Genomic DNA, 144,179 nt, shown 5'->3' on the forward strand with positions numbered 1-144,179 from the left:
TGCATTATCAACCGTCAAAGTCATTATCCTCTCAATGCCCCAATCCTTCAAATTCTTTTCAATGGTTTTACCGATAGTATCACCTTTATGATTCTCAATTGGACAAAAACTAAGTATTCTTTTATGTAATTTCCTATCAGAATCAATGAAATGGGCAGTTAGGACCATGTCATTAATATTTTGTCTCGATGTCCAACAATCAGTGGTGAGAGAAACTCTATACTTATTTTTTACAAACATGTCTCTCAAACGATTCTTCTCATTAACATACAACTTAAGCACATCTTTAGCCACAGTAAATCGAGATGGAACGACAAATCTAGTATGATTTCCACATGTTAATTTATCCACAAACTTCTTAAACCCCTTACCGTCCACAAACTTAAAGGCAATTCATCAACTATTATCATCTCAACTAAAGCTTCCCGACAACCCTCTAAACTAAATGACTCACATACAAGTTGTGAAGAATTATCCCCAACTTTATCTTTAGGTTTAAAAACTAATGTCATTTGAGTTTGGTCTCTCTTTTTTAGGTAAGGGTACTTTTTGCAATTTTCTAAATGATGCTTCATAGTTCCAATACCATTACATTTGGAATGACATGCATAAACAACTCCACAATATTTACATTTAGCACGAGGGTCATTAGGATCACCTTTAAGTCTCTCAAAGTGGTCCCAAACTATTGATTGTTTGACATTCTTCCTTATTTTCGAGGGATTTGGAACATCTTCTCTCTCATATAAATCAACATCAATGGTTTTACCCTTGGCATCCGTATCTTTGTCCCTTACGATTTTTGAAGTTTCATAGCTCCCATCACACTTTAACTCCATATCCGTTGAATCCATTTGATTTAACTATAATGAGAGAAAAAATAATGAAAACTTTAAATTTAAAAAAGAAAAAGAAAACAGACAGCATGATATCAAATCCATTTCATAATGTTTTTGTTTGAAAATATGATAAATGTTATTAACTATGTTACTTCTAAAGTTACAACCTTCTACATAACAATTATTTGAGAATATTAAAAAGTGAATGAAGGTGTTTGTTATCCCCAATTGTTATGCAAACTTTTGAAGGTGTTTATCAGTTCATAAGTTTATATTTTATTGTTATGCCCAATTTTAGACCTGAGATGCTAGAAGAATCATACAGACATATGGAAAACATATTTTGAAAGTTCATACAGACATAAGGAACACATATTTTGCAGCACAATCTTCTCTTGTAGGTTCCAAAAATATTCACACGAATTTTGCAGTCAAGTTCTATAATTTTGCAGCACAATTTTGCAATCAACACATTACCGACGGCGGCGAAGAGGGCAACTTGCGATTGGAGATGATGAACGTTCGACGACAAATGATGAACAACCAACGACAACTTGCAATTGGAGATGACTGTGAGGGAGATGACGAATGGCGGGATGATTGTGAGGGATGGCCGACCGCGGAATGACAAACGGCAACTGCAACTTAGAATGGCCGACAGCGGAATGACGAACGGCAGGATACTGTGCAGAAGATGACGAACTTGTCGGCGGCAAAAGCGTGAGAGAGATGGCAATGGCGATTTGGCAAGCGTGAGGGAGGGAGAATGGAGATGGCTTGGCGACGACTGGCAAGGGAGAGAAAAAATAACCTAATTTTATAAAATAATATATATATATATAACTTTTTTTTAAAAAAAAAGGGTCGGTTCGATCGGTTTGGTAAACCGACCGACCCTAAGCTTTAAACTGACCGAAAAAAACGGTTCACTAATTTTAATAAACCGAACCCGATCGACCTGCATTGCTTTTCCGCCTGACTGACATCAATTCGTTCGATTTCGGTCGTTCGTTCAGTTTTTCGACCTACCATGCTCACCCCTAATTTAAACTATGTTGATATTCTCAAATATAAGAAAGATGAAATAGCTTCATAGAATCTTGCTAATAATATTCATAGAATCTTGCTAATAATGATGAAGATGAAATAAGAGATTTAAACCAAAAAATAAATCATTTAAAATGAAAGAAAAAAGTCTAAAAGAGAAATGAACAAATTGAAAAGAAGAGAATGATCAATTGTCCACAATGTTCCAAAGCAAATCTAAAAATAACTTTTATTTTTTTTACACCATAAATATTTTTTGATCTTGTTTTATCATGCAAATTATCTAGATAGAATCTAAAATCTTTTATTATTAATTATTTTCATTCTCTACCAATATCATATTTTTAAATTAAATTAGAATAATGGGATGTTACCTGTTATTAATTATTTTAGGTTTCATGAGAAAATTCTCGTTTGATCCATCCGATCGAAGATCATTGGGACTGTTTTTTCAAATTCCTTAAATTCAACACGTATCATTTTTCTCCATTATTTGCATCTATGATGGAAGTTCATCGAATGACATTGAATAATTCTATATGCAATTGAGCTTCCATATAGAACTAATCAACAAGAGAAGGATTGATTTTATCAACAAATACTATCGATGAACGAAAAGGAAGAAGGGATTGGATCATACACAAAAATTGATTTTATCAACAAATTCTTCGACCGAGAAAAAGGGGTTGGATTGAATACACAAACAGGATTGCAACATTTTCTTTTGCAAACCGAGGGTCTCGTCTCCTCACACGTCATACACCTTCTCAGTTACTCTCAATTTTAATAGCAGTAGCTCTTTTCGTCGCTCTCCTTTTGCTTTGTATTTGCCGGACGTATTCAGCTATCAACACATGAAAATCAGGACGAAGCTTACTAGTTGAGGAGACATTAAGACCTGCTTTTCTTAAATCTCGAGCTAAACACTTTTCGCCTTTTTGTAGATGACCTGAACAATAGCAGGGAACAGTTGATCTTAAAACAGGCTTCGAACATAGAAGCGGCCCTGACTGCATACTGTAAATGTAAGAGTTTAGTTAATAGAGAAGGAAAACGCATCACATTTGCTGTAGTGCAAGGTTGAGCTAATCAATATTAAGACATCAATGCTATGCCTGCCCAAAATAACAAATGTAATTGTGCATTGGTCTTGGTTACAGAAAAGATTTCAAACACAAAAGCCCCAATAGGAAAATAAAAGCTCAATCAAAGGTTTTGGACATCAGTTTTAGATCGACGCAAAAAATGGTTTGACATCTACAGCTCTGCTCAACCATGTCACCTATTTTTCAATTGTGAAAACTAGCTTCTTTCCTTTGTAGGAACCCCTAAACTAGCTTCTTTCCTTCGTAGGAACCTACTTTTCATGTTCTTTAACTAAGAGGATTGGGAAATGGTGCTATATTCTACAATGGTAATTTGGTGGACTTCAGCATTAGAAAAGCCTTTATCCTTAGAGTCTACTCTGACCAACTCTAACAAGATAATATCTTAGACAGTCCAAACAAGAAGAAGTACAAATTTTAAAAAATAAGTCATTTCAAAGAAAATTGAAGAGTTCGGACGCAATCACTCAAAATAGCTTCTAAAACACTTCTCAAAGTTTATTTTAAAACATTTTTATCAAAGAAGATTAAATAAAAGGAACTTTTTTGAAAAACACTTTACTCTCTAGACAATCAAAATGGATCCCAATTTATGAAAAACCGTTAGTAAAGTTCACAGCAAGCAAGATCATCATAAAGCATCATAATAATATCGATAATGGATAATCATCCTCTATTTAGTGTTATTGCTAATCAAGTAGAAATTTAATATTTAATAGTACTACTAAGCAGCAAAAAGAGAATTGATTATTTATACAAAATGCAAACCTCTTGATCACAAAGGTGCAACCCTTGTAGAGCCTCTGCTTTTTATCCGAGAGGATATGAGCATGACAGTATTTTGTCAATGCCATCGCCTTCGCCTTGCAACCTGTGACATCACACCTTCTAATCTCATCGCTCCCAGTCGAAGAACCCAATCCTAGCTTTCCATTCTCCCCAATACCCTCTGGATAATCGCCAATGCCTTCAGCCTCCTTCTCGTCCTCCTTAAACGGACTCTTGCCATATGTCCAATAATACTCCCTGTATTTGCGCTTGAGTTCCTCCAACAAAAACCAGTACAGTTCCTTGAAGATTCGACAAAGCTGTTTCGCTCTTCGGGACCGGCGCTCAAGCACTTCTCGACGAGAACAGACCATAGAAGAAGCAAGTGCTCGATCACGATCTGCCCCATCAATAAGAATTGGAAATGGGGTAACAGGAGGAGGTTGGAACGAACCAGGAGAGTTTGAATCTGCCATGACCTACGAAGTTGACATCCAAAACGATTATTCCATATGCCATATACCCGTGAAGAACAATTATATATAAATGCATAACTACATAATCCACCGATATTAAATAATAATAATAATTCTTCCGATCTCTGATCATCCCGTTCTGTTCGTGAAGACTGTGGAGCACCAAGAATCAATCAAAAGCTTTACTCAAACCCCCATTTCATTTACAATCAATCTTATACCAAATTAACTTCAACTACCGGCGAAAAACGAGTGAATATAAAAGACATTCCAGCACACAAAATGCTCATATAGAACAATCCAAATAAGAACAACGACCTTACATAAAAAATTCCTCAATCATATAAGAATGCCCCCTCATCCCAGAAAAAAAAATCAGTCCAAAATAGGAAATTTGGCAGGAATTTAGATTAACTTTGACAATATTTAAAAATTTATTTAATTGAAGAAAGAAAATGAGTAAAGAAATCAGATTAATCCCAACAAACTCAGCAACGAACAGCTGAGAGAGGGAGGGATTGCGGAAGATAAAATGTGCACCTTGGAGACGAGTAGAGGAAGTTTGCGCAGTAGTGGGTGCCGGCGAGGCTGCAGCAGAGAGGGTAAGAGGGAGAAAAGGAAGAAACGGGCGTTTGCCGATGAGGGTGGCGGCCTGGGAATGCGACGGAGGGAATTTTCCGGCGTAGGGTGTAGAGAAGAGGTGGTATATGGAGAAGAAGGTGAAGGTGAAAACAAAATGACAAAGATAGGTGTGTGGCGGCGGCAAAGGAAGATAGGAGGGAATAGGATTTAGGGTTTCTTCTTTTCGGTTCAGGATGGCTTTTTTAAAAAATAAATACTATAATTATTTACGAATAAATAAACACTATAAACACAAGGGAACTTCCATAAACGTAAGGTAAACATTAAAACTATTCGACAAAGTTAGTCATTTTTTAAATATTTTATGTTGTCCATTTTTCGCTTGCAATTTCTTTCGTTGTCTTTCGCTCATAATTTTTTTCCTCGTTTATTTCTTATTTTTCTTCTTTCTTTTCTGCTGTGATTTCTTTCCATTGTCTTTTTTCTTTTCTGATTCTTTTTTTACGTCGTTTAATCTTTCTATCGCATTTCTTATTTTCCTCTTTTTTTCTCTGTGATTTCTTTCCATCTTCTTTCTTTTTTTCCTCTTTTTTTTACATCGTTTAGATTTGGGTAACTAAATCTAAACAACCGTATACAAAAAATCGTAAAATCTAAAAGATCGTGTATAAAGAATTTTGAAAAAATATTATTTAGATTGGAGTAGCCAAATGTAAACGAGCGTGTAAAAAAATAAACGATTTTGTAAAAAAAATAAAAAGATCGTGTACAAAGAATTTTGAAAAAAAAAAATTTAGATTGGAGTAACCAAATGTAAACAATCATGTAAAAAAAGTAAGTGATCGTGCAAAAAAATAAAACATCGTTTATAAAGAATCTTGAAAAATTGATTGGAGTAGTCAAACGTAAACGATCGTGTATAAAGAATCTTGAAAAAATCATTTACATTGGAGTAGGCAAATGTAAAGTAAAAAAAGTAAACGATCGTGTAAAAAAAATTATCATTTAGAGTCGTGTACCAAATTTTAAAAAAAAAAATCATTCAGATTTGGAGACCCAAATCTAAACGATAACCAAATTTAAACGTAACCAAATTAAACGATCATGTAACAAAATTAAACGATAGAATTGAAAAAACCAAATTGTAGTCATATTTAATCGACCGCGTACCAAACAATAACCAAATCTAAACGACCACAAATATATTACGCACGCGTTGTTGACGGCATGGTTGCGGGGCATTTTTGGTATTTTATACGATGGGCCTCTAGGCTTTTTTCATTTTTGGAATTGTTTTATACGGTGTAAATATTTTACTGCTTTGTTATATCTTTTAAAATACCTCTAAACACAAGCATACGAATGTGAATGATAAACATGGTACCGAAGAAAATATGGAGTAGTATTTAAATTTTTTAAAAAAAGATAAAGAAAAGAATGGGGTAATCGACAAAAATAAATAAATAAATAAAAGGTAAAGTTAGGGAGACCAAAAAAGGACCTTTGGGGGCAATTATAATGGTCAATGTGTTTTAGTAATGAGAAGTTGGTGCAAGTATTCAATTTGAGACACTCATGCATTCGAAATGTTAGTTGTGTCTTTTAGTAAGAAAAGAACTATTATTAGATTTCTGATTATTAGTTTCCTCTTGAGTGACTTCCACGTGATCTTTCTAAGCTTTCTCAAATTTTTTAATTTTTAATATATTCAGTTTTCTATTCGAAGGGATAAGAGCTCTACAAAACAGAATAAATACAAAAATAGAATCATAACTCAAATTAATTGGAATCTAAAAATACTATTGGATTGGAGTATGGAAATAAATTTCTATGCTAAGCATGCTAAATAAAAAAAATACAAAGAAGAGGAAAGAAGTACTAATCCTGGTTGGCAACTCTTTATCTGTCGATCTAGTATTGGAGCATTACCACTTGGAGACCTTGATATATGAGATTTTGGTTTTGTGGAACTAAAATAGGATTGAGAATATTTTCTTTAGAAAGAATTTTCTTCTTTTTGAGTGAATTGTAGAGCACGATAGAACAACATTCAAACTATTTCCCTTAATTGCATTCCTACCTTCCTCTTCTTTCCTGAAGAAGAGAATTAGAAAGATCTTTGGGTTACATGGCAAAACCACCCACATTTTCCATAAATTTAATTTAATTTTAAATAAAATAAAATAAAATAATAATTAATTTAATTTATGGGTCTTTTAAAAAATATAACAAAGCGGCAAAATATTTACACTGTATAAAACAATTCTAAAAATGAAAAAAGCCCACTGACCCACAATGAAAAGTACCAAAAATGCCCTGTCAACCACGTCGTCAACAATGCGCGTAATATATTTGGTACATGATTGTTTAGATTTGGCTCTTGTTTCATATACAATCTTTCAAAATTGGTCTAGATTTGGTTGTTTGGATTTGGATAAACGATTTATTTTTTCAATTTTTTGTACACGATCATTCAATTTTTTGTATACGATCGTTTAGATTTGATCATTTAGATTTGGGTAGTCAAATCTAAACAATTTTTTTCAAGATTTGGTACACGATCATTTAGATTTGACTAGACGGTTTTTTTCAAGATTTTTTGGTACACGATCGTTTATTTTATCAAGATTATCTGGTACACGATCTTTTAGATTTGGCTAAATGATTTTTTTTAGATTCTTTTGGTACACGATTGTTTAGATTTGTTTACATGATCGTTTATTTTTTTTGTACACGATCTGCTACCCAAATCTAAATGACGTTTTTTCAAGTCTTTTATATTTAGCACACGATCTTGAACAACCAAATAAAAGTTTGAAAAAAAATAGATATTTTATATTTGATACATGATCTTGAACTAAATAACAATTTGAAAAAAAAAAAGAAGAAAGGTGATGGAAGGAAAGAAAAAAAAATAGCCGACAAAGAGGAGAAGAAAGATGGAAAAGAAAGACAATAAAAGGGAAGGGCAAACCTGGAATATTTTTAAAATGACTAATTTCATGAGCTTTGTTACACGGGCCGTAAATATTTTACCGCCTTTTTATATTTGTGAAATTTTCCTTTAATTTAATTAATTAATTAATTAAATCATATTTATTTAAATCACATTTAAATGAATATCTCCCTCGTAACCTATAGTTTTAATTAAATCAAATTTAATTAAATAAATTAAATTAAACTATTAATTAATTCTCCAATTATTTAATTACTAAATTAAATATCTTATATTTAATTTAATCCAATTTTTTAAAATAAATTTGGATTAAATATCTTAATTTCAAATTTAATCGAAATTTGAATCATATTTAAATTTAAATTTGTCTCGTAACTTATAATTTGGATGTGTATTTGGTACATGATGTTGCCGTACTCAATTGTAGTGCGAATTACGTCTAGTATCTACGGACTGTCCTCCATGTTTTCGCTTAGACTCGCTCGAAACGTTCCTACCCTCACTTTCCCGGGTGGTTCTTGTTCCCATTACTTCATCAGGCGACATGTCCAATCTTTAACTGTACATTAGCTAGAACTCCCTATCCAGCGTAGCGTCAATGCGAAATGTCGTGTACCCAGCAGAATCATTAGATCCGACATCCCAAAAAGTCTTTGCCCGTCCTCCTATCGTACGATCTTTGCCAAAGACGTACGACAGTTCGTCATACGTCTGATTCGATCTTTGCCATGCTATAAATAAAACGCAAACATATTAGTGTCACACATTCGACTCGTAACATTACAAAAGAAAGACATAGGGAATTAAACTTCTATTGAGAAACGATTTTCCATTCATGTAATTATGTAATCAATACATTCGAAACAAAAATACGGAAAAAAAATCATGATAATATAAGACGCAATGTAAAAGAAAAAAAGAAAAGAAGGCTCGTCCTTCAATAATGGTACACTTATTATTCTACTGGTTACGCAACTCCCAGTCACTAAACATTTCATCTGTAAGCTCGTCCCTCCACTGACTTCACTCGTTGGAGGTCTCTATGTAATGTATGTCATCGCCAATAGTAGTTGTGTGGGTCGAATCGGTTTCATTTATGTCGTCAGGTATATTGAAGTTTGTTATCTGTCTATTGATGAGGTTGTGCAGCAGACAACATGCGAGTATTGTACGACATTGGACTTCTATAGGGTAGTATGACTTTTCTCGCAATATCGACCAACAACTCTTCAACACACAGAATGCACTTTCAATTACATTACGCACAGACAAATCTTCATATTGAAGAACTCTTTGGACGTTGAAGGTGCATTGTCTGCGCCACACCATTCCTGCAAGTGGTAGCGTTGGCCTCTGTAGGGTGCCAAGAAATCCTCTGCATTTGAATACCCGCCATCAATCAGGTAGTAATAGCTTGTGATCACATTGCACGATTAAAATATCGCAGCTGTTTATTGTCAAATTTTATTTCTATGTATAGTACCATAGGTAGTTACCTTTGGGCACCTTTAGGTCATTAGATCTTGAAATCGCATCTCGAAGGATGCGTGAGTCTGCAGCTGATCCTTCTTAACTGGCAAGTAGGTAAACAAAATCTCATTTCGTGTCACACATGCCAAGGACATTTATGTGTTCTATACCTAGGCCGGTCACCTGCTGGAATGTTAACTTTGATATACGTCCCATCTAATGCACAAAGGAAATTCTACAATGCATAACTGATGATTAATGACAAGATCTAACGTCGAACCATTGGAAGCACGTGTGTTCTAGATAAGTGCGTACCTTAAACCACTTCCATTTTTTATCTGTGCAAATGTTAGGCACTAGTTGTGGTTTTTTCAAAAGCTCGTCATGGAGTTGAATAATAACCAACAAAACCATGTTGAAATGACGAAAATTGTCTCACCCGATCACATGAAGTCCCGTTGAATCATATGAATTTTCACGTCGTGGGCGAGAATGTGAAGGAACATTGCTACGATCTCCTCAACATTGACGACTTCCGTCGATATTAGTCCAGCAATGGTCCTCAGTAGGTGGCACAAAATGTCAAAATATCTTCGATCCATTCTTGTACTCTGGCGACACACAAGGTCTGAGGCATGAACCATACGAAAATAGGCTAATTGTCTAATCTATGCCTAGTTTCATGCAGGATGTGCGTTATTTGTATCGTTGTTTAACAGCTCCAACGTTAGTAGCAACTGACGTTGGGATGCTATGAACGCATTTAGAATAGACGCAAACTCGTGTTCATCCATTATAAATTATAGATTGACACCCTGTTGGAAAATAATCCTAACAACGAATTAATTTCGAATGTTGTTAGCCTAATGACATACTAGCAATCTAGGTTTCAAAATGTTGGAAATATTTTCAAAGGTAAAATATGTTTGCAAATTAAGTAAGTGAGTTTATTAATATGTTTGCAAATTAACTAATTGAGTTTCTATCATTATTTGCAAAAGACGTTTGTGAAAATTTCATTATGTATTTTTGGAAACCCATTTTTGTTAACCAAGTATGTGAAATTAGAAAATATGTTTGATTATTAACTAAGTGCTTTTGTGAATATTTTTTGTTAAAAATAGGTTGTAAGAATGTGTTGAAATTTTTTTGTAAACGCATTATGCAAATGAACTAAGTGCATTTGTAACACTTTAGGCGTAAAAAAAGCATGTAAAAAATGTTGCAACGTATTCTTGTAAACTCATTTTGAAAATAATGACATTTGACACACACTTTATATAACGTATTTTTTTTAAGCGGAAAACAATTTGGTGAGTTAACGCATTTTGTGGTTTTTTTAAGCATGGTGGTTAACTAAATTCTCCAATTTTTTGCCTTTTTTTTTTCAAAACAACCGTTGAATTCAAACACAATGAATTACAATTTTCGTTTAAAATAAGCTACCTTCATTTATAAAAAGCCATATTTAGGTAGTATGCACATTTTTATGAAAAATAGCTTTTCATTTGATTTTTTTATTCATCGAACTTACGTAGCTTACTAAGAATCCTAAAAAGGCATTCGAGTTGTACGTAAAAACCCTATAAAAGACCTAAGTTTATAACTTTTTCATAATATGTAAAAAACAATTGATGTTCTAACAATTCACATAACCTTGACTTATGTTTTACCTATTGTGTTTAATTTCTATATCGGAAGTTAGTAAAATACAGGTATACAATAGTTTTATGTCTAGAGGGTTAAAAAATTCCAAACAACTACATGTGACCGCGAAATTATTTTTTCTTAAAACTGTAGCTCATTAATGTTAATGGCATTGCAAAAGTCAAGACATGGTAAGTGTAGTATGCAAATGAATGAATAAACAAAACTATAGTTCAACATAGTAAGCAAATAACAGTTAATTTACATAATGTATACAAAGCGTTTAATAAACAAACATTAAGAAGAAGGAAAGAAATGAATTTATTACAAAATTCAATTAAGTAGACCACAAAGAACCGACTCTATAAATGAATGAGGTTTATAGCCATAGTACATCGTTTATGAATTGTTTAAGTGCGACAACTTGAAAATACACCCCCAAAAATTCCAAGTCATTACATATGCGTGCCATATATGTTATGTAATGTAAAATGAACGAAAAACACGTACTAAACATACCTTAACTACAAGGAGAACCTTACAAATGCATGTAACAGACCAATAAATACAGAAGCGTTTTAGTACATAATGAAAGGAAAAGAAAGTAGCCTTAGAGTTAAGAAATTCCAGTAAAGTCATTCGAGAAGAATGCATTTATGGTAGAATTTCATGCGGTAGACTCGATAACATCATATGCAGAAGCAACAAAGAGAGTTAGAAAACTGAGATCATTAAAAGTGGCAACATAGACATGGTGACAAAATAGTAGCCATTGTGACAAGACAGTGAGCAAACTGAGAGGAAGGGATCGTTGAAAACAGCCAAGGATCATTCAAAATAACAAGCAAACATTGTGACAAAAACAGTGTGTTTAAAGAATTCAATACAGTGACAAAAAAGGCAGAAGAAAGGGGCTGAATTAACATAATGAGTTTGAGCATAGGAGACATACACAACAGTTGTGAGAAATGGGATGCTTTAACATGGTTAGTGAGCATGTTAGACATAAAAAATTATGGTGCAATAGAAAAAATAAAAAAGCAAAATTAGACACAATGAGATGGAGACCAATAGGGAGAAAACAGAGTAAGTGAAACAGATTATATATTGTGAAAAACAAATAAGAAGGGCAACATTTGATGCACATACCAAAGAGGAATGAAAATACACCAAATATGGAACACACTCGAGAATGGAATGCAAGAAGGGGAAGGGCCAAATATATAGTAAAGGGAAAATAGAATAAATAGGGCAGCAAGCATTAAAGACCAAAGTGAATCCCATAAAATAGGGGATTTGACAAACAAGGATGACAATTGAATAAAAGTTATAATCAAACTTGAAGAAAGTAGCCATGGTCATATTTTTCAACACAAGTACAAAGTAGGCATCACATACACGATTTTCAAAACAGGATGCTAATGAATAGACAATTTAATCACAAACCAGAAGGCAATAACAGCAAGTCAATGCAACCATGGAAATGGAAGAGCTTCTAAAACAAATCCATACATGGAACCATTAAAACAAAGTGTAACAGAAACACACAAACATAGGAAAAAATGGTCTTGATCTTTTAATTTAGATGCAGATTTCATAAAATGGAATGGGGGATGCATAACATAATATGTCACATAGGGAGGCAAATCAAACGAATACATTTTCCTGAACACAAAAATCGAATCATATCATATAGTGACCAACATTAAACTCATCATTGGCAATGGCCAAAAAAATTGTATATTGGACCCAAAGAATACACAAATATGAAATAAAAATCATAGAGACCACCAATTTACTCATCATAGGCTAATCATACCTTCAGTGTAGACGGACGATCCCTGCCATGCTCCACCATGTCCCTACTTGGCTTCCTTTCACCATTTTAGTGTAGCATCTATTACAGTAATGGTGGTTCAATCAAAAGAAAAGTGCAATAAACTCATTTTAGAATCGATAAGGGATGAGGAGCGGCAAGAGTTCATCGGAAGACTAAGCGTATGGAAAGATGAAGAGCGGATGAGAAACGTTTCAGAGATAATGACATGCATTGCAATTGGTCAACGAAACACAAGATGGATTTTGATTGAACCGTTTCGGAGGCAGCGTCGAAATGCAACCGTTGCAAAATGAAAATGGGATTTAAGGGCATGAACAAAAGAATCGGGAAGAGCAGGGCAAAAATCAAAGATGAACAACACAGTCGATGCTTCAAAAAAAGGAAGAAAATGTTTCATTTTGGTTAAGAGTGAAGAGGAAGGGAGAAGAGATCGAAAAAAGGGGAAGATAATCAGAGGAAAATGGAAGAAAAAGGAACAAAAAAAGGAGATAAAAATGGGGATTTTAGCCGGCAGCTCAAGGTAGGGTTACGAGGGGTGTAGGACGAAATGAGGGTAGGAGAAGATAGGGTAATGGGGATTAGGATAACCCTAATCCCCTTTTACACAAAAACTTGGGCCAAACTCCTTTTCTTTTTCCCCTCTAAATTAGAGGCCCAAACACACCCTAATAGTCCATGTGTTCGACAAATTCAATTAAAAATACTAAAGTTCAAAATACTATAAACATAAAGGCAGAAGCATCATAATTTCCCTATGGCAAATCACATACTCTTCTTGTCATTTGTCAGCTTTCCTCTACCTTTACCTTTGCTTGAAAAATTAAACACAAAAAGATTGAGTATAAACATATACTCAGTAAGAGACCTACAACTAGTTCTGCTAGGTGTCTGTTAACTTTCCATTAGGGTCTTGCAAGGAAGTATGCAAAACTATCGTGCTCCCGAACACACGCAATCTAGTGATCCCATAGGAACATATTTGGTCTGTCGGTGAACCGAAAGGAACACCTAAGACATTGGGATGTAAGTGATCTCGTCGAACCATTCATAAAATATGTCATGACATACTGGTAGTCCTGTCGAACTCACACAATCATAAATCTATAAAAGATGGTGATCCCGAGGGACACCCATATAGGCACAACCCTAATAGACAAAGTTAAGAAAACATCAAACCATAGCATGTTCATATCATAGATATCATAACATGACATGAATATCAGCCATACAGTCCTTATCATGTTATTAATATATCATGCACCATAACATATCAGTCATCCGTATTAGTGGTCAATATCAATAATTCATATCAGTCCTCAACATCAACACATTATGCATCTTAGCTACATCAATGCATGAGGATAAATACATGCAAGCTCTTAATTCTATTTTTGAGGTTTAGTAGTAGAATCTCTTATCTTGAATTAGCTAAAACAATAATTCCTTGGTTGACAGTCAATCCCCAAATTTACTCAATTAAGTGAAAAACAATAACCAAATTTAATAATTTAACTATTAGATAATGACCCTAAAGATCATCTCAATTCAACTTACCTAAAGTTGAGGTTGAAACCAATTCAACCTTCATTGGGAAAAATTTTGCAGCTCAAAACCTCCGACTAAATTTAGCCAAAAGAACATAAGGAAAAATAATCCAAATTTAAGATAATTCAACTTAATCCAAAAATACCTTTCTTAAACCAAAAATCAATATTTGATGGGCATACTTAAAACCCAATCAAAACTCACCAAAGAAAAGTCTCAAAGATGGCTCAAAAGTAAACGACTTAGAAAAACAATGACTCGACTTAGGTATGGAAAATCGGCTAGGGTCTAAAGGTGATTGGCTTGGACGTAGCTCACGAAGGGAAAGGCTCGGTCTTAATGTCATGTAGCTCAACGGAATAGGAAAAGAAAATAGACTAGCGAATCAAATGGTGGGAGCGACGATCGGACATGATGGTTTGGGTGTGTGGCTCGGACGGTGGGATAAAACGAAAAAGATGAAGCTTGTGTCAGCTGGGTGACTCCCGAAGGGACGACACTCGATGACCAGCGAAATGGAAAATTGGTGACGACAGACGACAAGGGCAGCAGCTGACAGCAGGACTTGTCGGACCTGGTGGCAGAACTATGGTGGACGAAAAAAAATATAGTAGGCGACGGCTAGGGCAAATAAAAAAAAGAAGAAGAAATGAATAGTGAGATGGGAATGGTACAAGCAGACCGAGAATGATTAAATAACTCTATAACAATAATAATAACAACAACAATATCAATAACAATAAAAATAAAAATAAGAATAAAAATAACAATAAGAATAATGAATATTATTATTATTAAATAACTCTATAATAATAATAATAATAACAACAATAACAATAATATAGTTTATGTGTTCATTATTATACTAATGAATATTTGTTGGTTGAATATGCATGTTATATTTCCACTTGTGAGATACTTGCTGGAATTTTAAAGTTTAATTTCTCTTTTTTATGTGCAACGTAAGTGTTCACACAAGGCTTTTGGAGAAACGTGTTTTGTGGAGTTTGTGTTAATTTGATGTTGTGTTTTTTTTTATTTGATGTGATGTGATTTGATCTCTAAAACTTGATCCTCTGATTTTCTCTTGGTTGAATGTGTACGCTTGATGGATGGAAGTGAAGCGCTTGATGTTCTTGAAGTTGGAATCTTGAAAGCATATTTGTATCTCCAAACGGTAGTTGATGTTCTTTCTCATGCTGGCAATCAACACAGACCATCTCTTCTCTAATATCAAGTTGTGGCAACCCCTTCAAACATAGACTTGTTTATTATTTTCTTCAATTTGTTGTAGCTAACACAAGACAAGTCTTGCAAGCCACAAATCTGTTGTTTCATTCTTTCGTATCCTTTTCATGTAGGTGATCTATATTGAAATAACGTGGATGGAGTCCATTTTTTTTCCTTCCATCAACGATGTACCATTTACTTTAAGATTATGATACACCTTGACATTGTTAGGTCCAAACACGACGAAGTTGCCTACTGAAGTCAATTGAGATACTGACACCAAATTCTTGTTCATTCCAAGTGTAGATACCATATTTTGGCCATTTATTTTTTACATTTACTTTACTTTATTTTATTTTATTACTTTATTTTATTACTTTATTTTTATTAAATTAAGTTGATTTGAATTTTAATTTATTTTAAAAAATAAAAGGAAAAGAAAACAGTAATTAAATTTCATATCTTTTCCTTGTTTTCTCTCAACCACTTCCAGTCCTATGATTTTTCCCCTCCCTCTCCACGATTCTCCCTCTCCACGATCCTTCCTCTCCACGATTCTCCCTCTTCACGATTCTTCCCACTTTTCCGCTATCACAAACACGATCCTCATGATCTTGCAATCTTAAAAAAAAAAAAAAGCTACCATCTCAGTGCCTTATAAAAACCAGAGAAAAAAGAGAGAAGGGGAGATTTCTTTATCACTAGAAGGAGAGATCAGTTAAAAGGAAAAAAAAAAAAAAACTATTCAGCCAAGGTAAGTTTTTTTTAGATTGTTCTTCCATTCTTCAAATTTAATTTATTTTTAATTCGTTAAAATGATTTTGTTCCTTCATCAAATTTTATCTAGATTGTGTTTAATTTTTTTTTAGGGTTAGGGTGTTTTAATTTTGTTAGGTTTAGACCAAGTGAGTCTATTTCTCATTAGCCTCTGTTTTGTATTATAATCTTGTTGGGTTAAACCAATTGGATATTGTTGCATCAAATTTTGCCTAGGCTGTACTGTGTTTAATTTTTTTTAGGTTTAGGGTGTTTTAATTTTGTTAAGTTTAGACCAATCTATTTTTCTTTAAATTATGGCTCTTTAGGTTAAACCAATTGAATACAATAGAATAGTGTTACATCAAATTTGTCATTGTATTTAATTTTATTAGGAATACTATCACATCAAATTTGTTTGTGTGCTTTAATTTTGTTAAGTTTAGGTCATTTGAAATTGTTACATCAAATTACCTATGCTTTAAATTTGATTTAAAGTAAGCCATTTGATTAAAATTTGTTAAATGTAGGGTTTAATTTGGTTGTTTTTCCTGTTTATTAAGTATGTTTGATATTGATTGATTAGATTGGTTGAATGGCAGAGTACTTATTTCAGCACTGTATATTATTTACTTTCCAAATATTATTTCTCAAACATTATATATTTCTAATGTAGTATATTATTTCCAATATTTTATTTTTGAATATGTAGATATTATCTCCAACTTGTATTATTTTGCAACATATATTGTTGGTTGTATTATTCGTCATATTTGCCAACTATTTTATATTGTATTATTTATGGGAAAGAGTAATGTTCATTTATGGATTTTATGGTTAAAATTCCATAAATACATGAAATTTCTCAATTTTTAAAAGTTAATAAAATTATTTTTAAACAAAGTATATCTAACAATTTTATATTTTAGAATGGGACTGAGTAGCGTTTTCTTTAGAATTCATTAATTCTTTAGATACATGAAATTTTCCATTAAAGGCCTATGATGGAGATCAAAATATCAAAGTTTGATATTTTAATATTCTTGAGGTAAATAAAAAAAATCTTTTTAAATAAAAATTAAATTCTATTTTTCTAATGGCTCTCATGCCACCCATATAATCATCAATTCAGACTTAGTTTTTTTTAGTTATGAATTGATAACCATGGGATATTTAAAAAAATATCAAACAAAAAACTTTGTTTTGTGAACCTCGTTAATTTAGTTTAAAAGATAAATTTTGGTAATCATTTTTATGGGTGTTGTAGGGTGCTAATACCTTCCCTACACACAATTGACTCTCGAACCTTAAATATGAATTGACCAATTTTTTTTTTGTGGTGACCAATCACACCTTAATATGATTGGTGGCGACTCCAAACCTTTTAAATATTAAAGATTAAATGATTGGGGATGTAGGCCGCTCCGCGTCGCGATCATGTCGCGACACCAAGCACATTAAATACATTATCCAGTTCCACTTGATTGCCACTAAAATGCACTTGATCTTCATTGTTGCTTTTTATTATAACGTCCGACATTTACTTAGCAAATGCTTCTTAACTGGCAAACATATTTTCTAGGTTAATGAAAGAAGGTTGGATTGCCCAACCTTGAATAGCAGCAATAAAGCTTCCATATATTTTGGTTTAAGACCATGGATAATAATTCTTCTCAAAATAGGTTGATGAAGTAGAACCTAATTCAAAGATTTCACGATATAGAGTTTTTAACTTGGAGGAATATTGATTGATAATCATCTCCCTTTGAACAATTGACAAGAGCTTGTTCTCTAAAAACTACAATATTGCATCATTCTTCTTTGAGAAAAGTGAGGTGAATGTGTCCCATGCTTTCTTTGGCGTCTCCATTATACTAATATGCTTCAACATTCTTCATAAACTGTAGTTTTAATTACAAACATGACCTTACTTACCTTGATATTTCATTTCTTCAAAACAGCAGCATCCTCGGGGGATTAACTTCAGTGCCTTCTACTGTCACACCCCTTCTCGGACTACCTGCTACCGAAAGACGACGTGAAACCGACCGACAATGATTTTTCTTTACCTGTATCTGTCCACTCTGCTTAAAACTTTAATGTGGTGAAGTTGCCAATCTAGTATATAAACTATTATACATGCAACAAAACACAGTGGATCCTAGGCTAGTCAAACACATACATGAAGTGTACCTCGGAATTAACTGATTTCACGAGTTAAACCTAAAGACACCTTAATAAAAATATAACCAACAAAAATTTACACAACTGCAGCTCCTAAAGCTTATACAAACTGTAGAGTATCTATAACATACAAGGGTGTATATACATCATAACACAACAGACTCTATGCCTACCTCGAAACACATACTGGCAATCTATAACGGAGCTTCAGCAGACTAAGGCAGTCTATCAGGCACCGGGAACTCAATCTTCACTTTGAAAATGGGTAAAACATTTTGGAAAGGGTGAGCTATAAAGCTAAGTGAGTGACTCAGTTTAAAACTATAAATTTAAAGATAAGAGCATGTGAAAACTTTACATATATAAATCTGTTTATACAAGTCGTAAGTGTAAACGTGTAGTAGTAAGAATAGCTTTCTCAAATACTTAGCATGTACGTTATTGAAATCTAGCAAGGCATATCAACTATATAGAAATATTTTAACTAACATGACAAATCTACGTTGTGTAGGGTACACCCAGTACAACAACGTTTACAAGCTCTACGATGTAGTGGGGCCCACCCAACACTCTCATCGTCTTTTTCGTAGTGGGGCCCGCCCAGCACTCATGACAACATCGTTGTCACGGAGTTCATTCAACGTCAACAACGAAATCTAACTAGTGTGCATACGATAATCTCTAGCCTCAGACTCAAGATCTCAGTCATGTAGTTAATGAAAATTTCATAAATCATCTAAAGATATTAAAACATGCCTGCTTATAAATCTTACACAGAGCTCAAACTTTACTCAACTCTTTCGTGGAAAACTGTAGTTCTTAAAACAAAACTTCTTACTAATTCATGCTTTGTTTAAAACATTGTGGTTTAAATACTTTCCAAACATTTAATATCCACATGCTAGCATAAATTTCATTAAGAAATCTAGTCTCCAAATGTATACTTGAAAATAGTCATGAAATTCAAATACCTTTCATGGCTTCGTAAATAAACATTTATCGCATTCAATCATAAATAACAGTTATGAAAAATATTTCAAAATTAGTTTTGTCACTCACAGTCTTGGGCTAGATCCTTGGTCTGTAAGCTTGGTTTAATTCTTCTCGGCCTGCCAACAACCCAACCGAGTATTAAAACTCTAAACATTCTGGTTTTCTAAAGATATACATAACATGTTGCACTAAAGAAGACGCTCACGAAAACAAAGCTTAAGATATAAAATCCTATTTCAACAACTCTCTAAAATTTCTAAATTTCTAATATAAACTTCAAATGACTATAACTCCCTCAATACTTAACCAAAATGAGTGTTCTTTACATCAAACTCTTCATTGTCATATCTTCTATAATTTACCTGAAGGAAAGAAAATACGATTCCCAAAAAATTGCTACAGAAATGGTCCGAAACAGAGAGAGTTCAAAAATGGAGTCTTCTGCTATCCCCTGACTTGTTTCTGAAATTAAGTTTTCTTCCAATCATATTTAGCTTATAATTTCTTCATAAAAGTTGTAGTAAATTGAATAATATTTCCAACCATACCAAATAGAAATCCTAAATCTATCAGCACACTCTGAAATACAAGAAAAACCAGAGACCTCTTGAATTCGCATGAAAACCAGGTACCCTGTTTTCTTCATTAAAAACCACCCAATGAATATCAGAATTTGCTCTAACTTTATTCATAAAATTTGTTTGAAAATGAGTTAACTTTCAGTAAATGTAAACCTCACCTTTTAATTCCTTTTGAAGAAATCAAACTAAATTAAAAACCAGTGATGTGCAGAATGAACCAAAATTCTGCCATGGATACACTTTGCTTGAGTTCTCCTTCTCTTCTTCAACCTCAAAACTCTAGTAAAATTCCTCTTCTTCTTCCTTCCAAACTCTCTCTTAAATATTCTCTGTAAATTGAAGAAGGAAAAATGGAAGATGGATGAGAACTTTTTGAAGAAAAGTTTCGCAGTGAAGGGAAGAGAAGAAGAAGAAAAGAAAAATGAAAATTTTCCTCTTTTTTTCCTTTTATCCTTTCTTTTCTTTGTGCTTTATTTTACCTAATAAAACAAAAATATATATATACACACACACTTAATTTTCATTTTTTGTTCTTTTCTTTTCTTTTCTCTCTTTTTTTTCCACATTTAAAGAAATTAAACCAAGAAAATATCGGGTTTACAACTTACCTTCCCCTTAGAAAATTTCGTCCTCGAAATTTAGAATGTCCTTAACTGAAAAGTATCGGGTATCTCATCTTCATCTGATCTTCCAGTTCCCAAGTTGCCTCCTCCACTCTGTGATGTCTCCACAAAACCTTTATGAGTGGAATCGTTTTGTTTCTCAAAACTTGTTCCTTTCTGTCGAGAATCTGAACTGGTTCTTCAACATAACTCAAATCTTCTTTTAATTCAATTGGGTTGCTCTTGCAACACATGTGATGGATCTGGTATATATTTTCTTAAGATGGATACATAGAAAACATCATGTATTCGTGCAAGTTCTATTGGCAACTCAAGTCTATACGCTGATGGTCCCACTCGTTCCGTTATCTGATATGGCCTAATATATCTAGGACTTAACTTACCTTTTCTTCCGAAATGAATAACACCTTGCCATGGAGATAATTTCAAGAAAACTTAATCTCCAACTTGGAATTCTAAGTTTCTTCGTCGCTTATCCGCATAACTTTTCTGCCGATCTTGGGCTATCTTCAGGTTTTCTCTGATTAACTTAATATTGTTTGTCGTAGTCTGAACCAACTCAAGACCTACTAACTTCCGCTCTCCCACTTCATTCCAGCACACAGGAGTTCTACATGGTCTCCCGTATAAGGCCTCATATGGTGCCATACCGATACTAGACTGATAGCTATTATTATAAGCAAACTCCATAAGTGGCAAGTGGGTATCCCAACTTCCTTTAAGTTGAAGGACACATGCTCTCAACATGTCCTCTAAAGTTTGGATGGTCCTCTCGAACTGACCATCTGTTTGGGGATGAAATGATGTACTAAACTTTAGCCCCGTTCCCATTGCTTTCTGTAAACTAGGCCAAAATTTAGAAGTAAACCTCGAATCCTTAACTGAAACTATGTACACTGGTACTCCATACTGACTCACAATCTTATCAACATATGATCTAGCTAGCTGGTCTAACGTAGATGTCGCTATAACCGGTATAAATCGTGTCGTCTTGGTGAGTCTGTCTACTATTACCCATATATCGTCATATCCACTGGACGTACGAGGTAATCCAAATAGAAAATCCATAGTAATATGCTCCCATATCCACTCTGGCACTGGCAAAGGATTAAGAAATCCTCCTGGCCTCTCTCTTACTAGTTTAACCTGTTGACAAATCAAACATCTATCAACATATTCAACTATCTCTTGCTTCATTCCAGGCCACCAATAAGTCTTCTTTAAAGCTCTGTACATCTTTGTGCTACCTGGATGCATAGCGTAAGCTGAACTATGAGCTTCTTCTAAAATAACATTCTTAAGCTCACTGATATTCGGAACATATAATCTTCCTTGTTTAACAATGGCTCCATCTGTTCTCAGAGCAAACTCCACCTCTAAGCCTTTCTTGGATTTCCCAAGCTTCTTCTGTAAATTACTGTTCTCTGACTGTCTTCTTACAATCTCAGTTACTAGAGAAGACCGAACCTGAAATTGAGCTAAGAAACTTCCTGAATCCTCTATAGTTACTACTTCCTTGGAACCTCTTAACTCATTCAACAAAGCTACTCAAATACCACACAAGGCACTCTTCGGAAGTCTTGACTTCCTACTTAATGCATCCACTACTACGTTAGCCTTACCTGAATGATACTCCATAGTACAATCATAATCTTTAATCAATTCTAGTCATCGCCTTTGTCTCAGATTTAGCTCTTTCTCATCAAAAATATACTTCAGGCTCTTATGATCTGTGAAAATATGGCACTTTTCCCCGAACAAATAGTGTCCAGATTTTTAATGCTAAAACAACTGCTGCTAGCTCAAGATCATGGGTAGGGTAATTACACTCATGCTCCTTCAACTGCCTTGAAGCATAAGCTATTACATTCCCATCTTGCATAAGCACACAACCTAATCCTAGCCTTGAAGCGTCACAATAAATCACATAGTCCTTCCCTGTTATAGGAAGTGCCAGAATAGGTGTTGTGATTAGTCTTTTCTTCAATTTTTGAAAACTTTGCTCGTATTTATCTGACAACTCAAACTTAGCATTCTTCCTTGTCAAAGCGGTCAAAGGCAATGTCAATCGTGAGAAATCCTCAATAAAATGCCTATAGTATCCTGCCAAACCTAGGAAACTACGGACTTCTGTCGCACTAGTTGGTCTTTCCCAATTGACAATCGCTTCCACTTTTTGTGGATCGACACTAACTCCTTTTGCTGAAACTACATGCCCCAAAAATACTACTTGTTCCAACCAGAACTCACATTTGCTGAACTTAGCATACAACTGTTTATCACGTAGAGTCTATAGAACAATCCTCAGATGTTCCTCATGGGCTTCTCTGTCAACCGAGTAAACTAATATATCATCAATGAACACGATCACAAACTGATCTAAATATTGATGGAAGATCCTATTCATGAGATCCATGAAAACCGCTGGCGCATTTGTTAAACTGAATGGCATAACTTGAAACTCATAATGCCCATACCTCGTTCTGAATGTTGTCTTAGCAATATCTGATTCTCTAACCTTCAACTAGTGGTATCCTGACCTTAAGTCAATCTTAGAGAACAATGCTGCTCCCTTTAATTGATCAAATAAGTCATTGATGCGTGGTAAAGGATACTTGTTATGTATTATAACCTTGTTTAACTGTCTATAGTCAATACATAATTTGAGGGTACCATCTTTCTTTTTCAAAAATAGCACTGGTGCTCCTCAAGGCGATACACTAGGCTTGATGTATCCCTTGTCAACCAGTTCTTGTAACTGCATCTTTAATTCTTTAAGCTCGCTTAGAGCCATTCTATACGGTGCCTGTGAAATAGGTGTTATTCCTGGTAATAATTCAATGGTGAACTCAATCTCTCTATCAAGTGGCAAACCTAACAGATCATCTGGAAAAACATCAAGAAACTCTTTCACCACAGGAACATCTTCTGGCTTCAGCTTTTCTCTTTGCACTATTACGATCTGTGCAAGAAATGCTGTGCAACCCTTCCTCAGCAATTTCTCAACTTTCAAAACTGAGATTAAACTTCTAGAAACCACCTTCCTCATACCTCTAAAAACCACTTCAACAAAGCCTGATTTTCTGAAAACCACTTCCTTCCTATGGCAATCCATAAATGCATAGTAAGCAAATAAGAAATCAGTTCCCAAAATTACATCTAACCTCTGTAACTCTAGTGGTAGCAAGTCCACTAGCATACTGATACCTTCTACTAAAATTTCACAATCACGCAACACCTCATTGACAAGTAAAACGCCACCAACTGGAGTGTATATAGCTAACCCCTCAGATAAAGGCTCAAGCATCTTATTCAGCTTAGTTAGAAATGTACTAGAAACAAAGGAATGTGTAGCACCTGGATCAAATAAAACATCTGCAGGTACATTACAAATAACAATCGTACCTGTAATAACGTCTGGTGCTTCCTCCGCTTCTTATTGAGTCATAACATAGACTTTTCCCTGTTGCCTAGGTCTTCCAACAACTCCCTTTTGCCTTGCACCATGGTGCCCTCTGTTGGAACCACTGAAACTCTCGATTGTGCAACTGTCTGGGACTAACTCCCTCATCTCTCTTAAATTTCATGTTCAACTGCGGACAATCTTTCTTGAAATGTCCTGGTTGTCCGCACTAGTAACATACACTGGCACCCACCAAACACTGACCCCGATGGTTCCTGCCACAACTCGTGCATGGTGCTCGTCTGACTGTACTAGCAACGGACTCTTGACCTGGTTGTGATCTTACTATTGATCTAGTGGGTTGACTAGGTATTCTCTGGCTCTGTCTCTGAAAAACACTACCATAACTCACGTTCCTCGATGCTTGGCCTCCAGACCGATTCTTAAAGTCTTGACGACTTGAAATATTTATCCCAAGCGTGAACCTCCGCTGCTCACGACCTCTAAATCCACTAGCTATTGATGTCCCACGACTAAGCTCCACTGCTGATTTCTCTTCTGTTATACTCTGCTCCACATGAAGGGCAGTCTCCACTAACTGAGAAAAATTCGTCCACTTAGCAATGGTTGTAACTGGGGTATTTATTTCAAAACGCAACCCTCTTTCAAACCTTCGGCACCTGTCACTCTCAGAAGCCACAATAACGTCAGCATACCGTGAAAGCTTGGTATACTTCCTCTCATACTCAGCCACTGAAAGTGATCCTTGTTTCAACCCCAAAAATTCATCCCTCTTGGCTTTGCAGTATGTGCTGGGATAATACTTATCTTCGAATATGCTTCTAAAAGACTGCCAGTCTAAAGCAAGTGCATCACTGCGCCTAGCTAATATAGATTTCCACCATCCTTCAGCTTCCTTTTGCAACAAAAATGTGGCCAATCTAACCTTTCGCTCCACAGGACAATTCATCACATCAAAACACTTTTCAAGCATATTCAACCAATTCTCTGCATCAGCTGGATCTGTGGAACCCTCAAACACTGTAGCCCCTAACTTCTTTAGCCGTTTAATTCCGTATGCCTTTTCTGGATCACTAGGCTCTGCTCTCTCTGGCCTTTCTATCTCCTATGCAGTTCTCGCAAACTGCTCGTTTCCTACCCCACCTCAAACTCTTAGGGTACTAGATTCCCCTACAGATGGACCTTGGGTAGGACCTTGCATCTCGTCCTGATTCTGTCGGCATCGTCTGCCAGTACGTGGTGGCATGACCCCTATAATATGTCAACACATTAGACATACTATAGATACTTAACTCAAATGCATGATATTAAATGTCTACTTACATATTAATAATAATTGGACTTACTTTTACCCTTACCTAGACCATACTCCACTAGTTCCCTTTAAGCTAACTTGACTTTCAATCATTTACTTTCCAATTTCTTCTTAGAGCTAACCGCTCTGTCTTAATTCCCATGGAGCAAACTGCTCTGATACCAAGTTGTCACACCCCCTCCCGGACTACCTGCTAGCTTAGATCAAAAGACGGCGTGAAGCCGACCGACAACGATTTTTCTTTACCTGTATCTGTCGACTCTGCTTAAAACTTTAATGTGGTGAAGTTGCCAATCTAGTATATAAACTATTATACATGCAACAAAACACAGCAGATCCTAGGCTAGTCAAACACATACATGAAGTGTACCTCGGAATTAACTGATTTCACAAGTAAACCTAAAGACACCTTAATAAAAATATAACCAACAAAATTTACACAACTGCAACTCCTAAAGCTTATACAAACTGTAGAGTATCTATAACATACAAGGGTGTATATACATCATAACACAACAGACTCTATGCCCAACTCGAAACACATGCTGGCAATCTATAACGGAGCTTCAGCAAACTAAGGCAGTCTATCAGGTACCGGGAACTCGATCTTTACTTGGAAAATGGGTAAAACATTTTGGAAAGGGTGAGCTATAAAGCTAAGTGAGTGACTCAGTTTAAAACTATAAATTTAAAGATAAGAGTATGTGAAAACTTTACACATATAAATCTGTTTATACAAGTCGTAAATGTAAACGTGTAGTAGTAAGAATAGCTTTCTCAAATACTCAGCATGTACGTCATTGAAATCTAGCAAGACATATCAAGTATATCGAAATATTTTAACTAACAAGACAAATCTACGTTGTGTAGGGTACACTCAGTACAACAACGTTTACAAGCTCTACGATGTAGTGGGACCCGCCCAGCACTCACGACAGCATCGTTGTCACAGAGTTCATTCAACGTCAACAACGGAATCTAACCAGTGTGCACACGGTAATCTCTAGCCTCAGGCTCAAGATCTCAGTCATGTAGTTAATGAAAATTTTATAAATCATCTAAAAATATTAAAACATGCCTGCTTAAAATAAAACTTTACTCAGAGCTCAAACTTTACTCAGCTCTTTCGTGGAAAACTGTAGTTCTTAAAATAAAACTTCTTACTAATTCATGCTTTGCTTAACACATTGTGGTTTAAATACTTTCCAAACATTTAATATCCACGTGCTAGCATAAATTTCATTAAGAAATCTAGTCTCCAAATGTATAATTGAAAATAGTCATGAAATTCAAAGACCTTTCATGGCTTCGTAAATAAACATTTATCACATTCAATCATAAATAACAGTTATGGAAAATATTTCAAAATTGGTTTTGTCACTCACAGTCTTGGGCTAGATCCTTGATCTGTATGCTCGGTTTAATTCTTCTCGGCCTGCTAAAAATTCAACCGAGTAATAGAATTCTAAACATTCTGGTTTTCTAAAAATATACATAACATGTCGTACTAAAGATGACGCTCACGAAAACAAAGCTTAAGATATAAAATCCTATTTCAACAACTCTCTAAAATTTCTAGATTTCTAACATAAACTTCAAATGACTATAACTCCCTCAATACTTAACCAAAATGAGTTTTTTTTATATCAAAATCTTCATTTTCATGTCTTCTATAATTTACTTAGGAAAGAAAATACGATTCCTAACAGATTGCTACCGAAATGGCCCAAAATAGAGAGAGTTCAAAAATGGAGTCTTCTGTTATCCCCTGAATTTCTTCTGAAATTAAGTTTACTTTCAATCATATTTAGTTCACAATTTTTTCATAAACGTTGTAGTAAATTGAATAAGCTTTCCAATCATACCAAATAGAAATCCTAACTCTACCAATACACTCTGAAATACAAGAAAAACCAGAGACCTCTTGAATTCGCATGAAAACCAGCTACCCTGTTTTCTTCATAAAAAAAGCACTCAATGAATATCAGAATTTGCTCCAACTTTATCATAAAATTTGTTTGAAAATGAGTTAACTTTCAGTAAATGTAAACCTCACCTCTTAATTCCTTTTGAAGAGTTAAAACTAAATTAAAAACCAGTGATGTGTAGAATGAACCAAGATTCTTCCATAGATACACTTTGCTTGAGTGCTCCTTCTCTTCTTCAACCTCAAAACTCTAGTAAAATTCCTCTTCTTCTTCCTTCCAAGCTCTCTCTTAAATTTTCTCTGTAAATTGAAGAAGGATAAATGGAAGATGGACGAGAACTTTTTGAAGAAAAGTTTGGCGGTGAAAGGAAGAGAAGAAGAAGAAAAGAAAAATGAAAATTTTCTTCTCTTTTTTTCCTTTTATTCTTTCTTTTCTTTTTTTCTTTATTTTACCTAATAAAACCATTCTATATATATATATGCACACACACTTAATTTTTATTTTCTGTTCTTTTCTTTTTTTCTATTTTTTCCACATTTAAAGAAATTAAACCAAAAAAATATCGGGTTCACCTACAACATCCCACAAGTCTTGACCTTGGAGATATGACTTCATGTATGTGGACCATGTGTTTGTAATTTTGAGTGTTAAACTTCTTGATTCTTCCAACAACTTGAAAGTCTCTCATCATCATGTAATGATGAATGCACTCCATGTACGATTAGTTGTTTCTCAGACAACAAGCTTCGCAGTCTCAAACAATACACGATCTTCAAGAGTTCTAACACTGCAAGCTAAGCTAGCTTGGCTCTGATACCACTTGTTGAAGAAATTGGCACAAAAAAAAAAGAGACAATCACTTGAAAGAAAGAAAATTCATAAATAAAGTTTACAAATGATGGACACTTTCGGAAAGAACCCTCTTTTACTCTCAAAAGACTCACTCTCACTTTCGCTCAAAGTTTCTCTTTAACTTCTCTTACTTTATTTCTTCCCTTCTTTGCTTACTTTGCTTTCTTTTTTTACTTTCTTTGCTTGGTTTGCAAATGAAGACACAACCTCTATATAGGTGGAAGATCCTTGTCAAAAAGATTTTATGAGATTATCTTTTATTAATGAGTTATTTAATTCCAAAAAGATAAAAGATCCTTCTTTATCTTCGGAATCTTATATTATTATCTTTTTGAGATTATCCTTGAGAATATATATATATACACTACGGAACTTGTGGGTTATTGTACGACTGACGAACGAAGAAAGCTTTTTGGAGCTTTTAGTCGAATCTGTATTGCAATAACTATGATCGGAAGAAGACAATGCAATTATCTATCTGTGATCTCGATGCGTTGATCTAAGATGATTGTGATGATGAGTAAGGAAAACGACGAAGCGTGATTCAAGTGGTCATGGTAAACTCCAGTAAAGGATGAAGACATCGTCGAAGAGATTCACCCATGCATTCAGGGGGAGCCTGAAGTCTAAAGCTAATGAGTTTGTTAATTAGTCATATAGTTGAACAGAGATCATATGTTGTATCGATGTATATTGACTGAGTGTGAATCATAATAATATTACTCATCATGACTGTGCGCAGCTCCCCAGACGTAGGCAACATTAGGCGAACTGGGTTACCAAAGTTTCTTGCGTTATTCTCTTCTGCTGTCACACTAGCTATTATAACAGTTATTTACTTTAGAATTAACTAAAAGTTTATTTGATTATCTCACACCGTTTTTCATTAAGGTATTACAAATTATGAACAGTTTTGAGAGAGATTTTTTTTTCACTCTTTTAATACCCATCAACTCACTTTGATTTTGATTTGCTCTTCCTCAATTCCTCTAGCTTTCCTAACTTCTTCTTCGTTGCGAATAAAAATAACACTCTCATTTATTGGTGCGAAATCTTTAGAAGGCTAACACTCACTACTAGGCCCCTCTTGAATTCTAATATATACTAAAGATTTATGAGGTTTAATCTTGTAAATTAAAAATAGTTTAACATATTTCTAGATCTTATTTTTGAGATATTTATTACATAGTTCAAGATAATTATGTAGATGCCTAGTATTTATTCTTTTCTAGGATGTTGTAGCCTGTAGGATTATTTTGGTTGTCTTAGGTCTTTTTTAATGAAAAGTCCTACTTTTGTTACTTTTGTCACTCATAATATGGCTCAAACACAAATGATTGCTTTTCGCCAATTACGACGGTATTCACAAAACACTATAAAATAAAAACACTATAAAATAAAAACACTATAAAAATTTAGCTTTCGATAATTTGTGTCCAAGTAGTTCATATCATACGTCATTTTACATCATGTGCACAAATGTAAGAAAAGGATTCTATAGAGACCTGTTATTTTTGTGTTCATGGTCCTTATCACACAATTATGAATGACTAAACCAACATATCAGAAATTCTGTTTCGCAATATTGAATAAATTATAAATACAGTTTTTGTTGTTGAATGAGATACATTTTCTTCTCCTCAAGCTCATTCCAAGTTCGAGAGAATCATCCAATCCCGAAGATTAACAAATTGATAATTCTGCCTCTATGGAATGTTATCAGAAACAAGCAACAGTCCGAACTTTTTCAGCATTGATTGAAGTATAATCTTGTTGCAAAGAAACTAGGAGAACAAGAAGTCCTTTGTTAATACTCCCCCTCGGGGTCGTTTGAGAATCATTAAATACATGAAGAATCCAGATAAGCTCACGATGCATGGGAAAATTTCGACTGTTTACCGTTAAGCATGTCAACTAATCAAAAGAAAGCACTTTATGCTTGCAGACTTTAGGCTGCAGAATCAGAAACCATGCATCCCTGTGTAAACTTCTTCAATTTTGTAGTTTCACCAACTGAAGAAAGCCATTCGGTTAAGATCTCCATTGTTATATAATCGGCATTACATGCCTGCTCGACCATTCTATCCATAAGTTTGAATGCTTTGTCCAACCAATTATTCTCTCTAAGGGCTTTAAAAATAGAATTGTATGTTGTGGTGTTTGGCATCACCCCTCTAAACTTCATATCGTCCAATAGAGAAAGTGCAAAATTGACCTCGGTCTGTTTGCATAAAGAGTCTATCAATATATTGTATATTACTGTGTTAGGAGGAACCTTTGACGCAACATTCATTTCCTTGAAAAGCTTGATGGCTTCATCAATGTTGTTATTCAAGCAATATGCATGAATAAGAGCTCCATAAGTGAAGACAGTGGGTGAAAGACCATCCTCTTCGGTCATCTTTTTCATAAACTTGTGAGCTAATTTGAAATTCCCAATCTTACTGAAGTAAGAAATTAAAGTGTTGTATGTGACACTATCAGGTTTAACTCCAGCAAGCTCCATTTGGTTCAACCATTCTTGAGCTCTATCTAATTTGTTCTTCTTACAGAACTCACTGATAAGAACATTGTAACAAACACGATCTAGAAAAAACCCTGCCTCTTTCAACTTCGACACGACAGAGCTGGAATCATCCAACCTTCCAGCTCGGGCTAAACCACATATCAAAGTATAATACACAACGGCATCAGGAAAACATCCATCTTTCGACATTTCATCCAAAAATTCCATTGCCTTGTTCATATTGTTGACATTGCAAAAAGCATTAATGAACACTGTGTAAGTAACATTATTTCCTTTCAAGCCCTTCTGCTGCATATCCCGGAAGAACTTAACTGCAGTGCTTATTCGGTTATGCTTGCACATTCCATCAACTAAAGTATTGAGGGTAATTACATTCGGCTCAATTTGTTCACTTACCATCTCACTAAAGAGCTTATTAGCTACCTCAATTTCACCTGCCCTACAGTACCCATTAATCAAACAATTGTATGTAGCAGTAGTCGGTGCACATTGACCTGATCTCATCGTTCCCATCAAGCGCAAACCTTCTTCTTGCCTCCCCACTTTACAAAGCCCATCTATCAAAGTATTGTACATGATTGTATCAGGTGCAACAACAACCTCGGCCTCCTCTTTTTCCCCTTTCATTTTCTCAAACACCTCTAATGCATCATCGATCCTTCTAAACTTGCACAAATAATTAATAAGGATACCAAAAGTAATAACAGTAGGCTGAATATTCATGTCTTTCATCTTTCGCATCAACAGATTCATCTTACCAAATTCCCTCGCCTTTCCCAATCCTGTCAAAAGTGCATTGCAGGGTGCAGCATCCTTAAGACCATTCAACATCATCATGTTATCTAAAATATTCCATGCAAGATTTGTATTTCCACTCCTACAAAGCTTTGAGATCAACTGTGTCAATGCAATGGTATCAGGAAAAATGTTATATTTACCAAATTTGGATACCAAACCAGCAATTTCATCTTCCTTGGCTCTCCCCTCTGACCCATCTATCTTCAACATTTTATTGAAAACAATGCCAGCAGTTTTATCATTGGGTCGAAACTCCGATTCTGGAAGAAGCATTTCGTAGAGCACATTCAACGCATTGTCGACTCGCCCAGATTTCAGAAGCAAATTGATGATCTCATTACGCACATTTGTGTTTTTTGCATGTGAATCGAGCGTAGAAAATGCAGCAAGCGCCTCATCAACCATGCCAACCCTTCCAAGGTGCCGAAGCAGATGAACAGCACTCTGGGCTGTCGAGAGAGACATTTGGCTCGTTTGAGGTCAAGAAAGGCTCAAAATCAAATTCAGTCAATTGGTTTCCGGAGTAGTGAGCTCGATAACGGCCTAGGAGTGGAAAACAACAAACACCAATCAGATTCCAGCAGTGAATCAGCTCGAACACAATAAAAAAAAAGAACTTATGAATAATGGAGTTCTCTTGGTCCTTAACTCATTCTGTTAAAATGTTGAAAAGAGAGTTATTGAATTATTGCTTACGCTTTAGATTTCAAAAATCAAAAGGTGAAGAAAACATATTTGTCCACAGATGCGAGAAACTGGTGGATGCAAGCAAGCGGATGAAGAAGGGAGACTTTCCAGCATACAAAATTCTCAAGTAGAAACAATCCAAATAAGCACAGCGACCTTACATAACAAATTCCCAAACATCTCAGAATCCCTCTTCCGTACAAAAAAAATCAGTTCAAAATAGATCGAATTCGGCAGGATTTCCGATTAAATTTGACCCTTTTTAGTAATTGGTTGAATTGAAGAAAGAAAATGAACAAGGAAAATAAATTAATACCAGCGAACTCAGCAATGAACGACAGAAAGAGGGAGGGGTTGCGGAAGAAAGAGTGTGCACCAAGGCGACGAGCAGTGCGGTGGGCAATCGGCGAAAAGTTGAAGAAGGCTAGGCAGTCGTGAGTGCCGGCGAGGTTGCAGCAGAGAGGAAGAGAGAAGAAACAGGCATGGCCAATGGAGGATGCCGGCGTGCGACGAGTAGACGAAGGCTAGGCAGTAGTGGGTGCCGGCCTAGTTTGTAGCGAGGAGGGGGATATGAAGAAGAAGGGGAACGGGAACGGGGAAAAGACACCGGCACAGTTGGCTGTGTGGTGGCGGCGGCAACGTGAAGGAGAACGAAAACAATGCTGGGAAGAAAGAAAAAAGGGAATCGTTGAACGAAATTTTGTGAAAAAGCGGTTTTGCATTTTGAAAAGTAGCATAATTTCTCGGTCAATACAGAGATTTTTCAAAAATTTTAAAATACTATTTTGAACCTAATTTCTCAGTCCATCTTGATCGTCAGAGAGATTATGGGTTCTGTTTTTTTAATTTCAAAATAAAGAGTATTCTCGACTGACCAAAATATTCTTGGAAGCGCGAACGTTAGATATTCACAAAACCGTAAATCCTATACTCATTTCGGTTGAGACTAAACAAGTTTTGTCCCAAAATTGGAGACATTTCTTTGATTTTTGCTCCCCGAAATTTCAAGAATTCATCTTCGAACTTAAATATGTGAAGGTGAATTACTTTAAATGATTTCATAGTTTAGGGTTGAGTTTTCGGTTATGTTATAGTATTTTCTATGAAATTTGAGGCGGATGAGAAAATATGTAGTTGATTTTTTGTTGTAGTTGGATGTAGAACTAAGCTTTAAGTTAATGCAAGTGGTTTCGTTCGATAAATATAGACAATTTCATCAATTTGGACCCATGCAAATGAAGAATCTCAATCGAGATTGATGAAATTGCCATAAGATTGGTTGAAGAAGTTATGAGATTTGTTGTGTTTCACATGTATTTTGTGGGGTAATCTCGGGAATGATTTCGCTCGAGATTGAGCCAAGATACATCATAGAATGTATAAAAAACCCTATCCTGTGGTATCCCGATGCAATGTTGTCCGAGTTTAATTGGTAATTCATGTTGTTCTCGATCGAGATTGCCCTGAGATTGCTTTGAGTTTTAGGACAAGTTAATGATTTTTTTTGTTACATGTGTTTTCTATTTTGCAGATACCTCTTGTCATAGAAATTAAACTCTAAAGACTTCTTCCTAGCCAATTTGACATGTTGTTCGCACTTAGCGAAAACCTTGTTTAGTCATTTCCTGGACATTAAGTTGGTGTTTAATGGACCTCTTTGACATTACATCCTATTGAGAGAGGTTGATGATGAACGGGATGACCTAATAAGTTTTATGTCACACCCCCTCCCGGACTACCTGCTACCTTAGACCGAAAGATGGCGTGAAGCCGACGAACAACGTTTTTCTGTACCTGTATCTGTCGACTCTGCTTAAAACTTTCATGTGATGAACTTGCCAATCTAGTATATAAACTATTGTACATGCCACAAAACACAGCGGATCCTAGGCTAGTCAAACACAACTAGTCAAACACATATATGAAGTGTACCTCAAAATTTACCGATTTCACGAGTAAACCTAAAGACACCTTAATCAAAATATAACCAACAAAATTTACACAACTACAGCTCCTAAAGCTTATACAAATTGTGGAGTATCTATAACATACAAGGGTGTGAATACATCACAACACAACAGACTTTATGCCCAACTCAAAACACGTACTGGCAATCGATAATGAAGCTTCCGCAGACTAAGGCAGTCTATCAGGCACCGGGAAGTCGATCTCTACCTGGAAAATGGGTAAAACATTTTGGAAAGGGTGAGCTATGAAGCTCAGTGAGTGACTCAGTTTAAAACTATGAATTTAAAGATAAGAGCACGTGAAAACTTTACACATATAAATCTGTTTATACAAGTCGTAAATGTAAATGTGTAATAGTAAGAATAGCTTCCTTAAATACTCAGCATGTTCATCATTGAAATCTAGCAAGGCATATCAAGTATATCGAAGCATTTTAACTAACATGACGAATCTACGTTGTGTAGGGTACACCTAGTACAACAACGTTTACAAGCACTACGATGTAGTGGGGTCCGCCCAACACTCACGACGTCTTTGTCGTAGTGGGGCCCGCCCAGCACTCACGACAGCATCGTTGTTACGGAGTACACTCAACGTCAACAACGAAATCTAACCAGTGTGCACACGGTAATCTCTAGCCTCAGGCTCAAGATCTCAGTCATGTAGTTAATGAAAATTTCATAAATCATCATAAAATATTAAAACATGCCTGCTTATAAATTTTACACAAAGCTCGAACTTTACTCAGCTCTTTCGTGGAAAATTGTAGTTCTTAAAACAAAACTTCATACTAATTCATGCTTTGCTTAAAATATTGTGGTTTAAATACTTTCCAAACATTTAATATCTACGTGCTAGCATAAATTTCTTTCAGAAATCTAGTCTCCAAATGTATACTTGAAAATAGTCATGAAATTCAAATACCTTTCATGGCTTCGTAAATAAACATTTATCGCATTCAATCATAATAACAGTTATGGAAAATATTTCAAAGTTGGTTTTGTCACTCACAGTCTTGGGCTAGATCCTTGGTCTATAAGCTCGGTTTAATTCTTCTCGGCCTGCCAACAACCCAACCGAGTATTAAAACCCTAAACATTCTGGTTTCCTAAAGATATACATAACATGTCGCACCAAAGATGACGCTCACGAAAACAAAGCTTAAGAAATAAAATCCTATTTCAACAATTCTCTAAAATTTCCAGATTTCTAACATAAACTTCAAAGGACTATAACTTTCTCAATACTTAACCAAAATGAGTGTTCTTTATATCAAACTCTTCATTTTGAGATCCTCTAAAACTTACCTGAAGACATATAAATCTGATTCCCCGTGCATAAACACATATAACCCTCAAAACAGAACCACTTCCAGAATCGCGCGCACACGACCTCTTTAACTTGTTCCTACAATTTAACCAATTTTTAGTCGTTTTTGGTTTACAATTTCTTCATGAAAGTTGTAGTAAATTGAATAAGCTTTCCAACCATACCAAATAGAGATTCTAACTCCACCGATACACTCTGAAATACAAGAAACACCAGAGACCTCCGGATTTCGAGTGAAAACCAACTGCCCTGTTTTCTTCATCAAAAAGCACCAAATGAATATCCGAATTTGCTCCAACGTTCTTCATAAAGTTTGTTTAAAAATGAGTTAACTTTCAGTAAATGTAAATCTCACCTCTTAATTCCTTTTGAAGAGTTCAAACCGAATTAAAAACCAGTGATGTGCAGAATGAACTAAAATTCAGCCATTGATACACTTTGCTTGAGTTCTCCTCCTCTTCTTCAACCTAAAAATTCTAGTAAAAATTTCTCTTCTTCTTCCAAACTCTCTCTTAGAAGTTCTCTGCAAATTGAAGAAGGAAAAAGAAAAAAAAAAAATAAAGGGAACTTGGATGTCTTCAAACTCTTGGCGGTGAAGGGAAGAGAAGAAGAAGAAGAAGAAAAGAGAAAATGAAATTTTCTTCTCCTTTTCTTCTTTTTTTCCTTTCTTTTCTTTCTTTTCTTTAATTAATTTAATAAAACTATTTAATATATAAATATATATATTTATATTTACACTTAATTTCCATTTTCTTTTTCTTTCTTTTTTCCACATTTAAAGAAATTAAACCAAGAAAATATCGGGTTTACATTTTATATTACTCGGTCAAAAGGTCTCCTTTGGTCAGGAGGATTTTGATACTATTACAGGATAGATAAGCCGGGTTGGAGGAAAAATATGGACCAACCCAAACCCTAAATCCATAACACAATATTTGAAATCTTGGGTTGAAATTTTGATGTAAGAAAATTAAGACAATCCTAAACAATAGGGGTGTAGATAAGCCAGGATGGAGGAAAAATATGGACCAACACAAAGTAATTAGGTTGGCAAAAAACGAACCCTATCGGTTCAATATACAAGATCAACCCAACCCAACCCAAAAAATTCGGGTGGGCTAGGTTGGGTTGGCGGGTTGGCCTTTTTTTTCTTCATATTGTTTTTCAAATTTTTATATTGATTATCAAAGTGTAAGAATTCAATTTTCAACATTTACATATCGTCTTTCAACTCAAATTTTCATATTTTTTTCTAATTCTAGGTCTACAATAATGTCCATTAAAAAGTTCAAATTCATACAAAAATTTATGATCAAATTGATGGAATATGGTACATACGCAACGAAAAACTAGGAACAATTTTACTCTAGATGCATCTAACTAATTAGAGATTAACATGCAACATAACTACCCTAATTAAATGAAATTAGGATTAAAGTGAGATCATACCTTTGATGCTTTCCAATTCCTCAAAAATCTTCTCACGAACTTGAACTGAGACCATCATTAGTGTTGACCCGCTATTCTCTGGACTTAGAACCGGGTTGTGGGACCTGATTAGGTGAAGGAAAATGAGATAGAGATGGAATTTTAAGGTGAAAAAATTAAGGTTGAGATTTTTTTTTCTAAAATAATTTTATAAAAACAAAGTTATACAAAATGGCAAAAGTTTTTCCTAAAAAGAAAAAGGGACCTATTTATAACCTAATCCTATTTATAACCTAATTACATGAAAAAATGCATGTGATTAGTTCATAAGATCTCAACACCTAACATTCCGTAACTATTAGTGGAACTTAGTGGGCTAGGTGTTACATCTCATGTAACCACCTATCCCACTAAGTGTTAGTGGGATTATCCAACAAAATGTTGGATTTTTTTCACTAACTTAGTCCAAGGGCAATACGGTCATTTGACCATTCAAATCAAAGTCAAAGTTTGACTTTTCACCATTTTATTCGTCTTAACTAATTTTGACCTCCCGAGCATGAATCTGCATTTATGTTTTTAAAATTCAAATTACATTTGAATATAAAGTCGGTCAAAGTTTGACTTTTCAAAGCCAAAAGTCATTTTTTTATATTTTTTACAACTTTGACCATTTCCATCAATTTCGAGTTTCCGAATATGAATCCTGATAGAAATCGATACATGCACAACAAAATAAGAATCAAATTTTTACTCTAATTGCATTTAAACTAATTTAAAGATTAACATGCATAAACTACCCTAATTAAACGAAATTAGGGTTAATCGGAAACGTACCTTTGAAGCTTTCCAAAACCTCGATATCTCCTTACAAACTCGAACGAAGACCACCACTAGTGTTGACTCGCTATTCTCCAGACTTATAATCGGGTTGTAGGACCTGATTAGGTGAAGAAATATGGAGAGATGAAATTGTAACGACCCAACTTTCCGGACTAAGCTGAGGTCACTACCAAATACCAAAACTCGACCATTCACATAAAATTTGAAACGGACCAGTTACGATTCATTAAAAGCATTAGAAACATTACAAAAAGACAGTTTCGGGCCCTATTAAAAATTAAATCATAAAAAGTCTCAAACAAAAACTCAAGTCATCAGTTCCAAAAACACAAGTCAAATATTCTGACAAAATACATAGCGGAAGCGATAAGAAAACCAGACGCGTCCATATGGCCTTCACGCATCCTTCCTGCCTCTCATCGGTATGCCCCTCGCTGTACCCCTACCTGAAAAGTTAAAGAAGAGAAAGGGTGAGTATAAACATACCCAGTAAGGGACCCAGTACTGGGCCCGTTAGGGGACAACAGTTAACTTCCTATTCGGGGGTACCCTACATAACAGTCTAGTGCTCCCGAAGGATGCACATATCAGTCTAGTGCTCCCGAAGGATGCACATATCAGTCTAGTGCTCCCGAAGGATGCACATATCAGTCTAGTGCTCCCGAAGGATGCACATATCAGTCTAGTGCTCCCGAAGGACGCACATATCAGTCTAGTGCCCCCGAAGGACGCACATATCAGTCTAGTGCTCCCGAAGGATGCACATATCAGTCTAGTGCTCCCGAAGGATGCACATATCAGTCTAGTGCTCCCGAAGGGCGCACATATCCGTAAGGCACACTACCCCATAGATGAAGCTAACCGTTACCCCTCAGTCCAAACTAAACTGTCTACATCAGTCACTTCCCAACGGCATTCATATCACAGTCCCGCCATAGGCTTTGTCAGTCAGATAGTATAGGTTTAAACATCTACACCCTTAGTTGCTATATGCATTAACGATTCGAGGGAAAACCCTAGGTCCAATCGACTAACCGACCAAAACCGGACTCACTGTCCATCCCCGTCCAAATTCCATGAACCACATCCAGACCAGTGTTTTACTACATACTGAACCGTAACTTCAAGGTCCATCAACATAAAATCTCAATCCACAACTCGCAGTCACAGTATATTTACATCAGACAAATATAATATCAGTACTTAACAGTCAACACGCATACAGTTATTCAGTACAGTCACTAACGTATAATCCCCTGTGGATTACTACGTTTTCAGTCTGGATTCGGGGTCCAGTAGTAGAAAAACCCTTACCTGATACTCGGTTATGCCCCTCGATCGAAATCCACGCTCGACAGATCCACCTAACGAAACACGAAAGTTTTAGTTGATGACTTTAGTAGAAGTCGTTTAAAAAGGTCGGAAGCGACATCCGTTGACTTACCCAAGGAAAGGAAGCTATCTCCAACCAGGCCTGCCGCGGAACCCGAGAACTTAAGCGTCCACTCTGTACTACCTTCAAGGGAGAAAAGTAGGGCCATATCTTAATCCAACATTCAAACTCGAATCGGACGAGGTAACATTAGGGAATTCATCAAAACAATCCTTACCGAAAACTCACCGTGAACCGAAGTGGAGGAAGGAAGGCTTAGGTGGCTCGGCTCGGCTCGGCTTGGACTCGACTCGGCTCGGCTCGGCTTAACTCGGCTTGGTTCTCGGCTCGGCTCGGCTTGGTTCGGCTCGCGGCTCGGCTCACTCGGCTCGCGGCTCGGCTCACTCGGCTCGCGGCTCGGCTCGCTCGGCTCGGCTCACGCGGCTCGCTCGGCTCGGACTGGAAACGGATTATGGGTCGGGTCAGCTTGGAACTGGGTCGGGTCGGCTTCACCTCACGGCTCGTGTATCCTTTTTCCCTTCCGGCGACGACGGCGCTTCCCTCTGTGAACCGAAGTGGAGGAAGGAAGGCTTAGGTGGCTCGGCTCGGCTCGGCTTGGACTCGGCTCGGCTCGGCTCAGCTCGGCTCGGCTTAACTCGGCTTGGTTCTCGGCTCGGCTCGGCTTGGTTCGGCTCGCGGCTCGACTCACTCGGCTCGCGGCTCGGCTCACTCGGCTCGCGGCTCGGCTCACTCGGCTTGCGGCTCGGCTCGCTCGGCTCGCTCGGCTCGCTCGGCTCGCTCGGCTCGGACTGGAAACGGATTATGGGTCGGGTCAGCTTGGAACCGGGTCGGGTCGGCTTCACCTCACGGCTCGTGTATCCTTTTTCCCTTCCGGCGACGACGGCGCTTCCCTCTGTGCTCTGTCGGCGTCGGAAACACGAGCTGATGACGGAGAGGAAGCCGGCGGTGGTAGAAACGAAGAGAGAGAGGTGGAGAAGCGTCGGCTGATGGAAGCGAAACGGAAATGGTTGGAGGCCGCGGCGAACGTCCGGCGAGGCTACGCACATCGACGGAGATGGGGATAGGGCAGAGGACGGAGACGGAGATGATGGTGATGGTGGCGGTGCAGAGACGAGGAAGGAAGGGATGGAGGAAGAAGAGGAGATGGATGGGGCTCGGGGCGGTGGCGCGGCGTGAGGAAGGAGGAAACGGAAGAGGAGAAGAAAATTTGGATGGGGGGGGGGCGGCGCGAATTAGGGTTTTTAAAAAAAAAATAATTTTTATTATATATATATATTAATAAAAATTATAATAATAATAAAGTAATATTAATAATATATTAATAATATTAATATTAAACAAATAATAAATTAATATTATGTAATAATAATGTTTATTGTTTTAAAATAATAATATTTCTATAATATTGATTAATAATAATAATTACAATATTAATATTATAACAAATAAAATAAATATTAATAATAATAATATAATTAATATTATATTATTATTATATCAACTTGCACTTTACATAAAACGAGAAAAATTTTACCTTAAATTTTCGGAGCGTTACAGAAATTTTGAGGTGGAAAAATAAGGTTAAAGAATTTTTTGGAAGAGATAATGAAAGAATGTTATTTGAGGTAAGTCGTTATCAAAATGATAGGTTGTTATGGATGTAAGTATGCAAAACAAGAATTTATTCCTAGTCTAAAATAAAAGAATACAAGAATAGAGAAAGACTAGATGAAATATGAGGGTTAGGGATTACCTCAATTACCTTTGAATGTTATCTTTTTAACCCTTCTTACCTTTGTGGAAATTGAGAGTAGTATGGGGAAGAAGGGTGTCGAACCCTAGAGAGCACTTAGGATTCAAAACTTCAAGATTCACAAACAAGGTCGATTAGTAGCTTCAGGATCTAAAAGAAAATTAGAAATACAAAAGGGGGGGTTTGTGGAAGTAATTTTTGAACTATAGTAAAGAACTAGCATTAAGGAATGATTAGTGACAACAAGTAATTCAAGTAAAGTTTTTCTTTCAAGTTTAGTAGAGGGACTTTTTCTTGGGTAATTACCATGTTTCTAATCATTGAAAAAGAAAGAAGATCAATTAATCTTTTCTTGAATATGCAAGAATGGAATTTTTACAAAAAGAAAGTAACCAAATCTCTATTAAAACATGATGAATCTCAGCGATCAAAGCATGTTAAAATCGAGGCAAAATTTATCCTATTCAAGATTTGCTAAGGAGGGGATAGCCACTACCCTTAGCAAAATTAATGCCCATTTCAAACTTGTTATGCAAGAATCAATTAGTAGAAAATTAAAGACAATCTCAACAATTAATTCATCATAACAAACCATTGCAAATCAAAATTTAAGTTCAGTACTTTAAGAGTTTGAAAAGAAATTTCAATGAAAAGTTGATGGGAAAAACTTATTTGTTTTATTGAAATTTTCAAAAGAAATTGCAAAGGGAAACAAGCAATCAAATAAAAAATTGAAAAGATATAGAAAAAAATTTAATTCTCAAAGAAAACATGATAATTTTAACCTGAGAAAAAGTCTCAAAAGATTACCTTAGCAAGATTGATGAAATTCTTGAAGAGATGTTGAGGAAAGAATCCATTTGTTTGACAAAAGTAATCTTTTATTGATAAAATTTCAAGAATTTGCTACAAAAATGAGAAAGAGGATTTTTTTACATTGGAATTTCTTATCTTTCTCTCAAAAAAATATGAGGGATTTTATAGAAGGGAAAATGAGAGAAAAAAGTGAAATTAGTTTAAAAAACTGCCATTTTACAGTTAATTTTGGGAAAAATGATGAATTGGGTCACAAATGGGCTTGGGTCGGGTCTTGGGTTGGCCCAATTGAAGAGAAAAATAAAAAAAAGAATTGCAACTGCTGAGATTCGAACTCAAGATAAAGGAGAGGCGCGCGCGGACGAGGGCTCGACACGTGGCGGATGCGTGGGTCACGAACCGGTTCTCGAATCGGGTTACCGGGTCGGCTTTGGGGTCGCGCGAAAAATGAAAGAAAAAATAGGGGTGTGCCTGGGGTTCGAACACGCGACTTCGAGGCGGACGCGTGGGGTGATTTGGTGATGCCACGTGGTGCGATCCGGTTCGTCCGATCTTTTCCAATTTCTCGGTTTTGACCTTTAACTTGTTTTTTACCGTTCTTCTTCATTATAACTCTGATTTAAGTGATTTAAGTGATTTCAGTGGCGTTAGACTTGTATCGGGGTGAAGTTTCATATTCTGCATAAAAATGACATTTTAGTGAGTAAATGGATAAAGGTTGGAAAAAATTAGTCTAATAATGTTAGGTCTAAAATAGCCCTAACAAATAATTTTTTCTAAAATAATTTTGTAAAGACAAAATTAACAAAATGGCAAAAAAAATTTACCATTTGAAAAAAGGGGCTATTTATAAGCAAATTACATGAAAAAATGCATGTAATTTGTTTATAAAAACTCAACACCTATTATTTCACTAACAATTAATTGAATTAATCATCATTCCAATTTCTATTAGTGGGCTTGGTGTTATCACCATGAGCTTCCACTTAACCCACTAAGAATTAGTGGGATTATCTAACAAAATGTTGGAGTCAAGGGGCAAATGATCATTTGACCATTCTAGTCAAAGTCAAATTTTGACTTTTCAAGTCAAAAGTCAACATTTTGACTTTTTACCATTTTGTCCGTATTGACTAATTTCAGCCTCCCGAGCATGAATCTGCATTTATTTTTTAAAATTCAAATTACATTTGAATATAAAACCGGTCAAAGTTTGACTTTTCAAAGTCAAAAGTCAACATTTTGACTTTTTACAACTTTAATCATTTCCATCAATTCCAAGCTCCGAATATGAATCTGTATTAATATTTTTAATATTTAAATCATATTTAAATATAAAGCTCTATCTCAAACTTATAACCGACGACTATATCAAATATATTTGTCGGTTTCTCTCTCTTTACCTAATTCGAACAATTTGAATTATTCTTACATATTATTCTAAGTTAATTCCATATGAGCTAGTAGGAGAACCTAAAAGACCTACAGATCATGGGCTCCAACAATCCGAGATTAACTAGCTAAACTCTTTTAAATCAAGCTAATCAACATTCGTTAACTAACGGGTCATTCCACTAAAATCCCATAGTTGCACTCCCTTCACTATAGATGTATTTCTATCCATATAATATAACCATGATCAATAAGTTAATCCTTCACAGGTTGTTTGTAACCTCGGCTGGGTCAAAATACTGTTTTACCCTTAAGACTACATCTTCCTCCTTAAGTCTACATCTTCCTCCTTAAGTCCCATTGATCTACTATTGAACAATTGGTTTAAGGTCCAACCTATAAACTGAATCCCTCTTGGGCCAATGAGAGGGTGGGGCCCATTGTTCAAGACTTGAATTCAGTCCTTAAGGGAACAACCTTTCTACTAACTTTAAAGTGGGTAAGAGTGAATCCCGTCTTGCACCCTATGTACCTAACCATCCACCCAGTCTTACCCTTGAAATGGAAGACTTATTGCGCTAAGGCTGTTGAGCTGCCCTCACCTATGCAGACCTAAAAATTATTCCATGTGAACAGAAGTTCATAGTTAGCTCATGATTAAGATTAAGTTACCTAGGGTCATCAATAATCGAAATAGTCAGTTTATACGGTCAACGGTGTTATAACTTAAAAGTGACACTTCATGGTTCCAATCTTATGTAAGCTCTTTATATAGGATATCTTCACTTCCATGTTTCTAAATGAACAATTTTGTATCATATCGTTTGTACTAACTGCAAAGCAGACAACATACATAGTGTCTCCAAAATAGGTGCCCAACCTTATTCATACACTATAGACCGTTTGGACTATATACTCGAACTTGAGCCACATTTATGTCTCTACATAAAGTTCAAGTCTACACTAGATAGCCTCGGGACCTTAGTTTATTGGATTCAAGATTATAGTATTCTATTTGCACTAATAAGTCCTCAATAAACACTTTATTGAATAAAATATAATTTAAACTATAAACTACGAGTTTTAGGACATAAAATTTCAACATAAAAAAAAACAGGGATATCCATTAAAATTTAAAAATACATTAAAAAATTCAAAGTTCAATAATGTCCATTAAAATTTAAAAATACATTCAGAAGTTCAAAGTTCAATAAAGTCCATTAAAAATACATTCAAAAGTTCAAAGTTATATAATGTACAATAAAAAAATACATTCAAAAGTTCAAAGTTCAATAAAAAAAACATTCCAATTTGGCTTTCAAAGTGCACCAGGACGATTTTTGGTGAATGTTCTTCTTGGAATCTTGGTCACACTTCTTACTGCCTGAAAAAAAAAAATACAAACGCATAAGAATTACATATAATGTAAGTAATAACATATTATTTTATGCTAGAAAAATCACACTAAAAATTATCAGTATGCTCTTCCTTTAAATCCAGTTCATTAGTAAAAAACAATAGAAGATGACAGGTTCCCTATAAAACAAATCATACAAAAGTAAATAAAAATATTATTGAGCATAATACATGATAGTCGTTAGATATGTGTACAATAAAGAAAGCAATCAATTTACCTTTCTCAATATTCTCATAAGTCTCTAACTCTTCAAGTTGTGGATGAAGATTTATAACACCGAGTACCCTGAATCCAATTCTGCGTACATATCAAGGTCTTGACTATTTAGGAGTCAAAGAACTACGAAAGAAATCAAGAATCCCCTTCAGTACTAATTGCAGATTCAGAAGCCACCGTAGATATTGAAACTGCCAAAACATCTCGAACAATTGTTGATATAATGAGATATTTGTATCCATTCATTTTCCATCAATACATAAAATCTAATTCATCTTTATCTACTACATTCTTATCAAACAAATAAGAAGTCAAGTCATTCTCCACTTCCATTGAGCTTTATTCTTCTCTCAAAGCACAAAAATTTATCCATCGATTAACTACTTCATCGTTCTCCACTTCCATAGTAACGTTATTTCATTGTTTAAGATCATCGGTGCTACGACCACCTCGAGTGGGAAGGTTATGTTGTGATTTTGTAAAACTCATATAGACAATAAAAATATATCTTCAAGCTCTCAACTACATCATTAACGACATCACTCTCGTAAACATTGAAAGGCAATAATTCAAGTACTTTGACTTGTACCGATGATTAATCACCATAGCCACAAACATTAACTGATTCATCTTCTCAAGCGAACCTCAATACTTATCAAACTTTGTTTTCATATTCATAGCCATCAAACTGAGAACAAAGTTGTTGTTGTTTCTCTATTTGTTCAAAATAAATTGAATTTTATTAATCTCCTTATAACCAACATTAAAAGTCACATATGAAGAGCCACTTGTCTATGTAGTGGTTTTATAAAACCCTTTCAAAAACTTTACAAACACACTTACAATCAACCAATCAGACACACTTGGGAGCCCCAATCTGTTATGTTCCTCAAAATACTCAACAAAGTCTGAGTCCTCTTTCTCTTCCTCTAAAATTTGAAAGCTTTTTTAAATATAATTGCATGTTCAAGCATTAAATATGTAGAATTCCACCTAGTAGTTACATCTAAACAAACAAGAGCCCTATATTGGATTTTTTCTTGCTCCATACATGCTTAAATTTTTTTCAATCTCTTAGGTGATGATTGTACATATCTCATAGCATTATGAACACTAGCAATAGAATCGTGCATATCTTTCTGTCCTTTATTTACAATAAGATTAATTACATGAGCACATCACCTCATATGCAATAGTTCTTCATCTAAACAATGGATTTTCAACTTTTAAGTCATCTCTTAACATATGAAATAGCCACATCGTTGGAACTTGCATTATCAACAGTGACCATAAAATTTTTGTTAATCTCCTACTCTAACAAACAACTTTCAATTGCTCTCCCAATATTATCCCCTTTATGATTAGCAACTTGATAAAAACTCAAAAACTTCTTATGTAAAAATTAGAATCAATGAAATGTGTCATGATTACCATGTAGTTCAAATTTTGTAGTGAAGTCAAAGTGTCCATAGTAAGACAAATTCATTGAGAGATTTTAAGTAGAAATGATTTCAATTTTTTCTTCTCTTCAAGATATATTTGATATATATCTCTAGCAATTGTTACTCTCAATGGAACATCAAACCTATGATACATAATACTACAAAAGTGTCTAAAAACCTTAGTCTCATTCGTAATTATCATCTTAGCACATGCTAGTCTACATGCTGGTTGGCTAAACGATGCAGTCATAAAATTACTAACATTGGCTCCCTTCCCATCATTTGTAGGTATAAGAGCTAAGGTGGTTTGTCTTTTATCTTCTTTTCTATATTGGTACTTTTTATATTGATTTCTTAAATGCTTCCACAAAGTGCTAGTTCCACGACTATTACTATCACATGCATAATCCTTGCCACAATAGTTACACTTGCACCTAGCTTTATCGTTAGCACTTGCTTCCATTTTTGTGAAATGATCCGACATAGAAGAACACTATAAGGATCTAGGGCATTCCCTAATGTCATAGTGTGTTGTCATAAATAGGAAAGCGCATTGGCCCAGGCTATCTTGACGTCGAAAACTCTTTCGGCCAGAACAACGAAAATATTGCGTTGGGGAAACTTTTTTGATGCCAGGACGACGTCGAAATAAAAGCATCCTTGACGCAATCTATGCCAACTTCTAGCACACGTCGACAATGTACTATACCATACGCGACCTCTGTGAGTTGGGATTAAACAAATTTCAACGTAATGTTGGGAAAAGTTTCCCCCGACGTCTTTTACTTTTCCCTCGACGTCTTTTCCACGACGTTGGGGAAAATCCCTACCTCGACGTAGTGTTTGCATTGGGATTAATTTTTTATTATTTTTGTTAATTATTATTATTATTATTATTGTTATTGTTATTGTTATTGTTATTGTTATTGTTATTGTTATTGTTGTTATTGTTATTGTTATTGTTATTGTTATTGTTATTGTTATTGTTATTGTTATTGTTATTGTTGTTGTTGTTGTTGTTGTTGTTGTTGTTGTTGTTGTTGTTGTTGTTGTTGTTGTTGTTGTTGTTGTTGTTGTTGTTGTTGTTGTTGTTGTTGTTGTTGTTGTTGTTGTTGTTGTTGTTGTTGTTGTTGTTGTTGTTGTTGTTATTGTTCCTTCCACGTGCTGAGCATTTGATTCTCAATAAACCAAGTAAGAGCCTGATCATCAAAATTGAGCTTGAAACAGCGCTGCAAAAGAAAAATACATAAAGATTAGTTTTCTACATATGTAAGGAGTAACGTATATGTTTAGTACTTTACAAATGTACTTGTAAGTCGCCCTTGATGACCTCGATGTACTCTGAAGGTACATCAGCCCACTTGAGGGCAGTGATCGAAAATGTGTTTTGTGTTAACACACTAATGGCTATGTTGAACCGAACAATATGTGGCGAGATGCGCTTGTCCCCTCATAGGGCGATTGATATAGAGATCCTTTCGTGTTGCTATACGTATTGCTTCAACTCTAAGTTCTGAGAGTGCTGTTGTCTCCTCGGTGGGAGTGGGAATGGGTTGAGGGGCATCTACGAAAAAAGAACACTCTATCAGAAACAGAAACTTAATTACTAACAGAAACTTAATTACTAGTTCAAGTGTTTATGTAACGAGACTAACCTGAAGTGTGGCCCACCGATGACGATCCTCTTGCGTTGTTGAATGCATCGTCCAACTCTAAGTTCATATCTGTCTCATGAAAACTATATGGAAATGACATAATTTCTGTAGACATAAAAACCAACAAACTTAAAAAAATATGAGTATCTCTAACTAAATGTATAGAATAATGACTAATGTGTATACATGAAGAAGACATTATTATTCATCGTCACTTGATCCACTTTGAAGTGATGATGATCGTTCATCATCATCGTCTATGAAGTTGACAGTGACATGACACACATCCGGTCTTTCAACCACTATAGGATCAACTTTAGCCCTGCACAGAGTGTCATCCTCAATGTGTTCGTCCACACGATGTCTGACAACAGTTTCCAATACATTAAGTTGCTCATTTTCAAGACCTTCGACTTTTGGCACGTCCCATACATATTTATTTAGGACGACTTGAACAATTTTTCGATTGATACCATTTTTAGGTCCTCGAGGTAAAACACTTGATGTGCCTGGATTGTGAGAATCACCGGTTCCTCAGCAAACCAAAAACGAGACATGTTAGTGATGGAAAAAAAACAAAGGTAGCATGCACAACGGAAGACAAGGATCATGCTTTACTCTATATGCATTTAAACGATTTAGAAATTAACATGCTGTAACTAAACGACAAACTTAAACAAAGAATATAGAAGGTAAACGATGACCTTACCTTTGTAGTTCTCAACTTCTTCTTCGTTCCAAAACTTCTTCTCTGCCTGAAGATCACGAGCAAAGGACAACCACTAAGTTGACCTACTAATCTCAAGACTAAGAACCGAGTTGTGGGACTCGTTTTTGTGAAGGAAACCTTTAGAGAGATGGATGGAGGTAGGTGTATCGTTTATATATTTTTTATGAGAATCATCATCCTCATCTCATTCTGAAATGAGAAGTTTATATAGAAAAATTACATGCAAAATGAATGCAATTTATTTCATGAAATCTCAACACTTAATTAATCCATTAACTATTAATGGAATTAGTGGCTTCTAAATTCATTATAAACTACCACATTTCCCACTAACATTTAGTTAATAAGTAAATTAGTCAAAGGACAATTTGGTCATCTGACCAATTAAGTCAAAATCAAACTTTGACTTTTCTTAGTCAAAAGTCAACTTTTTGACTTTTGCTATTTTATCCGTCTTGACTAATTCCAACCTTCCGAGTATGAATCCGTATTCATTTTTCTAAAATTCAAATCATATTTGAATATAAAGTTTAAAGTTTATAATTACTAAATTATATCATATATACTTGTCGGTTTCTCTCTCTTTTCCTAATTCAAACAATTCGAGTTACTTCAACATATTGTTCTTAGTTGAATCCATATGAGCTAGTAGGAGAATCTAATGGACCTATAGATCATGGGCTCCAACAATTCAAGATTAACTGGATAAACTCTTTTAGACCAAGCTTAATCAACATTCGTTAACTAAAGAGTCATTCTACTAAAGACTCATAGTTGCACTCCCCTCACTATAGATATATTTTTGTCCACCTGATATAACCATGATGGGTAAGTTGATCCTTCACAGGTTTTTCGTAATCTTGGTTGGGTCAAAATACTGTTTTACCCCCAAGATTACATCTTGCTCCTTAAGACCCATTGATCCACTATTGAACAATTGGTTTAAGGTTCAACCTATAAACCCGAATCCTTCTCGGGCCAATGAGAAGGTGGGGTCCCTTGTTCAAGACTTGGATTCAGTCCTTAAGGGAATAACCTATCTACTATCCCAGAAGTGGGTAGGAGTGAATTCCATCTTGCACTCTATGTCCCTAGCTATCCACTCGGTCTTATCCCTGAAATGGGAGACTTATTGGGCTAGCGATGATGAGCTACCCTCACCTATGCAGATCTAAGGATACTACCGAATGAACAGAAGTTCATAGTTAGCTCAGGATTAAGATCAAGTTACCTAGGCCATCATAATTGAAATAGTCAGTTTATACGACGTTATAACTAAAAGTGACTATTTCATAGTTCCAATCTTATGCAAACCATTTACATAGAACGCCCCCACTCTCATGTCTTCACATGAACGATTCAGGATTACATTGTTTGTACTAACTACGGAGGGGGCTGCATCCATTGTGTTTTTCCAGAATAAGGCGCCCAACCTTGTTCATACACCATAGACTATTTAGGCTATTAACTCAAACTTAATCCATGTTTATGTCTCTACATAAAGTTCAAGTGTATTGACAAACTTAGTAAAATAGCCTCGGGATCTTAATTTATTGGTTTTAAGATTATAACATTCAATAACAAATTTATTGAATCAAATAACAAAATACGAATTTTAGGACATAAATTCCAACAATTAATTGATTTATAGCCTAGTTCCACATATGTCCTATGATTTTTGTTGTTGTCTGTGTCGAACCATCTATACTTGAATAGCCAAGCAAATTGTCCAAGTGGTTATTAAACATGCAACACTAAACCCTAAACATTGTAGAAATTGTTGTCGGTACTTCCATCTCCACTACCTTCACCAACGGCCATGACTCCACTATTTTGTGTAGTACATCAAAAATCACTCTCTAATGTATGAAATCGTATGCCACCAACAATGCATCCACTATAAGAACGAACCTTAAGTGAAGGTCCCATCACTAGTGATAAAAAATATGGAGAATGGTTTTCTCTCTCACGCATTTCTAGAACCTAAAATAAATGTAAATGAATATACATAAAGTGTGAAATAAGCATATACCAATTCTCAAATTCGTTTGCTTTATATACCTGAGCCCTGAACCAATCAGGAAATGTTCATTGATATCTTTTAAATACGTCAAAAACAATTTGACCCTAACAACGTATACACCTCAGATGTTTCCTAAAGTACAGAATTATGAATTTGTGTGATGAAAATAATAAAGAATTAAGATAGAGAATGAAGCATAAAGTTGAAAATTCGTACTTGCGAAAGTCTGCTATTTCATCAACATTGTCGAGTGTGTACCAATGAAAAAGGCATTTTTCTTTCTGTTATATGCTTTGTAAACTTGACAGTCCCAATGGTTGTACTTTCTAAACGAACATTTCAAACTCACCAATCACCTCGTCCTCTAGAATGCTATCATCATCTCGTTCATCTCTAGTGAAACGAGTCTTAATTCCACTTAGATACCTTAAACAAAAAGTCTCTAATTCGTTCATCAGATATCCTTCTACAATAGATCCCTCAAGATGTGCTTTGTTATGAACATACTATTTTAATGTGCGTAGACTTCTCTCAATGGGATACATCCAACTATAAGAAACTGGACTAGCAACCTTGGTTTCATATGATAGGTGAACGGTAAGGTGTATCATTACGTTAAAGAAGGCAGGTGAAAATATTCTTTCTAATTTGCAAAGTATGACTATGATATTTTCTTGAAGTCGGTCTAAATCCCTTACTCTTATCATTCTTATGCACAAGTTGTACACATTTTTTGGTGTAAGCTCAAACACCAATACGTAGAAGTCGATGTAGCAAAACATAACAGTCGTGCATTTTGAGACCTGATATTTTCTCATCTCTTTCATTCACACGTCGTGAAATATTAGAAATCGCTCCATCGAAAAACTTAACTGATTTGAGAAACTTGCAAAAGTCAACTCTCACGTTGCTAGTCAACGTATAACTCGTATGTGGCTTCACCAATTTGTTACCAACTTCTATCAGGTGTAAATCCTTTCTTATTTTCAAATATTGTAGGTCCACCCAAGCATTTGTGGTATCTTTTATTTTCCCTTCGATTTTCAATAATGTACCGACCAAGTTGTCACAAACATTCTTCTCAATATGCATTATATCAAGTTTGTGACGTAGTAGTAGTCTCAACCAGTAAGGAAGTTTGAAAAAATACTTCTTTTTGTCCACTTAAGAGCTCTCTTTCTTTTCTTATTTTTTAATGAAGGATGTTTACTCATAACTGAAAACTCAAACTGATCTAGTTGTTCCAATATTTCACGCTCATTCATTACCACTAGAGGAGCCTTACAATCTACCTTTACATTGTGTAGCCTACTTCTACGCCAAATGTGGTTCTCTAGAAGATAGAGTCGATGTTCAATGAAAGATATTTTTTCTCATATCCCGAACGATGATTTATCTCCCATGTATATGGGACATGTTTGATACCCCTTCTTACTCCACTCGGATAGGTCACCATATGTCGGGAAGTCATTAATTATCTACAGTAAGGCTGCATACAATTGAAAGAGCTGACCCGTAAGAGAATCATATGTACGTACACAAAATTTTCATAACTCTTTCAGTTCCTCAATCAATAGTTGGAGGTACACATCAATTTCCCTACCAGGAGATCTTGGCTTAGGAATGAGTAATGGCATGAAGAAGTTTGACTCTTTCATGTATTTTCAACGTGAAAATTTTTAAGAAATTAACACCACAGGCCACATACTGTACGAGGTACTCATATGATTGAACAAATTAAATCCATTTGAAGCTAACCCTAAACGAACGTTCTATGAATTTGAAACAAAATCAAGAAATTCAGAATCAAGATGGTTTCATCCCTCTGCATCAGTTTGATGACTCAACACATCCTTTGTTTCCACTCGTTTATCCTTATGCCATTTCATGTTAGATGAGCCTTCTTGCAATACAAACAAGCACTGTAATCTCAATACCAACGGAAAGTGGCGTAATACCTTCTTTTGATTTTTTTCTCTATGTTAGACTAACCTTGTATCGAGACTTACCACGAGTTAGACAATGTTGCAAATTCTGAAATTTCCTTTCAGTACAATACACAATCGTACTTACAAGCATGAATAGTCTCGTATCACAAACCCAAGTCACGTACTTTTCATCTAGCTTCATAGAACGAACTAGGGATATTGGTACTACGCATTGGAAACACTGCTTTTAATATTTCCAACAACATATCGAAGGACTCGTTACTCCAACTGTTAAAAACCTTTACGAACCTTTACATGCATGATCTTAACCAAAAAATTGAGGGAGAAAAATTTAAAACATCTAGGGTATAACTCACTACGTACTTCATTCAATAAGTTTTGAAATATGTTTGTCGTCTCTTGTTAGATCTACCCCACTATTCAACGACATGTCATTCTCCAAACCTTCCTTTGTTTCTTCTACGTGTTCAATTGGAGCTTGCAGATCATGAAGCATACCCAACGTTTCATTTTCTTCAAGAAAGGGGTTACTGCTAGTTCCATCATCAAAAGGGTTAATACTGCTAGTTCCTTCATCAAATCTTTGTATACCTCTATGCAAGTTCACGGGCTCTCCATGATACACCCATTTTGTATTGGAGGGAGATATTCTAATGGTTAATAGATGTCGCTCCACACCCTCTAGTGAGTCCAAATTTGAATTCATACATCTTTTGCATTGACACCTTATTCGTCCATAATTATTGACGTGATACTTTGTAAGGTCTAAAAATTGGGAGACCCTCTCTGTACTCAATCAAGAATTTATTCCCAAGTTTCATCCAACTCTTGTCCATCGTTAAAAACCCTAAAACATAAATAGGTTTGATTAGTCTTATATTCCTCCTTTCAAATGCTTCAACTACCTAAAACTTACTCTAGGAATATGCTATGCCCAATCTCCCAACTTTCACTAAAGTTAAGTTTAAAACTACCTTACACTTCCAACATACCTAACATTTCCAACATATCTAACACTTCCAACATACTTCATTACAGCTACCTAGATAAGAACGCCTAAAAACTACTAACAAATTAAAAACTAGTTTTGAAATGAAAAGGCTACCATAACTGCAAGATAGCCATAAAAACAATATCAAATTCAATATCAAATTCAAATTCAAATTGAAATTCTCAAATTCAAATTAAACACAATATCAAATTCAATCTCAACTTCAAATTAAATCACAATATCAAATTCAATTTCAAATTCAATAAACAAATTCTCAATTCAATATAACCCCCTCAAATTCAATATAACCCACAAAACTTAACATACGCAAGTTATTTATAAATCTAAAATTCAATCTTAACGTCAATCTTAAATCCTCAAAATAATTCAAATTCAATACTAAAATCTAAAACTAATTCAATACTAAAACCCAAAACTAATTCAAATCTAAATCTAAATCCTAAAAATATTTCAAAATCTAAATTGTAAAACAAATCCTAAAACTAATTAACTAAACTAAAACAATAAAGAACATGCAATACATACATTTTTTTAAATTTAAAACAAAAAGAACTTAGAAAACTAACTTTGATTACGAGCGGCGACGACGACGAACGACTGACGGTGAATGACAAATGAATCTCCCCCTTTTTCTCGGTCTCAACAATCTTTCTTCCTCTTCCTTTTGTTGCGTTTTGTGTTCTGTGAACACATTACTCAAATTTGTAGGGCTTTCATTGATGCAACTCGAAAACATCAAAAAACCCAACTTTCCCTAACGCTATAAAATGAAACATCGAGGTTAGTGCCAACCAATCCCTACGTTTCACTAATGGCATTGATATTGGTTGGAACTATCCCCGACGGTATGCAGGGACGTAAGGGAATATTAAGCAACTAAATTATTATTTTAATTTTTCCTGATGCCATAAAGTGAAACGTCGAGGTTCGTGCCAACCAATCCTAACGTTTCACTAATGGTGTCAATTTTGGTTGAAACTATCCTCGACACCATGCAGGGACGTCAAGGGAATATTAAGTAATTAAATTATTATTTTAATTTTCTCTTATGCCATAAAGTGGAACATCAAGGTTAGTGCCAACTAATCCCAACGTTTACCTAATGGCACCAGTATTGGTTGGCTCTATCCCCGACGCCATGTAGGGACGTCGGGAAAATTTGAAAAATTGAATTATTATTTAATTTTTCCTAATGCCTTTGACATAGACGTCGGGATGGTTGCAACCATACCTAACGTTCTTGCATAAACATCAGAGAAAGCTCACAATATATTTTTAAAAATCAAATTGGTAGAGTAATCCCAACGTCTTTATTGGGATGTCAGAATTGCGTGCCTATACCGACGCCCCTTTTGTATGCATCGAGAATGTGCTATCATTCTCGATATACTCATTCCCAACATGATTTGCGACGTCGAAAATCTTTCGATTTCTTATAGTGGATGTTTATTTATTAGGTCTCTTTCATTGGGACTTGGAAGGTAGAGGTGGTACATGTTTCATAGTTTGTCTTGTATTGGGAGGAGGTATTTCATTATTACCAATAGCGCTCGTATTCTCACTACTGCTATCCATCTATAAAATAAAGGAAGCTAAATAAACACCAATAGACAATAACCAACATCTAGTTAAACTTCCAATACAAACCAATGAACAATATAACATATGCACATCTAATTCACAATATATACAAATCTAATAACATATAACACTAAAATTTAGATTCATAACATATACAAATCTAGTAACAATTCACAACATGTACAAATCTAATAACATATAACACTAAAATTCAGATTTCAAACAATGCACCAAATTATTAAACAAAAAAAAAAGTTAACCATCAAAATATTTAACTTAATATAAAGTTAGATAAGGGTGATTCCGCCATATCCGACATTGTGTCTACGGTAACAAGTTTTAGAGAAATTCAAGTGTTTGAGGTAGTATGGTATTGAACGTGGGAGGCTGCGAAGTGTTAGAAACTTAGAATGAGACTGATTTCATTTATGCTAAAGACAAAAGTAAAGTAACAAAAGTAAAGTAACAAAAGTAAAATAACAAAAGTAAAGTAAAAAGTTAAGACAAACTGCGAACGTGGGAATCATCACTAAACAGAGTAAGATCAAGCAATTGGGAATCGTCGAGATACCGTTTAAGGCAAACTACTAGCATGGGAATATAGGATAACAGGCTTGCCGGCAGGTTCTGAAGGAAATAACGTTTTGGGACTTTGAGAGGCTGTGAATGAAATAACGATTGCGAGCTACATGCAAAGTGCGAAGGAAATAACGATTGCAAAGCAATTGGGATGTGAGCTGCGTCATGCTAATGGATGATTGTGAAGGGAAAAAGAAGAACGATGAGATAGAGATAGGACTATATGACACAAGTTAGAGTTTATATATATATATATATACACACACACATCATATATACATATACACACACACACATATATATATCATATATAACCGGGTCAGTTGGGTCAAGCTGATAACCCAACCCAACCCAATACAAAATTTAACCCAATCCAACCCTTGAGTTGGGTAATCCGAGTTGATCAGGTTACCATTTTCTTTGAACACCCCTAATAAACAAGTTTATAAAAGGATGTTTTTCAATTTGAGATTTGGATTTAAGTTTAAACACTGAAAGATGATTGATGAATTTTGGAAATTTCACAGTTTTTGGGTAAGTCTTGAGTGGCCGAGCAACAAGGTGTAGAAGGGCTTCACGTATGCATGCAAAGCACGTACAAAGGTTTTCCAAGCATTTTGGGGGCACGCGACACGACTAAGGTACTAGCCGAGTGGCACGGATGCACTCAAATCGTGTGAATGGCCATGTACACAGAAGGGTTAGCACACAAGGCAAGCGTTGTGTGGAGAGGAGGAGCATGCTTGCCAAAGACACACTATGTAGTGACAGGCTACCAGGCATGTATAGCAAGCATGTGGCTGGGCATCCTAATGCCTTATGCATGCACACATGCTACTTGCACCCACGCCATATAGTCAACTGTGTCATGACATGGTTTTTTTTTTGTCATTTTTCTATTTTTGTAATTTTGATCAAATTTTGGGTAATTTTCATGGTAAAAAAATTAGACTTAAACATGGATTTTTCAGGTTAAGAAGGAATTGAAGAATTTCTAAGCCAAAAGGGTTGGACCAAGTATTGTGAGTGACAAAATGATCTTTAAATTGGTTTGTAAAGCATGTTTTGCAAGCTAATATTTTAAAAGCACGAGGAGCTTATTGATTTCTATTGAAATGTGCAAACCATGAATGATTAAGTATTTGCAAGTTGAATTTATGACAAAGCAAAACATGGTTTTAAGTTGACTTCCAAAGTTTATGTTATGTTCAAAAGAATGTTTATGATCACGTGATTTAAATGTTTATGATCACGTCATTTAAAAGCAAAAGTATGTTTTAAAGTTTTCAAGCATGTTTTATCTTAGGCCCGAATGTTAAAGAGTACTACCTATAGGACCCATTGTGCACATATGGTTGACTCCACTACTAATGAGATGGCTCATGAGTCTATATGTTCTACAATCCATCAGGGAATGCATACTTTGTTGTGTCTACAAGTAGGAGGATATCTGCTAAAGTTGCATCCTATCGATAGTCGTCTTATGACGATGAGATGTTAGTACTGCCTGGGTTATGGATCCATTACGAAATGCTATCAAATGTTTAAAGTTCAAAAGTATAATGAACTAAATGAATTGTCCATGGTTTGAATATTTCTTTATAGCCAAGGATTTACACGAAACTGCTTATGAAAATATGTTTTAGAAAACTGTTACTCACTAAGTCCTTTTGACTTAACCTTTCAAATGATTTCTCACATTTTAGGTACATAATTGTGCATCCTCAAGTGTTGAGCTTACTGTAAGACTCGTATCTGAATAGAAGGGTCGTTTTGGAAATAAGAGTGAGTAGAGGATTTTGAAGCTAGCATTTTGAGTTGCAGATGGTGTTAAAGTTAGGCGACGCAAGAAGAAAGGTATGCATTTTGAAGCAAGGCATTTAAAGGCCAAGTGTTGAGAATTAGGATTTTTCTGGAAAACTTCCTAATTGAGCTTAATTAATGGGCCACATGGAAGAACTTAAGCTAAGCATGGTCATGAGAAATATTAAACTTCTAAGCATGGTCATGAGAAATATTAAGCTTATACGTTTATTACTTCAAGTTGGAGCAGGTAGTTAAAAGAGCTCAAAGGGTGACTAATCTAACTTATGATTAATATAAAATAAAGATTAAAATAGAAGAAAAAGCGTTACTCTGAGAATTTGTTAAGAAGAGCTAGGTGTAGAGTTGCTATTGGGCAAGAAGAGTAGATCTGAAGCTAGGCGTTCTAAAGAAGGAAAATTAATCTGTGAGTGATTTTCCAAAGTGTTTAAAGATTTTAGAGCTTTCTTTTAAGTTTCTTGTGAAATTGTAATGTTGTTTATATGTTATTGTTTTTATGGAAAGAATGATTTCTAAAGAAAACTTTGTGTTATGCTTAGAGTAAAGATTATGTTTGATGAATGTATGCTATGCTTGTAAGTAAACCATTAGGTCTTATTCCTATCATTGAAGCTAACTCTTGTGTGCACATAAGGAGTAAAGGCAACCATGTAGAAAAGGACTGCATGGTGAGTGAAGTTGACCAATGCGTAAAAGGAGCGTATTGTGCTTGGCAACAGAAGATGAACCAGAAAATTCTTCAAGGGATGTTGTTGATGAAAAGGACATCCCAGTCGTTTATGTGTGAAAATGGTTCATGTTCTTGGAAGAAAGAAATATGAAAGACTAATGTGATTTATGTTTTATGGAATGAGGCGACGAAAGCCATGTTACTAAAATGATTTCATATATTGTATGCCTAAAAATGTTTTCCAAAACTATCACTAATTAAGTTTTTACTTATGGTTTTAAGTTTTCCCTCCTCAGGTCACCAGCCATAAAGGCCAAGTTGGGCTAAGCAAGGTGAGCTACCAAGAGTTGAAGTTGGACCATGCGTTTAAAGCTTTATATTGTAATTTATGTACTTAAGGAAGAATGTAAACTGTATTTAGATCTCATATTATTAAGTTAATAAAAGAGATGTTGTTTGTTATTATTTCACTGTATTGTATGATTCTTATCACTTAGTAGTTAAAGGAGTTAAGTTAAACTAACTAGGCGATAAAGCCAAGTTTCAAGGACTTAAGTTGGGTGTTCTAGTGTTTCACTTTGTGGCATTAGGGTTTCTCAAGTCGTGTCGCGTGCTGCATAGCAAGGTTCAAAATGTGTGCGGTGTGGGGCATGACACTTACTGCTATTGGACCAATCAATTAAAAGCGATAAAGTATTTTGAGTCTATTGTTAGAGTTAATGAATTGCACTATTTAGAGTTATAGTTGATTGTGGGTAGATTTTTTGTTTTCATGAAAATCAGAGTTCGTTAAATGTTTATGTAAGACTTGCCTTTTAGAAATGATTTAATTAAGGGTTGCATTGAAGTTCATAAATTGAATGTTTAGCTTCTGCTTGTGTCTCATGTAAAAGGGTTTATATTAAAAGTCAGTTGGTGTCGTTAGGGAGGTAACAATGTCAGTTGACTTCACGCCGTTACTCATGTCGAGAGTAGGTGATCCGAGAGGGAGACGGTTCTACTTGGGGATAATATTAAAATGAAGGGGTCGGAGTTGGACAAAGAGTACCAGACCCTTAATTTTGAAAGCGACGAGGATGTGGTGAAGATGTCGCTCTTTTATTTCATTGAGCTGGTGATGATGGGGAGGGAGAAGAGGCAGCACATGGACTGGACCATTTTAAGCCTCATAGATGATGTAGAGAACTTCATGAGCTACGACTGGGGTGAGTTGATATAGGTCAAGACCTTGGGTAGCTTAAAAGGGGCACTTAGGACAAATGTTGTCTTGCATAAGAAGAAGTCGTTAAACAAGATATCCCCGGAGTCCTATTGCTTATATAGCTTTTCCTTCGCCTTTCAGGTCAATAATTCAGTTATATACTTATTATGGTTTTTTCCTAGTATTCAATAGTTTTGTGCTCATTGTTCTTTTGTTAACGTTGTTGTTGCATTTTTAGGTTTGAGCATACAAATAATGTCATCCATAAGTGGTTGGGTAGCCAATAGGACTTCGCATGATATGTAGTAGGGCTTTGCATGATGTGATACCATACATCATGTGATGGAGTTACATTTATTCACCTGGGTTGAAGGTGATTGAGTCACAAGTCTTTTGGTCCCAAATAGTACGTCTTAGTTTCTTTTGTTCTTCAACTTTCACTACTTCCTTTATTTTTTTTTCTACCAACATCATTGAGTATCTTCTTCAATTAGTTTTTTATTCTTTGTCCTTAAAATTTTTCTCCAAAAATTCAATATTTAGCATTTGAAATGGAAACTCATTTGAAGAAGATCGAGTGCACATAAAGAGAGGGTAAAGATGCAGTTCATTCCTTTACACTCATAGCTCAGCTAGCTATGCATACTCAAGAAGAACGACAACCTTATCTATTACTTTTTATTATTATTTATTTAAGTAATATAAGAAATAGAAGATGATGGATTGTAGGAAATATAAGAGAATTTTTTTTATATAAAAATCAAGTTAAATGAGTTCTAATTTTAGAATAACAATAATATGTATTACAAATTAAAAAATTTAAAAGTACCCGTTGAATAAAAAGTTTTGGAACCAATCACAAATTGCCATGTCATTTACTAACATAATTGGATTTAGGATTAATTAAAAATTGGCATGTGTCCTAAATTAAAATTAAAGACATAAATTGGCCAATCCTAATGATGCCACATGTCTTTAGTATGATCATTGGATCAAATTAATTATTTTGGTCCAATTAAATATTATTTAATTGGACTAAAATTCAATTGAGTCAAAAAAAATAAGTTTAATTTAACTAAAAGGTTAAATATGACCCAAACCCATATGGTTGAGTCCATGGGTCTGGTCCATAGACCAACTAGGCCCAAGTCCATAAAAGCGCACCAGAGAACTCTATCCTAGTTAGAACTCTACTCTAGAGTTCTAGGCCCAAGTAAAAAATTTCCAACCCTGGAGTTCTTTTCATTTGTAAAGGGCTGGAAATTTTTTACTCTAGAGGGTCTAGAGAGAATTCTTCCAAGAGCTAGAAGACTCCCTAACTTCTGAAGTTGACAACCCTCGATGACTAAAGCTCCTTTGAAGATACAAGCTTTCTTCTGAGACTCTAACTTCTAGAACATCACGCTCCGCTTCCTTAAATCAAGTACAAGGATCCAGGTAAGAGAGAATCAGAGGATCAAATTCTAGAGATCGAACCACATCGCATCAAATCAACAAAAATACAACATCTACACAAGTTCAACTCCACAAATCAAATTTCTCCAGAAATCTCATGCGAACAAATTGGTACGTTCAATGGGACTTCTCTACCTCTCATCTCTCTCTCATCATCCAAATCTACAAGAAAATCAATGGCATCAAAGAAGGTTGCATCCAAATCTTCTGTTGCAAGTGACGCTTACACAAGACCTATCACCTACAGTCGTTCTAAAGGAATCATCCAGGAGCCGGATCAAGGTTCTATCATTGCACAGAGTATTCTGAAGCAATTGATGGAGTCTCTTAAAGCTGGGATTGTCATCAAGGAAAATCCTTTGTATGAAACTCTGATTCTGCCTCTAAAAAGTCAAAAAGGGAAGTACACCCTGATGTGATGTCTGTCGTGATGGTTGATGTAATGACCAAGGCTGTCATGGAGGAGATGAAGAGGAAAATTAATCTCCTGATGAAGGTTGTTGAGGAACGAGACCATGAAATTGCAGCTTTGAGAGAGCAGATGTAGACTCGTGAAACTGCTAAGTCAAATGAAACTCCTGTTGTTAAAGTTGGTGATAAAGGAAAGAATGTGGTACAAGAAAACCAACCACAACAGCAATCAGCTTGGATTGCTTCTCTCTTAGTTCAGCAACTACATGATATGATTACAAATTCCATTAAAGCTCAGCATGAAGGACCACCGCAAACTTCTTTCATGTACTCTAAGCCGTACACCAAAAGAATCGATAACTTGAGAATGCCGCTTGGATACAAATCTAAAAAATTTCAGCAGTTCCATGAAAAGGGCAACCTAAAGAAGTACATCACCCACTTCGTCAAAACATGCACGAACGCAGGATCAAGAGGAGACCAGCTTATCAAGTACTTCGTTTAAAGCTTGAAAGAAAATGCTTTCGAGTGGTACATTAATCTAGAGTCGGAAGTATCAAACGTACCGTAAGCATGATGGAGCATGAAGTCATTAATAGTTGAGAATAGCTAGAAAAGGAGTTTCTCAATCACTTCTACAACATCAGACGCACAGTAAGCATGATGGAGCTTACAAACACGAAACAACAAAAGGGAGAGCCAATCATCGACTACATCAACTAATGGAGGGCTCTAAGTCTTGACTGTAAAGATCGACTCACCGAACTGTCGACTATAGAAATGTTTACCCAAGGCATGCACTAGGGACTCCTCTACATTCTGCAAGGAATAAAGCCCCGCACATTTGAAGAGTTAGTAACTTGCACTCATGATATGGAGTTGAGCATCACCAATAAAGGAACTAAAGATTTTTCTGTTCCTGAAGTAAGAAAAGATAAGAAAGAGACAAACATGCTGAAAAGATAGTGAAGAGCCTCGTGAAGGAATCTATGGTTGTTAACACGACCCCACTAAAGTTCTCCAAAAGAAAAGAATTGAGAGCTAAAAAAAAGGATGATGGAAGCGAGAGACGACGTCTGACTTTAAAAGAAAGACAAGAGAAAGTTTACCCATTTCCTAATTCAGATATTACTTGACATGCTAAAGCAACTACTAAAGAAGTAGTTGATCCATCTGTCGGAATGTAAGCGATCTAAGCAAGCAAGAAGAGTAGATGATCCCAACTACTGCAAGTATCATTGGGTCATCAGTAATCCAGTAGAGAAATGTTTTGTGCTGAAGGAGCTAAATCTAAGGTTAGTTTGTGAGAAAAAGATTGAACTAGACCTAGAGGAGGTAGCTCAAACAAACTATGTTGTAGTGACGATAATGTCAGAGGCTTCTCTGTCAAGATTGATTTTGAGCAAAGGGAAATCTTGGTCTAGTTTGGGACCTTTGAGCTAATAGTTGTCCAATTCTATCAAGAAGTTGCACCAAATGATTCTCAAGGAAAAGAAAGATCGATTGAAGAAGATGATAAATGGTGGATCGTTGTGACCCACCGAAAGAAAAGAAAGTCAAATCCGACTCAAAAAGAGTCCCATTCCTACAGAAATCATAAAAGAGGGAATAAGGCTCAAAAGAATAAGAAGAAGAAGACTCGAAAGTCTAAGCTTGTGCATGAGAAAGACAAGAATTTCCCTCGACCTCAGTGCTTAATAACCTTGGTAGACTTCTTTCCAACAAGCTTCCTTTGTGATCATCAAGATGAAAATTCAAAAGTCGTTGCATGTCATGATATCAATGCAAAGGAGAAAGAAATCATCCCTCCAAGATCACTAGAGGATGAGGGAGTGTCAAAAGACCTATCGAGGTTCAATGTGGATGATCTATTATCACTTCCTCAAGAAACCAAAATCATCCTTATTGATGCATTATTAAATTCAGGAGCATCAAGTTCAAGCGCTCCAACTGCGACATATGAGAGTGCTCCTTATTGCATGTCTATAAACTTCTCAGATGAGTATTTGCTGTTGGGACCTAAACTTCATAATAGACCCTTGTATGTTGTTGGGTACGTCGAGAACAGAGAGTCGACTGAATTCTCATCGATAATGGATCAGCTGTCAACATAATGGCCAAGTCGATTATGAGGCAATTAGGCATCTTGATGGATGACCTCTCAAATAGCAAGCTGGTAATCCAAGGTTTCAACTAGGGTTGCCAAAGAGCAATAGGCATGATACACTTACAACTCACAATTGGCAACCTAAAGGCTAGTGCATTGTTTCATGTCATAGGGTCAAGGACTACTTATAAGCTATTACTCAGTTATCCTTGGATTTATGGAAATGGAGTAGTAACTTCGACACTGCATCAATACTTTAAATTTTATCAAGACGGCGTAAAGAAGGTTAAAGTCGACTATAACTCGTTCTCAGAGGCCGAGTCTCACTTTACAAATGCAAAGTTTTATTTGAAGAATGATAATATCTCAAAAGCTATGCCTGCAGAGGTTCCTCTTATAAAAAGAGAAGATAATTTACAGCTGAAATCACTTGTAAGCAGGAGACCACATAAAAGTACAGGAACCTTTAACTTTGGAAAGGGTAAAACATCCACTAGTACCACGAAACGTATGATCTTGATGAATGAAAAGGCTTCAAACCCATCGATTTTACGTTTGTACCTCTGTTGAGGCGCAAGAAACACGAGTCACCATTCATATAGTCCTTAAAAGGCTTGAAGGTTGGTGACATCGAAGTCTTAAAAGAAATCTTCACTACACCTGTAAACCCGAGATTCTCATTGGATATTTTTTTATATAATATAAAAGAAAGAAAGAAAAAAATGGAAATTAATTATATAATATTTTTATATAATTAAAGGTTTTGTTTAAAAAAAACAAAAGAAAAGATGAAAGGAAAGAAAGAGGAAAAGAGGGAAGAAAAACTCTTTTTTTTTCTTCTTCTCTTTCGGTCACGTTGCCCTCCACCCCCAAAACAAACCTCTTTACTATTTTATCATCCAAACTTTCGAAGTTTTCTTTTGAGAGAAGCATTGGAGAGAACTTGAGGAAGAAGAAAAAGAAGATTTCTTAGTTCTAAGGTTGAAGAAGAAGGGGAAAAACTCAATGGAAGTTGCATGGAAGATTTTGACACACACTGCACACTTCCGGTTTGATCTTCTCAAGAAGAACTAAGAGATGAGGTTTAAATTTCCTGAAATATAATTCATTTTTGAATAAATTTCATAAAAGTTTGAGTCAATTTTGTTGTTAATTCGGTGATATTTGACAGAGAAGACAGAACAGGTGCTTTCCACGTGAAATCAAATATCCTCTGGTCTTTTTAGTGTTTCAGTGCGTACACATTGAGTTAAAATCTCTATTTAATATGGTTTGGAAGCTTATTAAATTTCCTATAACTTTTATGAAGATGTTGAGGTCCAATTATGACGAGAAATGTATTAAATTACAAGGACAAGTTGAAGGTCTACAAAGTGTACGATTTTGGAGTAGTTTTGTTTTGAGGTGTTTCTGAGATTTTCAATTGGGAGTTTGGTTTACATGTCTTCAGGTAAATTATAGAGGAGATCCAAATGAAGATTTTGATATAAAGAACACTCATTTTGATTAAGTATTGAGGGAGTTATGGTTATTTGAAGTTTGTGTTGAAAATCTAAAAAATGCAGAGAGTTGTTGGAATAAGATTTTATTTCTTAAGCTTTGAATTCGTGAGCATCATCTTTAGTGCGACATGTTAAGTCTATCTTTAGAAAACCAAAATATTTAAGGGTTCTAATACTTGGTTTGGTAGTTGACAAACCGAAAAGAATTAAATCGAGCTTATAGACCAAGGATCTAGCTCAAGACAGTGAGTGACAAAACTAGTTTTGAAAATATTTTCTATAATTGTTATTTATGTTTGATTGCTTTATACCTTTATTTACGAATCTATGAAAATCATTTGAATTCCATGACCATTTTCAAGTATGAGTTTCGAGACTAGATTTCTTAATGAAAATTTATGCTAGCATATGATTATTAAATGTATGGGAAGTATTTGAACCACAGTGTTTCAAGCACAGTATGAATTATCAAGTTTTGTTTTAAAAACTATAGTTTTTCATGAATGAGCTGAGTAAATTTTGAGCTTTTAGCAAGATAAAAGATAAGCAGACATATTTTAATACTTTAGATGATTTATGAAATTTTCTCATTGACTACATGACTGAGATCTTGAGTATGAGGCTAGAGGATACCATGTGCACACGGGTTATTTTTCGATGTTGACGTTGAGTATACTCCGTGACAACGAAGCTGTCATGAGTGTTGGGTGAACCCCACTATGGCAAAGATGATGGGAGTGCTAGACGGGCCCCATTACATTATAGAGTTAATAAATGTTGGTTGTACTGGATGTGCCCTATACAACGTAATGTTGTCATGTTAGTTGTAAATGCTTTGCTAGCTTTTATAAATATAGATTTGAATATTTGAAGAAGTTGTTCTTTTAAAATATTTATGGTTAACGCTTTGCTTACCTATTATTTATTTAATAGCGATTTATCACATGCTCAGATTTATCAAATAACAGTTTTATAACCAATCAATCACGGGGCTTATTAACTCACCTTTAGACTATTCTCTCACTTTTCAGGTAGAGGTCGAGCTCCCGGTGTCTGAAGTTGTTGAACTTTAAGTTGGGTATACTCCTCAATTCACTTTGTAAATGTTTTTTATGTTTTGCATTTAAATAGTTTATCCAAGTAAATGTTTCACATGGGTGAGTCAGGGTATCGATACAAGTGTGTGTTAGCGGGTCTATTACCGTTTCGTTGTATTTTATGCATAAATAGTATTTCATGTAGAAAATAGCAAGTCTACCAGGTTTCATAGTTCAGTAGAGTCAACAGGTATCATTAGAGGATAGTGATGTCTGCTGACTACACGCCGTCTTTCGAGCTAAGCTAGCAAGTAGTTCGGGAGAGGGTGTGACAATACCACTTACTAAAATAACAAAGCAAGAGATAAAGATAGACTTGATGGAAGCAAACTTGCCTCAAAGGTGAAGAGAGATGAATTCAACCCCAAGTCTTACAAATTGATGGTGAAAACAGGCTATGACTTCACAGCTCACACTGAATTGAGCTTGAAAATTCATGAATAGTCTAAGCTCTCTTCAACCCAAAAGAAGCTTTTACGAGAAGGATATGCTATACCCATGTCAAGAAAAGGATTCGGATACAAGTCGCCAGAGTCAATCCGTATAACTAAAAAGGGGAATGAAAGAGTGGTTTACACCAATCATATAACTATAGAGGAGGTTGATAGTATGGAAGAAAAAGAAGGTGACAGTTAGAGGACCTTAGCACTTGACCGAATTAGACCGCATGTTTCACACAACCCAGTATTTGAAAGACTAAGCATAACGGAGGTAGAAAGAGAAGGTCACCAATCAACATATAGCCTTGATCGACATTCAGCCTTTCGAAGGCTAACTATGACCTCTAGAAAAGAGAAAAGCACATGTCAGGCCTTGATAACTACATGACTATCAACCTTTGAAAGGCTAGGCATGGCTAAAAAGAAAAATATACAAACACCCCGTGCTCCAAATTTTTATTGTCTTGAGGATGAAGGCCTACATGTCTAGACTAGTTCCAACATAGATACAAAGAAGAAGGAATCAACATCTCGCGCATCAGTTTGGCATCGAATTAAGCATACAGACATCAAGAATTGCCATGGTTAAGGAGTTTCTTTGTGCGGCAAAGGGATATGGAGAAATTCATAGCAATGTTCCTTTCCAAATGAAAAGAAAAACTTGTGTTACTCTCAATACAAGTCAAGGTTCGTTGAAGGTGAAAATGCATGATGTTATACTAACTAATCTTGAAAAGGAAGGCTCATAATAAAGAGAAGGTGAAACCTCATGTCATCACACCACCATTATTGAGGAATCAGAGATTGGAACTCCTGAAGAAGATGCGGAAGATGTCCTACAGAGTTTAGAAGATGGTGGCCAATCTACTGTAGATGAGCTAAAAGAGGTGAACCTTGGTACAGTAGAGGAACCACGCCTAACTTTCATTAGTGCATCTCTCTCTAGTGAAAAGGAGGGTAAGTACATGAGTTTACTCACTAAGTACAGAGACATCTTTGCTTGGTCGTACAAGGAGAAGCCAAGACTTGATCCAAAAGTAGCAGTCCATAATCTCACAATCAAACAAGGGTATCGACTGATTAAGCAAGTGCAATGACATTTTCGACCAGATCTTATTTCCTAAATCAAGATTGAAATCAACAAGTTTATTAAAGCAGGATTCATTCGCGAGATCAAATATCCAACATAGATAGCAAACGTTGTCCCTATCAGAAGAAAGAATGAGCAACTTTGCGTTTGTGTAGATTTTTGTGACCTGAGTAATGCATGCCTTAAAGATGATTTTCCTTTGCCCATCACAGAAATCATGATTGATGCAACTACTGGACATGAGGTACTGTCCTTTATAGATGGGTCATCTAGATATAACCAAATACGAATGACCCTCTCAGATGAAGAAATGACAGCCTCTAGAACTCCAAAGGGAAATATACTGTTATAAGGTGATGCCCTTTGGATTGAAAAATAATGGTGCTACTTATCAACGTGCTATGCAAAAAATGTTTGATGATATACTACATAAGTACGTCGAGTGCTATGTTGATGACCTTGTGATCAAATCCAAGAGACAACAAGACCATTTGAAGAATCTAAAAGTTGTGTTCAACCATTTGCGAAAATAACAGCTAAGGATGAACCCTCTCAAGTGCGCGTTCGATGTGACTTCAGAAAAGTTTATTGGCTTCATTATAAGACACCAAGGGATTGAGATAGACAAGTCCAAGATTGATGCCATCCAGAAGATGCCAAGGCCAAAGAGTTTTCGTGATCTTAAAAGTCTTCAAGTACGATTGGCTTACATTCAAAGGTTCATCTCCAATCTGGCCGGTCGGTGCCAACCTTTTCAAAATTCTCTACAAAAAGGAGAAACTTTTGTATACGATGAGACTTGTCAGAATGCTTTTGATAGCATAAAGAAATACTTGCTTAATCCCCCAGTATTAGGAGCTTCAGTACCTGGCAAGCCATTAATATTGTACATAGTTGCACAAGAAAGGTCTCTAGGTGCATTGTTGGCAAATGAGAAGGAGAAGGGAAAGGAACGTGCTCTCTACTATCTAAGTAGAACCTTAGTTAGGGCTGAAGTTAACTATTTTTCCATTGAGAAAATGTGCCTAACACTTTTCTTTGCCATCAATAAGTTGAGGCATTATATGCAAGCCTTCACGGTTCATCTAGTAGCAAAGGCAGACCCTATAAAGTATGTTCTATCCAGGCCAATTATCTCTGGACGCTTAGCCAAATGGGCAGTTCTACTCCAAAAATATGACATTGTCTATATTCCCTAAAAGGCAATAAAAAGACAAGCGCTGGCAGACTTTCTAGTAAACCACCCAATTCCGTCAGATTGAAAGTTATGTGAAGTTTGCCAAACAATAAAGTTTTCTTCATGGAAGTTATGAAACCTTGGACTATGTATTTTGATGGTGCAGCGTAAAGAAGTGGTGCGAGGGTAGACATCATCCTCATTTCTCCTAAGAAACATATGTTACCTTATAGCTTTACGCTCGCTGAATTGTGCTCGAACAATATGGCTCAATATCAGGCCTTAATAATTGGCCTTCAAATGGCATTGGAGATCGGAGTATCATTCATAGAAATTTATGGTGATTCAAAGTTGATAATCAATCTGCTATCGCTTCAGTATGACATGAAACACGAATACTTAAAGCCATACTTTACTTATGCTCGACAATTGATGGAAAAGTTTGATAGTGTAATGCTGGTACATGTCCCTAGAACAAAAAACAAGAGAGCGGACACATTAGCAAATTTGGCTACTACCTTAACAATGTCGGAGAATATAACCTTAAATATATCGCTTTGTCAACGACGGATTATGCCTGCAATTTTTTCTGAATGTCAGAAAGCGAACGTGATGTCATCCAATTTGATTGATGAAGAAGATTGGTGTCGACCTATCATAGAGTATCTTAAACATGGAAAGCCTCCAAAGGATCCTCGTCATAAAATTGAGGCATGAAGAAGGGCTGCACACTTTCATTTATTACAAGGGAACCTTATATCGTCGTTCTCTTGAAGGACTCTTCCTTCAATGTCTTGGAAAGGAAGAGGCGATAAAAGCTCTAAAGGAAACGTATGCAGGCGTCTGTGGAGCACATCAATCATAACCAAGGCTTTAATTTCAGTTAAGAAGAATAGACTACTACTGGCCTAAGATGATCCAAGATTCAATGTGAAGCTTGTCAATAACATGCAAACTTCATACACCAACCTTTAGAGCCTTTATATCCAATTGTGGCTTCCCGATCGTTCGAGGCTTGGGGACTCGATCTGATTGGCCCCCATTACAGCAAAATCATCAACAAGGCATTCTTATATCCTTGCAGCAATAAATTATTTCTCAAAGTAGGTTGAGGCCATTCCCTTGAGAGAGGTCAAGTAGGAGATAGTGGCAGACTTTATTCATACCCACATCATCTATCGATACGGTATTCCTCATTAGATCATGATGGATAATGGGGGGCAATTCTTCTATAGCATGATAGACAAATTATGTGAAAATTCAAATTCAAGTAATACAAGTCATCCATGTACAATGTAGCTGTGAATGGACTAGCAAAAGTATTCAACAAAACATTATGCAATCTTATGAAGAAAATTGTCTCCAAGTCGAAGAGGGATTGGCAAGAAAGGCTCGATGAAGCATTGTGGACTTATTGAACCACTCATTACACTCCTACAGGGGTTACACCATATTCACTTGTTTACCGTGTAGAGGCTGTCGATCCCCTCGAAAGAGAAATCCCATCACTAAGAATGGCAGTGGAAGAGAAGTTGACTACTGACGACAATGTCAAGGTACGTCTTCAAGAGTTAGAAGCACTTGATGAAAAGCAATTAGAAGCTCAGCAAGCATTGGAATGTTACCAAGCAAGAATGTCTAAAGCTTTTGATAAGCATGTTAAACCTCGCTCCTTTCAAGTTGGTGATCTGCTGTAAGAAGATTGATCACCATAACGAGACATACAGGAAATAAGCTCACACCTAAATGGGATGGACCCTACATTGTCAAAGAAGTTTACACAAATGGCGCACATAAGATTGTTGATCGAGTTGGATTAAAAATTGGTCCAATCAACATTAAGTTTCTCAAGAAATTTTATGCTTAACATCATTATGTAACAAAAAAATAAGTTGAACTACATTATGACTTGATCCCTATATTATAAAGGGTATGTAGGCAACTTAAGGGAAACTTCAAGTTAAGTCCAGTAAAAAAAATCAATTAAACTACGTTATAACTTGATCCCTATATTGTAAAGGATACATAGGTAGCTTAAGGGAAACTTTAAGTTCAATCCAGTAAAAAACAAAACTCAGTTGAGAAGAATGGAAAACAAGAGTACTGTCATGATCACATAAAGCATGACACTAGCAATTGATGCTGTTCATTCTCGTTGAAAAATTTCAACTTAAAGTTCAAGAGGTCCTGTTGGGGGCAATATAACAAATTAAAGAGGTACTGCACTAGGAGCAAGAGGCTGCAAAATTAGATGCTTATAAGGGGCATCACTCCTATAAAGTTCAACACTCCATCGTCAAGTTTAGAAGTTCCTCAGAATCAAATTCTGAGGCTTTGTTAATGCTTCTTGAAATTCAAGTTCACACAAGTCTAGAAGTTCCTCAGAATCAAATTCTGAGGCTTTGTGAATGTTTCTTGAAATTAAGTTCACACAAGTTTAAAAGTTCATCAAAATCAAATTCTGAGGCTTTCTTAATGTTTCTTGAAATTCAAGTTCGCACAAGTTTAGAGGTGTCTTAGTGTAAACTCGATATTTTTCTTTGGAATTTTTTAATATGAAAGGAATAAAAGAAATTGGAGATTAAGTATATAATTAATGGTTTTTTTCTATCAAAAGAAAAAGGAAAAAAGAAAAGAAAAGAAAAGAAAGGATAAAAAGGAAGGAAAAAGAGAAGAAAATTTCCATTTTTCTTTTCTTCTTCTCTTTCCTTCCACCGCCAAGTTTCCCTCATCCATTTCTTCACCATTTCTGCACCAAATTTCAAAGGAACTTCAAAGGGAAGAAGGCTGAGAAAGGAAGAAGAAGAAGTTCAAGAAGTGTTTGTTGAAGAAGTTCAAGAAGTGTTTGTTGAAGAAGTTCAACTTCTCTATAGTTCACTAAACACATCTCTGGTTTTTTATTGATTCCAAGCTAAACAAACAGAATTAAGAGGTAAGGTTTAAATTTACTGAAAGCTAATTCATTTTTAAAAAAATTTTATGAAGAAAGCTTGAGCAAATTCTGATGTTCATTGGGTGAATTTTGACAAAGAAAAAAAAGGCAGGTGGTTTTCACGTGTAATCAGGAGATCTTTGGTTTTGTTTAGTATTTAAGGGTGTACCGGTGGAGTTAGGATCTCTATTTAGTATGGTTAAAAAGATTATTCAATTTAATACAACTATTATGAAGAAATTGTGAACAAAAAATGACTAAAAATAAGTTAAATTGTAGGGACAAATTAAAGGGGTCGTGGTGTACGCGATTGTTGGAGTGGTTCGGTTTCGAGGGATATCTGAGATTATACATAGGGAATCAGAATTTCATGTCTTCAGGTATGTTTTAAAGGACCTCAAAAGAAGATTTTGACATAAAGAAATCTCATTTTGGATAAGTATTGGAAGAGTTATGATCATTTGAATGTTATGTTGCGAATCTGGAAAATTTTGAGAAATGTGTGGAATATGGTTTATTGTTCTTAAAGATAGACTTCTTTAGCATTATCCTTAATGAGCCATGTCAAGCATAACATTTAAAGATCATAAAATTTAGGTTTCTAATATTCGGTTCTGGTTATTTGACAGGCATTAACTTGTATATATGACCTCCATTTTTATCTCAAAATTAAATTGGAGCCATAAATCTAACTTTATCCCTACATTAAGGTCTCATATTTATCTCAAAATTAGAATTGGTCATTTTTATCTCAAAATTAAAATCGTTCATTCCAAATTCTTGTGCATCCTCAAAACAAATTAAGGTATGATACAAACCTCATCCTTACCTCAAAATTAAAATTTGGTTAGTTTCAAATTTTATAAAAAAAAATCAAATTTAATTTTTTATCCTTAAATCAAGGTAAGCTGCAGATAAAACCTGGAACTTTTCTCAAATTAAGGTTTGGCCATAATCCAATCCTTATTTCAAATTTAAATCAAACTCATGTACTAAATTCATAATTTGATTAATTTGATATGTCAAATTGAGCACAAAAGTGCTTGTATTTTGACTTCAAATTTTTCTTTTTCGAGATTCACCCACCCATATACATGCATAAATCTCGAAAAGGGGGCATTTGTTGATTAAGAAATTTTGGAACCAATCACAAATTACCACGTCATTTACTAAAATAATTGGATTTGCGATTAATTAAAAATTGGCATGTGTGCCAAATTAAAATTAAAGACATAAATTGGTCAATTCTGGTGATGCCACATGTCTTTAGTATGACCGTTGGATCAAATTAATTATTTTGGTAATTATTTAATTGAACTAAAATTCAATTGAGTCCAAAAACAAGCTTAATTTAGCCAAAAAGTTAAATATAACCCAAACCCGTGTGGTTGAGTCCATGGGTTTGGTTCATGGACCAACTAAGCCCAAGTTCATAAAGGTCCACCAGAGAACTCTATAAACAGAGGAGTTGTCTTCATTTGTAAGGGTTGAAATTTTTTTACTCCAAATGGTCTAAGAGAGAATTCTCCCAAGAGTTAGAAGACTCCCTAACTCCTAAAGCCGACTGCCCTCGAAGATTAAAGCTCATTTGAAGATTGAAACTCCTTTTAACATACAAGCTTTCTTCCAAAACTCCAACTTCTAGAACATCACGTGCTCCACTTCCTCAAATCAAGTGCAAGTATCCAGCCGTGAATCATATGATCAAATTCTAGAGATCAAATCCCATCAAATCAACATAAATACCACATCAACACAAGTTCAACTCCACGAATCAAATTTCTCCAAAAATCTCGTGTGAACAGTAGTACCTATAAGAAATATTAAAAAGTACAGGAAAAAATTGCATCATATGACAAAAAAATTTAGAAAAAAGTAGCCTATAGCATTCTTTTTTACATATTGCAAATATGAAAAATATGACAAGTAATTAGATATATCATACGACTATTAGAGGACTATCAAAGAGCTATCCACGTTTTACTTTTCTACTTTTACAATTTAGAAAATGTAGTGACATGTGCCCTATTATTATAAATATTTTGCTATTTTTGCAAACGCAAGTATATGCAAGATATTATATATGTAGTTTTATACAAAGTGATTTGAGAAATTACATTCCAAATGGGGAGAAACTTGAGAAAACTCATCTTACTTTAATGGGATTTAAAATATAACAATAGATTCACTTCTCATTAATATTATCTATGTCACACTTTGTTCTAGGTTTTCCCCTCTAACCTAGAACGTGGTGTGAATCTACTTTTAAGAAACATTCCTTTTTAAAAGTAAGATTTGTAAAACACTTTTCAAGAATTTCTGTAAAAATTTCAGCAGCATGTCCCTTAAAATATGGGTTAACCAAACCTAAAAAGGAAGATATTTTCACTTCTATATGTATAAAAGCAAACTTCATAATCCACATCACAACAAGTGTGTCTCACCACACACTCATCCAGACAATTTCAGAGTTTAAAGTAGGGTTAAGATTGAAACTAGATATTACATACAAAATGATTACAGTCTAATGAAGGATTTCTCAAAACACGAGTCCTTAAGCTCTCTTGCTACATCTAACCTCCCCATGAAGTAATACAAAAGTTAACTATATACTGTTGGAATTTATGTCTTAAAACTCGTAGTTTGTAGTTTAAATTATATTCTATTCAATAAAGTGATTATTGAGAACTTATTAGTCAGATTAGAATACTATAACCTTGAATCCAATAAACTAAAGTCTAGAGGCTATCTAGTGTAGACTTGAACTTTATGTAAAGATATAAAGATGGATCAAGTTCGAGTATATAGCCCAAACGGTCTATAGTGTATGAATAACATTGGACGCCTTATTCTGGAAACGCTATGGATGTGGCCCGCTTTGTAGTTAGTACAAACGAAGTGATCCTGAATCGTTCATATAGAGACATGGGAGTGGGGGCATCCTATGTAAAGAGTTTTCATAAGATTGAAACCATGAAATACTCACTTTTAAGTTATAACACCGCTGACTATCTATATAAACTGACTATTTCGATTATGATGACCTAGGTAACTTAATCTTAATCCTGAGCTAACTATGAACTTCTGTTCAAATGAGATTATCCTTAGATCTGTATAAGTGAGGACAACTCAACGGTTCTAGCCCAATAAGTCTCCCATTTCAGGGGTAAGACAGGATGGATGGTTAAGAACATAATGTGCTAGACGGAGTTCACTCCTACTTGTGTTTTAGGGTTAGTAGATAGGTTGTTCCCTTAAGGACTGAATCAAAGTCTTGAACAAGGGATCCCACCCTCTCATTAGCCCGAGAGGAATTTAGTTTATAGGTTGGACCTTAAACCAAATGTTCAATAGTGGATCAGTGGGACTTAAGGAACAAGAAGTAGTCTTGGGGGTAAAAAGGTATTTTGACCCAGCCGAGGTTACGAACAACTTGTGAAGGATTAACTTACTAATCATGGTTATATCATATGAACACAAATATATCTATAGTGATGGAAGTGCAACTACGAGACTTTAGTGGAATGACCCGTTAGTTAACGAATGTTGATTAACTAGGTCTAAAATAGTTTAGCCAGTTAATCACGGATTGTTGGAGCCCATGATCTAATGTTCCATTGTTTCCCTCGCTAGCTCATATGGAATTAACTTAGAACAATATGTTAGAATAATTCGAATTGTTCGAATTAGGTAGAGAGAAAGAAACCGACGAATAAATGTGATATAGTCGTCAGTTATAGAGATTTATAGTTTAAATGTGATTTAAATATTAAAATATAAATATGGATTCATATTTGGAAGCTTGGAATTGATGGAAAAGGTCAAAGTTGTAAAAAGTCAAACTGTTGACCTTTTACTTTAAAAAGTCAAATTTTGACCGACTTTATATTCAAATGTGATTTGAATTTCATAAAAATGAATATGGATTCATGCTCGAGAGGTTGAAATTAGTCGAGACGGATAAACTAGTAAAAAGTCAAATTGTTGACTTTTGACTTAAAAAAGTCAAAGTTTGACTTTGGCTTTAATGGTCAAATGATCAAAATGCCCTTGGACTAAGTTAGTGGGAAAATCCAACATTTTGTTGGATAATCCCACTAGCACTTAGTGGGATAGGTGGCTACATGAGATGTAAACAGCTAGCCCACTAAGTTTCACTAATTGTTAGTGGATTATTAGGTGTTGAGATTTAATAAACTAATTACATGCAATTAGTAATTAGTTTATAAATAGGGTATTTTTCATATTGAAGAGAGTTTTTGCCAATTTTGTACTTTTGAATTACAAAATAAATAATTTTTTCTCTAAAATCTCAACCAATCTCTTCCTCAATTTTCATCTCTTTCTCAAATTCCTTCACTTAACAGGTCCCACAACCCGATTCTAAGTCTGGAGAATAACGGTTCAACACTAGTGGTGGTCCCAGATTCGTGATCATGAGAAGGTTTGAAGAAGTCAGGAAAAGCTTCAATGGTAAGATTTTCTTTTGACCCTAACTAGTGTAATTGGGGTAGTATTTAGTATGTTAATCTCTAAGTGTTTAGTTGCATATAAAGTAATTTTTCGATCCTTCTTCCGCTACGTTTGTATGCTATCCATCATATACATACAAAAAATGATGATCTACAAATGATGACAAGGTCCAAACAATGATTGGTCCTTAATCGCTACTTGAGGGGGAAAAACATTGAAAACATAAGTTGAAAATTCAGTGAGTGGTAAGTTTCTTAGAAGTAAAAACTCATAAAACATGCTCAAAAAGAAAATCTGTAAATATGCGTCAGTAGTAAAATAATAGTTAAAACATCATTATCTCATAGCCACTAATCAAACCAACGAACTTGTACTCAATCCAACCATGACAAGGCGTCTAAATAAACGACCAAAGAGAGCTCGCACATGACCGAAGAATCATGCGATCAAAACTAGCTCACGCATATGTAGTACCCACCACGATAGCAACCTCCATCCAATCCAACCATGACAGCACACTAAATACACAACCCGAAATAACTCACACGTGATCCATATCCACAAGGAATCACGCAGCCAAACGGAGCTCACGCATACTTAGCACCTACCACAATAACAACCTCCATCAAATCCAACTATGATAGCATACTAAATACATGGCCAAAAATAGCTCACACGTGATCTATATCCATAAGGAAACACGTGGCCAAATAGAGCTCATACATACTTAACACCTACCACAATAACAACCTCCATATTTGCTCCTATGTGCATATAGAGCCACCCATCATGGTTTAATCTAGGCCCAAAGCCATATCGCAATCCTCCATTTATATGCTCACCTAGGCTTAGGTTCTCAGATCTTTGATCACGGCCTCTTTGAATCCTAAAATCCCCTAACAACCATAGGTGGCGCTACGAAAACACATTCACGTAGCCTTATAGAAATCACCTTCTCGTTCACCATAAACATCGGTTAATCATATTTCAAAATCATGTATAATCAAAAACTTGAAACACGATTTTATAGAGTTCAAGCCATATGCATTCTTAAAATCGTGATGAGTAAACACATCGTTTAAGTATAAATGGAAACAAGAACTTGAAACCCGCTTTTATAAAATTCAAGTCATAAACATTCTTAAAATCACGATGCGTAAACACATTATTTAAACATAAACGAAAACGTGATCATAAAAAGTTTAAGTCATGATAATTTCCAAGCAATATCATGAGATAACATGTATAAGTATAAAGAAAGCTAGAAAATGAGCCACTCACAGTCAATAACTCGATCCCTCGAGGTTATACGCTTTATGCACTTCAATTTGGCCTGAAACAATGATCAATGTCCCACAGTTATCTTCACATATCAAGATATCACTACTATCTTTAAAACACTTCATCATGACAACTCAAGCTACTTATGGTTCAATGGGTCGAATTCCCACTTTTCTTATTAACCTTGTATCATTCACCACATGCTTTAATTTAGGCTAAAATTTCACTTTTGGACCCTTAAACATCCACTTAAACTCCTAACGCCAAAATCACCTAAACTTAAGTCATCTTTTAAATCCATATGCTCTTATATCCAATATCCATACATTAGAGGTTTAGATCCATTAACAATCTCAATGTCAAAGTAACGAGTCAATGACTTAAGAGATTACCCACACTTGTCCTAGACGATCATAAGTGCGGTGAACAAGGCTTCATAATTCTCTAAAGTCTCCAATTTTTCATTCAAAGATCATGGCTAATATCAAGTTCATGCTAAAACTAAATGGGTATTCAAGAACTATAGAGAACTCACTAGATTTACTTCAAACCTTATTGGAAGCTTGTTGAAATCGCCTTGACAACATATTAACAACTTTCTAAATTCGAATCTAGTACCTAAACCCATTTTATGTTTCGAGCTTATAGAGGTAACACCCAAGCGAACTCCAAAGTTATTGGAAAGTCCATTTCGACCTTTCAACTTTAGGATCCGAGTATCATAGGTGATTCAATTTTAACGCTTAAATTTAATAGACATTCAAGAACTCTAGGACAACTCAATGAAAATACTCCAAAACTTCCCAAGAACCTAACCTAGTAATATAAACTTCAATGGGCAGCACCATAAGTACCTTCTAAATTCGAAATCAAGCATCTGACATCATGAGTTATTCAATATCATCACTAAAATTAGATGGATATTCAAGACTCACTCCATAAAGCTTAGAATCTTACAGTAGTTGTGTGAAAACGCCCAATTCTGAGTTTCCTAAAGGTTGGACAGCAGCTAAATCCTTCCAAGAACTCAAATTTAGCATCAAAATGTAACGGTTATTATAAAAAGAGAGTTAAACTTAATGGGTATTCGAAAATCTTCCACAAACCCAACTAACATACACTAAAATGCAACCTTAACCAACTCCAAGATCCAACTACTCATGACAAGAACTACAAAAACTATCACTCCGATGGCTTCGAACAACGGTGTGTGGCTGGAAATAAGTGGCGAGTTAAGAAGCACAAGGGGTGACTGGGTGGTACATCGGCTGAAGGAGAGGAAATAGGGGTTTTGGGCCGACCAGCGAGACCAGTAGTAAGTGGTCACTGAATCGGTGTGGGGTGATCATCGTTCGACGAGTTAGGCGGTGCAACGACGACTGGTTTGGCATCAATGAGTCACGTCGTGACTGAAGTGCGTCGTGGCGAACGCACAAAAGGGAGAAGCAAGAACGTCGATGTACAGTTGTCGTCCGATGAGTCAAGCGACGCACGGGGTTTATTGGGTGATGGCGTTGGCTGGAGGAGAGAAAGAGATGAAGAGATTGTTGTCGAACAAGAAATTTCAACCGAAGGGGGGTCAGTCGACGTTCTAGAAGAATGAGGAAGGAGAAGAAGAAGAGAGAAAAAATGTTCTTTCTTTTTCTCCTTTTCTTTTTTTTTTTTTTTTGAACTTAACAATAAAATTTTATTAGGAAAAGACCATTATGCCCCTCACTTCATAAATAGCTTTCCTTTTGGTTTATCTTCGTTCTTTTCAACATCTAAAAAAATTCAAGTCTTAAACCCAAATAAAACTCGTTCTAAATTTTCTTTTCAAATAAGTCAATCTTCATGGAGTAGAAAAAATATTCCAACTTGTTTTTCACCATTTAGGAGATATTAAATAAATAAATAAAATAAAGGAAAGCGGAACAAGGGCTTACAATCTACCAATGAATGCAATACATATTATATTATATATATAAAAAGAATATATTATCTAGATAGTAATGTTATCATTTATTTTTTTAAATCACTTCGTATTAAAATTAAAAATCTTGTATGTACTTCTCAATTAAATTAAATAAAGAGTTTTTTTAATAAAACAAAACATGAAAATATTTACACCAAATAGAATAATTTGAAAACGAAAAAGGCCGAAAAGGCCACAACATGAATAACAAAAATGTCCCACAATTAATCGATCATACATACATACGAAAAGCTTTTGGAACACGATCATTTAGATATTGGTACACAATCGTTCAAATCTTGGTAATACAATCATGGTACATGATCTTGTACCAAATTTAAACGATCTTGTGCCCAATCTTCCAAATCTAAATGATCTTGGTACACGATCTTATACCAAGATCGTTTAGATATTGGTACACGACGATTTGGAGCTTGGTAAAGAATCTTGTATCAAATATAAACGATCTTGTATCAAATCTAAATGATCTTGGTATACGATCTTGAACCAATATTGTTTAGATATTAGTACACGATCGTTTAGATCTTGTACCAATACCAATTAGATCTTGTACCAAGAAGAAAAAAAAAGATGAGAGATGATGAAGAAGGAAGAAATTTTGGAAGAGGAAATAAAGAAATCGCGAACAAGAAGAAGTGAGAATAAAAAATTGCTAACTTCATGGGCTTTGTTACACGGGTCGTAAATAGTTTGGTATTTTATTACATTTATGAAAATTATCCTAATATTTGTATTTAATTATATGGGGTCTTTTAAAAATTAGAACAAAGCTACAAAATATTTATGTTGTATAGAACAATTCCAAAAAAAGAAAAAACCCACAGGCCCACAATGAAAAATACCAAAAAATGCCTCATCAACCACGCTGTCAACAACTGGGTAAAATATTTGGTACACCATTATTTAGATTTGACTATTATTTGATACATGATCATTTAGATTTGGTTGTTTGGATTTGGATAACAAAATCTAAACGATTTATTTTTTTCAACTCTATTGTTTATTCTATTGTTTAATTTGGTTACACGATCGTTTAATTTGGTTACTCGATCGTTTAGATTTGACTACCCCAAATCTAAATAATATTTTTTTTTCAAATTTTGTTACACGATCGTTTAGATTTGGCTAAACGAATTTTTAAAGATTTTTTTGGTACACGATCGTTTAGATTTGTTTATACGATCCTTTATTTTTTCAAGATTCTTTGCTAAACGATCATTTAGATTTAGCTAAACGATTTTTTTTTAAATTCTTGGTATACAATCGTTTATTTTTTTACACGATCGTTTAGATTTTGCTACTTCAATCTAAATGATTTTTTTCAAGATTCTTTATACATGATCTTATAGATTTGGTTATCCTAATCTAAACGACGTAAAAAAAGAGGAGGAAAAGAAGAAATACGTGGAAAGAAATCATAGTGAAAAAAAAAGAAAAAGAAGAAATACGATAGAAAGAGATCATATTTGGTTACCCAAATCTAAATGACGTAAAAAAAGGAGAGAAAAAGAAGAAAGATGATTGAAAGAAATTGCAGCGGAAAAATAAGTAGAGGAAAGGAAGAAAAACGATAGAAAAAATTCGTAGCGAAGAGGGAAAGTAAGACGGAAGGGAAAACATGGGAATTTTTAAAAATGTTAAAAAATTGCTGACTCTATGGGCTTTGTTACAAGGGCCGTAAATATTTTAGTAGTTTGTTATAGTTATGAAAATTTCCTTAGTTGTATGTGTGGTTTTAATTATATTTTTGTTCAGCACAGGGCTGAGGTTAGGGTCGAGGAATGTATTCCCGACCTCGGCCCCATGTTATCAATGGGAAAAAAACTTCCCCACTCTCTCCCCCATTCCCCATGTATTCGGGGATTCCTCACCCCTTTTGAGGTGGGTCCCTGCGGGCCTCGACCCTGTGAGTTAAATGGACATCTCTAGTACCAATATCCCAACAATTTTTTTTCAAGATCTTCTATATTTGGTACATGATCTTGAACCAAATAACAGTTTGAAAAAAAAAATAATACAAGATTTATGATTGATTGAAAGCAAACATCATGATTTCAAAAAAAAATATAAAAGAAAATCACAGAAGAAGAAGAGAAGAAAGACGATAGAAAGGAAAAGAAACATTGTAGGAGAAGAAGAGAAGAAAGAAGATGGAAAGGAGAGGCAAATCTGAAATATTTTAAAAAATGGTCGGCTTCATTGACTTTTTTATTTTGTTACATGGGCAGTAAACATTTTGGTGTTTTGTTATATTTATGAAAATTAACCTTAAATAAACATCAATTTTGAAATATTTATAATGAAATAATATTGGAAGATACCCATACTTATTTTACTTATATAATTTAATTGTAATATTTAACTAAAGTTTAGTGATATTGTATATAAAGTGAAAATTTTTACATATGGTGCAGTGTGACTAGTATATATAAAAGATTGAATTAAACCTTTTAAAATTTAGGGTCAAAAGTTTAGTAAAGCTATTTTAAACTATACAATTATGGAAAATATTTACAAACATAGGAAATTGTCATAGTTCATTAACGATAGTCCATAATAGATATTTTTCATGTTTATTAGTGCACAAATAGTAGTCCATGCTATAAGACAGTGAAATTTTATTATATTAGTAAACTTTTTGGTCCATTTTTCATTTGGATACAGTCAAATTAAATCTATCTGTATGCGATGCACGCTAGTAGTTGAGACATTCATGTAGATGCACAACTCTTTTAATATTGACTTTTATTTGCATTGTACCAATTTCACATTTTTAAGCTAAAGCACTCAACTAATATAGAGTTAATGGGAGTAAGAACGAAGAGACATATGATTCAAATCTTCCAACTCTCATTTTACTAAAAAAAAAATTACATGTTTAAATTTTGTTGGACATATATGAAAGGTTAGTATTTCAAAACAAAAACTTGTTGTAAAATAGTTAGTCTAAGATCAATACATAATTCATTAATGTCATAGTTCAAGTTTGAAGTATTTTCAAACATTTACCATTTTTAAATATAGCAAATATATTTGGTACAGGATCATTTAGATTTGGTCGTTTTTGGATTTGGATAGCAAAATCTAAACAATTTATTTTCTTCAACTCTATTGTTTAATTTGGTTATCCGTCAACAACGCACGTAATATATTTGGTACATGATCGTTTGGTACACGATCGCTTAGATATTTAGATACACGATCGTTTGGATTTGGTCGTTTATATTTGGCTATACGATCGTTTAAACTACCTCAAATCTAAACAATTTTTTTTTCAAAATTTGGTACATAATCGAAAATTTTCAAGATTCTTTTGGTATACGATTGTTTAGATTTGTTTCTATGATTGTTTATTTTTTCAAGATTTTTTGGTACACGATTGTTTAGATTTGACTAAACGAATTTTTTTAATTCTTTTGGTACATGATCGTTTATTTTTTTTACACGATCCTTTAGATTTGACTTCTTCAATCTAAATTTGGCTTCTTCAATCTAAACAATTTTTTTCAAGATTCTTTATACACGATCTTATTTGGTTACCCTAATCTAAACAGCATAGAAAAAGAGAATGAAAAGAAGAAAGACAATGGAAAAAAATCACAGTGAAAAAAAAAAGAAAAAGAAAAAGACGATGGAAAGAAATCAGATTTGGTTATCCAAATTTAAATGACGTAAAAAAAAAGAAGAAAAGAAGAAAGACGATGAAAAGAAATCGCAGAAAAAAAAAAGGAAAGGAAAAAAGATGATAGAAATCCCAGCAGGTTTTGTTATAAAGACCGTAAATATTGTAGTAATATGGTATATTTATGAAAATTTACTTAAATAAAATTAGAGTTTTCAACTAGGATGCATAATTTTAAGTAGGGGTGAGCATGGTGGACCGAAAAAACCGAAATGAACGACCGAAACCGAACGAACCGATGTCGGGCGAGCGAAAAAATACTATGGCGGTCGGGTTTCGGTTATTACAGTTTGAAAACCGAGTCCAAGCGGTCGGTTCAATCTATGAGGTCGGTCGGTCTGGTGAACCGACCGAACCGACTCCCTCTTAAAAATATATATATATATATATATATATATATATATATATATATATATATATATATATATATATATATATATATATATAATTTTCTGTAAATTTAGGTTATTTCATCTTGCGGTCATGCTTCAGAGTTCAGACCAAAGTCCCCGACTCCCCAGTACCCACGATTCCACAGCAGTCGCACAGTTTCTCAGTTGGCCGTCGAAATCACACAGTCTCGCCGACACAAATCTTTCATCTCTCCTTTTCCCTCTCAGTTGGTCGTCGCAATCGCCTCCGCCGGTGACTCCATTCGCTGTCAGCCGCACGCCCAACCCATTAGGTATTTTTTTTCTTTTCTTTCTGAATATATGTGTATACGAAAATGTAAATAGAACTGAAAAAATGGAGCAATTAAAGGGGATGTTGTGAACTATGAAGTGTGAAGAAAACTTCCTCCATTGAAATGAAGAAGAAAAAGAATGAAAAAATTTAAAGGTTCTAAAGAGATGGGGTTTTCTCATTTTTGTGAGGGGAAAAAACAGTTACCAATTTTTGAAGTGATTTTTGCTTGTGTGTGAAGAAAAAATCAAAGGAAGAGATTTTTGATGAGATGGGGTTTTCTCATTTTTGAAGTGATTTTTGCTTCTGTTTGAAAATAGATTTTTCTCTCTTTTTAACACTTTTTTGGATTCAGATTAATGGAAAATTGGAAGTGGGGTTTTTTATTACAAGAATATGGAAAAGAAAGAACACTTTTTTGGGTTCAGATTAATGTAAAATTGGAAATGGGGTTTTTGATTATGAAGAATATGGAAAAGAAAGAGACAACAGACCCAAATTAGGGGACATTTTGAATTCAAATTATGTTTGGGTTTGATTTTAAATTGATTTGTTATTTGAACCCAAAAAAGATGATTAATTTTCACCCACAACACAACTTTCCATCATTAATTTTCTTCTTTTTTTCTTCAGAACAATTTTATTTGTTTCTTAAGTATCTTTCACCAAAATTTGTTTAAAGATATAATGATTTATTATATATATCAATAACATCAGTAACTTATTTAAAAGGTAAAGTTTCTAACTCATATTATACATTCAAAACTAAGAAGAAAATATACGATTTCATGAGCTATTGTCTTAGTTGAATTTTATTATGTTGATTAAATTCATCTTACAACATTTATATTGGATAATATTTCATCTATAATTTTGTGGTTTGTTTCATTTGATGAGTTTTGCTTGAATTTCGGTATCATGCAATAGTTATCTAGCTTGCTTTTGAACTTGATCATCATTTTTGCCTACCATATCTATATCTATTGATTTGTTATTTTTAAGCTTTGGGTTTCTTTTATTCTTTCCACACACACTAAAATGGAATATATTTTTTTTTACTCTCAATACTGTTAAATTAAGTGGATTCAACGGATATGGAGTTAGAGTGTGATGGGAGTTGTGAAACTTCAAAAATCGTAAGGGACGAAGATACGGATGCCAAGCGTAAAACCATTGATGTTGATCTTGATTCATATGAGAGAGAAGATGTTCCAAATCCCTCGAAAATAAGGAAGAATGTCAAACAATCAATGGTTTGGGACCACTTTGAGAGGCTTAAAGGTGATCCTAATGACCCTCGTGCTACATGTACCCTTACCAAAAAGAGAGACCAAACTCAAATGACATTAGCTTTTAAACCTAAAGACAATGTTGGAGATAATTCTTCACAACTTGTATGTGAGTCATTTAGTTTAGAGGGTTGTCGGGAAGCTTTGGTTGAGATTATCATAGTTGATGAAACACCCTTTAAGTTTGTGGACAGTAAGGCGTTTAAGAAGTTTGTGGATAAATTAACATGTGGAAATCATACGAGATTTGTTGTTCCATCTCAATTTACTGTGGTTAGAGATGTGCTTAAGTTGTATGTTAATGAGAAGAATCGTTTGAGAGACATGTTTGTAAAAAATAAGTATAGAGTTTCTCTCACCACTGATTGTTGGACATCGGGACAAAATATTAATTACATGGTCCTAACTGCCTATTTCATTGATTCTGATCGGAAATTACATAAGAGAATACTTAATTTTTGTCCAATTGAGAATCATAAAGGTGATACTATTGGTAAAACCATTGAAAAGAATTTGAAGGATTGGGGCATTTAGAGGGTAATGACTTTGACGGTTGATAATGCAAGTTCGAATGACACTGCTATTGCTTATCTTTTAAAGAGATTCAATAATTCAATAAAGGATTATTGTTTGGTGGGGAATTTCTGCATGTTCGTTGTTGTGCCCATATATTGAATCTTATAGTAATTGATGCTTTTAAGGAACATAATGATTGTATTGATAGGATTCGATATGCCGTGCGATTTATAAGGTCTTCTCCTGCTCGTTTTTTGAAATTTAAAAAGTGCATTGAACTTGAAAAAATTGCTTGTAAGAGTTATGTGTGTCTTGATGTTCCTACAAGATGGAACTCCACATATATGATGCTTGAAGCTGCTGTTAAGTTTGAAAAAGCTTTTGATAGATTAGAAGATGAAGATGCCTCGTATAGACATGATATGTCACCGAATAAGGAAGATTGGACAAATGCTAGGATGTTAATACGGTTTTTAAAAGTATTTTATGATGTCACATTGAAGATTTTGGGCTCTTTGTATACTACTTCGAACTTGGTTTTCCATCAGATTACAGTAGTTCAGAATTGTATACGTTTGAATGCGGGTAGTGCAAATGCATTGTTAGTTGGAATGGCTAATAACATGAAGGCAAAATTTGAGAAATATTGGGGAAACAATGAAAGGAATAATTTGTTGTTGTATGTTGCTATTGTGTTGGATCCTCGAAAGAAATTAAGATTTGTATCTTTTTGTTTGAAAAACTTTTTTGGTCCCGAGGTTGCTGAATCCATGGGAAATATAGTGGAACAATGTTGTAGACGTCTCTTTCATGAGTATAGTACTACTCGAAGTGGGAGTAGACAAGGATGTAGTAGTACTAGTACAACTAGTACACAAACTGTTTCAGGCTTGGATGCTAATATTGATTTTGATTCAAATGAAAATGTGAGTGAAGATTTTGTCTACGACACGATTGTTGAGGAATTTGAAGATGATGTTACTACACCTTTCGAAGAGGGGTCATCGGAGATTGATATCTATTTGTTGGAAGCCAATGTTAGGACCGAAGGTGATTTTGACATACTACAGTGGTGGAAGATGAACAATGATTGATTTGAGGTTCTTGGTCATATGGCTAGAGATATTTTGGCTATTCCAGTTTCTACTGTAGCATTTGAGTCGGCTTTTAGTTCTGGAGGACGTGTTGTTGACTCATCACACTGCTCATTGGCTCCTAAAACAGTGGAGACTCTCATATGTACTCAAAATTGGCTAAATTCTTATCCAATACATCTTCAAATTCAACATGAATTGGAAGAGGCTTCAAAATTTGAAGAAGGTATTTTCAAATCTTTACATGATATCTTTTGTAGTTGTAATGTGTAACTTTAGTGAAATCTTAAATTATTTAGTAAATTCTTCATATTGATTATGTAGGATTCCGGGTGGTTATGGAAAATGAAAAGGAGCTTGATGACCTTCCAGATTTTGATAAGTTGTCAATTACCGCTGCGTTTACTAACTAATTCTGATCCAAGACTTGTAATATTTCTATTGACTAGACTATCATAGTGTTTCTGTTTCATACTTTGGTTGTATTTGTGACTCTTAATAGTAACGTGGTGAAGTGAATTGAACTTAGATGTTTCTAATTTCATTTTGGTAGTATGTTTAGATTCTTATTTTTATATAGTTTATTTTATTAATTTGTGTAATACCTATGAACTAAGCATTGAAATTAATAGAACTAGATTTTCTTTTTAAAACAATAGAAATAAAACATGATAAGGGCGGTTTGGTCGAAAACCGACCCCGACCGCCCTATGCTCAGCCCTAATTTTAAGGTTGGACTCTCACCATCCCTAATTTATAGCGGTGGAAAAAAAAAAAAATCCAATTCATACGTTTTAAGGAAACAAAAATAGGTTCTTTGCTAAAATTTATGTAAAGTTAATTAAAAAAGGAAGAAGGGGAAGAAAGAAAGAAATTGATACAGCCCTTGCTAGCGGCTTATTCCCTCTCCTTCCCCTGCAAGCTGCTCCGGTGGTCGTCCATTCTCTTTGTCTTCTTCACAGATCTTCTTCTCTCCTTTGGTTTCAAGGTATTTTCCCCTTACCCATGTTCGTTTTATGCTCATACATGAATGTCTGCAACCCCAAACTCTGTTGTTTCGGTTGAAGCTCGATCTTTTACAATCACACAATTCGCCGTTGGTTTATGTAGAAATAAAAAACTCATTTCCTTTTTCAGTGTTAATGCAAAAGTTTTTTTCCTCCCGTTTGAGTGTTGATTCTTTGAATTCCACATGTTTGAATCCATATTAAGGGCAGAAGAATCGAAAGTCAATGAAAGTACATCCAAAGACTGGAAGTGAGTTGATGCTCTGTATCCACGTTGGGGTACATAATTTGTCCTTTTGCTTTTGCCAGCTTCCTCATTTCTCAATCTCAAATCTCAATTTTGTAGAACGATTGTAAACGAAATTGAACTGAGACATGACTTACAGGCAATGAACATAACTGTTTCCTTTTTTCTTTTTTTTTCTTTTTTTTTTTTTGTGAAATAAGACAAGAAAAAGTTTAATTGAAGTAAGGAAAAGAGCCAAAGCTCATTTCAGTACAAATGATTCTTTATAGTAAATAAGCAATTGCAAAGGTTCCAATGACCGAGTGAGTGATAGCTGCTTACTTTTTTAACGAGTTGTTAATTAAAATCCTTGAATTCCATTCCAGAAAATGCTTCGGTTTGAATTTTCTAAAGTTAAAGTACTTAATTAAAAATGAAAATTTTGGCTTTTGAACTAATTCAATTAAATTTATTAAGAGCTAAAAATCACATAAAGTAGGACATAAAGATATTATGAAAGCAAAGAAGGATATTGTCTGTATAATTCTTTTTTTTTTTAATAGGAAGCAAATTTCAATAAAAATCATTGACATTGATTTGAAAATAAAATTTTGAATACTATTTTGGGCCTTGGGTTTTTCATCTGCTTTTCATTTTGGTCTCTATATTAGAAAAGATGTTTGTTACATTTCCGGAATTTTCCACTTGTCTTTATTTTAGGCCCTATAATTTCGGTGCATGAACTTTTAATTTGTATTTATTTTAGTTCCTATAATCTTAAAAGTTTGTTTTAGCGTATGTACTTTCTAAAATGGTCATCTTTGTCTTAAATTTGAGGAAAGCTATATTGGAGGGGTTCCTTTTCTTTTTGCACTTTGTTTCGACTTTCGAGAGTGGTGGGTAATGGGGTGGACACATACACTTTTAAGCAGATTAGTGGTTGGGGGCCGGATATATGGATTTGCTCTTTGTTTCCTCATTTGTAAATTATATCATTCTACTCTAACTAGTGGCTTCCTTCTCACTTCTGGGTTTTTTCTCATTCTCTTGACTGTGGGCTCTGTCATTTATTGTTTGATGGAGAAACGATGGATATTGTGGCACTTTTATCTTTACTTGGTGATTTCTTTGTTAATCAAGGGAGGAGGGATATTCGTATCTGGGACCCTAGTTCTTAAAAAAAACCCTTAAAAATAAATGTTATAAATATATGAATTTGAATATAATTTATAACTAGGAAAATTTTAATTCGCAATATTGGGACGGCAGCTTGTTTTTCACCCGGCCAGGGAATTCGGCGGCGGCGTCCATCCTCGACGCTACCAGCAAGCTCCGTTGAGGGTGGCGCTTCACAGCAAGGTTAATTTACCTCTTCCCTCCTGTGGTTTACAAATTTGTTGATTTTAGGTTTAAGCTGCAATGTTTTCGGCTTTAATCATTTAGATTGCATAAGATGTGTGTGTGAATAGGTTGGAAAAGTTTAACTTGACAATGTTGGGTGTCTTGAAGCTGCTTTAGTTTCTTAAGCTTAAACTTAACTTGACTACGTTGCAGGCAAAGGAGGATGAGCTATCTTCTAAGAACCTTAACAAAGAAGGGAGAAGTGGATTCCCTTATTAGGGATACGATTGATAAGGTCCTAATTCTCCGATTTGGGCGGTGTTCTGATTCAGTGTGTCTCCTCCTTGATGACATTGTGTGTAACCAAGTCCCACTATTTCTAACCTCCCTGAATTTTGTTTCTTTCTTCCACGGTTGATATGCTTTTTCAAAATTGATGATTTTCTTTTCCTTGTGTTTCATTCTCTTTCAATGGTTTAGCTTGCTAAGTGCGCACGAGAAGTATCCAAGTTTGCTTCAATAGCATTGGTTGATATTGATTCAGAAGAAATGCAGGTTTATGTCAAGTACTTTGACATAACTCTTATACCGTCCACTGTTTTCTTCTTCAATGCCCATCATATGAAGATGGATTCTGGGTTAGTTTTATCCTGCTGGTCTTAGTTAATTCATTGCTTGATTTCTGTTCAAATATGTCTAGCATGGTTATAGAACGTTGCATGTGGATATGGTCCATCCGTGTGGCCTTAGCTACTTGATTTGTGCAGTAGAGTAGTGTAACATCCCTTGCGATTTTTAGCAAATTGCTGTTGAAATGAGAAGTGAAGATATTGAAGAGTATTTAATTTATTGGGAAAAGAAAATTGAAAATTTGTTTTCTGTTGAGAGGATGCTGTATAGATCCCTGTATAGATCCTCCTTATGTATTGATATGAGAAAAAACAGCCTTGGGACGATACAAACTCTCCAGTGAATTCAAGAGAGCTGGGAAACTATCCTCTCTCCCTAGAAACTACTATGAACAAAAGCATTCCCCTTCCCAATATTTTAAAAGAATTAAGGGGCAACCTAGAGGCGTTTTCTCCTGGTGAGGCAAGGTGTAAGCCTCTAGGCAGTATGAGCCTTATGCATCATTTTTAATTAAGAAAACATATTTAAATTATAAAACATACGATCTCATATATTCTTATAATATATTTCCTGTTAGTTCACAACATACAAAAAAAGAAATCTCGATAAAAAAATAAAATCGCAATAGTCCCTCTAAATCTTATCCACAATATAATTATCATTATCAGTAATGGGATCTTCCTTAGAGTTATCACCGTATCTAATAGTTTTGTCCTCATTTTTGTTGTCACTCTCAATATTTAACCCATTCCTCTTCATCGAATGTCATCAATCTCTTCTTTTTATCTGTTTATGAAATATATTTTGTAAATTAAAGTTAGAACTGAGTGAATTTTGGGAACTTGTTAAATTTAAAAATTATTTCAATAAGTTACATACCTCCACTTTTAACATTTGGTTGTCTAGTCATAAACATTGATGTTGGAAGCATCATCATGCTCTACAAAGAAATCAACTGTAGCTCAATATTATTTTGATTTTCATCAATCCACTCCTTATTAGGTGACACTTCATCTACAATCAATGGATCAACTTCTTCCTTGAGACCCTTTCGCTTCTAGTTTCTATTCTTTGATGGCTAAGACGTTTGTTTGCCCTATCCTCCAAAAAGGAAAATGTGGCCAGGGCGAAAGATTTTGGACCGATCAACTTAATTACTATGTGTATAAAATTTTCATAGAAGTGTTGGCAAACCACTTGAAGAGGGCTTCCTTTGGTTGATCAACTTAATTACTACGTGTATAAAATTTTCATAAAAGTGTTGGCAAACCACTTGAAGAGGGCTTTCTTTGGTTGGGACTTCCGTTTCTTTCTCCTTTGGTTTGGTTGGGGAATTCTATTTTTTTCTCCTTTGGGTTCTGTTGACTGTTGTTGAATAGGAAAATGACTTGGTAGCCTATCTTCTCTCCTTGATTGAGGATTTTGACTTTAGGCTTGGGAGGAGGGATCTTCATGTTTGGAGTCCTACCCCTTTGAAGGTATTCTCTTGTAAGTCGTTCTTAAGAATTTTATTGGATCCTTCTTCTGTTGTTGAGTCGGTCCTTGGAGTATTATGGAGGATTAGGACTCCAAAGAAAGTCAAGTTCTTTTCTGGCAAGTTTTGCTTAGTTGTGTCAAAACGGTGGTTTGGTGGATAAACTTTTGAGAAAGATACCTTTGTTAATGGGACCTTTTAGTTGTCTTCTTTGATGGAAGGCGGAGGAAAACTTGGATCACCCTCTTGGAGTGCTATTTTGCGAGATCTATGTGTGCATGTTGTTATGGGATCCTGGGGGAGAGGAACAATAGAGTATTTCATGGTCGGAAGAGGCACCCTAGTGAAGGTTGGTCTTTGGTGAGGTTTCATGTTTCTCTTTGGGTTCGATTTCTAAGACTTTTTACGTAGGCAATATCTTAGTTGGAAACCTTTTCTTTGGTGATTTTTTTTCTTTTGTGGTATTTGTTTTCTTGTCTGCTTTTGTATTTTAAACTTTTTTTGCGAAATAATTTTAAATGACAACTTTTGAAAATATTTACAAGTATAAAAAAGTATCACAATCTATCGGTGATAGACCAAGATACATTACTATCTATGTCTATCATTATTTAGATATATACAAATAATAGTTTATCTTGGTCTATTGCGGTCCATTGTAGATAGACCGTGACATTTTGTAATATTTGAAAATAGGACCTTCTTTTCCCAATAAAATAGTTTCTATTAATAAACAAGGAGAAGATACAAATGACCTATTTATTAAATGTCTTTCCATCAGCATCCGGTGCCCTATTCAATATTTTCTTATCACCTGTTCTTCCCCTTGTTCTCCCTTATAAAGCTAAAATCGTGTGGTATCTTATTCATGCTCTTTTGCAGGAGTCATGGTTAGATTCAGTAGAAAGTCAATGAATTTTTTTTGACGAAGAAAGATCTTTGAGTTTTGTGGATGCTGTTATACGGTGAGAAAGAGAACACTAGGTTTACGTGGGAAATCCTATAGGCTTCAGGGTAAAGTAAAATACTAAAATATCACCCTTGGGGCTACAAACTATCAACAAGGCCCCTTATTTCTAACTGATATTACTATCTTAATTGCATTGAACTGAAGTATTATCTTGAAAATCTTTTATATTATCTCGTTTATTTTTCATCAATTATAGAGTTAGTCTTTGCTAGGGATGTTAAATTTAGGAATATATATGTACTTGTGCCTCTTATGTATTCTACGTGTTTTTATTTTATTTTTTTTTAATGGTGAAAGGGTATTCTTTTGACATGCAGGACTGCAGATCATACAAAGTGGGTTGGCGCTTTTCACCAAAAGCAGAATTTTATTGATGTTGTGGAGGTAACTGGTCTCTGATTTTGGAACCTAAATGAGAAGCTGTGAATGGAAAAGATTGTTGTTTTTTTGGTGATTTTGGACTTAATGTTCACCTCAGATAGGTTTCTACTCAACTTATATTCCTAATCTCTAGTATCATAGTGATGGAACTCCACCTTTGGTATGAAATCTTTCTTTATTTCAATATGAACAGAGTAAAGGAAACAATCGGTATCCTTCTGTTGATCTCCTCTCAAGATTCAAGAGCCAATCTATTACAATGAAAATTCATAATCCCCTTTCCCACCTAACTACCCGTATTTATAGTACCTACTAATCGACTTACTCCCTCCCATTTCACACGTGCAATGCGTGTGACTTATTTCTTCTTTTATATACTGTTAGACCTCCAATATTGTTTCAATATAGCAGAAAGAATAAAAGAAAGAATTAGAAACAGAGGGGCATTTTTGTAATAAAAGGATCATTAGTTAAGAAGGTGTTAGAATTAGTTGAGCAGTTAGAAAGAGAAGAGTTTATAAAAGGGGTCTAGGCGGGAGAGGGAGGGATATCTGTAGTAAAGAAATTAGCTTGCATTTCTTGAGAGAAGAAAGCAAGAGAGATTGTGACATTGTAATTGAATTGAGATCTCCTCAATTCAATCCTTTCATCAAAGCTATTAATAAAAGACCGCTGGAATTTCATATTGAAATTCGGATTCCTATCAAATTGGTATCAGAGTCGAAACGATCCGTGAAACAAAGAAAAGATGGTGTAGACCAGGATTGAAGAAAGAATGGAATCTTTTGAGCAAGAAGTGGCCGGAATCAAGAAAGAACCGATGAAAATGCCGGTGATTGAATCGACGCTGATCGAATTAACGAAAAACATGGAGATGATGCGTTTACAGTCCGAAAAACAACAACAGGCAATTCTGTCATACATGGAGGCGAACGCCAAAGAAAGATCGATGGCGGGCGAACGAATAAATGAATCGGATACCCAGAACTCGTCGGCGACGAAATCGAAGGACGGCAAGGCATCTTCTAGCCGCGATATCGGGGAAACCAGCACGGAAAGAAAAACCAATTCCGATGAAAACTCTAATGATCGAAGTAAGTTCAAGAAAGTTGAGATGCCGGTATTCACCGGGGAAGATCCGGAATCGTGGTTGTTCCGAGCGGAGAGATACTTTCAGATTCATAAGTTGACGGAATCAGAAAAAATGTTAGTATCGACGATTTGTTTCGACGGGCTAGCACTGAATTGGTATCGATCACAAGAAGAAAGAGAGAAATTCGTGAGTTGGACGAACCTGAAGGAAAGACTATTGATACGGTTTCAATCGACCAGAGAAGGCACGGTCTGCGGTCGATTTCTGAGAATTCAACAAGAAACAACGGTGGAGGAATATCGAAACCTATTCGATAAATTAGTCACACCTCTATCCGACTTGGAAGATCGAGTTGTGGAAGAAACGTTTATGACCGGCTTGTTCCCTTGGATTCGAGCTGAAGTTATTCTCTGCAGACCGAAAGGATTAGCGGAGATGATGCTAACAGCCCAACTGGTGGAAGATAGAGAAATTCTGAGAAACGCGGCAAATTTAAATGGCTATGCCGGCGGGAAACAATCAGCGCCCTCATCAACAGGTACGAAATACCATTACTATCAGCAAAATAAAGAAAATAAGACTAATACTTCATTTTCGATAAGAACAATTACATTGAAAAGTCCAAAGTCTGGAGAAATACGAAAGGAAGGAGCTTCAAAGAGATTACCAGATGCGGAGTTCTAATTGAGAAAAGAAAAAGGGCTCTGTTTCAAATGTAACGAGAAGTACTCCGCTGATCACAAGTGTAAAATGAAAGAACAGAGGGAGCTTAGAATGTTTGTAGTGAAAAATGATAATGAAGAGTTAGAAATCGTTGAAGAAACAGAAACTGAAGTCGCTGAATTGAGAGCTGCAGAAGTACAACCGCACACGACAGCTTGTGTAGAATTATCAATTAATTCGGTGGTAGGATTGAATGATCCGGGAACAATGAAGGTCAGAGGATCATTACAAGGCAAGGAAGTTGTGATTCTAATTGACTGCGGTGCGACACATAATTTTGTGTCTGAAAAACTAGTCACTTCACTACAATTACCAATTAAAGAAACAGCCCATTATGGAGTAATCCTCGGATCCGGAACAGCGATACAAGGGAAAGGAATCTGTGAATCAGTAGAGGTTCAAATGAAAAACTGGACAGTGAAGGAGGATTTTCTGCCACTAGAACTTGGAGGGGTCGATGTGATTCTCGGAATGCAATGGTTATATTCATTAGGAGTAACAGTATGTGATTGGAAAAATCTGACGTTAACATTCTATGACAAGGAGAAGCAGATTTGCATCGAGGGGGACCCAAGCCTCACTAAAGCAAGAGTAAGCTTGAAAAACTTAGTGAAAACTTGGGAAGAACATGATCACGGCTATTTGATCGAATGCAGATCCATTGAAGTGGCTGAATTGAAAACCTCCCATAAGGAAGAAAGAGAAGAAACAGAAGAAAAACTGATTCCAATATTGAATCAGTTTAGCGATGTATTTGAATGGCCCGGAAGTTACCACCACGGAGAAGCATAGAACACCAGATACATCTTAAGGAGGGTACAAACCCGGTGAATGTTAGACCATATCGGTATGCATATCATCAGAAAGAAGAGATGGAAAAACTAGTTAATGAAATGTTAGCTTCAGGGATCATAAGACCGAGCGCGAGCCCCTATTCAAGCCCAGTGTTGTTGGTTAAAAAAAAGGACGGTAGTTGGAGATTCTGTGTCGATTACCGAGCTCTGAATAATGTCACTGTTCCGGATAAGTTCCCAATCCCGGTAGTGTAAGAATTATTTGACGAATTGGGAGGAGCCTCATTATTCACCAAGATTGATTTGAAAGCGGGGTATCATCAAATTCGAATGGTAGATGAGGATATTGAGAAGACGGCCTTCCGAACACATGAAGGACATTATGAATTCCTAGTGATGCCTTTTGGACTCACTAACGCACCAGCCACCTTCCAATCCTTGATGAACTCGATTTTCAGACCATACTTGAGAAAGTTTGTTCTCGTTTTCTTTGATGATATACTAATCTACAGCCGAAATCGGGAAGATCATTTAAAACATATAGAGATTGTTTTCTTGGTGTTGCGAAAACACGAGCTGTTTGCAAACCGGAAGAAATGTAGCTTTGGTTTAGCCAAAGTAGAGTACCTGGGACATCTCATATCAAGCAAAGGTGTAGAAGTGGATCCAGAAAAAATCAAAGCCATAACTAAGTGGCCTAAACCGACAAATGTACGTGAGACTCGAGGTTTCCTTGGGCTGACTGGATACTACAGAAAATTCGTACATCATTATGGCACCTTAGCAGCCCCACTAACCCAGTTACTAAAGAAAGGAGGATTTAAATGGAATGCTGAAGCAGAACAGGCTTTTGAGAAGCTCAAAGAGGCAATGATAGCCTTACCGGTATTAGCCTTACCTATGTTTGATAAACCATTCGAGATCGAAACTGACGCGTCAGGATATGGAGTGGGAGCTGTCTTAATACAAAATAAACGTCCCATCACTTTTTACAGCCATACATTAGCTATCAGAGACAGGGGCAGACCAGTATATAAGCGGGAGTTGATGGCTGTGCAGCGTTGGCGCCCTTATCTGTTGGAAAATCGATTCATTGTGCGAACGGATCAAAAATCGTTGAAATTCTTATTAGAACAACGAGTGGTACAACCACAATACCAAAGATGGTTAGCTAAGTTGTTGGGCTATACCTTCGACGTGGAATACAAACCGGGAGTTGAGAATAAAGCGGCTGATGCGTTGTCGAGAATAACACCCACTATTCAGATGTGTACCATAACAGCCCCAGTCTTCCTTGACTTGCAAATTATTAAGGAAGAGGTAGAAAAGGATATTAAACTGATGAAAATCATAGCTGAAGTGAACAACGATGTCGTCCGACAAGATAGCAAGTTCAAAATATGCAATGGAATGTTGAAGTACAAAGACCGGTTGGTAATATCACGATCGTCTAAGTTGATACCTCAAGTGTTGCATAGTTATCATGATTCGGCAGTGGGAGGGCATTCAGGTTTTCTTCGCACGTATAAACGTATTGCAGGGGAACTATATTGGCAAGGGATGAAGGCTGTTATCAAGAAATATTGTGCGGAATGCTTGACCTGCCAACGAAACAAGACGTTATGTCTATCACCAGCAGGCCTATTACTTCCGTTAAACATCCCTACATTAATCTGGAGCGATATATCTATGGATTTTGTGGAAGGATTGCCTAAGGCAGCGGGTTTCGAAGTCATTTTCGTGGTAGTAGATCGGTTGAGTAAGTATGACCATTTCTTACCACTGAAACATCCATATTCAGCAAAAACAGTAGCAGACTTATTTGTCAAGGAGGTAGTTCGGTTACACGGATTCCCCACTTCCATTGTATCGGATAGGGATCGGGTGTTTCTTAGCAACTTCTGGAAAGAAATGTTCCGTTTGGCGGGTACGAAACTGAATAGAAGCTCAGCGTATCATCCGCAGTCCGATGGGCAAACCGAAGTAGTGAATAGAGGAGTTGAAGTGTATTTGAGATGCCTCTGTAATGATAAACCCAAGGAGTGGTTTAAATGGATAGCGTGGGCCGAATATTGGTACAATACCACCTTCCAGAGAGCATTAGGGATGACGCCCTTCCAGGTTGTTTATGGACGGAAACCCCCTCCTTTGTTGTCTTATGGAACGCAAGTCACGTCTAATGCTACTCTAGATGAACAGTTGAGAGAAAGGGATGAAATGATACTATCATTAAGGGAAAATCTGCGATTAGCCCAAGAACAAATGAAGAAACAGGCGGACAAAAGACGTCGGGATGTGGAATATGAGGTGGGAGATCTTGTTTGTTTGAAAATACGACCATACCGTCAGCTATCCTTGAGACGAAAGAGGAATGAAAAACTGTCGGCCAAATATTTCGGTCCTTATAAAATTTTGGAGAGAATCGGACCGGTCGCATATAAGCTAGAATTACCCGAGGGAACATTGATTCATCCCGTTTTCCATGTTTCCCAATTAAAGAAGCTGGTGGGGGAACATATTGACATACAACCAACTGTACAGCGGCTGGATGAGAGTTTTGTTTGGACAACACATCCGGTGGAAGCTCTAGATTATAGGCGGAACAAGACAGGAGAATGGAAGTTATGATACGTTGGGATGGGTTGTCAATTCATGAAGCAACATGGGAACAATATGCTGATATTGCTGGCAAATATCCGAACTTCCACCTTGAGGACAAGGTGAGTTTGGAAGGGAGGAGTAATGTTAGACCTCCAATATTGTTTCAATATAGCAGAAAGAATAAAAGAAAGAATTAGAAACAGAGGGGCATTTTTGTTATAAAAGGATCATTAGTTAAGAAGGTTGTTAGAATTAGTTGAGCAGTTAGAAAGAGAAGAGTTTATAAAAGGGGTCTAGGCGGGAGAGGGAGGGATATCTGTAGTAAAGAAATTAGCTTGCATTTCTTGAGAGAAGAAAGCAAGAGAGATTGTGACATTGTAATTAGCTTGCATTTCTTGAGAGAAGAAAGCAAGAGAGATTGTGACATTGTAATTGAATTGAGATCTCCTCAATTCAATCCTTTCATCAAAGCTATTAATAAAAGACTGCTGGAATTTCATATTGAAATTCGGATTCCTATCATATACAAACTTAATAGGAGGAGGTCTAACACATAGCCTCTTCGATTATCTGCAAAAAGGAGATTGAGAAAATCTTATGCTTCATCTTGTCAGATCTTTTATATGGAATTCTTGCCTTTGGTTAGATAGCAATATTAGTTTTGATGACATTAAATAGCTATGGCATTTGCAATCTTTTCACTGGTTAGAGCTTTTAGTACTTTGTTATATATTAACTTCCCTGCACTCGGTGAATCCCGACAAGTATAGAATATAAGCAGAGCAATAGAGCTCTGATGTATATTGATGATATAAACTAAAGATAAAGTCTATTATAATATCCAAACAAGGGAACAAGCACTCAACAGAAAGAACGCACAAAACAGATAAACTTGGAAAGAAAGTAAATGCAAAACCAGCACATTCGAGAGACCACCTGATCCTCTCCTAAAAAAGCCCCTTTAGAGGAGAGGACTTGAAAACATCCTTCATTTTTCTCTTGGAAATGGACTTGAAAATTCTTCATTTTTCTTTTATGGCAGGCAATATTTAGGGGAGCAATGAAAGGCAAGCTCATTGTGAATTGTCCGTTGCCTCCTGAGCAAATTCCAAAATACCAGCTATTATTCAAGGATGTGTAGGAGATGAACTGGTGTGTAAAGGCTTTACGGTATTTTTTCCTTCCTCCTAGTTAATCTAACTAGTTTTTCGATGGTATCAGTCATCCTGTGAAGTCTAATTTTGGTGTATGTCAGTCAAGTTGCCATAACTGAAGAATGACTTAAATGAATTGAAATTCCATGAAGAATGTTGCCAAAATGCTCTCGTATCTCCATATTTCCTCTGCATTTGAAGCATTTCAACATTTCTGGTGGTACGTTTGGAATTTGGGGAACAGAAGAAAAGTTTGTGTGAGCATTTTCTTCAGCTACCTATAGAAAATTAGGTTAAGTTGAGAAAGTTCAGGTTATGTATTTGTTTCAAGTGGTGAGATTATAGTTCATTCCCTCTCTTCATTTGTGGAACTAATTTCCCTTGTGTTAGATTGCTAGTTTGTCAGTGGGAGATTAATCATGTGTAAAACCATCTCGTATATTTTTATTTTGTGAAACACATTAATGAAAATAGTGAATGTTTTCTTCACCGAGTTACTTGGAAGCAATAGAATGAATGATTCAAGAAGTTCCCTTTTTCTTCTGTTATTTACTTGGTTGTGTATCTACATTAAGTGAGCAGGTCCAAGTTCAAAGTTATGGATATTGGTTGGATTAATGAGTTTGAGTATGGAGGTTAGTCTCTTGTACATTTAAGTTGTGAACTGATTATTGGGTTGGTCGTCGGCTTGCTCTATTTGACTTGGGCTGTTCAAGGTCTATCCTCTAAGGCAAACAATTACATACATGTCTAGCCTAAAAAAAAAAAAGAAGAAAAGAAAAACACTGGTAGGCTGATCATTAGAAGGAAGAATCATCATAAAAAGATTTCTCGTGTATCATTTGTAGCAAAAGAATCTTGTGGGGTGGTGAGAATAGAGAGAGTTGCTGATTGTCAAATGTCCCACAATATCAAGCCAACATAGTGTAAAATAACAAGCTAATTGATATAAGAAAAAAAATAGGTGGTAGTGACATGATTTAGAAATACTTCAACCACCTTTGCAGTGGGAGGTCTTACTAAAGTAGAATTCTGCAGATATGTTTACATGATGAAATAATGTATTGTGCCAGATATTTGAAAGATATTTTCAACAATCCTACTTAATATAAATGAGTCCAAACTTGTTGGTACATATTTGGGAATGAATTATCTGCATGATGATTTGTTCAAGCTTAATGTTTTGGCAGCACAAGTGCAATAAGCTTTTGAATTTTGTGATGTTTTGACATTCTTAGGTAGTTCATGTTAGAATAAATAGTAAAGTTTAGGACCATTTCTTAATTTTAACTTTGTTGGTAAGGAAAAAAAACTCAACTTTGATAATACATGCAAATACAATTGGGTCTCCTTTTCAAAATCCAAAATATCTTAGAGAGGAAGCCAAAGCTGAAAGATTATAGATATCTTTACTCTCTAAAATTTTACAAAAAGAAGAAGCATTAACAAGCTTATCTTAAGACAAAGTCTCTTCCATAAGAATATAAATCTCTGACAAATCAGAACTTGAAATGTTTAAAAGTGTTTTGTCTTTTTATTACAACTTTTCAATTTGTTATACTAACAATACACTAGATATGTTTAATTATACGTGTTAATATACCAAGGATGTACTTGATTTGATATGTCATTAATATATATTCAAAATTTTAGAAGGATACAATTGAAATGACCTAAAAATAAACAAAATAAGATTTCAAATATTTTGTCATATTTGAATAGCTAAAATACTGTTGCAAATTGCAATAAATGGAATATATTTTAACTGCCTATTCCAGATTTCCGAAAAAACTGATACATTGACCATTCTTTCAACATTTCACAGCCGAAGCTTAAATGGTAAAAGGGACAAAATTGAAAACGGACAGACTTAATTTTACAAGCACTTATTGCACCCCTTGAATGGAAACTTGAAAGGCTGAATTATAAACAATGCTATTTTTAACTTTTTGCTTTGGGTAGACCCTAAATTTTAAAAGTTTTAGGAATATCCTAACACTTTCAAAAATAGTTGATTTTTTTTTAAATACCCTTAAAAAATGTCAAAAATATTATTATTGTTAATACAAAAATAGAAACCATTAGTACAATATTGCAAACGTAATTCTAAACTTTCAAAATTTACATTAGTACCTTAACTTAAAAAATAAAAATAAGAATGCTCTTATTGTTTATCTACACTGTAAACCCTAGCATTGTTATTTCTTTAGTTTAGTGATTTACATGAGTTTGGTGTTATTGTTGTTATAGTGCTTGATAAAAAGTTAGTTTAGGTTAAGGAGGGAGTTATAGTAGAGTAAGATGGTTGAGAGGAATAGGAAAAATAGTCCAAGTGTTGATGTGCTGTGATGATTAAGTGTGCAGCCAAACAAAGGGTTGTTAAGGCTTGAAGTATTGAGGTAGGTGGTGGAAGAGGGGGAAAATAATGAAAATTTGTGTAGGTGTTGAAAAGGTGAAATGAGTATGTTATGTGGCCAAGTGAAGGCCAAAATAACCTTTAGGCGATCAAGATTTATGTGTGCTAGGTGGCAAGGACAAATAGTCTAAGTATGTGTGTGTGGCGAGCAACTGCCCTATGTGGCCAAGGTGATTATATTTTTATATTTTCCTGGATCATTATATTTTTTACAAATAAAATAAGTATTCTTAAACCTTCCACAAATTAATTAATTATATATATACATGTATAATTAATTATATATATACATATATAATTAATCATAATTCCTTAAATCCATAATTTAGTTTTATCAATATAATTAAATAAAATTTAAGTCTATCGATTTACAAAATAAATTTAAATTCCTGATGTAAGCTTGAATTTCAAGGTAAAGTATTCAAGCAAGCTTTGAACTAAATTATTTATAAGCATGTGATTTACTTAAAGCTTGAGATTTGATTTAGTATGTAAATATGTAATGACCAAACTCCTTATACTAAGCCGAAGTTATTACTAATTAAAAGATAAATAATTTTTTTTTTAAATTAAAAATAGAAAATAAAACAAAACCTCAAATACTGATTAAAAATCATAAATAAATGTACGTAAAGATAAAATTAAATAAAATCCTAACTCGAGTCATATCTATTTTAAAGAAAAATAAATAAAATAAATAAAATAAATAAAATAAAAAAAATAAAATAAAATAAAATAAAATAAAATAAAATAAAATAAAATAAAATAAAATAAAATAAAATAAAATAAAATAAAATAAAATAAAATAAAATAAAATAAAATAATGCATCTGATCAATGAGATAAGGTGGAAGCAAAATGATGATCCCTATGACTCGCCTCAATCACTTCTTGTCATTTGTCGGCTTCTCTCTGCCCTTACCTCTACCTTTGTCTATAAAATTAAACAAGGAAAAGTGAGTATAAAAATATACTCAGTAAGGGACCCACTACTAGTCCCGCTAGGTGTCTGTTAACTTTCCATTAGAGTCCTGTAAAGTAGTACCCTTAAACTGGCACGTTCTCGAACACGTGCAATTTGTGAACCCGTAAGATCATATTTGGTCTTCGGTGAACCCAAAGGAACACCTAGGACAAGCTGGTTTTTAGTGTGCCCGAAGGAAACACTAAGACAATTGGGCTGTGAGTGACCCCGTCGAACCACTCATAATCATGTCTATGTCTATGTCATACTGGACTGGTGATCTTGTTGGACTATACAGTCATAAAAGGTGGTGATCCCCAGGGACACCCATGCGGGTACGACTCTAATAGCTAAAGCTAACTGCACAACCTAACCATAACATGTAACATAATATACATCATCATAAATTCAGTTCGAGGGTCTAGTAGTAGAATCTCTTACCTGGAGATTAGTTAAAACCGAGATTTTCTTAACAGTCGCGGTCAAACTTCCCAAGGGAAAATCCTAAACAGCAAGGATAAAATACTAAGTAAAAAACTCAATTGCAGTTAAATAAGGATCCAAAAATCTAGTTACTTTAACTTACCCAAAGTTGAGGTAGAACCTGACTTATCCTTGGTTCGAAAAATCCACAGTTCAAACTTCCAGATAAAGTCTAACTAAATGTAACAATCCAACTCCTTATACTAAGACGAAGTCATTACTAATTAAAAGATAAATAAATTTCATAAATTTATTAAAATGTAGAAAATAAAACAAAACCTCAAATATTCGTTAAAATCATAAACAAATTTCTTAAGGAAAAATTTAAATAAAATCCTAACTCGGGCCCTATCTAGTTTTAAAGGAAAATAAATAAAATAAAATAAAATAGAAAATGCATCAGATTAAATGACATAAAGCGGAAGCAAAAAGAAATCCCTATGGCTCGCCACGGTCACTTCTTGTCATTCGCCTGCTTTCCTCTGTCCTTACCTTTACCTCTGCCTGAAAAATTAAACAAGAAAGAGTGAGTATAAAAATATACTTAGTAAGAGACTCACTACTAGTTTCGCTAGGTGCCTGTTAACTTCCTATTAGAGTCCTGTAAGGTGGTACTCTTAAACTGGCACGTTCCCGAACACGTGCAATCTGTAATCCCGCAGAAACATGTCTGGTCTTCGGTGAACCCAAAGGAACACCTAGGACTACTGGTCTTTAGTGTACCAGAAAGAAACACTAAGATAATCGGGCTGTGAGTGACCTCGTCGAGTCGTTCATAATCATGTCTATGTCTATGTCATACTGGACTGGTGATCCAGTTGGACTACACAGTCATAAAAGGTGGTGATCTCGAAGGACACCCATGTGGGTACAACTCTCATAACTCAATCTAACAACACAACCTAACCATAGCATGTAACATAACGTACATCATCATTTACTAAAATAATTGTATTTGAGATTAACTAAAAACTGGTATGTGTCCCAAATTAAATTTAAAGACAAATTGGACAATTCTAACAATATCACATGTCTTTATTATTGCAATTGGATGAAATTAATTATTTTGGTTCAATTAAATATTATTTACTTGGGCTAAAATTCAATTGAGCCAAAAAATAAGCTTAATTTAGCCCAAAATTAAATATGACCCAAATCCATGTGATTGAGTCCATGGGTATGGTCCATGGACCAGACCAACCTAAGTCCATAAAAGCTCACCAGGGAACTCTATAAATAGAGGAGTTCTCTTCATTTGCAAGGGTTGAAAATTTTTAACTTCAGAAGTCTAGAGAGAATTCTCCCAAGAAATAGAAGCCTCCTTAACTCCTGAAGTCGACCACCCTCGAAGATTGAAGCTCTTTTGAAGGCTGCATCTAACTCTTCTGTTGCAAGCGACGCTTACACAGGACCCATCACCCGCAGTCGTTCTAAGGTTCTCAAGAGCAAGATCAAGGTTCTAACGTCGCTCAGAGCATTCTCAAGCAATTGATGGAGTCTCCTAAAGCTCGGATTGTCATCAAGGAAAATCCTTTGTATGATAATTCTGATTATGCCTCTAGCAAGTCAAAGAAGGAAGCACATCTTGACGTGGTGTCTGTCATGATGGCTGATATAACGGTCGAAGCTGCCATGACAGAGATGGAGAGGAAAATTAACTTCCTAATGAAAGTTGTGGAGGAACGAGACCATGAAATCACAGCTATGAGGGAGCAAATGAGGACTTGTGAAATTGATTAGTCAAGTCAAACTCCTGTTGTCAAAGCTACTGATAAAGGGAAAAATGTGGTGCAGCTACAAGATATGACCGCGAATTCCATTAGAGCTCAGTATGAAGGACTGCCGCAAACTACTTTCATGTCCACTAAGTCGTACACCAAGAGAATCGATAACTTGAGAATGCCACTTGGGTACCAACCTCCAAAATTCCAACAATTCGATGGAAAGGGCAACCCAAAGCAACATATCGCCCACTTTGTCGAAACATGTGAGAATGCAGGATCAAGAGAAGACCAACTTGTCAGGCAATTCGTTCAAAGCTTGAAAGGAAATGCCTTCGAGTGGTACACCGATCTAGAGCCAGAAGTCATTGACAGCTGGGAACAATTAGAAAAGGAGTTCCTCAACCGTTTCTATAGCACCAAACGTACCGTAAGCATGATGGAGCTTACAAACACCAAACAGCGGAAGGGAGAGCCAGTCATCGATTACATAAACCGATGGAGAGCACTAAGTCTTGACTGTAAAGATCGACTCACCGAACTGTCAGCGGTAGAAATGTGCACCCAAGGCATGCATTACAAAAATGAAGTAATTTACGTACAGAATATTAGTCACCTGCCATTTGGCCGTTCCTAGTGCAGTTCGCAACTCCCTGGTGAATTCATCCAAATTTTCTACCATTGACTTTGCTCTTTTCTCTCTTAACCATGCCCTGTATGTGGATTCCAATCTGGCATTTAGATAGAAGAAAAGTGAGAAAATTAAACATCAAAATTTGATCCTAGTAGAAAGAATAAGTATTTAACAATATTACAATATGATTTTATCGAACAAAGTGATTTTTAAAGAAAGGGGCAACCAATATCAGACTCAACTTTACAGATGCAGGGCAAATAATTTATGGTTTATAATATTCTCATTAAGAATTTAGGATCGCTTATGTTTTGAGTTTGTTTGTAGTAGTTTTATTGTTCAGAGAATTTGAATCGTGATTAGTGAGATGCGTATTGATACAAATATACAAGGAACTCTGATCAAGACAAATGAAAGAATACAGAGACACCTTATCAACCCCTAGGCCCCGAATGTACTCCTATCCCTTTGCAACTAAACAAACCACAAAAGGCCAAAGAAGTTTCTCCCAAAGTAAACGGTCTTTCCCTCTGAAAAAAGAGCATCGCCAGTAGAGGAACCAAGGATTTTCCTGTTCTTGAAGTAAGAAAAGATAAGAAGGAGACAAAGAGTGCCGAAAAGGTAGTGAAGAGCACTGTGAAAGAATCTATGGTCGTAAACACGACCCCACTGAGTTCTCTAAAAGAAAAGAAGGAAGAGTTGAAAATAAGGATGATGGAAGCGAGAGACGATGTCTGACTTTAAAAGAAAGACAGGAAAAAGTCTACCCATTTCCTGATTCATATATTGCTAACATGCTAAAGCAACTATTGGAAAAGCAGCTGATCCAACTGCCGGAATGTAAGCAACCTGAGCAAGCAGGAAAAGGTGGATGATCCCAACTACTGCAAGTATCAACGGGTCATCAGTCACCCGGTAGAGAAATTTTGTTTTTGTTGAAAGAGCTAATTCTAAGGTTAGCTCGTGAGAAAAAGATCGAGCTAGACCTAGAGGAGGTAGCTCAAACAAACCATGCTGCAACAATGATAATGTCAGAGGCTCTTTTGCCAAGATTGATTTTTGAGCAAAGGAAAAGCTTGGTCCAGTTCAGAACCTTCGAGCCTGTAGTGGTCCAATTCCATCAGGAAGTTGCACCCGAGGATTCTCAAGAAAAAGAAAGATCGATCGAAGAAGACGATGAAGGGTGGACTGTTGTGACCCGCCGAAAGAAAAGAAAGTCAACTCCGATCCCAAAAGAGTTTCGCTTCTACAGAAATTATAGAAGAGGGAATAAGGCTCAAAAGAATAAGAAAAAGAAGAAGACTCGAAAGCTTAAGCTCGTGCACGAGGTAGATAAGGATTTCCCTCGAACTCAGCGCTTAGTAACCTTGGCAGAATTCTTTTCAACAAGATTCCTTTGTGATCATCAGGATGAAAACCCAGGAGTTGTTGCATGTCATGCTATTAATGCAACGGAGGAAGAAAGCATCCCGCTAAGATCATTAGAGGAGGAAGGAGTTTCAAAAGACCTATCGAGGTTTAATGTGGATGTTTTGTTATCACTTCCTCAAGAAACCAAAACCATTCTCATTAATGCATTGTTGAATTCAGCAGCATCAAGTTCGAGTGCTCCAACTGCGACATACAAGAGTACTCCTTACTGCATGTCTATAGACTTCTTAGATGAGGATTTACTATTGGGATCTAAACTTCATAATATACCCTTATATGTTTCTGGATATGTTCGAGAATAGAGAGTCGACCGAATTCTCATCGATAATGGATCAGCTGTCAACAAAATGGCAAAATCGACTATGAGGCAATTAGGCATCTTAATGGAGGAACTCTCAAATAGTAAACTGGTAATTTAAGGTTTCAATCAGGGCAGCCAAAGAGTAATAGGTATGATACGCTTATAACTCATAATTGGTGACCTGAAGGCTAGTGCATTGTTTCATGTCATAGATTCGAGGACCACTTATAAGTTGTTACTCGGTCGTCCTTGGATTCATGGAAATGGAGTAGTAACATCGATACTGCATCAGTGCTTTAAATTTTATCAAGATGGCGTAAATAAGGTTGAAGCCGACTCCAACCCATTCTCAGAGGTTGAATCTCACTTTGCAGATGCAAAGTTTTATTTGAAGAATGACAGTAGCCTAGAAGCCGTGTTTGTAGAAGTTCCTCTTTTAAATAGAGAAGATAATTTACAGCTAAAATCACTTGCAAGCAGGGAACCACATAAAAGTACAGGAACCTTTCATTCTGGACAGAGTGAGGCATCCACAAGCACTACAAAAAGTGTGATCTTGATGGATGAAAAGACTTCAAATCCACCAATTTTGCGCTATGTCCCCCTGTCGAGGCGCAAGAAAGGCGAATCACCATTTGTAGAGTCCCCACAAGGCTTGAAAGTTGGTGACATTGAAGTCCTAAAAGAAAGCTTCACTACACCGCTTACCAAAATAACTAAGCAAGAAATAAAGATAGACCTGATAGAAGCAAGCTTGCCTCAAAGGCGGACGAAAGACGGGTTCGACCCTAAGGCTTACAAATTGATGGCGAAAGCAGGTTATGACTTCACAACTCACACTGAGTATAAAAGTTTGAAAATTCACGAACAACCTAAGCTTTCCTCAACCCAAAAGAAGCTGTTACGGGAAGGACATGCTATACCCATGTCAAGAAAAGGACTCGGATACAAGTCGCCAGAGCCAATCCATATAACTAGAACGGGGAAGGAAAAAGTGGTTGGCAGCAATCATATAACTGTAAAGTAGGTCGATAGTATAGAATAAAAAGAAGGCGACAGTCAAAGAACCTCAACATTTGACTGAATTAGTCCACATGTTGCACGCACCCCAGTATTTGAAAGATTAAGCATGACAGAGGCAGAAAGAAAAGATCATCAGTCAACATCTAACCTTGATCGACGATCGGCCTTTCAAAGGCTAACTATGATCTTTAAAAAAGAGAAAGGTATATGTTAGGCCTCGATGACTACAAGACCATCGACCTTTGAAAGGCTAAGCATGGCTAAAAAGAAAAATGTACAAACACCTCATGCTCCAATTATTGATCGTCTTGGGGATGGATGCCCACATGTCCAGACTGATTCTAGCATAGACACAAAGAAGAAGGAATCAACATCTCGTGTGTCGATCTGGTGCCGAATTAAGCATATAAACGTCGAGAGTTGCCATGGTAAGGAGTTTCCTTGTGAGGTAAAGGGAGAAAGAGAAATTCGTAGCAATGTTCCTTCCCGAATGAAAAGAAAAACTTTTGTTACTCTCAATACAAGTCAAGGTTCCTTGAAGGTGAAAAGACATGATGTTATATTAACTAATCCTGAAAAGGAAGACTCAGAACAAGGAGAAGGTGAAATCTCATGTCATCACATTACCATTCTTGAGGAATTAGAGATTGAAACTCCTAAAGAAGACGTGGAAGATGCCCTACAGAGTCTAGAGGGTGGTGGTCAATCTACCGTAGACGAGCTGAAAGAGGTAAACCTTGGTACAATAGAACCATGCCCAACTTTCATTAGTGCATCTCTCTCTAATGAAGAGGAGGGTAAGTACATGAGTTTGCTTACAGAGTATAAGGACATTTTTGCTTGGTCGTACAAGGAGATGCCAGGACTTGATCCAAAGGTAGCAGTCCATCATCTTGCAATTAAACCAGGGTATCGATCGATTAAGCAAGCACAACAACGTTTTTTACCAGAGCTTATTCCCTAGATCGAGGTTGAAATCAACAAGTTGATTGAAGCAGGATTCATTCGCGAAGTCAAATATCCCACATGGATAGCAAGTATTGTCCTTGTCAGAAAAAAGAACGGGCAACTTCGTGTTTGTGTAGACTTTCGTGACCTGAACAATGTGTGCTCTAAAGATGATTTTTCTTTACCCATCACAGAAATCATGTTTGATGCAACTACTGGACACGAGGCACTATCCTTTATGGATGGGTCGTTTGGATATAATCAAATACGAATGGCCCTTTCAGATGAAGAAATGACAGCTTTCAGGACCCCAAAAGGAATATAGTGTTACAAGGTGATGCCCTTTGGATTAAAAAATGCTGGTGCCACTTATCAACGTGCTATGCGAAAAGTTTTTGACGATATAATACATAAATATGTCGAGTGCTATGTTGATGACCTTGTGGTCAAATCCCAGAGACGACAAGACCATTTGAAGGATCTAAAAGTTGTGTTCGACTATTTGCGAAAATATCAGTTTAGGATGAACCCTCTCAAATGTGCGTTCGGTGTAACTTAAGGAAAGTTTCTTGGCTTTATTGTAAGGCATCGAGGGATTGAGATAGACCAGTCCAAGATTGATGCCATTCAGAAGATGCCGAGGCCAAAGAGTTTGCATGACCTAAGAAGTCTCCAGGGACGATTGGCTTACATTCGAAGGTTCATCTCCAACCTGACTGGTCGGTGCCAACCTTTTCAAAAGTTGATGAGAAAAGGAGAAAATTTTGTGTGGGATGAGGCTTGTCAGAATGCTTTTGATAGCATAAAGAAATACTTGCTCAATCTCGCAGTATTAGGAGCTCAAGTACCTGCCGAGCCATTAATATTGTAAATTGCTGCACAAGAAAGGTCTTTAGGTGCATTGTTGGCGCAAGAGAATGAGAAAGGAAAGGAACGTGCTCTCTACTATCTAAGCAGAACTTTAGTTGGGGCCGAAGTTAACTATTCTCCCATTGAGAAAATGTGCCTTGCACTTTTCTTTGTCATCGATAAGTTGAGGCATTATATGCAGGCCTTCACGGTTCATGTAGTAGCAATGACGGACCCTATAAAGTATGTTCTGTCTACGCCGAGTATCTCTGGATGCTTAGCCAAATGGGCGATTATACTCCAGCAATATGACATTGTGTATATTTTCCAAAAGGCGATAAAAGGACAAGCGTTGGCAGATTTTTTGGCGGACCACCCAATTCCTTCAGATTGGAAGTTATATGAGGATTTGCCAGATGATGAAGTTTTCTTCACGGAAGTGGTGGAACCTTGGACTATATATTTTGATGGCGTAGCGCGAAGGAGTGGTGTGGGGCAGGCATCGTCCTCATTTCTCCTAAAAAACATATGTTGCCTTATAGCTTTGCGCTTGCTGAATTGTGCTCAAACAATGTGGCTGATTATCAGGCCTTGATAAATGGCCTTCAAATGGTATTAGAAATCGGAGTATCATTCATAGAAATTTACGGCGATTTAAAGTTGATAATCAATCAACTCTCGTTTCAGTATGACGTGAAACATGAAGACTTGAAGACATACTTCACTTATGCTAGACAATTGATGGAAAGGTTTGACAGTGTGATGTTGGAGCATGTCTCTAGAACAGAAAACAAAAGAACAGACGCATTGGCAAATTTAGCCACTGCCTTGATGATGTCGGATAATGTAGCTCTAAATATACCACTTTGTCAACAATGGATTATGCCTCCACTTTTTCCTGAATGTCAGGAAGCGAACGTAACGACATCTCATTTGATTGATGAAGAAGATTGGCGTCAACCCATCATAGAGTATCTTGAGCACGAAAATCTTTCGAAGGATTCTCGTCATAAAACTGAGGTACGAAGAAGGGCTGCACACTTTATTTATTACAAAAGAACTTTATATCGTCATTCTCTTGAAGGACTCTTTCTTAGATATATTGGAAAGGAAGAGTCGATAAAAGCTCTAGAGGAAGCACATGCAGGCGTTTGTGGAGCACATCAATCGGGGCCAAAACTTCAATTTCAGTTGAGAAGAATGGGCTATTATTGGCCTAAGATGGTTCAAGATTCAATGGACTATGCAAAGAAGTGTGAAGCTTGTCAATACCATGCAAACTTCATACATCAACTTCCAGAGCCTCTACATCCAACTGTGGCTTCTTGGCCATTTGAGGCTTGGGGACTCGATCTGGTTGGTCCTAGTACACCAAAATGATCAGCAGGACATTCTTATATCCTTGCAGCAAGAGATTAATTCTCAAAATGGGCTGAGGCCATTCCCTTGAGAGAGGCCAAGAAGGAGAACGTGGCAAACTTTATTCGTACCCACATCATCTATCGATACGATATTCCTCACTAGATTTTGACAGATAATGGAAGACAATTCTCCAATAGCATGATAGATAAATTATGTGAAAAATTCAAGTTCAAACAATACAAGTCATCTATGTACAACGCAGCTGCGAATGGCCTAGCGGAAGCATTCAATAAGACGTTATGCAATCTTCTAAAGAAAATTGTCTCCAAGTCGAAGAGGGATTGGCAAGAAAGAATTGGTGAAGCATTGTGGGCTTATCAAAACACTCATCGCACTCCTACGGGGGTTACACCCTATTCGCTCGTTTACGGTGTAGAGGTTGTCCTTCCCCTTGAAAAAGAAATCTCATCATTAAGAATCGCAATGCAAGAAGGGTTGACTACCGAAGACAAAGACAATGTCAAGTTACGTCTTTAAGAGTTAGAAGCACTTGATGAAAAGTGATTAGAAGCTCAGCAAGCATTGGAATGTTACCAAGCCCGAATGTCTAAAGCTTTTGACAAACATGTAAAGCCCCGATCATTTCAAGTTGGTGATTTAGTGCTTGCAGTAAGAAGACCTATCATCACGACAAGGCATACGGGAAATAAGTTTACACCTAAATGGGACGGACCCTATATTGTCAAAGAAGTTTACACAAATGGTGCACACAAGATTGTTGATCGAGATGGATTAAAAATTAGCCCAATCAACGACAAGTTTCTCAAGAAATTTTATGCTTAACGTCATTATGTAAATAAAAAAATTGAACTACGTTATGACTTGATCCCTATATTATAAAGGGTACGTAGGCAACCTAAGGGAAACCTTAAGTTCAGTCCAGTAAAAAAAAAAACCTTTGAACTACGTTATGACTTGATCCCTGTATGATAAACGGTACGTAGGCAGCTTAAGGGAAACTTTATGGTTCAGTCTAGTAAAAAAAAAAAAAAAAGAACTCAGTTGAGAAGAATGGAAAGCAAGAGTAGTGTCATGATCCCATAAAGCTTGACATTAGCAATTGATAGTTTTCGTTCTCATCAAAGAATATCAACTTAAAGTTGAAGATGCCTTACTGGGGGCAATATAACAAAAAAAAAAAAAAGGTGCGGCACTAGGAGCAAGATGTTGATACTTATAAGGTGGCATCATTCTTTTGAAGTTTAGCACTCCATTGCCAAGTTTAGAAGTTCCTCAAAATCAAATTCAAGAGATTTGTTAATGTTTCTTAAAATTTAAGTTCACAGAAGATTAGAAGTTCCTCAAAATCAAATTTTGAGGCTTTGTTGATGTTTCCTCAAATTCGAGTTCAAAAATTTCATAAAGAACCATTTAAATGCAAGATTGAAGACTTCACCAGTGCTCCACCGACTTTAAGGATTGCACTGTTATTTTTTCCATGTACAAGATCGAAGGTTTCATCGATGTATCCTCATATTCAAGCTCAAAGGATTCATTGATGCTTTCTCATATTTAAATTTAAAAAAAGTATTGTCTTCTTCAAGCAAAAATAAATAAATAAATAAAATAAAATAAAAAAAGACTTCATCATTGCCTTTTCAAGCAAGTTTGAAAACCTTAGGCTTCATTGGTGTAGAGGTGGCTTTGCCTCCTCTAAAAGAAATGTTAGCACAAAAAGAAAAAATAATAATAAATAAAATTAAAAAAAAAAACTCTACCTCATTTCTAATATGTTGTAGCCTTGAGAGAACGACAACGGTGCAGCTCCACCTTTGCTTCTCCAAGAAGACGTCGATGGTACAATTTTGCCTCCATCTTTCTAAACGACGAAGGTGCCCGATCGCTCCTACCAGGGCGGTGGATCTGACGGAAAAAGCCTGATCGTCCCCCGATAAAAGTTGGATCGCTGACGGCAGTATCACCTCTCCAAACGACGAAGGTGTCCGATCGCTCGAACTAGAACGGTGGATCTGACGGTAAAAACCCGATGGTCCCCCGATAGAAGTTGGATTGTTGATGGCAGTATCACCTCTCCAAACAACGATGGTGCCCGATCGCTCCTACCAGGGCGGTGGATCTGACGGAAAAAGCCCGATCGTCCCCCGATAGAAGTTGGATTGCTGACGACAATATCACCCCTCCAAAGGACGAAGGTGCCTGATCGCTCCTACCAAGGCGGTGGATCTAATGGAAAAAGCCCGATCGTCCTCCAGTAAAAGTTGGATCGCTGACGGCGGAGTAACTTCTACAAATGATTTCAAAAAAATAAAAATAAAAAAACAATAAAAAAATTATAAAAATCCTTACCTTTTGACAATAACTCTAGTTTCTAAAAAAAATTATTATTATTAAAAAAAGAAAAACAAAAAGAAAAAACAAAAAGGGAGAAGAGAAATATTTTTACTTTTTTTTTTCTTTCATACCTTTGTTCTCCTTGATGAGAAAAGAATGATCATGGTATGAGTCTATTTATAAGGCTAACAAGTCCAATTCCTAATAGGATTTGGAAAGGTTTTAATTTTCTTTTTAATAATAAATAAAATTAAAATCCAATTATCTTATGATATTTTATTTTGGAATAAAATCTCGGATTCCACTTTTAAAATATTCAAACATATTTTAATATTTTAATTTTTAAAATGAAAATAAAATTCAATTATCTTATGTTAAAATTGGTCATTCCAAATTCTTAAAATCAAATCAAACCATCATCAAACTCAAATTTTTATCCTCAAATTAAAGTAAATTCTTGATGAAACCTTAAATTTTTCTAAATTAAGGATTGACCATATCCCAACTATTATTTCAAATTTAAATCAAACTTATGTACTAAATTCATAGTTTGATTAATTGAATATGTCAAATTGAGCAAAAAAAAAAATGCTCATATTTGGACTTTAAATTTATCTTTTCGAGATTGATCCACTCATACACGTGCATAAATCTCAAAAGGGCATTTGTTGAATAAGAAATTTTGGAACCAATCACAAATTGCCACATCATTACTAAAATAATTATATTTGGGATTAATTAAAAATTGGCATGTGTCTCAAATTAAATTTAAAGACAAATTAGACAATTCTAATGATGTCACGTGTCTTTATTATGGCAATTGGGTCAAATTAATTATTTTGGTTCAATTAAATATTATTTAGTTGGACTAAAATTCAATTGAGCCCAAAAATAAGCTTAATTTAACCCAAAATTAAAAATGACCCAAATCCATGTGATTAAGTCCATGGGTATGGTCCATGGACCAGACCAACCCAAGTCCATAAAAGCCCACCAGGGAACTCTATAAATAGAGGAGTTCTCTTCATTTGCAGGGGTTGGAAATTTCTTCATTTGCAGGGGTTGGAAATTTTTGACTCCAGAAGGTCTAGAGAGAATTCTCTCAAGAGATAGAAGCCTCCTCAACTCCTGAAGTAGACCACCCTCGAAGATTGAAGCTCCTTTGAAGATACAAGCTTTTTTCCAAGACTCCGATTTCAAGAACACCTTCGAAGATTGAAGCTCCATTGAAGATCCAAGCTTTCTTCCAAGTCTTCAACTTCAAGAAGATTGAATCTCCTTTGAAGATATAAGCTTTCTTCCAAGACTCCAATTTCAAGAACATCTTCGAAGATTGAAGCTCCTTTAAAGATCCAAGCTTTCTTCCAAGTCTCGAACTTCAAGAACCTCACGTGCTTTGCTTTTCTAAAATCAAGTGTAAGCATCCAACTGAAAGAGAATCAGAGGATTAAATTCTAGAGATCGAACCACGTTGCATCAAATCAACATAAATACAACATCAACACAAGTTCAACTCCACGAATCAAATTTCTTCACTTTTTGAGATAATTAAACATATTTGAATATTTCAAAGTTTAGATTTTATCCCCAAATTAAAATTTAGATTTTACCTCAATTTGTTTTATCTCAAGTTTAAATTGGAGCCATAAATCCAACTTTATCCCAAGATTGATATTTTGTATTTATCTTAAAATTAAATTTGGTCATTTTATCCCAATATTAAAATTGATCATTCCAAATTCTTATCCATACTCAGACAAATTAGGGTACGGTAAAAACCCCATTCTTATCTCAAACTAAAATATGGTTCCAAAATTTTATCTAAAAAAAAAATTCAAATCATCATCAAACTCAAATTTTTATCCTCAAATTAAAGTAAATTCTGGATAAAACCTTAAACTTTTCTCAAATTAAGAATTGGTCATATCTCAACCCTTATTTCAAATTTAAATCAAACTCATGTACTAAATTTATAGTTTGATTAATTGGATATGTCAAATTGAGCAAAAAAAAAAAAAAAAAAAAAGGAAAAAAAAGCTCATATTTGGGCTTTAAATTTATCTTTTCGAGATTCACCCACTCATACACGTGCATAAATCTCGAAAGGGGGCATTTGTTGAATAAGAAATTTTGGAACCAATCACAAATTGCTGCATCATTTAGTAAAATAATTGTATTTGGGATTAACTAAAAATTGATATGTGTCCCAAATTAAATTTAAAGACAAATTGGACAATTCTAACAATGTCACGTGTCTTTATTATTGCAATTAGATGAAATTAATTATTTTGGTTCAATTAAATATTATTTACTTGGACTAAAATTCAATTGAGCCCAAAAATAAGCTTAATTTAGCCCAAAATTAAATATGACCCAAATCCATGTGATTTAGTCCATGGGTATAGTCCATGGACCGGACCAACCCAAGTTCATAAAAGCCCACCAGGGAACTCTATAAATAGAGGAGTTCTGGAACTCTATAAATAGAGGAGTTCTCTTCATTTGCCAGGGTTGGAAATTTTTTACTCCAGAAGTCTAGAGAGAGTTCTCCCAAGAAATAGAAGTCTCCTCAACTCTTGAAGTCGACCACCCTCGAAGATTGAAGCTCCTCTGAAGATACAAGCTTTCTTCCAAGACTCCAATTTCAAGAACACCTTCGAAGATTGAAACTCCTTTGAAGATCCAAGTTTTCTTCCAAGTCTTCAACTTCAAGAACACCCTCAAAGATTGAAGCTTCTTCGAAGATACAAGGTTTCTTTCAAGACTCCAACTTCAAGAACATCACGTGCTTCGCTTCCTCAAATCAAGCATAAGCATCCAGCCGAGAGAGAATCAGAGGATCAAATTCTAAAGATCGAACCACATCGCATCAAATCACCATAAATACAACATCAACACAAGTTCAACTCCACGAACCAAATTTCTTCAGAAATTTCGTGTGAACAATATATTATCATTATATTTTTAATTTATCCTTATTCTTTTCCTTTTTTCCCCAAATAACCATCCAAATCTTCTCTCACTTCATTTAAAATCCATCAAATCTCCTCTTTAAACTTAAATTTCCCTCTCTCTCCAATCCAGTTACCTTTATCTTTCAAAAAATAAATATCCTTACCTAATTATATTATCCACATAATATAATTATTTTAACTTCAAAGTCAATTAATTATACAATCAAATATATAATTAATCAAATTTTCTCCAATACAAACAATTAAATAATATCCAATAAGTTCCAAGAAAGTTCAACCATTAAATGACACCCAAAAATTCAAAGATTTAAACTTAAGATAATTAAAAACAAATTACCTTAAATTTTGGGGTGTTACAATCTTCCCTCCTTTGAGAAACTTTCGTCCTCGAAAGTTCTAATTCTCGAACAGCTCAGGGTACTGGGCTCTTATATCATCCTCCCTCTCCCAGGTGGCCTCTTCAGCTCCATGGTTTCATCAAAGAACTTTGACTAGAGCAATCCCTCTATTACGAAGCATATTGACCTCCCTTGCCAAAATCTCAACGGGTTGCTTCTCATAGCTCAAGTTCTCATTAATTTGCAATGGCTCAAGGTCCACTACATGTGTCAGGTCTGAGACATACTTCCTCAGCATAGAGACATGGAATACGTCATGTACTGCAGAAAATGCTGGAGGTAACACCAAACGATAAGCTACGGGACCAATCCGCTCAAGTATCTCGAATCGCCCTACAAAATGTGGACTTAGCTTCCCCTTCTTCTTGAACCTCAAAACACCCTTCATAGGTGCTACCTTCAGGAACACCATGTCCCCCACATGAAACTCAAGATCCTTACGCCGTTTATCAGTGTAACTCTTCTGTCTGCTCTACGCTGTCAACATACGAGCTCTAATCTTCTATATGGCTGCATTGGTAGTCTAAACTAACTCAGGGCCTAACATTCTCTGCTCACCAACCTCACCCCAACATACAGGAGATCTACAACACCTACCATACAAAGCCTCAAACGGTGTCATGCCAATGGTAGCCTGGTAACTGTTATTAGAGGCGAACTCCATCAAGTGCAAATGAGAGTCCTAACTCCTTGAAAACTCTAGCACACAAGCTTGCAGCATAACTTCCAAAATCTGGTTCAACCTCTCTATTTGACCATCAATCTGAGGATAAAAGGCTGTACTGAAATCTAACCTCGTGCCCAATGCAAGCTGAAGTCCTTTCCAAAACTTTGATGTGAAACGAGCATCATGTCAGAAATGATAGATACAGGAACTCCATGCAGTCTCACTATCTCGGTCATATATAACTGTCGCCACTTACTGGCAGTGTAAGTAGACTTCCTTGGAAGAAAGTGAGCTGACTTCGTGAGCCTGTCCACAACAACCCAGATCACAGAATAGCCTTTCAGAGTCCTAGGCAGTCTTATAATGAAGTCCATTGACACGTTTTCCCACTTCCACCCTGGCACACCCAAGGGTTGCAACAAACCTACTAGCCTCTATCTTGGTGCCTTTACCTGTTGACATACTGAGCACCTACTAACGAAGTCTGTCACTTCTCTCTTCATATTTCGCCACCAGTAGACTCACTTCAAGTCCTGGTACATCTTCGTACTACCAGAATGTATAGAGAATGGGGAGCTATGGGCCTCAGTCAAAAGCTCCGTCTTAACTGCACTATCCGCTAGGATGCATAAACGCCTCTTATACATAAGTCCACCGTCAGAGGACATGGAGAACTCCTCAACTTGCCCTACTTCTGACAGGTGACACTTCTCAACCAAATATGGATCATTTAGCGGAGTAACAATAATCCTCTACCTCAAGGTCGGCTGTACTGACAACTGAGCCAACTGTGTAGTATCTTCTCCCACTGAAACTGCAATCTCAACTCTCTCAAAGTCCCTAAGCAAAGGAGCTTGCTTGGTGATAAGTGCTGCTGAATGTGACACCTTCCTACTGAGTGCATAGCTACCACATTCGCCTTACCTGGATGATACAGAATTTCGCAATCATAATCCTTTACCAACTCCAGCCATCTCCTCTGTCTCATGTTGAACTTCTTCTGGGCGAAGAAGTATTTCAGGCTCTTATAATCAGTAAAAATTTGTATCTTCTCACCATACAAGTAATGTCTCCATATCTTTAGTGCAAAAACCACTACTGCCAACTCTAGATCATGGGTAGGGTAGTTTTGCTCATGACTCTTCAACTGACGAGAGGCATAAGCAACTACCTTACCTTGCTACATCAAAACACAACCCAGTCCTTTCTTAGAGGCGTCACTATAGATCACAAAACTTTCAGACCCATCTGGCACTGTAAGGACTGGCGCAGTCACAAGCTTCTTCTTAAACTCCTGGAAGCTACTCTCACATGCTGAGCTCTAAACAAAAGGAGTCCCCTTTCTGGTCAACTGCGTCAACGGACTGGCTATACAAGATAAGTTTTCTACGAACCTTCTGTAATGATCTGCTAAACCCAGAAAACTACGAACTTCACTGACTATAAATGGTCGAGGCGAACTAGTAACAACTTCAATCTTCACTGGGTCCACAGAGACTCCCTCACTGAATACTACATGGCCTAGAAAAGATACCTTCTTGAGTCAGAACTCGCATTTAGAAAACTTAGCGTATAGTTTATTAGCTCAAAGAGTCTCCAAAACCTGATGCAAATACTCCTCATGCTCAGCCTCTGTCTTGGAGTGAACCAAGATATCATCGATAAAAACTGTAACAAAAGTGTCTAAGAAATCCTTAAACACCCTGTTCATCTGGTTCATAAATACTGCAGGAGCATTAGTCAAGCCAAAAGACATTATAATGAACTCGTAATGTCCATATCTAAAACAGAAAGCAGTCTTAGGGATGTGACTGTCTCTAATCCTCAGCTGGTGATAGCCTGAATGTGAATCGATCTTAGAGAAAACAGTGGCTCCTTGCAGCTGATCAAACAAGTCGTCGATCCTGGGCAATGGATAGCGGTTCTTGACTATCACCTTATTCAGCTCTCTGTAATCAATGCAAAGACGCATCGATCCATCCTATTTCTTCACAAACAGTACTAGTGCTCTCTAAGGTGACACACTAGGTCGTATGAAACCCTTGTCCAGTAACTCCTGCAACTGGACCTTCAGCTCTTTCAGCTCTGCTAGGGCCATTCTGTAAGGAGCTCTAGATATTGGAGCAGTGCTTGGCTTAAGCTCAATAGTTAAACCGATATCCCTAGGAGGAGGAAGTTCAAGAAGCTCATTAGGAAAAACATCGGGGTATTCTCTCACTATCGACTCAGATGACAAGGAAACTTCTGGCTATCTCGTGTCCACTACGCTGGCCAAGATACTCCAAGTACCCTGGTTGAGTAACTTACTGGCCTTCATGACTGAGATGACTTTGTGTAGGACCACAGTCCCTGCCCCCTTAAACTTGAAACTAGCCGCTGAAGGAGGGTTAAATACTACCTCTTTACGTGAACAATCTATACTTGTATGAACCATGCCTACAATTACATCAAAATCTCACATGTCTAAAACTAGCAAAGTTACACCTAACACATGGTTTGCTATCTCTACTTGACATGCCTTTATCTTATCTTTAGACAACATAACTTCTCTTGATGAAGTAGAAACAGACAGTATACTTCCTAACGGTTCTACTTCTAAACACATTTTTCGAAAAAAATCTAAGGATATGAAAGAATGGGATGAACCAGAGTCAAACGATACAAATGCGAAGTGTCCCAAGATTGGGAGCGTACCTGTCACCACAATACCAGCTTGCTCGGCCTTCTGACGAGTAGTGACAAAAACTCTTCCCTTCTAGGAAGTGGGAGTCTGGTTCGAAGTAGTCTCAAGCAGTTTTTGAGGACAAAAGTCGGCTGTATGCCTTGGTTGCTTGCATATGAAACAAACTCCACTTCCTGCCAAGCAGCAACCTCCATGAGATCTCCCACAGCTACGACAAGCAGGTAGCTCTCTCAAAGTCTTTCCTACAGCAGCAAGCTCCTAACGATGTCGCTGGAATAGACCTTCTAACCTCAGGTTCCTTTGTGAAGCTATAGTAGGCTGCAACTCAGCTTTCCTCTTCTGACTTGGGGTTGACCCTCTTCCTGCAGTCTTGGACAGATTAGCTTTCTCGTGCAGACTCATATCTACTGGCAGGCGTAATGCATCAACATGAGTGGTTGGCCTGAAGGCTTGAATAAATCCTTGGAGATCTAGTTTGAGACCTCTAACAAACTTCTCAGTCCTGGCAGCCTCATCCCTCACTACATCGAGAGTAAAACAGGATAACACATCGAACTCTATGTCATACTGCTCCACAGTCATATCGCCTTGCTCCAGGTTCAGGAACTTTTGCTGCTTGGCGTACCTCAGGTTAGTAGAGAAGAATTTAGCATAGAAGCTCTCCTTGAACTGCTCCTAGGTTATCTTGCTGACATCACCACCCAGCATTCTCTCAGCAATCTCCCATCAGGCGATACCTCCATTTTCCAAGAAGAAAATTGCGTACTGAACCTTTTGGTCATTAGGACACTTCATGTATCGAAAAATGGTCTCTATAGAAGTCAACCACATATGGGCCTAGGTGAGATTATCCATGGACCCGTCAAACGTCTTAGGATTGTACCTCCTAAAGTCTCTCAGATGTTTAGCCTCGGCTGACAGTTGGTCTGACGCAGGCTGAGATTCCACTAGGGCTGGAGAAGGGGCGGTCGGGGTCTGTTGGGCAACATGAAATGGTGCTAAAGCATCCCTCAGCATATCCTGGTATCTTTGCTCCATGGCGGCGAGATCTGCCTGAGTGACAGGTGCGATAGGGTTGGTCGTTTGCACAGCAAGGTGCTTTTCGGGCTGGGTATGTCCAACTCCTCTGTCTCCGCTACCACCTCTACGTGGCGACATTTTTCCTAAACTCACTAGCATAAGTTTTCATAATACAGTTATAACATTCATACTTTATCTAGTTTAATTCAGGCAAGGTTATAAACATAACATCATCTTAATAATAAAACATACTTGGCGAGTGACCAAGGACCATAATAGCCATGGGGTAAAAACAAAAACAAAAACTTACATCGTAAGTCAGTCTGCAGAATCTAAAAACTTAAGCTCTGATACCAACTATAACGACCCAACTCCTTATACTAAGCCGAAGTCATTACTAATTAAAAGATAAATAAAAGTTCTTAAATTAAAAATAGAAAATAAAACAAAACCTCAAATACTCATTAAAAATCATAAACAAATGTACGTAAAGATAAAATTAAATAAAATCCTAACTCGAACCCTATCTAGTTTTAAAGAAAAATAAATAAAATAAAATAAAATAAATGCATTTGATCAATGAGATAAAGCGAAAGCAAAATGATGATCCCTATGGTTTGCCATGGTCACTTCTTGTCATTCGCCAGCTTCCCATTGCCCTTACCTCTACCTCTGCTTGTAAAATTAAACAAGAAATAGTGAGTATAAAAATATACTCAGTAAGGGACCCGCTACTAGTCTCGCTAGGTGTCTGTTAACTTTCTATTAGAGTTCTATAAAGTAGTACCCTTAAACTGGCACGTTCCCGAACATGTGCAATCTGTGATCCTGTAAGATCATATCTGGTCTTCGGTGAACCCAAAGGAACACCTAGGACAAGCTTGTCTTTAGTGTGCTCAAAGGAAACACTAAGACAATCGGGCTGTGAGTGACCCCATCGAATCACTCATAATCGTGTCTATGTTTATGTCATACTGAACTAGTGATCCTATCAGACTACACCGTCATAAAAGGTGGTGATCCCGAGGGACACCCATACGGGTACGACTCTAATAGCTAAGGCTAACAACACAACCTAACCATAGCATGTAACATAACATACATCATCATAAATATGACATAAGTATCGATCATAACATTTTTAATCAAACATCGTCATCAAAGACATAACACAATCGTTATGATCAATATACTACCGGTAATAAACATGTTAACAACCATCATCATCAATCACCCATACAACGACAGTCATTATCAATAGCATCCAATTATACATTTTAGCTATCATTAATGCATAACCATGAATACATGCGATCTCTTAAATTCAGTTTGAGTGTCTAGTAGTAGAATCTTTTACATGGAGATTAGTTAAAACCGAGATTTTCCTAACAGTCGCAGTCAAACTTCCCAAGGAAAAATCCTAAATAGCAAGGGTAAAATACTAAGTCCATAACTCAATTGCAGTTAAATTAGGATAAAAAAATTTAGTTACTTCAACTTACCCAACATATCCTTGGTTTGAAAAATTCACAGTTCAAATTTCCAAATAAAGTCTAATAAATAAATCCAAAAATATTTAATTAGAGTCCAAAAATTAATATTTATTGGGTATGCCCAAAACCTAATTAAACTTACCAAGGCTTACCAAAAATGGGTCAAATAGGGCTAAAAACAAGCTTGGCAGCTCAAACGGCTCGGCTAGAGGGGAGAAATTGGCTAGCATCTTGACTGAAGGAGGAAATCGACTGGTCGGCTCGGCTAAGGTGTCCACGTGACTCGAGAGTGGAGGGCGGCTCGGCTGTACGTACGGCTCGAGTACGACTCATACAGATGGGGCCTTGTGCACGCATGGCTCGACGGTTAGAGACGTTCGGGCTTCCAGTGAATGCACGATGCGACTCGGGTTTGGGTTCGTAGCGATCTCCAATGGTCGATGACGCTCGATTTTGATAGAATGGTGGAGACGGTCGACAATAGAACGAGGCGGCGGCTAACGGAAGAGATGAAATAAAATCGGGGCGGCGACAAATGGACAGAGGAGAACGGCTCTGGTTGGGTAGGTCGGGCGATCGGTTGAAGGTTAAAGATGGCTCGATGTGCAGAACACGATGATGTGATCGACTGGTGGCTTGGGCGTCTGCAGCTGGAGGCTCGGGTGAAGACAATCGGCTGGCAGACGACGACGGATCGAGACAAAGACGACCGCGACTGAGGAGATGGGGGCGGCTAGGGTTTCTTGGAGTTGCTTGAGGAAGAAGATGGTGAAAAGCCACCACGCATCCCAATGCCCTAATTAAAGAAAACTTATAATAATATAATATTATTATTATTTTCTTTTCTCTTTCTTCCTTTAATTTAATTCTTCAAAATCTCCTACTCTCTCTTCATTAAAATCCACCAAATCTTCTCTTTAAACTGAAATTTCTCTCTCTCTCTTCAATCCGATTACCTTTATCTTTCAAAAATAAATATTCTTACCTAATTATATTATCCACATAATATAATTATTTTAACTTCAAAATTTAATTAACTATACAATCAAATATATAATTAATCAAATTTTCTCAAATACAAACAATTAAATCATAAACTCCAAACACTAAAACAATTAGATATTTTCCTAATATCTAATAAAGTCAATTTTCTTAAATCAAATAATTCAACCAATTAACCAAAATACACCCAAAATTACACTAAGAATACTTAAACTTAAAATTACTTACTTTGGGGCGTTACAAAGTATGAGTTTTACTAAGTATTTCAAAGCATGGGTTTCAGCTAAGTTATTCGAGCATGAGATTTATATTTGAATTTAAACTACCTAAGTAAAGTATGACTTTAAACAAGTATGTGTTTATTTCAAGTATGAGATTTATCTAAGTTTTGATTTACCTGAGTTGGAAATTTAAAGTAAAAGCTTTATAAACATGTGTTACATTACTATATACTCTGAGTTATCTAAGAGATCAGTCTAAACCCTTGAGGGCTAGTAGTGCACATTGATAAATTTTCACCAATGTGAGGGTCCCTATTATGTAACGATCCAACTTTTTATACTGAACTGAGGTCATTACTTCTTAAAAGAAAATAAAAACTTTCTTAAAACAAAAGGGAAAATAAAACTAATTTTCATAATCGAAGCCTCAAGTACTCATTAAAATTATAAATAAACCAATATATGTAGAAATAAATCTCTAAAATAAAATCTTAGCTCAGACCCTATCTAATTTTAAAACAGTAATAATGAAAATATATCAAAATACTAAAATCAAACTGATAACATAACTACGAAAGCAAAACAAGGGAAAACCACGATCAGTTCTTGTCATTCGCCAACTTTCCTTTACCTCTACTCTACCTTTGCTTGAAAAAATAAAACATTTAAAGAGTGAGTATAAAAATTTACTCAGTAAGGGACTTACTACTAGTCCCGATAGGTGTCTGTTAACTTCCTATTAGAGTCCTATAAAGTAGTACCCTTAAACTGGTGCATTCTCGAACACGTAATCTATGATCCCGTAAAAATATCTCTGGTCTTCGGTGAACCCAAAGGAACACTTAAGACAAAACTGGTCTTTAGTGAACTCCAAAGAAACACTAAGGCAATCGGGTTGTGAGTGACCCCGTCGAGTCACTCATATACATATTATCTCATACTAGACTGGTGATCCCATTGGACTACACAACCATAAAAAGATGGTGATCCCGAGGGACACTCATGTGGGTATGACTTTAATAGATAAAGTTAACTGAACACTCTATCCATTGCATGTAGCATAGCATAACATCATGACATGAATATTATCATAGCATTCTTAATCATGAGATTAATATTTCATGCATTAACATTAACATCATCAATTATCACAATCAACATAACCCAGTCATAACTATCTGTCATCAACATCAATATAAACTCAGTCATAACTATTAGTCATCATCATCAATACATTATGCATTTTAGATACGTCAATGCATAATAAGAATATCATATGCAAACTCTTACTTCAGTACGAGGGTCTAGTAGGAGAATCTCTTACCTAGAGATTAGCTTAACCAAGTTCTAATAGCAATAGCCAAGCTTTCCGAAACAATGAAGTCCTAAACAGTAGGGGAAGATACTAAGTTCAATAACTTAATTAACAATTGTCTAAAGGCCAAAAAATCATTTAGTTCAACTTACCCAAAGTTGAGGTTGTATTTCAAGTCAACTTTAATTTAGGAAAAATTCCACAGTTCAAAGCTTCCAGTGAAATCTAACCAAATTAATCCAAAATTAAACATTTAGGGTTCAATAATTAATATCTCATGGGTATTATGCAAAACTCATTAAATACTTACCAAAACTTACCAAAAATAAGGAAAAAAGACCAAAATATAGGCTTGCGGCTCAAAACAGCTTGGATAAAGAGGAAATTGGCTCGGCTAAGGTAGGAAATGGCTTGGCTAGGACGACGGCTCGCGCATGGCTTGGACCTAGTGAACAACTCGCGTGCGGCTTGGAACATAGGGAGCGGCTCATGTGCGGCTTGGGTTGGGCTCGACGGCTGAGGAAACGTGAAAGCTCAGTGGCGTGCGTGAAGCTTGCAACAATCAACAATCGACAAAGACGGGGCTTCGAACAGTGACAGTGCGATGGAGAAGACGTGTCGCAAAGTGGCAGTCTGCGGCGGAGGATTCGACGCTTGATCGACGACAACCTTCTTGCAACGGAGAGCTTTGGGAAAACACGTGTTTAAGACGGAGCTTCAAGGTGGCCGATGACGGAGAGAAAATCAGAGAGAGGGCGGCAGACCTGACGGCAGCGACGACTCTTGATTGCTAGGGTTTTATGAGGCAAAAGATGGATGAGCTAAGGTTTGACAATGAAGGAGAAGGTGAATAGTAAAGCACGCACTACGAGACCTTATTTAAACAAAAAAATATATAATTATTATTATTTCCTTTTCTTTTTTTTCTTTCCTTTTCCAAATAAACCAACTCCTTCTTTCCCTTCATTTAAAATCAATCAAATCTCCTTTTTTAAATTCAAATATTCTCTCTCTTCATTAACTCTTCCCACCAAAATCATCACTTTTATCTTATTTTCTCTTCTCCTCAAAACAATATCCAATTTTCTTAATTAATTATATTATTTCCATAATATAATTATTCTTATCTTTTCTAATCAAATTAATTACATATCCACATGTATAATTATCCAAAATTCTCTAAACTTCAACCATAAAAATCAACCAATAACATTCACTTAAATCATATCTTTCCACCAAGAGTTCCAAATTTCAAATAATTAATTAAATGTTTTCCCAAAAATATTTTATTAATTCTAATTTCTACAAAATCAAATAATTTCAACAATTAATTTAAATGGCATTAATATTTAGTTTTTTCTTTTTTATAGTTAAAGCTAAAGTATTTATACAAAATTTGAAAGTCAACACTATTTTGAATGAGTATTAATATTTTGTATTTATATACAAATATTAAAGATAACTTCTTTTATTTTTGAAAATTTTTAAAGTTCAAGTGTACTTTTAAAAATCAACCACAATAATTTTTATCTAAACCTGGCGATAGTGGTATTTCTTTTTTATATATTTTGTTTTGAAACTTTGAGAAATATTTTTGAGACAAAAGTATAAAATTTAGGAATATTTTACGTGATTTAAGCCCTATATAAACTGTATGACTTGTAATATTAAGAAATATATATTGATGAAACTTTAATTTAAAAGAAGAGAAATAGAATCAATGATTTTACCTTTTTACTATATATTGCAATTTGCACATATGATTGGATTGCAAAAAAAAAAAAGATAGTATTGCTAAAAACAGCATTAATGAATGATTTAGGATTGTAGCTCACACTCCTTAATGGCAAACAATGATAATTATTAAAGGCACAAAACTCAATTAGTGGGAGCAACAAAATTTTATCAGGCATTCACCATTTAAGTGATTTCTAATCAAATTATGTAGAATGAAATAACTATTTTAGAGTCTAAAAAGTCTACATTCTGATAAGTTGAGGCTATAAACGTGGTTGTAGTAAAGAAATGTTTGGATTGAGTTTATAGAAAAATGCCAACGCATTTTTATTATTATTTTATAACTTTAAAGTACAAATCAAAATAGGTTTTGAGTGATTATCAAACTCTAATTTTTTCAAAATTACTTCTTTTTTAAATTAAACATTTGAGGATGTATTCCAAACACATCTTTTACTGCTTCATTTAATTATTTGCTTAAATTTATAAAATAATATTATAAAAGAAAACTATGTAACATTTTTGTATTTTTTAGGTAAACAAACTAGTGAAACCACCTATTCTCTAATATTCTCATCATCAAGGAGAAGGTATTAGATTTATTTTAAATATAATATAATTATTAATGTGACCCATATGCATTATATGATATTTCATCTCTTTTAGGCCTATTATTTTTATTAGACTCATTAGGTAAAAAGATAATACCCTAATTAAACATCATGATGGGTGATGTCTATAAATAGAAGGGGTTTCAACTAGAATAACCTAAATTGGTATACCATTTTACATAAGAGGCATTTTTCACTAAGAAATTTCATAAATGTCCTAAATGGGCTATAAAATTTCACAAATGTATGACCCAATTTACCTTATTACCCATTTTCATTAAAAATACGAAATAAATAATAAATAAATAAGGAATGTACAAGGGCATTATAGGTGTGAAGTATGATAAGTGATTAATTCTATTATGGTAAGTGATTTATTGGATATTCTATGTAAATATGGTAAGTGATTTATTGGATGTCCTATGAAAATATGGTAAGTGATTAATTATATTATGGTAATATTATAATCAAAATTACTCCTTAATTATCTTTCTTTTGGTGATTTTGTTAAAAATCTCTCTCACTTTCCAATCTCTCTTTCACTTTCCAATATCTCTCTCCGTCCATTCTTTCTTTTGTTTTGCATTTGTATTTCATATATTCCATGTAATTATAGTATATATTTAATGTTCTCTAGTATATATATTGTTGAGGAAACTAAATATGTTTGCGATGTAGAGACCTTGATGAAAGAATTGAAATCCAGGGAATTGTATGAAAAAAGTGGTTGAATGGGGAGGATATGTTAAATTGCTTTATGAATAGTATATATGAAATAATACACCGTATATTTTATGAATGAAAGGTTATGCTTTCAATTTGTTAAATTGGTTTATGTATTTTATTTCAAATATTCATATTACATAAGCCATTTGAAACAATAGTGATTATGTATGAAGGTTAGTATATTAAATATTACAAATTGAGGAACTTTGATTAGTACAGTTCATGAAAATTTATGAAAAAAATATGAAAATAAAATAATTGAACTACAAACTAGAATATGAATATTTCAAATAAAAGTCTGAAACAACATACCAAAAGTCTAACAATAAGAAGGAAAAGGTAGTTTAATAAGGAAAACTTGCATCTCTTTCAGTTATGGCCAACACATCTGTCCACAACGGCCACATTTAACGCGTCTCTTGAACTCTATTTTAGAAGAAATTCTAATCTTCTTTGGTGGGAGGATGACAACTTCGATTTCTGTATTATTGAATGTAGGCAATACTATATTTGTGTAACAACCAAACTTTTTATACTAAGCTGAGATCATTATTACCTAAAAGAAAATAAAACTTTCTTAAATCAATATGGAAAATAAAATAAATATTCATAATCACAACCTTAAGTACGCATTAAAAGCCATAAATAAACCAAAGTAAGTAGAAATAAATCTCAAAATAAAATCCTAGCTCCGGGCCCTATCTAGTTTTTAAAATGTTATAATGAAAATGCATAAATACTGAAATCAAACTAAATACATAAAGGAGGAAGCAAAATGTTTTCCTATGACACGCCACGATCACTTCTTGTCATTCGCCAGTTTTTCTCTGCCTCTACCTCTACCCCTACCTGAAAAATTAAGCATTAAAGAATGAGTATAGAAAATATACTCAGTAAGGGACCTATTACTAGTCTCGTTAGGTGTCTGTTTAACTTCTATTAGAGTGTAAGCCCTTGTTACATTCTCCTTTATTTTATCTATATATTTAATATCTCTTAAATGGTGAAAAACAAGTTGGAATACTTTTATACTCTTTAAGATTGATTCGTGTGATAAGGAAATTTTAGAACTATATTAATTGAGTTTTAAAGCTTAAATTGTTTTATATAGGTGTTGAAAGGAATGAAGAATGGTGAAAGTGAGTTTAATTTGGATTGAAGGGCATTTTGGTCATTCTATCATTATTATTAGTTAGAAAAATAATAAATAATTTCTTCTTCTTCTTCTTCTTTTCTCTTCCTCACCTTTCTAGATTGACTACCCTTCCTCCCATTCGAGATCTCTTCCACCGCCACTTCAATCTCTTGCTTCTTCATGCCGATGCGTCGCCAGCCATCGTTGCACCGCCCCAGCCATCGGACGACGACCACCCATGCCGTGCATCGCCTTGAACCACGACGTTTGAAGATGTTAGTTTGAATCGACACAATCTCCTCGAGTTTTCTCATTATGTTTCGTCGTTAGCCGAGTTGTGCATTATTTAACCATCGTTCTTCGTCATTCGACAAGTCATTTTGGGTAAGATTCTAAACTTTATTGAATGGGTCTTTAGAACCCATTGACTTTTGGTACCAAGATTAAGAAAACCATGGTTTATGGATGCTAGGATTCGATAATTGAGTGCCGTTAGAGCATTTTTCATTGGAGTTAGATTATTTTGCTAAGTTCTTGAATAGCCTATGATGTTGAATGCTTATTTTGAGATTAGAAAGTAGTTAGAGTGCTTTCCGTTGAAATTATGGGTGCTTTGTTTAGTCTTTGGAAAGTTTTTGAATAACTTCATTGAAAATTTTCCTAAAGTTGAAGGTTAAAGGTTGAAAATAGACTTTCCTTTAACTTTGGTGTTCGCCGAGGTGTTACTTCTATAAGCTTCAAAACAAAAAATAGTTGTAGGTATTAGTTTCAAAATTAGAAAATCGTTAGTGTGTTGTCAAGAGGATTTTGACAAGGTACCAATAAGGTTTTAGATAAATTTATAGGGTTCTCTCAAATTTTTTAAATACCCATCAAGTTTTAACGTGAACTTGATTTTAACTATATTGTTTTGTATGAGAAGTTGAATATTTCAAGAACTTAGAAGCATTAATTAACATGGATGAGTTTGTTTTAAATTAGATGGAGTATGCTTCTAAGTTATTGTCCGGTTAGATGGATGTTGGGATTGTAAATAGATCTAGACTTCTAAGGTATGCATATTGGATATACGAGAGTATGGATTTAAAAGATGACATAAGTTGGGGTGCTTGTGGCGTAAAGTGTTTAAGTTGAAGTTTAAGGGTCCAAATAGCCTAAATTAAACCATTTGGGGGATAGTTCAATCTAAATCTTAGAAGTACTTAAGGTTGTTGGTCCCTTATTGAGATAATGGATATGAATCCATATAAACGATCCATTGAGCTTGATGTATTTACATAAAAGACACATTAAGCTTGAACTAAGTTGAACGCTCATTGTGTTAATTAGACTTCAAGTCTAAGGATTCATAGATGAAAAGTCTAGTCTAATCTAAGGCAAATTAAGAATTTAAGAACTTTAAAAACATAAAATAGTTTGAGTTGGTCTTATGAAGTGATTTGAAGATTGTTGCAGCGTTTTGCTTTGTGAAGCTAACTGATAGACCTTAATCATTGCTTCAGGTCAAATTGAGGTGGGAAAAGCGTATAATCCCAGGGGATCGAGTCATTGATTGCGAGTGGCTCATTTTTCAAGCTTTCTTTATACATATACACATTATCTCTTGATATTGCTTGGAAACTACCATGACTTAAACCTTTTATGACCACATTTTTGTGTATGTTTAAACAATGTGGTTATGCATCGCGGTTTAAGGAATGTGTATGACTTGGATTGTATAAAAGCGGGTTTCAACTTCCTGTTTTCAGTTACACTTAAACAATGTGTTATTCATCACGATTTTAAGAATATGCATGGCTTAAACTCTATAAAATCGTATTTGAAGTTTTTATTATACTTGGTTTTGAAATATGGTTAACCGATGCTTATGGTGAACAAGAAAGTGATTTCCCTAAGCTATGTGAATGTGTTTTCATAGCGTCACCTATGGTTGTCAAGGGATTTTGGGACTAAAAGAGGGCGTGACTGGAGATCCGAGAACCTGAGCCTAGGTAAGAATATGGATGGAGGATTGTGATATGGCTTGGGCCTAGCTTAACCCATGATGGATGGCTCTATGTGCACATAGGAGCAGTATGTAGCTGCTGTGGTAGGTGCTGAGTATGCGTGAGTTTCGTTTGGCCGCGTGTTTCCTTGTGGATATGGAGCACGTGTGAGCTATTCCCAGGCCGTATACTTAGTATGCTATCATGGTTGGTTTGGATTGGTTGGCGGTTGCTATCATGGTGGATACTAAGGATGCGTGAGCTAGTTTTAGCTGCATGATTCTTTATCATGTGCGAGTTATCTTTGGCCGTATCTTTAGATGCCTTGCCATGGTTGTATGGATTACAGGTTTGTTGGTGGTTTAATGGCTATGAGTTAATGACATTTTTCACTAATATTATATTTCTAATGCATATTTATAATTTTTCTCTTTAAGTATGTTTTATGAGCTTTACATTTAAGAAATTTGCCCCTCACTGAGTATTCGACTTATGTTTTTAATGTTTTCTTCCCCCCAGGTAGCGATCAAGGGCCAAGAGTTTGATTGAATTCTCGTTATTGGTTATAGATCTCCACTATTCTTTTGTATGTATATAAATCTTTTGTAATACATCAGGGAGTGGTTAGATTGTAGCGAGAGTAAGGTTAAGAACTCGTGATTTGAGGAGATCCCTCTTTTGGTTGAATTATTTGTACGACAAATCTAATTAGAGTATGGTTGTCTGTCTGAAACTATGTAATTGTGGAACTATCTGGATAAGTGTGTGGTGAAACACACTTGATGCGTTGTGAATTCTGTGGTTGTTTATACTTATATGGAAGTTCAAATTTCTCCCCTTTATAGGTTTGGCTAACCCATATTTTAGGGGAGGTGCTACTGAAATTTTTATCGAATTCTTGAAAACCATTTTATCAATCTTACCTTTAAAAAGGGGTTGTTTAAAGTAATAGATTTACCACGATCTAGGTTAGAAGGGAACTTAGAAAGGGATGTGACATAGAGTCCTATAAAGTAGTACCCCTAAACTGACACATTCCCGAATACGTGCAATCTATCCCATAGGAACATCTCTGGTCTTCCGTGAACACAAAGGAAAAGTTAGGACAAAACTGGTCTTTAGTGAACTCGAAAGAAACACTAAAACAATCGGGCTGTGAGGATTCCTCAGACCATTCATATACATATCATCTCATACTGGACTGGTGATCCCGTTGGACTACCCAGTCATAAAAACGGTGGTGATCCTAAGGGACACCCATGTGAGTACGACTCTAATAGATAAAGCTAACAGTACACCCTATCCATATCATGTAGCATAACATGACATCATAAGCATGACATGAATATTAATCATAGCATTCTTAATCATGAGATTAATATTTCATGCATAAACATCAACATCATTAAATATCATCATCAAAATATCTGAGTCATAACTACCAGTCATCATAAACATAAACTCATTATGCATCTTAGCTACATCAATGCATAATGGAAAATTGCATGCAAGGTCTTACTTCAGTTCCAAGGTCTAGTAGAAAACTCTCATACCTGGAGATTTGCTTATTCCAAAAATATAATCCCGATAGTAAAGTCATGCTTTCCAAGAAAAGTCTTAAACTTTAAGGGTAAAATAAAATACTAAGTTCAACAACTTAATTAACAGTTGATTAAGGATCCAAAAATCCAGTTAATTTAACTTATCCAAAGTTGAGGTCGGATCCAACTCAACTGTAATTTAGGAAAAAATTCCACAATACTAACTTCCAATTGATCTAACTAACCCTTTAAGAATAATAGTTCAATTTATTACCAAATTAAATTATTTAAGGTTCAAAATTAATTTCTGTTAGACATTAACCAAAAATAAGCTTTCGGCTAAAAATAAGCTTGCGGCTAAAAATAGCTTGGATAAAGAGGAAATCGGCTTGGCTATGGCAGGAAACGGCTGGCGCGTGCAGCTGAAGGGGAGAGGTGGCTTGCAGCTTGGGGAAGTTGAACCAGCTCGGACGTGCCTTGGATTCAAAGGACGCAAGGCTTTGAAAAATAGAGAGCGGCTTGCTTCCTTTCTCGTGCGAATTGGGTTGCGGCTGAAGAAAAGTAGCTCGCACGCACACAAGTCAGACGATGAGTCGACTTGGACCAACAACGATCTTCAACGTGGGATTGATGAAGCTTCGACGATGGGTGCATGTGACGACAGATAGAGCCAAACAATGTGGAGGCACGACAGACACGAAGCAAAAACGGGGAACGTTTGGAGGTGCTGCTTGAGGCTTATGATGATCGGCGATCAACGAGGAAGGTCGGGGCTTCATACGAATGAACAGCGAACACGTGACGGCCGATGGAGAAGACATGGTGGTGGTCAGAGATGGTGGCGGCTAGGATTTGCACTAGGGTTTTCTTCTGATGAGGAAGAAGAAGATGAATAGTGGTGCACGAAAACCAAAGCCCTATTTAAATAAAAATAATAATATTAAAATTATTATTATCTTCTTTTCCTCTTTCCTTGTTCTTTTTCAAATAAAACAACTTCTTCTCTCTCTTCATTTAAAACCAACCAAAATTCCTTTTAAAACTCAAATATTCTCATTCTCCAATAACTCCTCCCATCAAATCTTATTTTTATCTTTCCCAAAACGATATATCCTTAAATAATTATATTATGAAGATAATATAATTATTTTCACTTCAAATTCAACTAATTATATAATCATATATATAATTTATCCTAATTCCCTCAAATACAATTCCACCAACCACAATTCACTTACAACAAACAATTTCAACAATTAAATTAAATAACACAAAAAAAATTTCAACATTAGTCAAAATTAAACTTATGATAATTAAGATTAAAATTACCTTAATTTGGGGTGTTACAATCTTCCCTCATTTGAGAAACTTTCATCCTCGAAAGTTCTAATCCTCGAACAGCTCAGGGTATTGAGCTCTCATGTTGTCCTCTCTCTCCCATGTGGACTCTGCAACGCCGTTGTTTCGCCAAAGAACTTTGACCAGTGCAATTCCTCTATTGTCGAGCATCATGACCTCTCTTGCCAAAATCTCAACCGGTTGTTCCTTATAACTCAAGTTCTCATTAATCTGCAATGGCTCAAAGTCAACTATATGCGTCGGGTCTGCTAAATACTTCCTCAACATAGAGACATGGGATACATGAACTGCAGAAAATGATCGAGACAACGCCAAACGATAAGCTACGGGGCCAATTTGCTAAAGTATCTCAAATGGTCCTACAAAACGTGGACTTAGCTTTCCTTTCTTCTCAAACCTCAAAACACCCTTCATAGGTGCTACCTTTAGAAAAACTATGTCTCCCACATCAAACTCGAGATCTTTACACTATTCATCAACGTAACTCTTCTGTCTGCTCTGCCCTGTCAACATACGAGCTCTAATCTTCTGTATGGCTGAATTGGTGGTCTGGACTAGCTCAAGGCCTAACATTCTCTACTCACCAACCTCACCTTAACATACAGGAGATCTACAACACCTACCATACATAGCTTCAAACGGTGCCATGCCAATGGTAGCCTGATAGCTGTTATTATAGGCGAACTCCATCAAGTGCAAATGAAAGTCCCAACTCTCTGAAAACTTTAGCACACAAGCTCGCAACATATCTTCCAAAATCTGGTTCAAATATTTTGTTTGACCATCGGTCTGAGGGTGAAAGGTCGTGCTAAAATATAACCTCGTGCCCAAGGCAATATGAAGTCGTTTCCAAAACTTTGAAGTGAAACGAGCATCTCTGTCGGAAAAAATCAATACAGGCGTACCATGCAGTCTCACTATCTCAATCATATATAACTATTTCCACTTACTGGCAGTGTAAGTAGGTTTCCCTGGAATGAAATGAGCTGACTTTGTGAGTCTGTTAATAACTATCCAAATCACCGTATAACCCTTCAGTATTCTAGACAGTTTGTAATGAAGTCCATAGACACATTCTCCCATTTCCACATTGGCACACTCAAGGGTTGTAACAAACCTGCTGGCTTCTGTCTTGGTGCCTTTACCTGCGGACACACTAAACATCTACTAATGAAGTCTGTCACTTCTCTTTTCATATTTCTCCACCAATAAACACTCTTCAAGTTCGGGTACATCTTTGTATTGCCAGGATGCATAGAAAATGGCAAACTATGAGCCTTAGTCAAAAGCTCTGTCTTAACTGCATTATCTACTGGTACGTATGAACGCCTCTCAAACATAAGTCCATCATCATAGGATATGGAGAACTCCCCATCTTGCTCTGCTTCTTCCATGCGGCGCTTCTCAACCAAATATGGATCATTTAGCTGAGTAATAATAATCCTCTGTCTCAAAGTTGGCTGCACTGACAATTGGGCTAACTATGAGGTAACTTCCCCTACTGAAATTGTAATCTCAGCTCTTTCAAAGTCTTTAAGCAAAAGGGTCTGCTCAGTAATAAGTGATGCTGAAGTGTGAAACCTTCCTACTAAGCGCATCAGCTACCACATTTGCCTTGCCTGTGTGATACAGAATCTCGCAGTCATAATCCTTTACCAACTCAAGTCATCTTCTCTGTCTCATGTTCAACTCCTTCTGAGTGAAGAAGTATTTTAGGCTCTTATGGTCAATAAAAATTTGTATCTTCTTATCATACAAGTAGTGTCTCCATATTTTCAGTGCAAAAACCACTGCTGCCAACTCTAAATCATGGGTAGGGTAGTTATGCTCATGACTCTTCAACTAATGAGAGGCATAAACAAACACTTTACCCTGTTGCATCAAGATCCAACCCAGTCCTTTCTTAAAGGCATCACTGTAAATCACAAAGCTTCTAGATCCATTTGGCACTGTAAGGACTGGTACAGTCACAAGCTTTTGCTTAAGTTCCTGGAAACTACTCTCACATGCTAGGCTTTAAACAAAAGGAGTCCCCTTCCTGGTCAACTGAGTCAAAGGACTGGCTATACGAAAGAAATCTTCCACGAACCTTTTGCAATAACCTGCTAAACCCAGAAAACTATGAACTTCACTGACTGTAGAAGGTCGAGGCCAACTCGTGATAGCTTCAATCTTTGCTGGATCTACAAAAACCCCTCACTAAATACCACATGGCCAAGAAAAGACATTCAGCCAGAACTCACATTTAGAAAACTTAGCATATAGCTTATTGGCTCAAAGAGTCTCTAAAACCCGATGCAAATGCTCCTCATGCTCAGCCTCTGTCTTGAAGTATACCAAGATGTCATCAATAAAAACTATAACACAAGTGTCTAAGAAATCCTTAAACACCTTGTTCATCAGATTCATAAATACAACAGGAGTATTGATCAAGCCAAAGGACATTACAATGAACACGTAATGCCTGTATCTGGAATGAAATGTAGTCTTAGGAATGTCGCTGTCTCTAATCCTCAACTGGTGGTAGCCTGAACGTAAATCAATCTTAGAGAACACAGTGGCTCCTTGTAACTGATCAAATAAATCATCAATTTTGGGTAATGGATATCAGTTCTTAACTGTCACCTTATTCGACTATCTATAATCAAAGCAAATGCGCATCAATTTATCTTTCTTATTCACAAACAGTACCGGTGCTCTCTAAGGTGACACACTAGGTCGAATAAAACTCTTGTCTAGCAACTCCTACAACTGGACCTTTAACTCTTTCAGCTTAGCTGGGGCCATTCTATAAGGAGCTCTAGATATAGGAACAATGTCTGACTCTAGCTCAATAGCAAAATCAATTTCTAGGACGTGAAAGTCCTAGAAGCTCATTAGAAAAAACGTCAAGATATTCTCTCACCACAGGTTCCGATGACAAGGAAACTTTAGGCTCCCTAGTGTCTACTACGCTAGCCAAGATACTCCAAGTACCCTGGTTGAGTAGCTTACTAGCTTTCATAGCTGAGATAACTTTAGGTAGGACCACATTCTCTGCCCCCTTAAACTTGAAACTAGCCGCTGAAGGAGGGTTAAAAACTACCTTCTTGCGGGAACAGTTTATACTTGCATAATTCGCCAATAGCCAATCCATGCCTAGAATTACATCAAAATCTTGCATGTCTAAAACTAGCAGAGTTACATCTAACACATTATTTGCTATCTCTACTTGACATGCTTTTATCTTTTCTTTGGACAACATAAATTCTCTAGATGGAGTAGAAACAGATAGTATACTACCCGATGGTTCTATCTTTAAACACATATGCTGGACAAATACTGAGGATATAAAAGAATGAGAAGACCCAGAGTTTAACAACACAAATGCGAACTGCCCCAAGATTGGGAGCGTACCTATCACCACAGTACTAGCTTGCTTGGCCTTCTCACGAGTAGTGGCAATTTCCTACTGGGAAGTGGAAGTCTGGTTCGAGGTAGTTCTAAACAGTTTCTAAGGACAAAAGTTAGCTATATGCCCTAGTTGCTTGCACTTATAATAAACTCCACTTCCTGCTAAGCAACGTTCTCCATGAGATCTCCCACAGCTATGACAGGTAGGTAGTTCCCTCAAGGTCTTTCCTGCTGCAGCAATCTCCTGACGATGCCGCTGAAAAATACCACCTGACCTAAGATTCCTTTATGGCGCCTTGCTCTAGGTTGAGAAAGTCATGCTACTTAGCATACCTCAGGCTGGCAGAGAAGAATTTTGCATAGAAACTTTCCTTGAACTGCTCCCAGGTTATCTGGTTGACATCACCACCCAACATTCTCTCTACAGTCTCCCACTAGGCAGTGCCTCTATCTATGAAAAAGAATACTGCACATTGAACTTTCTGGTCGTTTGGGTACTTCATATACCAAAAGATGGTATCTATAGAAGCCAACCACATCTGGACCTTGGTGGGATCATCCATGGACCTGTCAACTGTCTTAGGGTTGTACTTTTTAAAGTCTTTCAGATGCTTAGCCTCTGCTGAGAGTTGGTCTAACACACTCTGGGTTCCACTAGGGCCTGAGTAGAGGCTAGCGGGGTCTGTTGGGCAGCATGAAACGGTGCCAATGCATCTTTTAGCATATCTTGGTATCTCTACTCCATTGCAGCGAGGTCTGCTTAAGTGACAGATGCAGTAGGTTGGCAGCTTGTGCAGCAGGTTGCTCTTCAGGCTGGGTACGTCCAGCTCCTCTACCTTTCCTACCACCTCTATGTGGCGACATTTTTTTCTAAATTCCACCAGCAGAAATCTTTCATAATACAATCATAACATTCATACTTTGCTAGTTTAATTCAGGTAAGGTCAACATAGCATTATCATAAATCATAAAACATACCTGGCTAGTGACAATGACCATTTTACCATAGGGGTAAAAACAAAAACAAAGACTTACATCGTAAGTCAGTTTCTAGAACCTAAAAACTTAGCTCTGATACCAACTGTAACAACCCAACTCTTTATACTAAGCTACGATCATTACTACTTAAAGGAAAAATAAAACTTTCCTAAATCAATATGGAAAATAAAATAAATGTTCATAATCACATTCTTAAGTACTCATTAAAAGCCATAAATAAACCAAAGTAAGTAGAAATAAATCTAAAAATAAAATCCTAGCTCGGACCTTATCTAGTTTTTAAAATGATTAAATGAAAATGCATAAATACTAAAATCAAATTAAACACATAAAGGCGGAAGCAAAATGTTTCCCTATGGCACGCCACGATCACTTCTTGTCATTTGCCAGCTTTCCTCTGCCCTTACTTCTACCCCTCCCTGAAAACTTAACCATTAAAGAGTGAGTATAAAAAATATACTTGGTAAGACATCTACTACTAGTTCCGCTAAGTGTCTGTTAACTTCCTATTAGAGTTCTATAAAGTGGTACCCCTAAATTGGCACGTTTCCAAACACGCACCATTTGTGATCCCGTAGGAACATCTCTGGTCTTCAGTGAATCCAAAGGAACACCTAGGACAACACTGGTCTTCGGTGCACACAATAATCACCTAGGACAAAACTGGTCTTTAGTGAACTCGAAAGAAACAACAAAACAATCGAGCTGTGAGCGATCCCGTCGGACCACTCATATACATATCATCTCATACTGGACTGGTGATCCCATCGGACTACTTAGTCATAAAAAGGTGGTGATCCCGAGGGACACCCATGTGGGTACGACTCTAATAGATAAAGCTAACAGTACACCCTATCCATAGCATGTAGCATAACATGATATCATTAGCATGGCACAAATATTAATCATAGCATTCTTAATCATGAGATTAATATTTTATGCATAAACATCAACATCATCAAATATCATCATGAACATATCACAGTCATAACTACCAATCATCATAAACATAAACTCATTATGTAGCTTACATCAATGCATAATGAAAAATTGCATACAAGGTCTTACTTCAATTCGAAGGTCTAGTAGGAGAATCTCTTACTTGGAGATTTACTTAATCCAAAAATATAATCCCGACAGTAAGGTCAAGCTTTCCAAGAAAAATCCTAAACAGTAAGGGTAAAATAAAATACTAAGTGCAATAACTTAATTAACAGTTGATTAAGGAACCAAAAATCCAGTTAATTCAACTTAACCAAAGTTAAGGTCGGATCTAACTCAACCGGAATTTAGGAAAAAATTCTATGGTACTAACTCCCAATTGATCTAACCAGTCCTTTAAGAAAAATAGTTCAATTTTTTACCAAATTAAATTATTTAAGGTCCAAAATCAATCTTTGTTGGGCATTAACCAAAAACCCAATCAAGCTTACCAAAAATAGGTGAAAAAGACCCAAGAATAAGCTTGCGGCTCAAAATATCTTGGATAGAGAGGAAATCGGCTTGGCTATGATAGGAAACTGCTGGCGGGCGCAGCTGAGGGGGAGAGGTAGTTGTGGCTTGGGGAGGGCGAACCAGCTCAGGTGTGGCTTCGATTCAAAGGACGCACAACTTGGAAAAATAGGGAGCGGCTTGCTTCCTTGCTCGTATGAATTAGGCTGCGGCTAAAGAAGAAGTACCTTGCACGCACACAAGTTGAACGACGAGTCGACTTGGATCAACGACGATCTCTGACGTAGGTTGGACGAAGCTTCGACGATGGGTGCACGTGACGACGGACGGAGCCAAACAACGTGGATGGGTGGCAGACACAAAGCGAAAACGGGGAAAGTTTGGAGGCGCTGCTTGAGGCTTGTGAAGATCGACGATCGACAAGGTAGGTTGAGGCTTCGAACGGATGAACAACGAACACACGACGACCGACGGAGAAGACGCGGTGGTGGTCAGAGATGGCGGCGACTAGGATTTGCACTAGGGTTTTCTTCTGATGAGGAAGAAGAAGATGAATAGTGGTGCACAAAAACCAAAGCGCTATTTAAATAAAAATGATAATATTAAAATTATTATTATCTTCTTTTCCTTTTTCCTTATTCTTTTCCAAATAAATTAACTTCTTCTCTCTCTTCATTTAAAACCAACCAAAATCCCTTTTAAAACTCAAATATTCTCTCTCTCCAATAACTCCTCCCATCAAATCTTCTTTTTATCTTCCCCAAAATAGTATATCATTAAATAATTATATTATCTTCATAATATAATTATTTTCACTTCAAATTCAATTAATTATATAATCATATATATAATTAATCCTAATTCTCTCAAATACAATTTCACCAACCACAATTCATTTACAACAAACAATTTCAACAATTGAATCAAATAACACCAAAAAATTTCAACATTTGTCAAAATTAAACTTAAGATATTAAGTTTAAAATTTCCTTAATTTAGGGTGTTACAATTTGTAACAAATTGCAGAACATAAACGTATGATGCAGTAGTATATATGTAAGAAATCAAAGAAAATACTAATTGGATCGAGAAAAAATAAAGAAAATGATACAGATCATGAAGGAAAAATATGAATAAGATGTATATACTTTGAACTTCAACTACAATTTATGTATTATTTAATATATGCAGTAGTATATATGTAACAAATCACAGAACATAAATATGAATAAGGTGTATACATATGATAAATCACATAATAGAAGTAGATTAAATAGTGGTATATAAATGTATACATTGTTCATGAAAACTTTACTAAACAAAAATATGAATAAGATGACTGGAACATGTCATAATTAAACAAAATATTAAGAACATGAGAAAACATTTGTGTATATATTATTGAATATATGCAGTAGTATATATATGTAACAAATCACATAATATAAATATATTATTTAGTGGTATATCGTAGTATATACAAACGACGGGACATTTAATAAAAAACTATGTCGAACATGACAGGAAGATGAACTAAAGGATAAAAAATTAAACAAAATTTGACGAACATGACCAGAATATGCTGTAAACGGTGAAGGATGAAATAAACCGAGGAAGACAAAAACAAAATATGAGGAATTATTATTTTTATATGAGGAAGAAAACTAATCGGAATTGAGGAAGAGAACTAACCAGAAGATTGAGAAGAATGAAAGTATGAAATAAACTAAAAAATTGATGGATAAAATCAAAAATGGTGAAGAACGAAGGGTTATGGTTGTAATAATTTAAAAAATAATAATAGAATTTGGATTGGGTTATTTGAGTAGGGTAATGTAGGGTTGTAAGTAAGAAAGGAAAAAAGAGGATAATATAGGGTTATTTGGGGATTAGGATAACCCTAATCCTCATTTATCATACCCTTGGGCCAAACATGGTTTTGCTCAGTTTCCTAATCCTTTTCCCCTTAAAACCCCACCTCAAACATACCCTTAGAGATTGATCCTCTCACTGCATCATTATGCAGTTCATTCTTCCCCATTAAGAAATCTAATAAAGTTTTAAAGAAGGCTAAGTGAGAGAAACTCAATTCCTCAAGAAGATTATTCATGGATTAAGGTATGTTATTCTTTAACTAAATTTAATTTGTAAAATTATTTAGTTCAAAGATATTAATACTTATTGTTATATACAATGTTAGGGCTTTATTATGTAATCATGAAACTAAAGTTTATATGTGGTATCAGAGCCTTGATTGAGAACTTGTGATTTTACCTGATGATTAATATTTTTTTAAAAAATTTTATATTTCCGTGCATGTTTTCTTAAATTTAAAGAAGTTCCCAACCTCATAAGATTTCATTGGTGATTGAAATTTTAATAAAATTGATAAAGTTTGTACTTTGATCGACAAGATTTTTAATCATCAATTTGAACTGATGTTATTTATGATTGCCGGAAGGATGAAAATAAATTTAACCCACCACCGGCCATAATCATCAATTCAACACACAACTCATGTATATATTTGTGCTTCTACGGTCGGCCACGATTGCAATAATTAAAGTTAACTTTATTATTATTTTTCTTTTTTTTGGTTATAAAAGATAATAAGTGTAACGCCCCAAAATAAGGAAACTTTTAAATTTTTTTAATTATCTTGGAATTATTGAAGTGTTAATTAGAGATAATTTAAGATATGATTGGGAATTGTTTGATTTTGTAGAAATTAGAATAAATTGGATATTTTTAGGAAAACCATTTAATTAATTACTTGAAATTTGGAACTTTTAGTGTTGAAAGATTTAATTTAAGTTGAATGTTATTGGTTGATTTAAATTGGTGAGACTATATGTAATTATATATATGATTATATGATTAATTAAGTTATGAAGTTAAGGATAACTATATTATGAAGATAATATAATATTTAAGGATATATATATTATTTTAGAAAGATAAAAGTGAATGTGACTGAGGAGAGAGAAATATTTGATATTATTTTTGGAAGAAGAGAAAGAGAAGATAAAAAGGAGATTGGATTGGTTTTAAATGAAGAGAGATAAAGTATGAGATTTTTTTTTGGAAAAAGAATAAAGAAAAAGAAAAGAAAAATAGTAATAATTATATTATTATTATTTTCTTTAAATAGACCTTGGAAAACATGATTTACTATTCATCTTCTTCCTGCTCAAGATAAAAACCCTAGCCACCAAACTCTAACCTCTCAAGGTCCGTCGTTTGTCGTCGCTTTTGGTTTTCCATCAACCATCATTGCACGCTATCCCTTCGTTCACAATCCAAGCCGTCAAGCTCTGTTGTAAGCTTCGTTGTGCTGTCTTCGTTTACGTTCTTGTTTCGTCAGCATTCGTAGTCGTGGTAAGTTTCGTATTCGTCTGCATTCTTGTTTCGTCAACAGTCCGTAGTCGTGGTAAGTTCCGTCGTGCTTTGCCATGTTCTGCCGCACTTCGACGTCTCTGTCTCGTGTATCGATCATCAAGCCGAGCGAGCCATAGAAGGAACCAGAGCCGCCACCCTTTCGAAGCTGCAAGCGCGCGCTAGCCGATCTAAGCCCATTCCGAGCTGCTTTCTGCCTCCAACCCAAGTCGCGAGTCAATTTTCCCCTTTAGCCAAGCCACCCAACTAATTTTTTGTCATTTTCCCATCTATTTTGGTAAGTTTTGGTTGGGTTTTAGGTATGCCCAACAAATATTAATTTTAGTCATTAAATAATTTAATTTTTGATTTTAAGATAGAATTTCATTTAAGTTGGATTGCATTTTTATGAAGGCTTGGTTAGGGTTTATTGGAGGAACTGAGAGCTGTGATTTTTCCCAATTAAGGTTGAATTGGAATTCAACCTCACCCTTGGGTAAGTTGAATTAAATGGATTTTTAGATCTTTAAGCAACTGTTAAGTTATTGAACTTAGTTATTTTTCCCCTACTGTAACACCCTAAAAATTTAATAAACTTATTATGGGTACTACATT

General features: G+C 35.6%; 5 protein-coding genes and 1 long non-coding RNA gene across 24 annotated transcripts; 2 read left to right on the forward strand and 4 right to left on the reverse strand.

Moving 5' to 3' along the window:
• Positions 1-2,494: 2,494 nt before the first annotated feature.
• Positions 2,495-5,063, reverse strand: LOC103489752 (uncharacterized). 2 transcript variants are annotated; one of them, XM_008449058.3, is made up of 3 exons: positions 4,777-5,063; positions 3,761-4,239; positions 2,495-2,835 (listed from the first exon to the last, which is right to left on the reverse strand). In XM_008449058.3, the coding sequence occupies exons 2-3, from the start codon at positions 4,234-4,236 to the stop codon at positions 2,778-2,780; spliced, it is 534 nt and encodes a 177-aa protein (XP_008447280.1). In that variant the 5' UTR covers positions 4,237-4,239; positions 4,777-5,063; the 3' UTR covers positions 2,495-2,777. The 2 variants fall into 2 exon arrangements, with proteins under 2 accessions (XP_008447280.1, XP_008447279.1); XM_008449057.3 differs by having other exon boundaries at positions 2,495-2,903; positions 4,777-5,059.
• A 16,005-nt stretch (positions 5,064-21,068) lies between these two features.
• Positions 21,069-36,093, reverse strand: LOC127151356 (uncharacterized). 10 transcript variants are annotated; one of them, XM_051090911.1, is made up of 5 exons: positions 35,827-36,093; positions 35,636-35,720; positions 35,450-35,549; positions 33,914-34,349; positions 21,069-25,147 (listed from the first exon to the last, which is right to left on the reverse strand). In XM_051090911.1, the coding sequence occupies exons 4-5, from the start codon at positions 34,038-34,040 to the stop codon at positions 24,276-24,278; spliced, it is 999 nt and encodes a 332-aa protein (XP_050946868.1). In that variant the 5' UTR covers positions 34,041-34,349; positions 35,450-35,549; positions 35,636-35,720; positions 35,827-36,093; the 3' UTR covers positions 21,069-24,275. The 10 variants fall into 10 exon arrangements, 7 of the variants coding, with proteins under 7 accessions (XP_050946868.1, XP_050946878.1, XP_050946854.1 ...); XM_051090921.1 differs by adding an exon at positions 35,154-35,203 and having other exon boundaries at positions 35,450-35,720; positions 35,827-36,092; XM_051090897.1 differs by having other exon boundaries at positions 33,914-35,203; positions 35,827-36,085.
• LOC103489753 (pentatricopeptide repeat-containing protein At3g61520, mitochondrial-like) lies at positions 29,557-32,896 on the reverse strand. Of its 2 annotated transcripts, XM_008449060.3 has the most exons (3): positions 32,491-32,896; positions 32,184-32,330; positions 29,557-32,030 (listed from the first exon to the last, which is right to left on the reverse strand). In XM_008449060.3, the coding sequence occupies exon 3, from the start codon at positions 31,950-31,952 to the stop codon at positions 30,111-30,113; it is 1,842 nt and encodes a 613-aa protein (XP_008447282.1). In that variant the 5' UTR covers positions 31,953-32,030; positions 32,184-32,330; positions 32,491-32,896; the 3' UTR covers positions 29,557-30,110. The 2 variants fall into 2 exon arrangements, with proteins under 2 accessions (XP_008447282.1, XP_008447283.1); XM_008449061.3 differs by lacking the exon at positions 32,184-32,330.
• Positions 36,094-71,395: 35,302 nt separating the features above from the next.
• Positions 71,396-76,129, forward strand: LOC127150743 (uncharacterized). The gene is made up of 3 exons (XR_007823298.1): positions 71,396-71,606; positions 71,886-71,986; positions 75,974-76,129. It is a non-coding gene; the product is annotated as an uncharacterized LOC127150743 (long non-coding RNA).
• An 11,251-nt stretch (positions 76,130-87,380) lies between these two features.
• On the forward strand, positions 87,381-99,483 carry LOC103489754 (uncharacterized). Of its 8 annotated transcripts, none has more exons than XM_008449066.3 (7): positions 87,381-87,588; positions 89,103-89,192; positions 89,388-89,529; positions 89,655-89,812; positions 92,566-92,632; positions 98,883-99,010; positions 99,096-99,483. In XM_008449066.3, exons 3-6 carry the CDS (start codon positions 89,398-89,400, stop codon positions 98,979-98,981), a joined length of 456 nt encoding a protein of 151 aa, XP_008447288.1. In that variant the 5' UTR covers positions 87,381-87,588; positions 89,103-89,192; positions 89,388-89,397; the 3' UTR covers positions 98,982-99,010; positions 99,096-99,483. The 8 variants fall into 8 exon arrangements, with proteins under 8 accessions (XP_008447288.1, XP_008447289.1, XP_008447285.1 ...); XM_008449067.3 differs by having other exon boundaries at positions 87,401-87,588; positions 98,883-98,992; XM_051079305.1 differs by having other exon boundaries at positions 87,423-87,588; positions 89,071-89,192.
• A 17,446-nt stretch (positions 99,484-116,929) lies between these two features.
• Positions 116,930-117,262, reverse strand: LOC127148493 (uncharacterized). Its single transcript, XM_051082378.1, has one exon. The coding sequence runs from the start codon at positions 117,260-117,262 to the stop codon at positions 116,930-116,932; it is 333 nt and encodes a 110-aa protein (XP_050938335.1).
• Positions 117,263-144,179: the final 26,917 nt, after the last annotated feature.

This window comes from Cucumis melo, chromosome 1, assembly GCF_025177605.1.
Source record: "Cucumis melo cultivar AY chromosome 1, USDA_Cmelo_AY_1.0, whole genome shotgun sequence".
Taxonomy (NCBI): Eukaryota; Viridiplantae; Streptophyta; class Magnoliopsida; order Cucurbitales; family Cucurbitaceae; genus Cucumis; species Cucumis melo.

Excerpts from the sequence above, each read along its gene's own strand:
- LOC103489753 (XM_008449061.3), bottom strand. The coding sequence starts at position 31,952 with ATGTCTCTCTCGACAGCCCAGAGTGCTGTTCATCTGCTTCGGCACCTT.
- LOC127148493 (XM_051082378.1), bottom strand. The coding sequence starts at position 117,262 with ATGGTGTTCCTGAAGGTAGCACCTATGAAGGGTGTTTTGAGGTTCAAG.
- LOC127151356 (XM_051090911.1), bottom strand. The coding sequence starts at position 34,040 with ATGTACAATAGTTTATATACTAGATTGGCAAGTTCATCACATGAAAGT. Across the intron at positions 25,148-33,913 it reads CTTTCGGTCTAAGGTAGCAG|AGCCTAGTGATCCAGAAAAG; the intron begins GTAGTCCGGGAG and ends CAGAGAGAGCAG.
- LOC103489752 (XM_008449057.3), bottom strand. The coding sequence starts at position 4,236 with ATGGCAGATTCAAACTCTCCTGGTTCGTTCCAACCTCCTCCTGTTACC. Across the intron at positions 2,904-3,760 it reads TGCACCTTTGTGATCAAGAG|TATGCAGTCAGGGCCGCTTC; the intron begins GTTTGCATTTTG and ends TTACATTTACAG.
- LOC103489754 (XM_008449066.3), top strand. The coding sequence starts at position 89,398 with ATGAGCTATCTTCTAAGAACCTTAACAAAGAAGGGAGAAGTGGATTCC. Across the intron at positions 89,530-89,654 it reads GTCTCCTCCTTGATGACATT|CTTGCTAAGTGCGCACGAGA; the intron begins GTGTGTAACCAA and ends TCAATGGTTTAG. Across the intron at positions 89,813-92,565 it reads CATATGAAGATGGATTCTGG|GACTGCAGATCATACAAAGT; the intron begins GTTAGTTTTATC and ends TTTGACATGCAG.